At 45.9% G+C, this 115,000-nt stretch overlaps 4 protein-coding genes across 6 annotated transcripts in view; 2 read left to right on the top strand and 2 right to left on the bottom strand.

Annotated features, from left to right (window-relative positions):
* LOC307079886 (poly(rC)-binding protein 4-like) overlaps window positions 1-1,513 on the bottom strand; it is a gene marked incomplete at both ends in the record, with an annotated part of 18,550 nt that extends 17,037 nt beyond the window's left edge. Inside the window, 3 exon segments of the mRNA XM_079742387.1 lie at window positions 898-921; window positions 1,407-1,495; window positions 1,498-1,513. Coding sequence (XP_079598513.1) covers window positions 898-921; window positions 1,407-1,495; window positions 1,498-1,513 — 129 coding nt within the window.
* Window positions 1,514-21,472: 19,959 nt separating this feature from the next.
* LOC307079466 (dystroglycan 1-like) lies at window positions 21,473-31,071 on the top strand. 3 transcript variants are annotated; one of them, XM_079741826.1, is made up of 4 exons: window positions 21,473-21,740; window positions 22,016-22,133; window positions 25,504-26,069; window positions 27,222-31,071. In XM_079741826.1, the coding sequence occupies exons 3-4, from the start codon at window positions 25,644-25,646 to the stop codon at window positions 29,532-29,534; spliced, it is 2,739 nt and encodes a 912-aa protein (XP_079597952.1). In that variant the 5' UTR covers window positions 21,473-21,740; window positions 22,016-22,133; window positions 25,504-25,643; the 3' UTR covers window positions 29,535-31,071. The 3 variants fall into 3 exon arrangements, with proteins under 3 accessions (XP_079597952.1, XP_079597951.1, XP_079597953.1); XM_079741825.1 differs by lacking the exon at window positions 22,016-22,133; XM_079741827.1 differs by lacking the exons at window positions 21,473-21,740; window positions 22,016-22,133 and adding an exon at window positions 22,351-22,809.
* Window positions 31,072-40,237: 9,166 nt separating this feature from the next.
* LOC307078925 (metabotropic glutamate receptor 7-like) lies at window positions 40,238-90,090 on the bottom strand (the record flags this gene model as incomplete). Its single annotated transcript, XM_079740960.1, has 10 exons — window positions 40,238-40,287; window positions 44,012-44,264; window positions 51,595-52,533; window positions 54,699-54,838; window positions 58,342-58,542; window positions 60,949-61,086; window positions 62,062-62,216; window positions 62,731-62,866; window positions 68,723-68,939; window positions 89,578-90,090. The coding sequence occupies 10 exons, from the start codon at window positions 90,088-90,090 to the stop codon at window positions 40,238-40,240; spliced, it is 2,742 nt and encodes a 913-aa protein (XP_079597086.1).
* A 22,917-nt stretch (window positions 90,091-113,007) lies between these two features.
* LOC307078847 (amphoterin-induced protein 3) lies at window positions 113,008-114,483 on the top strand (the record flags this gene model as incomplete). Its single annotated transcript, XM_079740851.1, has 1 exon — window positions 113,008-114,483. One exon carries the CDS (start codon window positions 113,008-113,010, stop codon window positions 114,481-114,483), a length of 1,476 nt encoding a protein of 491 aa, XP_079596977.1.
* Window positions 114,484-115,000: the final 517 nt, after the last annotated feature.

Raw genomic sequence — 115,000 nt, 5'->3', positions numbered from 1 at the left:
GAAGATACATTTCTAAAAACACCATGTAATTGATTTTGAGTTAACCTTGTTAGCTATTTTCTTTTTCACATTCAAATCAATTCACATAATCCCATAAGCATGCAGAAAAAAACTTGTTTTCCCCGTTATTTTACATACACGTTGCATCAACATAATTTGCTCTACATCTGAATCCCCAGTATTTTGTTTTGTTTTTCAAATCTGATGTCTTCATGTCCTTGCTGGAAGGCTTAACATTTCAACCCGTACCAATATGATAATGCGTTCCCAGCTCCCCTTCATATAAAGCCTGCCACGGACCAACACATCGCTGGCGAGCGCATTCTGTGGTTGCTTCCACCACGTAAATGCCTCTATCAAGAAGAGTCTGATCCTACACAGATCCCCCCGACGATGGTCCAACTTCCTGTTTAATTTGGAAACCCATCATACTCTAGAAGTGAGAGACGCGCCGAAAGCCATTTCATATCTTTAAGCTCAAGTATTAAAGTCACAATATGTACGATTGAGCCCCTTCCAGTTGGTAGGCAGGAGACTTTCAGTAAGAAAGACCTAATGATATTGTTCCACTTTAACTGGCTGTGCGACTGTGTGACGTGACCTATCATAGCTCGGCTGGCTGGGTGGCGTGAGTGGAGGGGCTCTGGGTGTGGTGATAGAAGGTACAGGCTTGCTAGTGTTTTTTTAGTTTTACAAAATATCGTTTATAGGATGTTTTATTAATAGCATTATTGAAATCATTATCGCCCAGTCACTATTGACCAGACTACAGACAATATTTGTCTGTAGACTGTGTTGACTCTTGATATGTCCTGGTTATTTTAAGCTACAAGCTATTTGAGATGTAACACATTGCGACTTTAACAGTACAAGTCATGAAACAAAAATAATGCCCACCTTTCCGATGATGCTGCCCACCTCCTAAAGGATTGAAAAAAAAGCAAAGGCTATATCATTTAGTAAAAGAAAATGCCCACATTCAACAGATACATTGACCTGTTTTAAAAGCAGGAGCATATAGTAGTGGCTATGGGTTTTTCACTGCCAGGCAAAAGGTCTAGGGTTTGATTCCCAAAATCGCATTTGATAAAAGCATCTGCTTTAAATGACAAAATAGTACAAACAGTCATGTATATATCAATTGGTACGGTTTGTAGCTCATACAGATACAAAGTATCAAACAAATACAGCTAAATAAAAACACCCCATAATATATATGCGTGTTTTCCATGCAGTCTGATCATCAGACTTCAAGCCGGGCATCTTCGACTGTCTTTTTGTGTCTTTGTTTCACCTGCATGAATCCCTATGTATTATCGATGAATATCCAGAATATATCGATTGTTCGGAAAAGATGGACACACATTGAACCCTGGTTTAACCAAAGGGGTTCCCGTGGCTCTTACCTTTCCATGCATAAGCAGTCTGAGCGTCAGCGTGACCCCAAGGCCCTCTTCCCCAAAGTCCTGCTCACAGTTCATCTCGGTGTGGGACGGTTGGCAGGGAGACGCATGTACAGGGCTCATTCGCTGCAGGGCACCGCGTCACAGGGAAGACCAGGGTCAGTCCTTGAAGTAAGGCACACACACGCACCCACGCACACACTCACACACACACACACCTCGCCGAGTCCTTCAGGGGTGTGGGGGTGAGGGGGTGGTGTTTTCACGCTTGGTTGAAGGTCGGGTCGTCACTTTTTTCTTTTGGCCCGAGATCCGTCCAGACGCCCGCTAGGAGAGAAGCGTGCAACAGTTGATTTGAGGTTGATGCGCTGTGGTTTAATGTGACAAATGATTCATTTATAGGCACATACATACATACATGGGCAAGTATACGTGACGTATAACATGAACACACGCACACACAGACACACATCGACACACACGCACACACAGACACACACACAAAGACAGACACACAAACAATAGTTCATAAATCAACACACAATGCACATATTGCTGTTTGTTTGACCTTAATCAATTATTGACGATGTTCTTTCTCAAAGCTGCCAGTGTATTTCCCATTGTGCCCCCATTGTTACGTTATGAACAGAAGACATATGTAAGGGTTGCATGTGAATGCATCTACTCAATGATATTTATTGGAAATCAATACCCTATGTAGATCATTAAGAGCCAACAATGTGCAAGGGAGTTTTTCAAATGTGAAAGCGTATGGCATGGTGATCCTTAGAGATCTTTACAAAGAGCCCTATTGCTTTGTGAACTACTTTCTATCAATATAAGTCTTTAGAATTAATGACTGCACACAACAAGGGCAACATGAATACTTTGCAGGGGAATTCACATTAATTGGCCACGTGTCTTGTTAAGAGTATCTTGAGGGGAAATGTTCTCTGAATCAACAGTGAGTAGCATGAATGACAAATCAACCGCGTCTTGCCACAATTAACCAACTGGCAAACCCTCAAGCTGTTTTTTTAAATGAGGGAGCAGGAAAGAGAACTACAGCGAAAGCAAGATATTAATACAAGAAGCGAGGTGTAATTAAGACGCAGGCAATTTGTTTCAAACAGTAATTTCGCAACAAAGTTGATGATGTATTTTTTCTCTTGTCAAACCTCTGTCGATCTGCAACATGCCTGGTTTGATGCATGCGAAAAACCTGAGAAGAAAACCAGCAAGGTTTCATGAGGGGGAGCTCGGGCGAATCCGCCAAGCAAATGAGTAGCACAGCTAGAGAGAGCAGGATGACAGCGAGTCGCTGGCGGTGTATGCGTGCACGCTGCCGCTTGACATGTGATGACTACTGTGTGAGTCACCTGGGTGCCCAGGGTTTTAACCGCACAATGTGTATAATTAGTATGTGGGTATTTTTACTGTTTCCCCATCTGATTTATGTTGCCCTAAAGTTGTCAGATGACAGAGGGAGGGAGAGAGAGAGAGAGAGAGAGAGACAGAGAGACAGAGAGAGAGAGAGAGTGGAGGGTGGGGGGTAGGGCTGCATCTATATAAATATAGATGACAGGACGCCACGAGGAATAAAGACGTGATATGGCGATGTTTATTCCCTGCGCTTCCTTTGAACGGATCGGCGTGTCGGCCTATTCGGTTCGCCTGATGCTGCCCCATGAGCCCATAACTGTAACGTTCAATTGATGTTGTAAACCGCGACGCGCGAGCAGCCTATATGAGAGCATATAGGCACACTATTGTGCTCCCGATAAGCGACTGAATATTTCATGTTCAGCACAACCTCATGTGAACACAGTTTAATGGATCGGGGAAGAAGGGGTGGGGCTGGCGGGAGTCTGGAGAACAATGGAGGACTGATACTGACTTCTTTGTACTCGGATGACAACATCGTCCTTGTTCATCCATTCATCCAGTGCATGTGTTCATGAAGATGAGCTGTGTGTCGGGTCTACTGTGTCACTTGGCCACTCGGGAATAAAGTGGTCTGCAATGTTTTATTCAAATTAACCGACAGCCAATCAGAAATAGGGTGGAGGTGGTTGGGGGGTCAGCCATTGAGAGGGGGGCGGGGGGGTGTAGGATTTAAATGGACAGATAAGTGTGCCAACCACTGAGTCCTCATATGGTTATCTTTTTACTTTGCGAAAGGAGACACCGAATCAATGAGGTAATGGAGACAACATCCGTTATCAAGTCGATGAGGTAAATCAATGGGGTTAGATAACATGTAGAGATGTCAGGGGCGGCAGAGAACCACACCAAACCAGATGAACAACAACAGCAGCCGTCACTGGAAGAGAAACCAAAATCATGTTACCAGTTCAATCCCCTCTTGACCAAAAGGCAAATCAATGGTTGGGAGGGTATAGCCATTTATGCAAGGCTGGGACCATGTTTGAGAAGATGAAGTTTATCTGGAATGTTTCTGGGAGGCTGGCACAGGCAGCGTTTCATGTTCATCTCCCTCCTGTCTCTCTCTGGTTCCATGTTGTTGTTCTTGTTTTCGCTGCCGCTGCTGCGCCACTGGTTTATATGCGAGTGGTGCGTTCAAAGACGTGTCTGTATGATGTTCACAGCGCTTACCTCACAAGACACGGTCGAGGCTTACGGCCTGAGCCTCATCTGCCTGGCTCCTCTCTCTATGTGACCGTCAACCGACTCACAAGCCCAACAAGGGAGCAGTGATTACACAAATTGACACGGCGGTGAACAATATAGCGTGTTTTTTCGAGGCCGTCAAAAAAACCTCACAAATAGAAAAATCGATATGATCCGCCCTACTAAGGCAGCCTTATCCAGGAATTAGTCACGGCGAACAACACAACCCACATCACCGTGTTGTTTCTCCTCGTTGTCATTTTGAGGAGGATCCGGAGCTGTGATCTAGATTGATCCGTCCAGACCAAATGTATTTTCATAAAGCCCATCGGGCCAACCCCGTGGTGCGGCTGTAACTTCGTTAAGTTAAGGCACCGAAGGGCAGGGCTTGACTGTTAGCGCTTTATTGCATTAGGAGTTAATGGGTGAGGGGATCATTATGTTCTGCTCCGTGGGCTGATAACAAGGCATGTGCTCTTTGTGGATGAGGGCGGCACCACTCTGAACCCTTCATTCTCGGAATCCCAAGCAGCAGTGTTCTGGAATGAACAGAGCCCCCTCTGTTCTATATTAGAACTGGTATCTCAGCGGAGGGGAGCGGGTCCCAGTCGGTGCTGTTGTAGGCCGTCGGGAGGCCGCCGAGCTCTGGCACATTTTGAACCAGGAGGAGTGAGCCTGGATGTCACCCTGCTCATCGCCCTTGTTTCCCTTTGACTTTCCATTACGCTAATGCTCCACCGTGGCGGAAACACGCCTGCTCAAGATCCAGACTGATGATGGTTCACTTATATCTCCTATTCCAACCCGAGCAAACCCAAACAGCAGCGATAATCAAATGAGTCCGAACAGGGAATCAGACGTCAAATCATACCACGGCTGCAGCGGGAAGCCGGTTCCAAACTCGGTGAAGCGCAGTGTTTCCTCCCTCACGCCTTTCACATCAAAAGACGCTACAGGATAAAAGCACCTGGCTCTGGTTCTGCCTGGCTCGCTGTGACAGGCGCCAGCCAGCCATTGTTCTTTCCCCCTGATGTGTTTTGGGTTTTTCTTACGGTGGATGGGTGGCTGGGGGGTGGTGGGGGGGAGGTAAGCATCCACTCCACGGAGACATGCGAGCGGACGGTGAAACAAACCTGAAGCCAGACCAGCAGGACTGGGCAGCTGTTCCTGGACAACACCAACAATCAGTCTCCGGGGGCAACCGTATCACATACAGCCCGACTGAACCCAGTACAGGCCAATGGGCTCTGTTCCCTTTGATAAAGACACACACACACACACACACACACACACACACACACACACACACACACACACACACACACACACACGCAAGGGAGGAAAGGGGATAGGGTGTCCCCAGTTGAGCACATATAGAAGATAACGAGGTGGGGGAGGGGCTGGAGGGGGGTGGGGGTCTGGGTGTCAATGTGCCTACACGTGCATGCAGGGGGCAAGTGGTCACGGGACAGACACACACCCACACACACACACACACACACATACCTATACCTATACCAAACACACAAACACACAAAAAAAATGACACGCACACACACATATATACCAATATAACACACACACACACACAAATACCTATGGCTGACACACACAACCAGAAGCACACACCAACACACAAATACCTATACCATAAACACACACATAACTTTAACACGCACACACCCACAAACACACAAACACATATACACACGCACACAGAAACACAAACAAGTATGACACACACACACAGATACACACACGCACGCGCACACACACACACACACACACACACACACACACACACACACACACACACACACACACGCGCACACACTAGCACAAATGTCTGGCTGGAACACAAGCCTTTGATCTCCTCCCAAGCCCACAGCTGAGAGGGTCCAAAGACACACTAACAGTAGCAAGAGCAAAGCCACTTGTGCATGAGTCCAAATGAATGGCGTGGCACAGTGAGCAGGGGCTCCACAGATCAAGAGCCGTGCCGAGAGAGCGGTGGCACAGGGCTGCAGAGGAGGACGGCTCGCGCAAGGAGACTTTTGTGTTTTTACAAGACAGAAATGGCTCCCTGTACCGGAATAGCTGAGCGAGCCAGGGAGAGGGAGATAGAGGGACAGAGGGAGAGAAGCAGAGTGCTCTAATGGCTTCCCCTTAACCAACAAGAGCAGCTGGATTCAGACTCTATTTGGTTTTAATGCTGTCACTCATCTTTTTCCGAAAAATCTAATGAGATCTTCAGGGATCATGCGGAGAAGCACGTATACACACTCAGATGTTCAGATGCAGACATACATAGGAACGCAGAATCAAAGACCCTTCAGTCTCAGGGCTTTGACTGAATTTTAAAAGCATATTGAAAGAAACGGTTTGAAATTTGAGCGAAGAACCGGTTTTGTAATGTAGGGAGGCAAGCAATAGTTCATTTAATTAAATGCTTAAACCTCATTATTGAATTGGTGGATGGATTTTCGCATGCAAAGCTTCCTCTGAAAAAGCACTCGACTGAAACAACAACTTTTCAGAATTTGTGAAAATGTTAACATTTTCACCCATTCATAGCATGTGTCACGTATCTTTTCCATTGCCTTTTATGACTCTATTATTCATTGTATTGTGAATCATCTTCTGCATATGAGAATGTTTAACGGATGTCTTTTTGAATATAAGAAAGAGCATGATTGCATTATTTGCCTATTCTTCTATAAGCTTCTATTCTTCTATAAGCGTAAATAAGGTCTAGTGCTGCAGGTGCAAATGCTGAAACAAGAGAGAAAATGGCTGAATAAATATATAGTGTTTGTTCGTGTGTGTGTGTGTGTGTGTGTGTGTGTGTGTGTGTGTGTGTGTGTGTGCGTTTGTGTGTAAGAGTAGAGGGGGATGGGAAGGGTGCCTGATAACAGAAGAGCCATGGAAAGATGAATGAAAAGTGTCCCAAGTCTGTCACATGGACTGCTAGGGGTCAAACCAACGCTAGACGGGGGGGGGGGGGACAACCACCACCACCACCACCACCACCACCACCACCACCACCACCACCACACTGCCCTCTCCCCCCATGAGATCCTGACTTCATCCGTGTGTTAGCATAACCGCATCGTGGGCCTTCTACAATACAAGATGCCTGTCAACCCCAGGGCCTAGCCCCCCCCCCCCCCCCCCCCCCAGAGGCTCGTCAGGCCCCTGGCTGTCTGTAGGGAGCCAGGAGCCTCTCCTCCTCCACCCTGCTCCTCCTCCTCCACTGCAGCAGGGAGCAGGCAGGCAGCCCTGCTCTTCTGTTGCTGCTACTACAATTACAGCTCAACTGCATCTTAGACCCCGCAAACACCGACCGACGACTAGACTCAGCAGAGAAACGAAACGTCTCCCATTATTATAACCGGAGACGCATTCAATATTCCGTGAACAACTCCTTTGAATGTGAGATTCATGCCCAATTTGCTGGATAACGCAGATTTTAAACGTTGGGAATTGCCAAGCATTTTACTTTCCGAGGCAGATACTGCACTAGGGATAGGGTAGGCGGTTTATTTCAGCGATATCCTCAGTCATATTTTTGAAATTCTCTTTACATCCCGACAGCAATCAATAAATCAAATGCGCTGACAAATAAAATAAAAATAATCTGGTATCTGTGGCTTTTGCAGGCCTACAAGAAGACTGTCCAATCTGTCTACCTAACTACCCGGCTACCTGCACGCCCTCAGCCCACTTTGCACTCGTTGTGCATCACCGGAGTCTTTCACAAGGCTAGGCAGACCTACCAAGCTAGTTGGCGTGTCAGTCGTGTCTTTTGGGGGAGGGTTCTGATTTTTTTCTTTTTTTGGATAGATACTTTCAAAATCTGGCTAAATTGGCCTGGTTTCTCTAAAATGCCTACCCTAGCTATTACCAGGATTTCACATACTCATGCAATATTACTGATGATTTTTTGCAACTGACTTTGAATGATAAGGGGCAATGGAGGGTAAAATTACCAAGCACATAGATTGATCACAACAAAGGAGCGATGGGAAATGATAACATCAGAGATTGTTCTATTTCGCGGACTGTCATACCTCACAGAGCAGGGGGATCAATACAAACAAGGCCTTGTCCTGTCACTTTCATAGGACAAAGCCTGCCCGGGTCAATGCTGATGTCAATCCATCAGCCCCCCCCCCCCCCCCCCTCTGCGCACATGTTGTTGTTTTTAAGACTGAAAGGAAGCAGTACAAGCCCATTTTGAAGGGTGGATCTATAGTTAGCCTATAGGTAAGTTACCAGAGCAAGTAATTGAGGTTCATGTGTTTTTGCAGCATATCCTATCTGCTTAGCTTACTGATGTGTGAAAATCTTTAGTTCGATCTCAGAAATACACCAGCGTTTCCCTTTTCACGCAGCAGTCAGCAGCGCACCATCTGCTTGTTAAATCCAAACCCTCAATTTCTCTTCCAGCTTGTTATGTCCAGCTTGAGCAGCACCACCGAAACGAGCCGATAATAAACCTGAGAGGTCTTCTGTTTAGGGGCTAGAGGATGGGAAGCTGCTCCACAGCGGCCCTGCTGGTTATGGAGGCATGCTGAGACTGTGGTCATGTTCAGGGTTAATAGTTAAGGGTGGGAACAGTGGCTGCCTTGCCTCACATACTTAGGACCCTATGGTCGGGTAAATATGTCCTTAAGGCTGCCATACGTTCTCCTGTTACAACTTTAAAAGTTCCCTTAAGAATAAGTCATCGCGGGTTGTATCATTTCATGCCATTTGTTTATTTTTGTTCTCGCTGAGGATTCAAGGATGACAAATGGCCGCCGTCAGCCTCCTCCTCGACCTGACTTACGACGTCACGTTCCTTCTTATTAGAGAGCTTTCCTCTCGCAAGCACATACATCACACTCAATAGATTTTCTTTTTGGTTGGCGTGGTAGTGAGCGCACTCAGGAAGGGCATTAACTCAAGCTTTTATTCCATCCCTCTTAACCGAAGGTCATGCTCTGTATCTAGCACAACGCCTTAGCTCCTTCTCTCCCCCTCTTTCTCTCTCTTTCTCTCTCTCTCTCCTCATGCTCTCTCAACCTTGCCCTCATCGCGATACACTCTACACACCAAACACTAGGGCATGAGTCTGAAAACTTGACACCTCATCGGGGGGAAGGGAGAGAGAGCAAGAAAGAGAGAGAGAGAGAGAGAGAGAGAGAGAGAGAGAGAGAGAGAGAGAGAGAGAGAGAAAGAGAGAGAGAGAGAGAGAGAAAGGCGCAGATGGAGGGAGGAGGCAGAGAGCAGGGGATGATCAATGACTCTTAGTATAAAAGTAACTAGAGATTATATGGATTTGCGTTCGCTTTCCTTGATGAAGCCAGGAGAATTTGGAGACCGGTGGGTTCCATCAAGGATGGAGGCACCTTTCCATAGGCCCAAGCTTCACAGATATGCGGGAATTTAAGGTTGATTGAGAGTTGGTTTTTTTGAAACGCTGCATGAATAGACTAAGAATTTATTTTACAGTTCTGTTATAAAGCATGACTTTATCAGTATGTGTAACTTTAGTGGTTAGTGGGCCCTGATTTTACCACTTTAGTATATTATTCTCACTTTTACACTCTAGCAGTCTCATGAAAACCACACATCATCACAATTATTCAATTAAGCTCTACACAAAAATTCAAGATGGACGACGAAATAACACAGACAGCAAAACGTGAGCCATTCACACTGGATACCGAACCTAGGCAACAAAATTACATAAGCCCCACTACAACAAACTGAGCCCCATTCCAAAAATAGTGCACTCCTTGTTAAATATTTCAAGCGCTTGGCATCTAAAGGGGGGGGGGGGGGTGGATGAAGAAGCCTCCATTCCTTCTTGGTTGCCAGCTAAAAAAACACAAGCGAGGATGCAGGCAGGCAATTGTAAGGGAACCCTTCGTTTGGTACACTGCAAGCCAAGCGGATTACTGTCGCTAAAATCCGTCCTTCAGCTCAGCTCCTCTTGGACTGCTTACTCACTCGAGCGGGTGGCCTGAACACACACACACACACACACACACACACACACACACACACGTACGGTACGCACACGGCTCTCCATTTGCCTTTATAGTTTCTCGTGCTGTACTAGAAAAAGTCCGGAATCTGCTCTGTGACAGTCAGGCTCTGAACTAAATTACCCCCCCCCCCCCCCCCCCCCCCCCCGCTCATGAGACCGTCTTTGTAGAGAGGAACAGAGGGGAGCAGGAAAGTCATGCGGCCTGTAGGGCTGCAGGGTGATACGTTTAGCGGAGCTGATGATGAACACAAGCCTTTCTTTTTCTTAAAGGGTACATACCCTAAAGCCCACCCCCCACCCCCTTCACTCCCTCCCTCATTCTTCCCTCTCTCCCCATGGCAGAGACAGCATTCAAAAGAATCTGAAGAAAAATAGAACAGATCACATTACAAGCTCTGCAGAGACAAGAACCGATTCATGGCCAAACAACAAGGGTGAAAATGAATACAACGACCTTGCAAATTATGATATCACAATTTGTGATATAATAATAATAATAATTATTATTATTATTGTTATGGCTGTCATTTCCGCCATCGAGAGCTTGTATCCTTAACTATATTTTGTTGCTTTTTTTCTCATTCCTCAAACATTCTTAACCAAACATGTATTAAATTCAGGGATTTGGGTTACTTGTCATCGTCCTGAATTTACTAATGAAACAAAATACAAATCAGAGAATCAATTCCACTAGATTACACTGACAGAAGTAATTAGCAGCATAAGCCTCTGGAGTTTATAGTTATTATATCGTGACAAGCATAGTTTAATTCTCTAAAATGGGGGTTAATTGTAACAGGGTATCTATCTGAAGTATTAGAGAGCAAATTAGTAATAAGAAATATGACTGCCCCTATGACAACAACATAGAGGTGAAGAAAGGAGTTCAAAATTTTGTACAAAACACAGTATTGCTTGACCCTTAAAAAGGAAGATCACATAGAAGTGACCGTGTATTATTAATCCCACATGAAGGTTCTAATGGTCCAGATCCAAACCAAGCCTACCACTCCACTTCTTCTAGGCTGTCGCTCTCCCTTCTCCTGCAGAACAAATTAATTAAGCAAAGCTCCTGAACAGGGCCAGCCTCTCGCAAGGAGCTGATGAGTCTATATTGAATGAACAAGAGACCCGTTTCCTCCCCTGGCTTTCTGCAGCAACAGCAGCATCTTATTGGACAAGGGGCCATATCGGCAGTTCCTAGACGTGGGAGCAGCATGTGTCAGGTGGTCTGGCTTGTGTTATTTATGACGCTTCCAGGCCCAAGTCCTTACTCTGCAAGCAGAGATGGTGGTGAGGCGGGTGGGTTTCAGAATTAACGGAGAGCATATGGGGGATGGGGGACAGGATGCGTGTGTGTATGGCAGTGGGGGGGGGGGACTTTGTATTAGATCTTTGATTCTTGCAGTGCATTAAGGAATTGCATTTGGACCTCAGCCCCCACCTGGCTGCCTCTAGTGTCCCTCTGGAGGGCTTTTATGACATACAGACCTCTCAGAGCCCCTGCTGGAGGCCCGATGGTTTCCCTTAGCCATCCCATAATAAGCACCATGAGTGCATTGTGTATCCACATGCACACGTCACACAGACACAATTGCATGCATGCAAACACACAAACACACACCTGCACAAAGACAGACAGACAAACAGACACCTACACAAAGACAGACAGACTTACAGACACACACACGCACACACATACACAAACACACACACACACACACACACAGCAAACAAACCTAGATTTGTATGTGCAATACACATACACTACATACACCACAGAGCAAGAATGAGCAACTAGGCTCTGGCATTTTAAGGATGCTATGTACAAAGGATTTGAAGTGAATTTTTGAAGTGAAAGTATTCATATTTTACTGTTAGATACATTGTATGTACAGCATACTGTTATATGCTTCTGTATAGAAGGAAAATATAGTCTTTCTTGACTATTGAGTATTGCATTGGGATCCAAGCAATGGGGTTATTATGGATGATTGGACGGTAATTATTACATACGACGTTATCCAGACACCTACAAACGCAGGGCACTGCCTCTTCTTCCAGGGGTCATCATTTCGAGATACATTTTCAAGGAATAATTAAATGAGCCTTCTTGGTGAGTTATGTAGGATCTCCACGTCAAAAATGTAGGCTACTTGCTCAGCATCAAGCAAGCGCCCACAGTCCCAGGGTTTGATGAAAATGATCTTTGTGCAGTTATGACAGATTGTGACCAGCACAGTAAGCAAACCATTATCATAAATAAACGTATCAAAACAACAGAAGAATTGTCTCGTCGATCCCAATAAACCAGTGCTGCTGTTCTCTAAGAGCATCTGGCGACTGGCGACTTTCTGAAACATTCGGTGTTTCTAATTCCATTAGTGGGCCTGTATTCGTTCGCTTCCTCTTAAAAGCAATATAATCAAACACTGTTATTCTTTGTAAAGTGCATACAGTAGAGCACATTTTAAGTAAAAATTCAATGGATATGTCTGAACTGTGTTAAAACGATGACACAAATACAACCCTGTCCAGATAGTAAGATACATAAGTTAACCCAATATTCAAACGTACCGCCAACAACAAAATCGCGACGAGCCGAAACACATCAACGATTAATCTCCCAAACCAGACGCACAGTGGGTTCAAATACTAAGTTAAACGCTGAAATTTGCAACATACAAACACATGGTATTTCAGGCTATCCCTCCAAAAAGTGCCACCTACCTGTTTTTTTTGTTGCTATGTTTCGTGCAATTCCTACTTGGGTATTTCCATAGATCTATGTCACTTGGCTTTGTATCCACATAGTCAAGTGATACGGACGCACAGTGATCCTCCTCCCGGCGTGTCGCGCTAAGGCAGTACAGCAGTAGATAGAGAGAGCGAGGCGCCTGTGCGTTAAGGTAGGGGTGGGAGGGGGGGAGATTGAGCGGGAGGTGACAGGATGACCGAGCGACCACACTTGTTCACACTGAGCACAATCAACCAAGGGAATATCAGAGCTTCGCATGCACCCTGCGTATAAGTGCTCCCCAACTGCTTAACAATTACCTCCGTTTTAAAATCCCTCTAGCGGGGTTTCTGTCCCAACACCAGCACCTTTCATTTTAGATGCACCGCAATTTCCTGTGCGTCGCTCAGCACACTGACGCATTCGGGATGGCTGAGCGTCTTCAGGGAATAATATTTGTATTATATTGGACACATGTATTTTGAAATCCCTTATTGCGGATGTTGTAACTTTCATGCAGGAAAAATATTTTTAATTGCAATAATGAATTAGCTGAATTATTTGATATGTAGGCCTAAGTTTAGCATCTATACTATAGTCTAATAGAGGGGTGATTTGCCTAGCCTGTTTTGATACCGTTTTGATTTTATGAAACATGCATTCGTTTTTGACTCAAATTAATATAACTATTCCGGGTTAACAATGTAATTCAAGGGCAATTCTTTCTAAATAGGCCTACATGGTATCAATCAGGCCTAACGTGTGTCATCCTGACCTTTGCCAAATTTCCATAATTAAAGGGTTCACTGGCATTATCAAGGTTGATGGAATAATCAGGGGTAAAGTGTAACATTATCATCGAGTGATCTTTAGGAGATTCAGTTATTTTCAGTGTTCTCTCGTACAGCGCCATCAAGTGTCATTATCTTGACACTGCAAAAATAAGCATAGCCGCATCTGATTAAATAAATAGGAGGACTTAAAATGGAGTTGATATGTAAAAAATGAACTCGTTAAAGACTGGCTGTCTATTAATATTTTTTTTATTAAAATGGTACAAAGTAACTATAGTCTATAGGCCTATTGATTAGGCTACATGGCCAATTTAGCCTGGCTAGATAAAATAGGCTCCTGGATGTGAAATTCATGTTGACTGTTGAACAACGCAGTAATGTAAAAGGCCTAATTTTATGTTATTTTCTTTAACAATGTGCCACCATGATTTATTAGGTAGTCGTACCATACCATCACCTTGCGGATTAAGTCATTTTTTTCACACAGTAGGAGGCGCTATATGATCACTACGCAGTCAAGTGTTTTATTAGAAAGCAAACAACATTAGGCTGGCACAAGAGCAGTATGGGTCAAACTAATTCCCATTACCAAACCTGCAGCGTGCAACTTTTTCACTGTCGCCATCACTTTTGTTCAAACTTGTTTTTAACTTATTTTCACTGCAGCCATCACTTTTTAATTTAATTATTTCAAAATATGAGTTTCTAATGCAAAAAAAACGGCCACCCACGGCTCAATCAACCGGATGGGTGCCACCTCACTAAATACATTTGTTCCGTGCAAGAAAATCTCATTTTATGATTGTGCAGCAATCACAGAAGCCATCGTGCAGTAAAACAAATAACAGTGCAGGTTGAAGGTGTATATTAGGTATACAATAAAAAAATAACTTAGCATATCTAGCTCTGTACGTCGCCTATCGAGGCTATTGCAGAAATAATTTGCAGGGATATTTAATAAACATAATGATTGCTTTCTTGCCTGGATACAATGGGTTATGGTCAAGTGTATTCAACTTAGAAATCCCTATTCATTTATATCCCACATAATACAGATATGCTCAAAGGAAAATTGAGCCCTGTCGCACAGGCAACCACTACTTGCTTTGTTCAATGAAATATAGGCCGTCTACGCCTCTGTGAATTGGAGCCTTACAAATACCTTTCACAACAAATGGCACTAAACCAACAGGAGATGACACCATGGCGACCACACCAATTACTCACTCATGGAATTTGTCTTTCTCTTTCTCTACTCCTGGGAGACACAGGCACTGACATGATCCTCCTGTCCTTACCTAGTTCTTCGAAAGGGTGCTTGAAAAAGTGGGCTATCGGGACATGCGGAAAGGACGTGTTAGTACATTCGTCTTTGCCAATATGTTAATAGAGATATAGAGTAACTTTAATGTGATCCCTTCAAGACATAAGCCTTAGGATAGCCTAACTGAAATGAAAAAGATATATTGCAACTAACGCTCTGGCCCAAGAACACTGTAGTATACCCACCTTGATCTAAAGATCAAGGGATTGCTGCATGCCATTGCAAAACCAACACATTTCTTTCCTATTATATGAATGTGAACACAATGTCATCCAGCATATTCTGAAATGCAGGTTGATCTCGCTAGTTGATTTATTTATCACACTTTCCCACTTGTTTGTCATCTCTGCAAAAGTTCTCAAACAAAAGTAAAAATGTTTCCAATAGATTTGTGACGTGTGTGACCTCTAAAGTAGCAGGAAATGAACACATGAATGAGTCAAGCGTGCACAAGGACATCACGGAAGAAATTGAATAGTAAAAATTCAATATTGTTGCTTGGGTGTTTGTGTACATCATTGGCCTTTCAAGTCCATCCTGGATGAGGTGTTGAAACCAATAACACAGTAGATATTTACTGCACCCAGTTATACTGTGGGCTATACAAATTTATATTGTTACCTTTTGTAATTTAACAAGATCTGTTTCATAGTACCGCCCCACACACGCAGATAAACAAGGACTCAATCATGACGTGACAGGACTTGGATATGAATGATCCAATGAAAATCAAGTATAGTGCTAAAAAAACAAATCTTCAGTTTCATTGTGAAATGTTTATAAGGTTGTGTCTTCCTATGAGAACATTGAACAGACTGCAGTCGGGCCCCGGGGCAAAAGGGGCCTTGATTTGACATCTATTATTGGTGGGGATGAGGTCATACCAGATATGAGAAGAGACGTCCCTGTGGGCTATGTGGAGGAGACCGTCTAGAACAGATGACAGGATACGGTATCATCCACAGGTGCACAGATCTGCAGTGTTGGCAATGCTAGGAGGGGAAGTTTCTTGTGTTGTGGTTGCGAACGTCCCTTGGGTAGAAACACGATCTCAGTCTCAACCATGGTGGTGCGTGTGAAACGTACTGCAGTTTTTTAAAGGATGAATAATGGACAATATAAGTGTCAAAAGAAATTAAAATATGATTTGAATTGAGGTTATGTCAATGCAGTTCTCTCAAAATTCTGCCTTTGAAAAGGTATTGGAATACTTCAAATAGTCTGACTATGAATATCTTAGAAATGTGTGATTTCATTACAGATAACTTTATGGTAGTTGGCTTTATGCCCCTATGTTGCACACAGCCCGTATTGGTGCTGCATATATACAGTCACCTGCACACATAATAACACGCTGTAGTCATGGGTTTTACAAAGGTAACATTGATAGGTTTCCCCTTCAGAGTTTCTGTTGCATGTTCACCATTGTCCCTTTTGACTTCAAAGACAGGGCTGTTCACTCTGTATAATGTGTCAGCTATGATAAGTAACTCTGGCGTCTGAACAAATGGCATGGCTTTTAAAGAGATACAAAATGCTATGCCCAATGTGTGCTCTCCTAGAGTGAATTGGTATTGATAGAATATAAAGGTTTTAGGCTATGTATATGTACTTCTTTCTGCATGGTGTTATATGCCTTCACACAGATCGGGGTTAATGCAAGTGAGTTGTAGAAGTTAAACAACATTTGAGAATATACGTTTGAACAACTGGTGTTACACTTTATTACACTTTATTTCATCATTCAATCCATCACTTGAAACTAATTCTAATTCTCAAATGAACATATCCATTTACATCTAACACAGCATCAACCATAAGACACATTCTGGAACCAACTGATATTTTGTAATAAACATATCCACAAAGGTAGCAAAATAATGCAATATGTATTGTACTAATGCATTATTTTCCACTAAGTCTGTGCCAGCCAGAAATAAAGAACCGCTAGGCTAGTCTGCACACGTTTATACAAATTCCAGGAATGCTGAAAATGGTTGGGAAGTGACAAGAGGGTTCTTTGTCCCTTTAGGTCTGTCTCCTGCCCACCCTGTTGGTTTGCCTCTTATCTGTTAAATGAGACGGTGCTGACGGATTTGAATAGCAGGATTTTGGCATGGTCGCCTTGCTCTCTGCTCTGAAGGCTCCACAGTGTCATGGATGGCTGCCATGTGACAGCCACTAGATCTAAGAAGCAACACAATGGCCATCCTCCTCAGAGCATGGGAGGACTCCCGGCCCTGCTGCTTGAACACCGCTTCGCTTCTTTGCCTCTTTTTGTATCGCTTTTCCCACCACGGATTGTCTGATGGGATAATGGAAGGCACAGTCTGATATTTAGATTAGATTCTCACTCAATCCCACGTAGCACCTGAATTCATCCATGGCGGCATTCCCCACAGTTAGTGAACCATCTCGGTCAGCCGCGGTTACCATGTGACCGGCCAGGTAATCAGTGAGGCTGAAATGCATCCTGAAGCCTTGACACAGTATTTGATCTGACTTGTAGCTTTGCTCACCCTGGGCTAAAATTGATAGGTAGTGTTAAGTGCACACCTGGGACCCAGGTGGACTGAATTCTTTAACCATGTCGATCAAGCTGAAGCACAGGGCTTAGCCAGTCATTCAATAACAGTGTTCCAATAAGATGCCAGCTCCCACACACGCACATGCACACACATACACACACACACACACCGCACACACACACACACACACACACACACACACACACACACACACACACACACACACACAAACACACAGATATAATTTGAACCAAGGTTATGTCAATGTAGTTCTCTCATAATTCAACGTTTTAAAAGGTATACAGTGATATTTTATTTTATTTTTTGTGATTTCAATACAGATTACTGTGTGATATCAAGTTTTTTGCACCTACAGGTCTTCATGCACCTATTTTTATGCAAAACATATGGGTGCTACACATATACAGTCACCTGCATGCATAATAACACACTGTAGTCATAGATTTTACAAAGGTAACATTGATAGCTTTCCCCTTCAGAGTTTCTGTTTCCCGTTCACCATTGTCCATCTTGACTTCAAAGACAGGGCTGTTCACTCTGTATCATCTGTCAGCCATGATAAGTAACTCTGGCGCCTCAACGATGCCATTTAAAGAGAGAGGGATCAAGAAACATTTTATGAGAACTCCTAAGATACATTTGGACTGTTGGAATAGAAAGGTTCTGAAAGAAAGGTATTTCTTTCTTCATTGATGGAGATTGAGGGTTATGCGTTACCTACGTAAGTGAATTGCACAGGTTTAAAAGGATTTGAGAATATTAGTTTGAACAACAGATGACCTTCAAACCACTTTATTTATAATAAAGAAAAACACTTCATGTGTCTGTAGTCTGTCCCTGCGTGCATCCTAGTGAGAACATCCCTGTAAAAAGCTGGAGCAGAGTCAAGTTAGTCCACTCATGTTTGTTAGTTAATAAACCCCCTAGCAGAGGATAAGAATAGCATACACGTAGTTAATGATTATCCAAACCACAGAGAAAACCACCGGAAAAGAGCAAAATAACACGCTTGTTATACTGAGGGTAGGCTACAATGCTGGTTGTGTAGGGCACAGGTGGAATCCAAGAGAATTAACATGTCAAGGATTGTATGGATAAAGCACAGGCCACACCAACGCTGAATGGGAATAATAGGCCTTCCTTTATGTTTGGTTGGTGTATTTTATTGAGATAGAAAACTTGAAGTACAGTTCATGTTATTTTTCTACATTAGCCATAGACAAGAAGCAAATTGTTTGTGTATTTAAGTGTCTACCCTCCACAAATAAACAAATTATCCCCTAAATATAATATACATTTTTCTATGAATTTGGTAATATGTGGCATGTTGTTACACACCAACCTACACACCCCTTTAGAAGCATGAGGCCTTTTAGGCCAGTGCTCTTTGATGGTATTGTATTGGTATTTGTCACTGAGGTCGTCTAGTGGTCACAGCCTCAGCTGATCTCTGCATTGGTGGATTTTCTCTTGATGTATCCAACAGTCATTAGGCCCGTTTGTCTCTGATAACAAAAATGATTGCCCAAGTCACAGAGGTCATTAGGGGGGAATTTTCTCCATTTAGTTAGATTGGAAATGTACAGATCTCCTGGAGAGAGCACTGTGTTTACCCTGTAATGAAGCCTTTGCAGCTAACGCTCTTATGTACATGGCTGCTAATGATCGCGTCCTCATAATTACCTTGGGGGGTCTCTGATGCTGGATTAATTGTGCAGTGTAATTTGTGAATTATCAGCTAACTTGCCTCTGCAGAACCTGGTCAGGGTAAATTTACATAGAGATAATTGCAAAGGTGACTGGAAACTGAGTGAATGGGAAAATCTGTATACGTGGTATTTGCCCACATAACCCAGAGTTTGGGTTTAATGCCGACGTGAGCTCTTAATCAATCTATCCCGGTTTAAACAAATAAAAGGAATGTTTTCCTTGGGAAATCATTATGGTGCTTAGCTTGAGAGAGAATAACCGCGGGCTGGGCACAAACACCAACAGCATTTTGGTGTCTCTGGCTAAAACAGCTTCTTCCTGTTCACTATTAGATCATCACAGCAGGCAACAGCATAAAGAGCTGTCCTTTCTAATTCAGGTATTAAAGCTTGACAAAGCGAACATGCTACCCCCTCTGCAACAACCGATTACTGAGTCATACTCATGTGATCCCTAAGTAGTCTTGATAAAGCAGTCCTTTAGTGACACATCAAAAGCACACAGACCCAGACATGGAGTATAGGCTTAGTTTTAGGAGATAAAGGGAAAACATTCTGAAGAGTTGAACAAGAGATTGCTACATCAACATACGTGGCACAAAGGTTAATTGATTCAAACTGAGAAGTCTTGTCTGTTTTGATCTGCAACTGGAAGAGTTGAGGAGTTTGGAGTCTGTTGCCCCCTGCTACCCCTCAGTCTCCTACCCGTTGGTCCCTCCAGACACAACAGTTCAATGGTCCATTCCTCCTAGCGCTTCTAATAAGTCACTTGGAACAAAATGTGGCGGGTCAGCTGATTCCTAATCCGTTCCCTTTAACACTCTGTGCTGATCAGAAGACAGATTGATGTGTGAAACCAAATGGAAAGCCCCTGCATGAGGTAATACAAGGATCCGCTAGACCTGAAGGTATTTTTGTGTGTGCAACAGTGATAACGAAAAAACAAGCTGTGCAATAATGAGCTATGTCTGCCAGACAGAAACGGAATAGTAAAATGGCAATACAAAATAAACAGTTTGAATATGTATCTGGTCACCATCTACTGTGGATTCATAGACAGAAAGAGAAAATATATTTTTAAAAACATACTTGAGATAATGAGTAATCCATGTTTCTCAAATCATGTTTTCTAAATCTGCCACCTGGCTTGGCTCGTTTTGTTCTGCAAAATTTTGTAGATCAGGACTCTCTATTATGGTCCGAGATACATAAAACACTGTCTCCTGGAAAGGGGCATTTGAGGGTCCTATCAAGGCCTACTCAGTGCAATTGCAACATCAGTGACATCAATATTGTAATTAGTTTCAAAATAATGGTATTGTAGTGAATAGCAGTAAAGAAAAATGCTAGATATTTCTCAAGGTTGTTTTTGCCTTTTCTGTCAGTTGAAGTATTTTGCAGTAGTTCTGGGAAATTTGTCTCTCTGTCTTATCTGTGCTTTACCCATTTAAATGTCAATCCTAATGGTTCCACCCTGTCTAAAAGCATATGCCAATGCAATCCAATCAATTATATTTAAAATGGGGGATGGTCAGTATTTCAACATATATTTGCCAAGAGTTGAGTACAAATTATCATGCATCCAGAATAAATATAGATATATTCAACTGTACTGACTGATGTGTTCATATTCAACTCTGAATGTGTTTATTATCATCATATTTTGACACAATGTGAATGTGTCATAATGGCACATTTGTATTTTCTATTGTCAGGTTGAAAATGTCACTTGAGACACATTTTATATACCAAGTGTGAACATCCACTTAGTAAAGCCATGGGGGCACAGTCGGCCCACACTGGACAGCCGTTTTATCTTTGCCAAGATTATATTAGGTCCAATATGAGGTTAACCCAATAGGAAAATCCGGGACAGAATGTAGCTAGTGCACAGTATGTGATATCTTTATGAACAGAAGATAATAGTAAATATGAAATATTATTAAAAACTGTTTTGAATGTAAACACAGGCCCATACGTATAAGCTAGAAAATATAGGCTACATATGATAATAACATGCAGGCCGACCTCATATTAGCCTACAAATAAGAATGAGAAATAAGAATGTAAATAAATCTGGTTCATAGAACATTACAACATAGTGAATGGGTTAAAAAATGAAAACATTATTATGCGCGGTACAGTACAGTGGGTAGGCTGTATGTGTTCCCCTCCCAGATGCAAGTTGTATCAATTTGTCTTTCACCTGCATGCTTCCAAAGAGAGGCGGAGTCCAGCGCCTTCTCCAGATAAGCCTCAACCTGTAGACCTGTGAGGAAGGAGGCCAGCAGACAGAGGCGGTGAGAGGCAGCTACTGGAATAATTAAAACACACGCACACACCACAACTCTAGATGCCATTGCATTCAGTCGAAAGAAGAAGAAACATGCTGTTCGATTAGTATTGTTGACCACCGAACGTATGACCCGCCTGGACCTCGGTAGGCTTTGGAAAGGAGAATGCATGTTTAATGGGATTGAGCGCTACTCGCTGGAGCTTTCACCGGAGAGAGGAGACATTACGGGGCGAGTTGGCTAACGCAAGCTAGCTAGCAAGGTCAGTTTCTCGTTCGTTTACGAGTCGAAATTTTTTCCTTCACATGCAAGCTGTCAAAAAGGATAACCCTGCGACTTTCGTTCTGTTCGTGTTGTTGACTAACTTCCTTTCAGTTTATTTTATTCGCCCACTTGGCAGGTCAACACCACCAGTCATGTTCGATGCCACCGCTAGCTGCTCGTCATCCCATATACACGGGCTGGCTGTCAATGCAAAAAGCATTACGCAGAGGCAAACATTGTGTTATTTGTCATTGCCCTGTTTTATTATTCCAGGTGTGTCAGTTCGACCGATACAGTGTCTTTGGGCGGATCTGGTCGTGTGGAGAACGGAGAGCCGTGTTGCTCAAGGCGGCAGTGTGTTGAGGACAGCCCGCTGCCTAGAATAGAGCAGGTGCATGATCCTGTGTAGCCCGACGCACCGCCGCTCCTTCCCTCTGGGTTTCACCTTCCTTCTGCAAGGAAATCTTTTCAATTATAACCACTGGTGATTTATTCGACGTGTCACATCGAGGGGTGTTTTGTTCTGACGGCGTATTGTTTTGGGTGACGGTGGATTGTATCTAGCGAGGCCTCGTCGACGCCGAGGAGCATAGCAACAGAAGCAGCAGAATTGGGCCCGAGGAAAATAGTTATCTTTAGCCTTTTATCGAAATCCAGACGTATTGCAGTCCTTCTTTAAGATCCTTTATTGGGTTGTCCACACGATTGACAGTTGCGATACTGCTGATACATACTGGCTTTGCTTTTTGGGAATACAATGTCATCTATTGATTTGCCGATAAGTTTGCCTTCGGTCTGGTTAAAAGCAGTTCCGCGTCGATATGTCCAACCAACTTTTTTTTTTTTGTGCTTGTTTGCTATTTCGACCACATAGTTGGACCCAAGCACTCGTATGTCCCAATATGTTGAAGGGAAAACTGACTCCGCCGCCTTTACCCCAGAGTATCTGGGCTATATAATCAAATCGAGTGTTTTTGGGGGGATGAAAGAAAACCTCCGGTTGCAAGCTTGTCTCGTGGAAATATTTGTTATTCAGCTCATGCGGTATCCAGAGGCTACTGGATGAGGTACGTCAATTCAATGTCCCCCAATGCCAGTGTGAATGTGTGCACAGATCCTTTTATACTGTTAAACCACAGGTTATTGCTACCGAGTCGATCAATTCAGAACGGACCGTACACTGTCTTAGACAGCGGGAAAATGACCCTCGATGTGTTTGGTAGATCAGTAGACCAAAGACAGTTAATAATTAAAACTAACTTTTTATATCAACTTCGATATACCCAATGTTTAACATTGTAGTCTTGCGTAGGTGCTGTACGCTTAAATGGCTGTGCTACACTTATACTGAAGGGCCTACTTTATTTCTGTTACTGTTCTGAAAACTGTTTTAAAGCTGACTTATTTCCAAATTATATCAAGACAAGACATGATCACTTTACAGCAGATGTACCCTTTCCGATCATAGCCTATTGATTCAAGTCAAAACAGGAAGAGTAGGTCTAGTACTGCTCTTGTCTGACCTTCCAGGAATAGGTAACTTGGAAGGATTCATTGTTTGTCACAGGCTTTTTGTGTTCCTGTTGGTGTCATTTCACCTTGATGCGGCTTGACGTATATTTTTCAGTTTTCTTAACCTAGTTTGGCCCCAAATAGGTTCAACTGCTTTGTTTTGATTGTGTGCCTGTTTGGAACGTGTTCTCAGAAGTAATGTCATTGGACAATGCAGAGTATGCACACCTGGCAAAATCTCTCTGTCTCCCACTCTCCTATTTCATTTATTTTTGGTTTTATTCACCTGTTTCACAAAGGGGTTTCATATGGGGAAACTGTAGCTCTGTATTAAAGTTTTGTGTTGTACATTGAAATGCTCATGAATGTTGAGTGATTTGCGTTTGTCATATTGTTTTCTACTTATTCACCTGGAATATTACATAGATGCAGCCCTTCCATTGTGCTTGCTTGGCCTTGTGTCAAAGAGATGACTTTAGAAATGTGCTTGTGCATTGGTTGGCATTCAAAATCATCTGCGTTAGAGGGTTGTATATAATGGTCCATTTAGGCAGCTGTCCACAGAATGTTAAAATTTTCTGCTTCTGAATTACGTTTGACTATCTGCACCTAAAATGTATTAATATAAACGGTATCAAACAACGATAAGATCTGTAAGGGGTGAAGAAATTACACAAATTACAAAGGTTTGATGCAACACTGCTGGATTCCCTCTTTCACAGATCAATTGCTAGAGCACTGTTGGATCTATGATGTCCATGAACATCTTGGAAGAGGCAGAGTGCGATGGCAGCGAAGTGCGCACATCGTTAAAGTGAAGCAAAAGTGTCCATTTGCTTAATTCATAACATATTTTGTACACAGCTAGTTAATCTAGCCCCAAACATTTACTGTGTGGGGATACTCGCAGTTAGGGGAGTATGCCTTGGAGATGATGAAGAGATCTGATTTCGGATAAAACAGTAACTGTACCTTGCTGATACCTTATCGGCAATTGTACAGATTTACTGTTTATGGCTAACCGGATTTGCTACAAGTGACATGCTACTTGTCAAAGGTGCTCCACAGCTGAAAAGTCCCACGTGTAGACGTAGAACTTCTATGTTGTGCCATTTATTGAATGACCTTTTTATTCTGGTTAACCTTTTGTCAGGGAAGATCAAACTTTAGGCCACAACATGGCAATTTAGACAAGCTTAAAGTGTTTTTTGTTTTTCCACCAAAAAGACAAACTTAGTTATAAGAACCTTTTCGTCTACATGCCATTAGTTAACATTTTCCAAACATCTGAGGTTAGGGCAGCCAACCAAGCTGTGATGCTTGTGAACGCTTTTGCTTCCTTTATTTAGGGAAAGTAGATGGCATATGAGGAACTGGATTGGTGTTTTCAGTCACTGCATGGTTATTATTCTTTGAGCTGACGTCATGGCATAGGCATTAGAATTCCAGGCGATTTGCGGGCCATGCTCTGCCTGTCTCTCAGTGCTACAGGATTGGGGTTGGCTGGGTCAGCACAATTAAGACTCCTAATTCCCACCCTCAGGGCACCTAATTAAAACTCAAACCAAGACAAATGACCTTTGACGCTCCTGCCATCTCACGAGAGTCATACACTGCAACCCTTCAATTTGGGAGGGAAATAACTGGGGAATCTGCCTGTATTCTCCATTATGAATGAAAAACCTCTGAGATGTTTGTTATTTCTGAAAGAGGGACTATTCTGCTATAGTTGGTAAATAATCCAAAATGGTCATCATCATTCATAATCATCAAAAGGACACTGGTTGTAAACTTAAATAGCTCTTTCATTCATTAAGTCACCCTAGTTGAATCAGTAGAAAATTGTGCAGTTTCACTGTAGTTAATTTGTGTAAACAAAGTACCCTATTTTATTAGCATTTTATATTTTTGGCATCAGCCGTGTATGTATGTAATGTAAATCTTTCACTTTTTGTTGTAAGCATTATGTTATATTCTACGTTCTCAGTGATGCTTATGTTGGCGAGTACAGGTATTGATTGTTTTTGCCTGGCTAACACTAATCTATCACTTTAGAATATCGGTAACAGATTAGGGAAAGTCAACATTTAGGTCCGAGTCATCTCCCAACCATCAGTACAAATTCAATCAATTAAAAAAAAAAAGGTGAACACAGTATGTCCATTATGATGTTCTACTTGATCTAAAGTAGGTTTGCCCATACATCATAGGAAATCCATTTCAATCTGACTCTTTCCTTCATCCTACAGCTGACGCATGACAACTTGACAACCCTGCCGTGGAACCCTCTTCATGGATCAAAACGGAGAACAGAAGAACACAAAGGCTGTGTTTCTGAGCTGAGCCTGGTTACGGAGACTCTGTTCCACATCCCGCTCGCCGCCAGTGCATGTTGCCTCTCCAGTTGTTCTCGGACATCTGGTTGAGAGCAGGACTACCCCTAACTATGCACTACAGACGCAAGGACCTGAGCTGTGGGATTTCCAGGAGGAGCAAGCTTCCCCCAGGCAGGACTATCCCTCTGATAATGGGCCTTCTAGTGGCCCTCGCCCAGGGCACGCTGCCAGGGCCCCAGCAGGACACGGTGGTTGAAATGATGTCCGTGGAGCTGGAGGCGTCCATGCAGTCTTTTGCACTGTCCGAGTTTCAGGCCACTCTGGCTGCGGTTGCCAAGGCACAGCCGCCGCCCGTCCAAGGACCTGCGGCAGTGACGGAGGGACTGCACGTTGGCCTCCATGACTCCTCGGCGGTCGTGGGCCAGGTGTTTCAGATGAGGGTTCCACCGAGGCCTGCCAACGGGAGCTGTAACATCCATGTGAGTAACCTTCACCAGGTGGTGTACGACACAGAGATACTTTAAAAACCGATGTGAAGTAGTACCATTAAATATTGTTGTTTGTCTTTGAGTGCTATTGTTGGGACATCATGACGATTGAATGCATTAACTTTTTAATGGCTGAATATTTTATTGTTATGAACCTCAGTTGGTTTTCCTGGAATTCATAAGCTTATCATAATATATCAGTGACGTTTTGAAGTCCTTATGCTTATCATGTTGCCTCATTTATCTGACTCATCACTCAGTCCTTGTGTGTATTTAAAATGCCTTTTTACAGCATGGTCTTTCATCGGTTTCTTGTGTTAATCAAACTCAATGTCCCAAATCACAACTATACCAACTATTGTAGTGTATCTAAATGGAATTTGCTTCTGGCTGCCTGTATAGATTAAATTCTAAACAGTTACCAAACAAATGGTTTGCTTAGTGGCTATTCAGCGTGACCTTTTGCTGCTGCTTCAGATCACGTCATTTGTTCTTTAAGCATTTGTTAAAACGTACTATAGGCAAGTGCAATGGTTCCCTGTACCTGTACCTTAATGCTATATAGAGTACATCAGTATACAAAAATACATTTGACTATATGTATAATAATAGATTTGGAGGAGTGATGTATTACCACAGAAATTATGAGTTTACTGACTTAATAATTGCAATAGGCTTATTTTTATGCACTTGCCAATTTACAATAGCACTGTCAACCATCATGTCATGGAAACGGTAATGCTCATGTCACTGCCAGGCTTACAGCAGTGCCAGACACATTTAATAGTTAGTGGATTAATACATGTCTCCAGTCTTTTCCTTGCCTTTTCAGTGCATCTTTTTTTAACTTACTCCATTTATTTGAGGTCCATTCAACATGTTTTAACCAGTTTTTATGTGGTAAATGTATATAACTCGCTACCTAAATTTCACCTAAATGCTGACTTTTATATTATTGGTATTATTATGGCCTACTTCCTATTTATATGATCAGCTACTGTCAGCAAGAATTTTAAGAAAAAAGCAGTGCATTGTAGATATTTAAAGTTCACATCAGTTTTTTTCTTGGCCTAACCTAAGTGGTACCAATTGTAAAATCAGCATAAACTAGAATATGCCTGTGCTCTGCTTTATCTGCTGCAGCTCACTGCCATGGGGAAGGAGACCTTAGCGTCCTGGCTACACTGGGACACGGAGCGCTGCGTCCTGTCTGGTATGGCTCTGGAGCAAGACAAAGGTGTTCACCACATTGCAGTCACTGGAGGGGAGCTGAATGCCAAGGTTCCAGGCCAGGTGGCGCCTCCCAGCGCCGTCTTTTCTATCGAAGTGTTCCCAGAGGAGCGGGCCGACGCGGAACCAGCCCTGCTCACGCTCCAGTCTGATATCAGCGGCCTCCAGCCCTTCACCTGCGGCACAGAGGAGCATGTCACCGTCCTCACCGTCATCCTTGACGCCGATCTGACAAAGATGGCCGCTAAAGAGAGGGTGGCACTGATGGACGTAATGAGGGAGTTCTCTCATGTACCCCTGGAGCACATGTGGGCTGTCCCCGTGGTGAACAACCGCCTTTTTGACATGTCCGCTTTCATGGCCGGTCCGGGAAACGCGAAGAAGGTGGTGGAGAATGGGGCCTTGTTGTCATGGAAACTTGGTTGTGCGCTTGACCAGAGCAGCATTCCAAACATCAACAGTGTCCAGTCTCCAGCCAAGGACGGAAGCATGTCGGCAAAGTTAGGATATCCAGTCGTCGGTTGGCACATTGTCAACAAAAAGCCCAATGGAGTGAGACGGGTCAGAAGGCAGTTGCACAACACACCCACTCCGCTGCCCTCATTGCTCCCCCCTACCACTCAACCGGAGCCCCCCGTTCGTGTGGTTCCCACCCCTACCTCGCCATCCATTGCCCCAGCAACAGAGATTTCCGCTCCACCTGTCCGTGGCCCTTTGCCTCTTCCAGTGAAGCCAACCAATAGGCTCCGAGATCAGATCGCCCACACACCCGTGCTGGGTCCTCCTCAACCCACCAGAGTAATAGGAACCACCAGCTCCATGCCCATCCAGCCCACTATGACCAGACCTACAATTATCGAAGCCACTGCGGTACCGACCCCACCGAGCACCACCAAAAAGCCTCGACCCGTCGCCACCAAGAAACCCAAGAAACCCAAAACCACCAGCCCAGCCCCAAGAGAGCCTAAACCCACAATACCGAAGCCCCCCAGACGTCCCACCGTCGTCTCTGTGGTTCCAGAGGAAAACCAAAGGCCGACGATCCACAACCCCATCGATGAGGTGAACGCCTGGGTCGGGACGTACTTTGAGGTCAAGATTCCACCTGACACGTTCTACGACCGAGAAGACGGCACCACCGATAAACTGCGTCTGAGTTTGAAGAAGACCCCCAACGAAGCGGTCACTGAGACCTCTTGGATCCAGTTCAACAGAACCATCCAGCTGCTGTACGGCCTGCCGGAGTCTGAGCACGAGGGCACCCACGAGTACTTCATGCTCGCGACCGATAAGGGTGGCGAGAGCATCATGGACGCCTTCGAGGTCCACGTCAACCGTTGGACAGCGAATGACAAACCCTCCGTGGTGTTTTCGGCGCGTTTTCACGGCGACCCGAAGTCTCTTAACGACGACGTGCAGAGGAAGATTCTCCTGACAAAGAAATTGGCCTACGCTTTCGGAGACCGCAACAGCAGCACCGTGACCTTGAGAAGCATCACCAAGGGGTCCATCGTGGTCGAATGGACTAATAACAGTCTCCAGCAAAGCCCTTGTCCGAAGGACCAGATCACTGTCCTGAGCAACAAGATCTCCGATCCCCAGGGCAAGCCCAAACTGCCCTTCATTAAAGCCATGGAGCCGGAGTTCAAGCCCATTAACATCTCAATCCGCGGCACTAATAAGTGTCAGAGCTACACGTTTGTGCCTCCGGGTGAGTTGCCGGCGCCCGTTGCCCCGACGCCCACACAGACCCCGGGCACGGGCCGCAGGAGCAGCGACGACGTCTACCTCCACACCGTCATCCCCGCCGTGGTGGTGGCCGCCCTGCTGCTGATCGCCGGAGTCATCGCCATGGTGTGTTACCGCAAGAAGCGCAAGGGGAAGATGACCATCGAGGAGCAGGCCACGTTCATCAAGAAGGGGGTCCCCATCATTTTTGCAGATGAATTGGATGACTCCAAGTCGCCCCCATCCTCGAGCATTCCCCTGATCCTCCAAGAGGAAAAGCCCCCCCTCCCTCCCCCCGAGTACCCCAACATGGCGGGCCCCCACAGCACCCTGCTCCACCAGGACCTGCTGGAGGAGTACTCCATCTACCAGGACGAGGATCCCAACGCCCCGCCCTACCAGCCCCCTCCCCCCTTTACCGTCCCCATCGAGGGCAAAGGTTCTCGACCCAAGAACATGACCGCATATAGGTCCCCCCCCCCCTACGTGCCCCCCTAACCCTCACTGGGGATCGCGGTTTGGGATGCAGGAGCAACTTGGGGATTGCTTATTTGTACGGAAACTCTCACAAAAGTAATTTTAACATGTGCTCAAATGAGATTGCTTTGACTTTGTAGGAGCAGGGAACCATGCCCATATATGTGAACATCTTGGATAAAGACTGGTTTCCTTGAATGCTGCTGACCATGGACAAATTGAAAAGGAAAACGGTTATCACAGCAGTCTTTTTGTCATTCTTCAGTTCTGCTACCAATTTCCTTTATTTTTTTTTCTTTTTCTTATTTTTTGCCAAGAAGAGTCAATTTAATCTCTGGTGTACGGTTTCTATTGTATAGAAAATAATAAACCAAGAAAGACTGCAGCCTAGAGGTGTTTGGAGAAAATGTCACAATGACAACAGACTTGACTCTCCTCAGAAATGGAAATCTTTATACAAATTCCGTATCATCCTTACCTGTTTTTAAGGCCAGGTTTACTAAGAGTTTGCAGCAGTTATTTTCCGAAGGGGGAAATCTAAAATACCAAATTCAAAGCATGATTACATTTTATTTACATTTTTACATTTTGATTTTTAATATTTGATCTTAACTTGTTGACTTCAAGGCTTTGCTCCCTCTTGACCATAACACCCGCAAATCGGCAAAATCTTGCTAAGTCTTGCACTTTGTGTCTTGAAGCAATGAACATTGTAACTAGAGGTGCACTAAGGACCATTTTGTTCTGTTTTTGTTTTTAACACCAACCATGACTGATATTACTTGTTATACAGTAAAAAATAAAGCATTAAACTGATCATGTCTACAGATGTAGCCTAATTTAAGTTGCATAATAAATGATGACATTTTATTTTGTACTTGCCACTGGGCCTACCTGGGGTACTGGAGGATGGGTTTCGACATTGCCATTTTCAGTACAAACATTGCGTTGTTAACACTTAACAAAGGGCCACTGAGGTGCTTAAAATGATTGGCGCAGAGGAACCCTGCAACAACCAGGAAGAGGCGGAACTTCAGTGTCGACATCCAATGGGATTCGTGTACGTGTGTGTTCTGGGGAGGGGCATTCAGTGCTGTATAACAACTGCTCTGCCTCTATCCGCGGTACTGTATGTTCAGTGGGCTGTGTTATCAGTGTCTGGTGAGGCACAGGGACAAGTGTATGTACATAATGGTTTGCTTGTGAAATTGGAAGACTGCATAATGTTAGTGTTTTTTTTCAGTATCAGTCGGGGAATGGGATGGGGCCAGGGAGAATCGTTCTATTTTTTAATCGTCTGTCTCTAGATTTATGATCACACAATCATTAAAAAAATAAATTACTTTTTAGTTTGTGGAGATAATGAAAATATTTACTTACTGGAGAAAACATTGAATCATGTTGAGAATATGATGGGGAAAGGAGTAAAAGGCAGTAAAGTACGTGAATAATGTACGTTTCATATCTTACCACATAAGAAAAAATGGTTTAAAATCTAATGTTTATACTGAGTTTTTGATACAGTCTTAAATTGTTTTATGAAAATATATTAATAAAGATGTACTACTATTTGTAAAGCCTCAAAGCCATGGCATCTTATCCTTCATTTCTGACTTTCATGTGGACTGAAGTGTTATTTTCTATAGAGGTACATTGGTCTTGTTGAACGCCCTCCACATGCGCAGAAGGTTAGTGTAGTGAGGAACATCATGGTTAATTGAGGACGCATTCATTCCAATAACATTTTTTTCTGTTATTTCTAATGACCCAACATTAACCGCAATGAAAAGGGTTTGGTAAAGTCTGGGATATTTATTGTTCCAATCTTTAAGGTATTGACCAGTATGATTTTTGAAGTGCTCACCCAGGCTTTAAGCAGGCATATAAAATGATCTGCCACTACCTTTCTTGAAAGGATTTCGATCATGACTATTGATGGTCAGGTTTTCAAATTTTTTTTTTCAACTAGGGCCTAGGCATCTGGTTCAAGGATGACTCCAGGTATAATCTGCATACATGGGGATTCAACCCATTACCCGACTGGCTGGGAGTCAAACGCCCTGACCTCTGCACAACACTGCCTCCTGCCCCCATGTCATAATGGAACACACTCACGATAAAAGAGAAAAGATTGTCTCCTTGGAATGTTATCACAGCAACCCACAGGCATGACTGAACTACAGTTCTGTATGACCAGAAGAGCTCATCTAAGGTGTCAGAGATGAAAACCCTGACTCACTATGTCCCCCCGCCCCCCGTCCTCATTAATAACACACTGGGACTGAAGGTTAATGTATGAGATGAGAACGTCAAATATGGATGACATCAATGAGAACCTTTACTGAACTGACCTTTCAGGCATTTGTTTTTTAAGGACCGCTTTATGATTTTCGGTGCTCCTGTTTGGTTGGCTTACCAGAACCAGGCCAAAGAGAAACACAAAGAAACATTGGGAAACCACTACCAATTTGTTATGGTGCCATAGTGCAAAGCCAGGGTGTAATACATTGGCTAAAAAGTTTTAATTTGCAAGCGAGTCTAATGACACTTGCAAATTATTAATTTTTAGGTTTGATATATGGGTGGAAGAGTAATCAGATCTGCCTTAGAGAGACTGCATGAGGCTTACTCATAATATTTTTACCTGAACTGATGATGGCTGCAAGGTCATAACAAACTCCAATTAACCAGATAGAAATGTGAGGCGATCTCTCTTGTTTTAAATGGGATGGTAATTATCTCAGTAACTCAATGCTCGCACTGTCAAATTATTTTAAAGCTACGTATGCCACCCTGAGATTGTGGAGGCTGTCACTGATTTTGAATGGGTGGTAATTAGCATTACAGGTACGAGATATGCGGTAGAGTTGGCTGCATATAAAGTTCTCAATCTGCTGTCCAGCTTTGCCACAATGACGCTCAATTCAAACTCAAAGCCCAAGGGACATAGCATCGGCCTATACACATTTCCTAATGCCTTTTTTTTTTATTGAGTTCTCATAATGGGCATGCCATATCTACTGGAATCCCTCAGAGTTATTTACCACCTACCATTCTATAGGTATTCATAAAACCAACTCTATTTATATACATTCTAAATCCTAACCCCTGCTCTGTATCTATAAGTATAAACCATAACCTCTGACCTCTTGCAAACGCAACAAGATTATCCTTTCACAATCTAAGGCTTATCATCGTTTTGCAATACATCCGTAGTCTAAGTTATAAGGCTGTATTATAACATATAATCGATTTATAATATTACTTTTATTTGTTATATGTTTTTTAAACAATTCATGTTGAAGATATGCAAAAATCCGGACTTTCTGCTCCTACTCGTGACCACAGTGCCACCGTGTGGTACCCCAATGCAAAAAACTCATCCGTAATGCATGATCTTGGTAGTTAGGACGCTGACGCACGTATTAAATGTAAAATGTAGACTTGTTTTGTGTAATCTTTTTACGAATAACTTTACGAACACGCAAATTACTGACGACGGAGAGGGGATGCGATCGTACAAATATAAGTGACGGTAGATGGCAGAAGGCTGCTGGTTATTTCAGTGCACTTGTTACGTTAGTGACGATAGATGGCAGTATAGCGTCACGACACGGGTATCATTGAGATGTTACGTTATGAGATATAAATGGCTTCCGAGGAGCGCAGTTTATTAGACAATACATGGTGCCAATACAGGAATGAGTGAAAAAATATATGTGCCATGAAATTATCCTTACGTAACCCCCTTCGTGTTCACGTGTGTCTGTGGCACCCTCATGATGAGTCACACTTATAATTAGAAAGTGTAATGACTTAAAACAACTTTACTAACCCCCTCCCATCCCCCCATCGCCCACCCCCATGATTCAGTCACAGACGAAGAAATTGAGCGCTAATTGCAATTTGCCATTTTCTCTATTATACATTGGCTCCAATCCAAAGGCTTCAATAGGCTACTGGTATTTATTTTTGGAAGAAGAGCAGGGGGACCCATTGGCAGAGTTGACAAAGTAGGCCTATTCAGAGAAGGTGGGAGAACATAACATTGGAGAATAGAAAGTGATATGCCTAACTGCAGTGCTTTTTCTGGGTGATCACACAAAGATGTGGCACCATGTAAACCCTTCTTGGCCAAGCCCTCGGTTGACATACAGTGACATGTTTTGTAGTCTGAACGCCTGAGCCGTGAATAACAAATTTGGCTTGACGGCTTTGTTTTAGCAATATCATGTCTTGGAGTTCCATAGCGTGCCATTAACTTTACCAGTGACATATTTCACACCCACCACTCAAGAGGCTAATATCTCTTCCAGAGCGAGGGGAAAGAAAACCGCCTGTTTGTGCAAGCATATACGCCGACTGGCTTGGAATGAATTATACCACCACAGTGAGTACCACCAGAGATGTATTGAGCCAATTGGCCTAGGATGCCCTATTGGTAGTAAAAGAACAGTTCTCGTATACCTGCTACCATTTAACTGGTATTGCTCTGTTCCATTGATATATTGGTATTGCACACCAAATGATCATCACCGCACCAGCTTACAACCATTTAATCACACTCTCTGCCTGATAGCCTGATTAAGGCTTTTTGAAACCTTTGTACCGTTATTGTAACTATCCCTCCTTTGCCATTTGTACACATTTAAGAAGTGGTCTCCCTCTCCTCTACCTCTGCTGCTCTGCGCCGCAGTCTGATGGCCAGATGGGCCGGGGACTGTGTGCATGGGGCCCTGGCTGGACCCCTTCTGCTCTCCGTGAAGGGACCCTTATGGGACTCAGACCACAGGGACCCCAATTGTGGAATGTGGAAACTGGATCATATGCTTGTCCGTGCAGTGCTTGATTGCATTGCTTTGTTAAGGACATTGAGATATTGTGCGCATTATATAAATATGCTTTAGGTGTTTTAACAGCAAGATTTGTTTGTGTGTGTGTGTGTGTGTGTGTGTGTTTGTGTGTGTGTGTCCATGTGAGTGTGTATGTGTTGACATATACACAATCTTTAATTTTTTTAAATATATATGTATATCTCTGTACATAGATATATTTTTATATATATGGATACATTAATGTTTCAATTTTTAGAAGTGGATTAAAAAAGTACTTAATGACCACCATAAGACGAGTTCCATTGCTGAGGTTATTCCGTGTGAAGTGGAAATGTGGTCATTAAGTCGTCTTCATCAATGGCTGCAGCCCATTAACTCTATTGTGGACATTCATAATTAATGCTACCTTTGGGTAGAGTTTGATCAAACGGAGAGTGCTCCCATCACAGACAGGTGAGAAATGAGATTCACAAGCTTTAGTGTCATTATATTTTAAATGTAAAACAGTTATTAACACTTTGAATGATTGTATTTCATTTATATTGTACAATCCCTTGGGCAAAAAATCCTGCAAAATGCACGCCAATTAGAGCTGTGAATAGTAGATTAATGGGGACGACTCGTATCACTGAACAAAGACACATCTAAAACAAAGGCAAAATGGGAAAGAGGCATAACATCAAGCGGGTATTTTTCTCCTTTTGTATGTTCCTCCTTTTGTATGTTCCTCTCTTATAGCATTCTGTTAGCGGTCTGGTTTATTCCACCCTCATCTACCATTGTTTGAACTAACAGCAACATGGGGAGGGTGTGGAAGTGAATTGTTTGTGCCCTGGACTCCGGAGCTTAGCTTGCTAATCACATTTCACAGCCAGCCAGCACTTACCTCTGTCGACTCCTGTTCAGGTCACAAACAGTTCTCTTTTCAAAGCACTGTTGGCTATTACTTTGTGATGGCCAGCATTGTGATTTTGTCCAAAAAAATCTAAACAACAGCAAAAGCTTCACACCAACTCCTTCTGCATGTGGAGAGACTCGCAAATCAAGCTGCATTTCTCTATGCATCCAAATCTCATAAAAATAGATCACGTTAACCGCACACATGAAAGAACCCAGTGTTACCCTCTCCTCCCTCCCCCCAAATCCCACCCCCAACATGAAAAATAACTAAATACAATAAACACATCAAAGGCTGTTTGTCTGACACGGATGTCTTGATAACAGTGTCTACTATGTGATTTCCTTATGATCATTATCCCTGGCAAAGATTAAATTACACGCCAGAGATACAATGGAGGGGGAGGGAGAGAGCACTCAAGAGAGGGAGAGAGAGAGACATATAGAGACAGAAAGAGAGAGAGAGGGAGAGAGAGAGAGAGAGAGAGAGAGAGAGAGAGAGAGAGAGAGAGAGAGAGAGAGAGAAGAGTAGAATAGACCATACCCCTTCATCCTCATTATCATGGAGACAGCCCAGCTCTGAAGAGTAGAGATAGCGGATGTTAACCGTGTGCCGTCACAATCTATACGTCTAATGACTCGGATTTTCAAATGTATTCTTACACTGTCAATCAAACCATCTTGGTGCATGTCCTCGCCATAGATACAACGGGCCAAATGAATAAACACCATGAGACACTAATGTGATTAGAATAATGACTAGGCCAGTCCACTGATTAACAGTGTGAAAAAAAACAACCCTGATTGTCGTGCGCACGCACATGCACGCACACACACGCACAAACACACAAACACACAAACATACACACACTTCCACACACACATATGCATGCCCCCCCCACACACACACAGACACACAAAAAAACATGGACACACACACACACACACACACACACATATGCATGCAACACACACACACACACACACACACACACACACACACACACACACACACACACACACACACAAACGCTATCATACCCAGATGATAATTACGAGTGGCGCCATTGACGAGATGGGGAGGATATCATTAATGTCACACCGCTGGCTCCGTACACAACGAAAAAGCTGCCCTAGATGTTGGTGGCAGTAGTAACAGGGTTGTTATTGGGCCTGCGAGAACGCATTACATGCTCTTTCCATGCAGAGCTGGTGGCATGGCCCTGACCACACCTTCTTAACCAAATCCATCTGCACTCCCACACGCACACACTACTATTTATTAACGTAGTTAGTGTGGTTCCTCCTCAAGGAGATAAAAAAGAGGGGACAAAGTCGGCCCAGGGCCCAGGAGGAGGAAGAGGGCGAGGAGGAGGTGAGAGGGAGAGTGTTGCGGCTGCTGCACACACAATACAACATCAAGGTGGGTTTCTTTATGGGCTAACATAAAAAAGGACGTATTGATCAGCTGTGGAATAGACAGGGTTCAGGGTTTTGGTCGATGGCTGAGAGAGTGGGGAAGACGAGGAGTGAGAGACAGCAGAGCTCCAGGAGCCGTGAAAAAAAAACAACTCATCTGGATTTAGCATCGGTAAATTATATGTCTGAAGGAGCGCGTCTGAAGAAGATCTGACAGCACGATGGGGGAGGGGTTCTTCTAGGCACCAAACTATAGATGATCTGAAAGACGCTTTGAGCATTCAGCGTTGGCTCTTTGATAATGTCGCTCGTCCCAAACACTGATGCATAGTAATGCAGGCCTACGCTTTCACACAGCCTACTGATGTAACGGCAGCATGTTGAGGACCGTTCTCTACAACGTCGGAGCCATCTCAGACACCTCCTCAATAATGCCTATTTAACAAGCCTATCAAGGTCTATTTCCAGGCGTTGTAATCTAAAAAAGACAGTAGACCACTTAAAGTACTCTTTCTTTCGACTCCTCCCACAGAGAAAAGCCTTCTGGCTTTTGATGATGTGCCCACTTGATTCTGCCAGTAGACCTCTGTCCCTACTGAGAGCTTTGAGGCACCAAGCACCGTGTGTGAGTCACATGCTGGTCTTGAGGTGCAAGCTTTCAGGACACTCTTTCATGATGACTTTTCTCTCTCTTTCTCTTTCTCCCCCCCCCCCCCCCCCCCCCCTCTCTATCTCTCTTTCGCTCTCTCCTATTCCTGCCTCCAACCATCAAGAATCATATTTCTTTCTTTGGTGGACATATTTGTCTTTTCCCCCCCTGGCTAAAATAATCTCAACTCCACCCAAGCCCTTACTTATTAGCTGCACACAGACACTGGCCGAGGCAATTCATTTAGTAAGGGGGAGGCTCATCTTAATTGGGCATAAGTGGAATTTTTCCTGGCTGTGTACGAGAGAGAAATGACAGACTGTACGCGCGGAAAGTAAAGACCATCTGGTCCCGTAGGAGCAGAGAGGGAGCCAGACAAATGGAAGGAGAAACAAGAGAGAGGGATGCATGCCATCACTCTATTTTCATTGCCGCTCAGGTTCATAACACACACCCATGCACCCACACACGTGCTCGCACGCATAACACACACACAAATACTGTATACAGTCCATATATACTAGGCATGTACATTCATCCACAGACACGAAGACACACAACCATACAGATATAGGGAGAGAGGGAGATAGCGATAGGGAGCAAGAGAGGGGGAGGGAGAGAGAGCGAGAGAGAGAGAGAGAGAGAGTGAGATGGAGAGAGAGAGCAAGAGTGGGAACAAGAGAGGGAGGGAGAGAGAGAGCGAGAACGAGATAGTGAGAAAGATACAAAGAGGGGCGAGAAAGAGAGAGAACGAGGGAGACACAAACAGAGAAATAAACACAGAGGGAAACAAACAATGAGACAGAGAGTGAGAGAGAGAGAGAGACACACCCACACACACACTCACGGACAGAGACAGAAAGTGGGATAGAGAGACACACAAACACATACACACACAATGATGCAACTAAAGAGCAAAATCATGGCGGACATCCTCTCCCCTTCTGTCGTGACGGTCACATGTTGTGTGCATGACAGCCTTGCTCAGCAGGGCTTGCTAACGGGCCAGTCATAGGTAGATGCCCACAGTACACAACTGCCTACACCTCCCCCATCCTATAAACAAAACAGTGATTCATGAGGACTAATTATCCATCAGGGCCAACCTCTTACTCAGATTTGCACTTCTAAAAGTCATACAGACATGCACGTGCGCGTTTAAAGGATGATGAATGTCAGATTCTATCTTGTTTAATTGTATAAAATATAACAAAATGGTTTCATCACAACTTAATCATAATCTGTCAGACATCACAACATATTTGCATGATTGTGCTGATATTGTTTTTCCGCATCATTTATAATCAGGCACAATTTACCCAATGCAACGCTTTATAAAACAAACATGCTAACAGACACAGGGTTCAATGTACAACATATTAAAGCCATATTGTAGGATGAAAAAGGTTGTATTCCGGTATGTAATAAAGAAAAAACCCACAGATTAAAGCTTCAGCTCATTATCATTTTCCCGATTTATTTTTCTATTTTTTGTTTACATCAAATTGAACAGACATACATTGGCACATGCAATGTGAATACTCTGTGGTGCTTTCGATAACCACCCAAAGCCAATTGAACAAATACTGTATATCTATTTGTGTCTTCAAACATGAAAAATACTCTCAAATATTTACAAAAAATTGTATATACAGTGCCCATTGCTTTGACATGAAACCTTTTGGTTAATAGGACTAATTCAAAGGACCTAACCGGCGTAGCTTCGATGTAAAGACATTATGTAAGCATCCCACTGGTCATTAACAAAGTTTGTGTGCATCTCTGTATAGATAGCATTGTCTTCCTTTTTTAGTTTGATCATAACAGGCTCATTTCACTTCTATAGTATTACTGTGTATTAAAAACTGTGGGGAAAACTCTCAGGCAGTCAAAAGTGGTTGAGGCGTAGGTAATCCATCATCACTGAAACATGTTTGGCTGGAGATGTTTACTAAATTACTGCAGCAACTCTCCTCTAAGAGGGACTGAAACCAGCGCATCCGATGCATAATGTTCAGCTCTCTACCGTCTTAATTTGCATTCCCTCGGCTGAAAAATATTCCATTGGATGTTCAAATTATATCAAATTAAAAAAACTCCATGGAGGCACAGCCATAGACGGTACAAGAATATGTTTGTTTCCATATAATCTCAACAACAACGCCAGTGGGTAGAGTTTTGTTTAAGGCATGCTCAGAAATTCTCAATCCATACAGCTATGCATTTTACAATGCCGATATATCAATATTACACCGGAAAGGTCATTTAAAGTTTTATTTTTTTGGGATAAAAATGAAAATGGCAGGGCTCACTATTGACGTTGTTTAATCATCGTTAAACCATCGTAAAGAAAGAAGCACAAGGAGAGAAAAAAATAAAATCACTGGAAGTCAATAATACAAAACATAAAATTGGATAATGGGAAGTCGCCATGGGAGAATATGGCTTTAATGACCATTAAAAAGAACCGATGTGCGGATCCGATCCATGCCTCCGGTCCGTTGTCCCTGTGTGTGTGGTCGACACTCACAACCACAGACCACGGAACAACCACCAGCATCAGCAGGCAGGGTCTTCCCTGGTGCCGAACACAGAGGGATCGGGGGGGGGGGGGGGGGGGGGCACACAGTTGTCAATATCCAAAACCAAAACAGTCTGGTTCTGCTGGTCAAACTTAAAAACACAAACACAGCGGGCCTATGGCTGTGTGCTGACCGCTGGCCGGGCGGGCCCCCTCCCGGGTAAGGATGGGGATGGTATGCTTTCGGCGGTCCTACGCGGGCGTAGGGCGGCTAGTGCAGAGGGACCGCCTCCTTCATTCTTTCCTTCCTTCCTTTCTTCCCCCCCTACAGGGCCCTTCCCCGCAGCTGGCCAGTCCGCCGGCGGGCCGCCACGGGTCAATGAGGAAGAACGCAGGCTGGGCTTCAGATCCTGAGGTTGTTGTAGCTCACATAGGTTTTCTTGGTGGCTTGACCTGAGGAGAGCGTAGGGATGAGAGAGAGAGAGAGAGAGAGAGAGAGAGAGAGAGAGAGAGAGAGAGAGAGAGCGAAAGCGAGAGCGTGAGAGAGAGAGAGAGAGGTTTAATGAGCGCATTTCTGCAATCTACTTAAGCCCGGGTGCAGGGCATCAAAGCAGGCATCATCTGCTGGTTGTGTCAGTGTGCATACTGTATAAGGAGCTCACTGCCCCCAGCTGTGTGTGTGAGCAGCAACAACATTCTCCTGACTGGTTTATTACCTTCGCTTACCTCCCCCTGCTGCCGTCATACCCACACACACAAAACAAACAGATATAACATTACGTATCATCATAAATTCTCAAACACGCACGCATGCATGCATGCGTAAGCGCACAAATTATCACACCCGCGCACACACTCACATGTGCACACAAATACACACACACCGACACAAACACCTAAATACACACATACACAGGCACACTTGCGCATACATACACACAAACAAACAAACACACACACACATACCTTTCCTCTCCTTGCCAAGCTTTGTCTTGCTATTTTTAGATGTAAACTGTAGTGATAACAACCCACAAACACCCCACGAGTAGGCATAAGTGGGAACAAATGCTATGGCACGCAATATGATCCCAGCCTGGATCGCCATGGAAACGTAAGAAATCATGTGTCTGTGTGTGGGTGCGAGGACGGGTGCATCTGTGTGCGTATCGGTGTCCATCGCTCCCCTGTCTCGTAGGGAACCAGAAGGTCGCCTTTTCCTGTGCGCAGAAGCAGCACTGCTGTAAATTCTCCAGCTATTGCTTTAACGTTGCCATGGCGACGGACTCCCATGGGCTACGCAATTAAAGTTCTACCACTTCTTTACAGCCTCATTTTGTAGTCTGAGACCGACAGGAATTAAACGTGGAAGAACCTCACGTTTTCTGTTCCAGTTAACAAAAAAAATCCCTTTTCCTTCAAAACTGGAGGACGAAATGCACCACATTTTGATCCAGCCTTTTGCAACATTTATTTATATTTACTGAGCACGATAACCATTTATTAACGGAGTCCTTCCAGCAAACCAATTAAATCCTGGAAAAGTGGCGGAAGACAAACTCATAATTACTAGAGGGACATCAAAGCGGCCATTCACAGTATCTCTGCGACTCAACGTTGAACCCTGCCTTGTCAGAAAGCCATAATCATCACTGTATTAGGCCACATCAACACTCCACCCAGCTCACTGAGGCTCTTCAAACCATAAATCATCGGGCTCTGTGGGGTACGGCGGGGGCCGGACGGACCCTGACAGAGAGAGACAGAGGCAGAGAGAGAGAGAGAGAGAAACAGAGAGAGAGAGAGAGAGAGACAGAGAGGGATAGGGGAAGGGGAACAGGGAGAGAGAGGATGCGAGAAGTAGGTGGAAAGAGAGCGGGTGAAAGAGAAAGAGAAGAAGATAGAGGGAGGGGTAGGGGGGGGGGAGAGTGGGAGGGAGGTATTTGCTGCTGTGACGTTCACAGGAGTGGACGGACAGTCTCCAGGGGACGACGGAGCTACTGTTCAGGTTTCGGGCCGGCCATGCACATAAATCCTCCATTAATAAATGTCACTTTCACTGTCTCTAAGATAGAAGGGCAATAGGAGCTGGAGAGGTGGGAGAGAGAGAGAGAGAGAGAGAGAGAGAGAGAGAGAGAGAGAGCGAGAGAGAGAGAGAAAGACATAGAAAGAGAGGGAGTAAGCGAGGGAGTAAGAAAGAGAGAGAGGGAGGGAGAGAGAGAGAGGAAGACAGAGGGAGAGAGAGGGAGAGAGAGAGTGTCCGGGGACATGCTGGTGAGGTGAGAAGACGTTTGTGCGAGGGTGGAGGGGGACAGGAGGTGAGAGGCGCACAGAGGTGATGACGCGGCGCCACTCTTTTGGTGCGGCCTCTCAAGAGCGAGCGAGGGGTGGGCGGGCGAGGGAGGCAGGGGCTTTAGGGCCATGCGTGCCCTGCCTCGGGACATGGGACGCGCTGCTGAGACAGCTGTTAAGGCTCGCCCTCTGTGAAGCGGCTGCCGGCTGAGTAATGTTTTGTGCGACCAGCGGTGGGGTGTGGGGGCGTGGGGTGAGGGGTAGGGAGGGGGAGTCGGGGTCCCCAGACGAAGCATCCGACATCAGCTCCACTTTAAGTCTTTTTCTGTGCTGTGTGTGTGTGTGATTATGCAATCACGACAATGTGGAAATGTGTTTTGCATGGACAGACACACAGGCACACATGCACACACAGACAGACAAACACAAACACACACACACTCATGCATACACACACATCCGCAGGTATCCAGACAAAAACACACACACACAAACCACACACACACACACACACACACACACTGACAAACCCACACACTCACGAACACACACAAAAACAGACACACACACACACATACAAACACACAAACACACTCACACAAACACACACACACACACACATCCGCAGATATCCAGACACAAACACACAAACACACACATACAATGAAGGGGTAATAAAAAATTAATACACACACACAAACACAAACACAAACATACAAACACACACACACACACACACACACACACATACACACACACACACACACACACACACACACACACAAACACACACACACACACACACACACAGAAAGGCCGGCTGTGACAGATGAGGGAGTGTGGTGTGTGGGGGAATGAAAGCCCGGCATCGACGGGTTATAATTCAGAGACTCCGTATACGGCCAAGCACCTGTTGCAGTGCCGATGGTGTCATGTGAGGAGGAGCAGAACAGGCTTTGTGGGATAGCGATTGAGGGATTTGCATGAGACGTCAATCTTCCCTGACAAGTTTATGAGCCCAGGGCTGCCATGGCAACAAGGGGGGCGAAAATCAGAGCGATGCTATTCCTACTCCTTAAAAAAATAACGTCTATCTCCCCTGGGTGCCCATCTCACACAGGCAGGAGCTAGGCTAGGCTAGGCTAGGCTAGGCTAGGCTAGGCTAGGCTAAGCACCGGTGGTCTGTGTTAGTAAGTAGGTCTCCCACAACCTCGCAGTAATACCCCATTATTATCTTTGCTAACAGGATCAGGCCTACAGTGGCTGAGTGACGGCAACGCGCCGCCATAGAGACCAGATTATCTCCTTCCCCTTCCAGGCACAATGGCTCCCCTGATGGGAGACCTCCCTCTGGTTCCCTGCTATTGATCCTGGGTAAAGGTCCTCACCGCGTGTATCGACGAAGAGAAAAAAAAAAATCAACGTTCCTGCTCCTCCTACCACAGCGCGGAGCCTCCTGGCGGGAAATACCACTCCCCTAATCCTAATGCATAGCGAAGAAAATCTAATTCCACCCATGATTAGAAACAGAGCTCATACAATACTGCAGAGTCATACAGAGGAATAAATATATGGATGAGGAGGGCCTCGGACGAGGAAGGGTTTCCAAGTGGCTCCGCTGCTGGCCTTGAGGCGTGTTAACGTTCCCATTCCCACTGTAAGTACTCTCTGATTGCACGGTGACGTGATCACAAAATAATTAATGAAAAACGAGTTCATCATCATTCACGTGTATCATCTTGGCCCGGGCGGGATCAATAACTTTGTTAACAGCTACTATGTAATGGATAAAGAAGGATACGGGCCGCGTGAGTGTGTGTGAGTGTGTGAGTGTAATTGGTTCAGCTAGGACTACGTTGGCAGTGCTCCGGGGAGGGGGGAGACGTACTCATGGGGTCGGCGGGCTGGCTCTCACACAGCTCCGTCTTGGCCTCGCCGTTGGGCCGCTCGCTGGGCTTCGTGTTGAGGCGTGAGGACATGGTCGCCGCGGTGACCACCGCCTTGAAGCTGCGCTTCCTCTTCTGCACGTTGAGCTCCGGGTGGAACAGGATGACGTACACCTTGGGCATGTAGAGCATGCCCAGCGCGACCGAGGCACTGAGGTTCATGGAGATGGTCAGCGTGGTGGTCTGGATGTACAGCTGAAGGGGGAGGACACAGGGGAGGGGGAGAGAGGGGGAAGCGGTGAGAGGATTCCCACACAGGATGGACACCACGCCCATGTTTGGTTCTGTATTGGAAGTGTGTGAGAGTTTGTAGAGAAACAGAATGCATCATGGGAGTTTTTTGTTGCCAATACTCCTGTCATGTCGAGAGGGCTCAAGAGAGTTCTAGTGCTGTGAAATCCTAAACAATCGTAAATATAGTGTCAAGTAGGCTGATTAAATAGTTGTTTTTCCGCGAGAAGCACTGTGGCTGGTTTCAAAACAGAAATTTCAGAAATGAACTATCTAAACAATGACCGTAAAACACTACCATCATAATAACTCACATTCCTATTCTCTAATGCTTCCCAACTATGATGTGACATTGTGATGTCTGAGCCGTATCGTGGTGTAGATTGCTGCATTGCAGTGATGTGCGTATCTGTATTGTATTGAATTATATTTGATAGTTTCTATATCTGTATTGTGTCCCAAATGATATGGCACTGCATTGTATCCGTATTGTATTAAGGGATACATCCCTTACTAGATTTTCAACAACAAACAGAGCCGACCAGACTGCAGCATTGTAACAGTAGATCTGGGTAAATATAACCGTGTGTGAAGGCAAAGCATTTATTACAGGCAATTAAAGCACTCATATCACAACTGGGATGGGTCTTATGACAGTCATAACCACTTAATATCCATGCAATCAGCCAAAAGAGATATTAGATCATCACCAATCCTTTTGCCAACACAAAAGCCCAAACAATAGGCTATATCTGTGGACGTTTTCTTGTTGTTTCTTAAACCACATATCCAGCCACAGTTAGGATTGTCCCTAAAGTCAGACAAATGCCAACAGGAGATAATTGAACCGTCTCCCAATTTGCTCTGGGCGTTCTGGGGAGTTGGAGCGGTTGTACATGAGGGGGAGGGGAGGAGCAGAGCAGTCATGCATTGCAAAAAATAATCCAATAGCGTTTATTAAACTCTGACCTGGAGCTAAACTGGGCTTGGTCGGAGAGAGAGAGAGAGAGAGAGAGAGAGAGAGAGAGAGAGAGAGAGAGAGAGAGAGATGGTCATTCGTATTAATGACGCTAGCATCGCTGGAATCTTCTGAACCTCTTCGGATGGCCTCCTTTTTTTATCCCATCGCTCGCGCTAGGTCAACTCTAGGTTAGACCGATACACCGGACGTGATATACTAAGGGCGGCTTGATATACCGCCCCTTGTCAGGGAGTCGTTTGTCTTTTGATATCGTCCCGTTACCTTGTGCTTTGTGTTACTGTGCGTATCAGCGGTTTGAGGTTTTGGGCACCGAGTGATTGCGGGGAGGGTACACTCTGTACCGACGACATGGAGCTCCCCCACGCAGCTCGCACCCACAAAGGGGAAGAGACGGGCTGCGGATTAGGAACAAGACTTGTGGTATTCTTAAATACGGTCAAAAGCTTTGTGGGTGTTTCGAGTGTTGCCTCTGAGAGGTTTGCGCGCTGTGATAAGTGGTTTCAAGATCATTCACAAGACTGTCATTCACGAGAGCCACATTTTCATAAGTGCTCCCCCAGCACACACACCCCGCCCCCACTCCTTCCCCTCGTGATTTTTCTTTTTTAATTTTTAATGGTTGAAATGTGAAAACGCATTCGGTTTCGGCATAATTGGCTTTTTTCGTGGGATCTTTTAGAGACAAGGCTCTTTTTTTTCATCCATTTTAGTGTGTTTGTGCAGGAGGCTCTTGTAAGGGCTCAAGGGTCTCTGGAAGAGCAAAGCGGCTTGTGGTTACAGTATAAAGAGCACATCAAGTCTCTCCTCCGCTGATCCATCCCACTTGAAAACACCAACTGCCACTTAAATGCTCTTTGCTCATCCAAAGTAACCATCGGCCATGAGCGCATACAATCGCGAGCGTAGTAGCCACTAAAGCTAGAAAGACCACGAAATGCTCAGTGTGTTGGCCCCCGAAAGAAGGAAAATGTCACCATTAGCATATCATTTTCGTTGGGTAATATCACCGCCAGTGGTATTCATTTCTGTTACAGAGCTATTTGTGTGCGTCATCCTCGCTTTGTTTTCTGATCTCCGTTGCTCTTTCAGATACTCAATCTAATATACTCACTACAGACAAGCCTGTAATGCTCTCTCTCTCTCTCTCTCTCTGTATCGTTATCTCTCTCTCTGTCTGTCTCTGTGTATTTCCCTTTCTCTGAAGAGCAACATCAGAGGGGGAGATCTGGTGCGCCATGCAGCATTAATATCTTTATGAATATCATGGTGCTTGCTTGTACATTGCAACAACTTTGCAATCGCCGCCTCCAATTTAGAAGCAAAGAAGCATTGGAATGTTATTTTATGTAATTAATTGTAAGATAATTTGTCATTATTGGAAGACATTGTGTTGTTTGAAACTGCCACAGTAATTTTCATTTCAGATGACACAAAAACAAGGTTTTCCCCAGCCTAAGAACAGTATATTTACGTTGATTTTGAGCTCTCTTGATTCCTCTCAGTATTGTGGAGTATCGCAAACAAACAATCCCATGATGCATCCTGATGTACAAGCCCTATACCAAGCTGCTCTCACTGAACATCTCTCTCTCTCTCTCTCTCTCTTTCTCTCTCACTCTGTGTACGTCGGTGTAAAAAGAGGAGAATAGTGTCTGCTCCAGGTAGTGCCTTTACTTCAGGTCTGTGATTGGACAGGTGGCCCCCGCTGATCAGAGGTTCCAAAGCAGTGCATGCTCTGTCATTTCTAATCAGCGGTGAAGACTCCGCCCAGCGTCTGCGGCGATGCCTAGTTTGGTAATGGGGTAACCTGTCTGGTGGTTTCTATGGAAACCCAAACACGGGTTTGGCTCGAGCGTTTTTGAGCGTAGCTTTGATAAGCGCTTAATGAGATTCTGACTGTGTGATGCCTCTATACGCTGCGACAACAGGGACCACATCACGAGTGATTTATTGAAGTGCGCTGCTTAATTTAATGCAGGTGTACTGTAGGTATGAGCGAGAGGCACTAATTAAGCAGACGTGAAAAAAACAACCTGCCAGAAAAGCAGCCATACACGTGAAATCCATACACAATGAGGAAGCACACATGCATCTGCCCGCTGTGTGGTTCCCTCACTGAACCATCGTTTTCAGGGTGCTTTGGTTTTTTCTAGGTAGGAGTTTGTCCCACATTCTCAGGCCTCTTCGTTTCAAGTTTGTTTTGGTTTGTCACGCAACATTTATTATTAATTGTTGTTTCTTTAACATAAATAAATCCATGATATAACAAGTGCTCGGCAACTCTTTTCTATTTATAGCTGCGGTCATGATTTATTAATGACCTCATCAACTCCAAAACGATTACTTGTGAATTTTTGCATTTCATCAGCAGGACAAATGGCTCCATCAAGGCCACAGCACATGCCGGGCGTTCTTTATAGACTAAACAGATTACACCCACTTGGAAAAAACAGTGCATGGGAGGACAATTTAAACAGCACTATAAGAGAAACCGTGAGCGTGGTAGATAAGGGACAAAGGTAAGGGATGATTCTAATGCATGCCGCCTCTTTAGAGCCCGAGAGAGCAGGCTTATCGTCTACCTGAAGCTCCCTTGTTGTTTAGGGTGGCCTACTTTCTAGTGTACTGCTCATTGTCATGAATAACCATGGCTGGCCCATCGTCGCTCAGCCCCACGCAACACTGACAGAGCAGGGCCGTCTTGCGTCTAAATGGCGGGATAATGAGACAAAGGACACAATAACCATTGACAATAATCACATTATTATAGCACTATAAAAGCATAATAAAGGTTTGTCTTATTCACTTGGGGACAGTTGAGGCTGCGGACCGCCCTGCGGACAATTTAATAAACCTGTGATTGTGAATTCTTCTTTATAAGGTATTTTGGCGACATTCCCAGTTTATGCAATCTACTGAACGTCGCATATATTTTTTAACATGGTAATGGCGGTCGTATTCAAAATACCTCCCATCTCAACAAAAATGTCATAACTTAGTGAAATTCACCAGCAGCAGCTTGGAATACGACTGGTAAAAAATGTATTTTTGGGCTAATTTAAATTTTAATGAGGAAATGTAATACATGACGCATAAGCCTTGAAAATACAACCTGGCAGGCTTGACTGCTTCCGAGAAGTTCCTGTCGGAAGTAGTATCTGTATATGTAATTTAACAACAGCATAAGTGCTTTTAGCCACAAACTGAAACCGTTTTTTCCCAATTTTGTTTCAAACCTTCAGTTTGTACTATTTGAAGGTCGGTACAAAGTTATTTCCCCCTCTTTCTTCAATATTCTTCAAAATAACTCTTGCATCTCCCTTCCACTCCTAACAACTTCCTGTCCCTTGGGTGGTCAGTGTTTTCATTGTTTTGTTGCCTTGCCTTGCCAACACTACTGTTTGTTTTATTCTGGTCGTTTATATTAAGTACTTCAATTCTGCTCTCTGTCTAACACGCTGTACGGCAATTATTTATAGAGTACTATAACCATAATTGTACATTATGCAATTTCTATGGTTGTGGTTTTATCAGCAATCATCTGTTTGGTTTCAATCCAGGTATGTTTCTTTTTAGTGTACATCAGATGCATCATGGGATTTTTTTCATATTGAGAGGGCTCAAGAGAGTTTTAGTACTGTAAAATCCTTAATAGATGTTAATATACCATAAGTAGGCTAATGAGAACTTTATTTTGCCTGGTCTCACATGAGAAGACATTGTTGTTTTTTTAACTACCACACAGTTTCCAACACAACAATATCTTCACCTAATGACAAATCATTTCATGATTAATTAATACCAACATTAAAACTAACATTCCAATGCTCCCAAGCTCCCAAAATGGGGGCGGCCATTTAGATGTACCAGCCTGATAAACAATGGATCATTTGAATTAAAAGCTGTTTTCATCTCCCTGTGTGTTTGTGTTTGTATGTGTGTGCGTGTTAACAGTATGTGTGTGCATGTGTGTGTGTGTGTGTGTGCCGGGTGGTGGGATTCATTCATCTTAGCGTGTTTTCAGGTTTCTTTGATGTTGTTATTTCTTTGGTTCGACTCACATTGGTTCTCAAATATTGGTGCTCAGCCATAGGGGGAAGAACAAACAACACAAATGTAAATAATGCAGGATCATAGACACAGACCTATAAACACACAAACGCACACACATACACACACACACATGCACACACATAAACACACACACACACACACACACACACAGATACCCCCCCGCCCCCCCCCCCACACAAACACACACAAAGAAAACAAAAGATAGAGACACACAAACACACACACACACACACACACACACACACACACACACACACACACACACACACACACACACACACACGCACACACAGTATTTTATATTTATGTCCGGATAGATATTGGAGCGCAAAGGGAAACACTGTACTGCATTTGTCTTTCTCCTTCACCCGGGAGAGCCTACACGTCCACAGAACGCTTACAATCTCGCTTCTGGCCTCAAGTGAAATAAATTAACTCCTATACTGTGCTGTGAGGCATGCACACAATCCCTCTATAGCATCCCATATGACGCCTGCAGGGTAGACACTCTTTAGCTGCTACAAAGGCAGGTAGCAAGGTTACACGGCCCAGTCTCGCCCTCTGTCCTGTACCACTGCAGCAGGTGAATGAGTGTGTGTCAGAGTGTGCGTGTTTGTCTGCGCGCGTATGCATGCGTGACATATGGGTGTGTGTGAAGGGAGTTAACAGCATAGAGGAAAAGATAAACACATTAGCAACTCGCTAGCTGCCGCGAGTAACATAATGAACTCCTAATCGCTGCTGAGGGTGTAATTCATCTATGAAATCAGCAGCAAATTGAGACGGGGAGAGTCAGTTTGCGATCCATCTCATGTGGTAGCCTAGCAGGAAGGATATTGAATGGCGCGCCTCTCGAAAGGTTAGGAGTAACACTTTCCTGTCTGCATCGATATTCTGTCAGCAGAAAACCTCCCCTCAGCGTTATCATGTGTATACCTTGGGCTGTGCGATGCGAGGAGGCTGCCGGCATCGCACGCACAACGCCCATGAGCACAAAGGATCCACGGCAGGGCCAGCATCGAGGAGGACATGGGTGTGCCTGCGTACATGCGTGCCAGCAAGTGTGTGTGCATGTGTCGTGTTTGTGCGTGTGTGTGTGTATGTATGTGTGTGTTTGTGTGTGAGCGTATGTGTGTCTGTGTGTGTGTGTGCGTGTGTTAGCGTGTGTGTGTGTGTGTGTGTGTGTGCGTGTGTATATGAGTGTCTCGGAGAGGGTTGTCATGCTGCCTCGCTCTCAATCACGTCCATCGTCTCAAGTGGATCCTCCTTGCTTGGATCCTGTCGCCAAGGGACTGAATTCCCCCCTCCCCCCTTTTCCTCCACCCCATCCGAGTGCTTCTCCTCCTTCTCCTTTCTCCAACTCCTCCCAATCTTCCTTCTCCTGTGCCTTCCCCAGAATGAGACCTAATCATATCTCTGTTCATTGTGGTTCCGGAGCTAAGAGCTATGATAACATGCTGCCTTCATGCACCCGCAATCCAGAGTCAACCTCGGGCGTGTTGCACACATTGTGCTGCTTCCAATTCAATCCTCCTCCCGGTTTGAATCCCCCCCTTCCTTTTTCTTGGTCATTTCTGTAGTCCCCTTGACTTAATTATCTTGCAATGTGTTTCAGCCATGTGCATTTAAATTGAAAAGAATTTGAAAGTCGAAAGACGTCCTTGACTCAAACCTTTCTTTGTTTGCCTGCAGTGTCTAATGCATAATAATAATAATGATGTGTGCCTTCGCTACACTTCTAGTGTGCTTGAGGAAATCAAAGGGAAACAAAAAGGAGAGAGAAGAGGCACACTAAATGAGAAAGAGGGGTGAGGTGAGGGGGAGGGGGGACAGGAGAAGGGAGGGGGAGACGGAGATCAGGAAGAGAAAATGAGGAAAACAGGAGAGGGAAACAGGATAGAGAGAACAGGAGAGGGAGAAGAGAAGGGGGAACAGGAGAAAACAGGAGAGGGAGAACCGGAGAAAATAGGAGAGGGAGAACAGGAGAGAGAAGGAACAGTAGAAGGAGAACAGGATAAGGAGAACAGGAGAAGGGGAGCAGGAGAAGAACAGGAGAGAAGAAACAGGAGAGGGAGAACAGGAGAGAAGGAACAGGAGAGAAGAAACAGGAGAAGGGGAACAGGAGAGAGAACAGGGGAGAAGACACAGGAGAGAGAGAACAGGAAAAGGAGAACAGGAGAGAGACCACATGAGAGAGACCACAGGAGAGAGACCACGGTAGGGAAACCCTTAAATCACCTTCTCGGCCGATTGCGCCGTGCCGAAGAAGATGGGGATGAAGGCGAGCCACACGATGCAGGTGGTGTACATGGTGAAGCCGATGGGCTTGGCCTCGTTGAAGTCCTCGGGCACGTCCCGGGTCTTGATGGCGTACACGGTGCAGGTGACCATCAGCAGGATGCTGTAGCCCAGCGAGCAGATGATCTGCAGGTCCGTGATGTCGCACTTGAGGATGCCGCGCGCCAGCAAGGGGTTGACCGTCTTCTGCTCGTCGTAGTCCACAATGGTGTTGGGCGGGTCCACGGCGAACCACACCAGCACGCCCAGCAGCTGCACGCAGATCAGGCTGGCGGTGATGGCGATCTGCGAGGTGGGGCTGATGAAGCGCGGTGCCGTCACCGTCTGCTTGCCCTGCTCAAAGATGCGGTAGATGCGGTTGGTCTTGGTGAGCAGCGCCGCGTAGCTGATGCACATGCCCAGGCCCAGGAAGATGCGGCGGAAGGCGCACACGCCCGCGTCGGGCTTGCCGATCATCAGGAAGGTTATGATGTAGCACAGGAAAATACCCGTCAGCAGCACGTAGCTCAGCTCGCGGCCCGAGGCGCGCACAATGGGCGTGTCGTTGTGCCGCAGGAAGGTGGCCATGACGAAGATGGTGGCGATGATGCCCAGCATGGCCAGGAAGACGGGGATGACGGCCCACGGGGAGCTCCACTCCAGCTTGACGATGGGGATGGGCTGGCAGGCGGTGCGGTTGGGGTTGGGCCGCATGTTGTAGGCGCACAGGCGGCACGAGGTCTCGTCGTACTGGTACTGGTAGCCATCGCAGAGCTCACAGTGCCAGCAGCAGGGCATGCCCTTCACACGCTTCTTCCTCTCGCCCGTCTTGCAGGGCAGGCTGCACACCGAGACGGGCACCTCGTCCTCGGAGTCCCCGGGCCACTGGAGCTCCTCCACCTTGGGGTCATCGGCAGCGGGAGAGAGCAGGCCACCCAGGGGAGAGAGAGAGAGAGAGAGAGAGAGAGAGAGAGAGAGAGAGAGAGAGAGAGAGAGAGAGAGAGAGAGAGAGAGAGAGAGAGAGAGGGGAGGGAGAGAGAGAGAGAGAGAGAGAGAGAGAGAGAGAGAGAGAGAGAGAGAGAGGGGAGAGAGAGAGAGAGGGGAGAGAGAGAGAGAGAGAAAGAGAGAGAGAGAGAGAGAGAGGAGAGAGAGAGAGAGAGAGAGAGAGAGGGGAGAGAGAGAGAGATAGAGAGAGAGAGAGAGAGAGGGAGAGAGAGAGAGAGAGAGAGAGAGAGAGAGAGAGAGAGCGGGGGATGGAGAGGGAGTGAGAGGGAGAGAGAGAGAGAGTGGGGGATGGAGAGGGAGAGAGAGAGAGAGAGAGAGAGAGAGAGAGGGCCACACAGGGAGAGAGAGGGGGGGAGAGAGAGAGAGAGGGGGGGGATGGGAAGGAGTGAAAGTGAGAAAAGAGAGAGAGAGAGAGAGAGAGAGAGAGAGAGGGCCACCCAGGGAGAGAGTGGGGGGGGACAGAGAGGGAGAGGGGGAGAGAGAGGGAGATGGTGAGAGAGAGAGAGAGAGAGAGAGAGAAAGAGTGAGAGAGCGAGAAGTTGAGAGTGAGAGAGAAAAAGAGAGATGGTGAGAGGGAGGAGGCGAGAGAGAGGCGGAGAAAGAGAGAAGGCAAGCGAGAGAGAGGGGGTAGGGAGTTCTTAGTGATTAAACGGTTAAAGGTGAGGATGAGGACACAACACCAAGTCAGCATGAATATTAAATAAAGATGTTAGTTCCTGATACAGCATGAATGAAGCATGCATTGCAAGTTACACAATAGTTTGCGTGTGTATGTCATTGATATTTATCGCCAGGTCTTTGCAATGCTGTTAATAACCTGAAAAAATCGTTATATTTATTTATAAGAGGAAGAGTTATAAATAAGATATTCATAAAGAGATATTCTCTTAAAACCAGCGATTTAAATTTATGAAATAAGTCAAATGAAAACAAAGACAAACGATTTGACATAGGCTAGGCCATCTCAATAAATGATGAACTCTAGAGCATAAAATGTGGGTTACAGAGAGAAGAATATCATTTTATGTCTCATGATCAATTATTGAGTGTTCTACCATGTATGAGTTTCCATGCACTCTCAAAGATATATGATAAGGGACACACTACAAGGGAGAAGCCATAGCCTGCATTATTGAAGAAACAATACATGGAGCCTGGAATATAGTTGACACAAGTCAGTAATTGATATCGGCAATCTCGAAACCGTCATTCATTTTTATGCACCCTGTTTGATACTGCCAAATCTTTTCAAGAATTCCTTCATTTAATGAAACACTTGGTAGAAAATGAGAACATCTCCACAATTGAAGCAGCTGGTATATTGTTAAAACAAGAAACAATACAACCTATATTTCTCTGAGCTGAAATACTCAAGTAACACAAGGACACCCACGTGTGTGTGTGAGTGTGCGTGTGTGTGTGTGTGTGTGTGTGTGTATTTGGGGGGGGGCAAACCATTTGTCACCTATATGACAAATGGTTTGTTTCCCTGGTGTCCGGCAAATTATCTTCTGCCATTTGTCCGAGGGCGTGGAGGTGCCATTTGTTATTGGGACAATGACTGGTGCTCTCTGGAAAGCCTCCTGATTACACACCATGTGTGTGGAAAGTAATGAGACCAACAGCGCTGTTACCATGGAGACCCAAAACTCAAAGATCTGTCACGTGGCCACCGTCGTTTTTATCCAGTTTTGTCAGTTGCTTACTCTGCATTTCATATATTTAATTTATTTAATTGGAAAGCTAACATTTGTGAAGAAAGCAATAGTCAAGTATTTTATTTTGTTTCAAGAGCAATTCTATAGCTTTGCATCATCGTTATCAATTATGTCCTCCGTTCGTCCCGTGTTAGATACGTTAAATCGTTTGAGAAAAATGTTTTCTTTGCTGAGATAGACACATTAATAATGTAATGTCCCTATATAACATCACAGAAAAACATTACTGATTCCGTTAACATCTTGTTAATGGAATCTGTAATGTTTCGGTGACAAGATGTCGAAAAGCAGCTAGTTGTGTCCCCCTTCAGACGTATAACCTTCATACATATATTTGCATACCCTCAGCTGGAGCGAGTCCACCCATTGGCCGACCACCTTGTACTCGGGGTTGGAGTTGTTGGTCGTCTGGAACTGGAACAGGTCGTAGCGACCCGGGGCGTCTCCGTTCTTGTTAAACATGACAAAAGTGCCAGCGCTGCCTGTAGAAGAAGCATTAATAATGCTGGCTAAAATGCACGACCATGCAACAATACTATTGTGTTTTATGTAGAGGTAGCGTGATTATGTAGGCTAGTAAATATGACACGATGCATTGGGTCTCTGACCTAAATCCACTGTGCTTAATCAAAATGTGCAGCGGCGAGGGTTTGTAGCCGGGCGGAGCGAGTTCTGGCCGACGAAGATAGCTCCCTTCCTCACCTGCTGCCTATGTATCAAGCTTACGCAAGAGGGCCCAGGGAGGAGCACAATGACAACAGGGCGCTAAGGCAAGGACAACATCATTAGATGCGTCTGTCTGGTGCAGTGAGAGACCTCAACAGCTGTGCGTTCTCCACATCTGCGGCCCTAATGACATAAGATACCGCTGTTCGAGATCGACTCGCAGATCAACGGGACAAAAGTTTGCACGTTTCAATCGCACAGCGTTCGCGTGAAGAAGAAAGGGCGCAAAGAAAGAAGAAGGGGGATGGAATTGGGTCACAGGGAGTCACATCTGGCCATTGCGCTGCAGCCAATCTTAAGCACTGCCAAGAAGATCTCCGCTAATAAGCTCAGTCAAGACTGTGGACACCTGAAATCATTGTGCTCTGGCAATAGACTTACTTTGTTGGAGGGGTGTGTGTGTGTGTGCATGTGTGTGTGTGTGTGCATGTGTGCAGTGTGTAGGTGCGTACACACACTATAGGAGGGGTGTGTGTTTGTGTTTGTACTGGACCCCCTTGTGTGTGTGCCAGTGGTAGAAGTATAAATTGCTGAATGGTAAAACCAAGATGATGTTAACGATGTACATTATAGAATGCAGTGAGTGTGTCTGTAAAACCGACTTATTCCTCTATACCATGGCCGTAAATATTTAAATAGGTATGTTCAGGTAAATTGCGGCATTAATAAATAAGCAGACTATTGATGTAAGCATGGTGTGCATCTTCGGCCACGTTTCAAGCTCCTCCAATAAGCCGAGACGGACCGCCGTCGACAACACGTCTCAATTAAAACCCTCCAAATGAAACAATGAACGGGATGCACTCTAAATCAAAGCACTATAAATAATCAGCTCTTAAAACCCAAATCGGGTGTGTGTTGCCTCCACTGTCATGGTGGGCTCCTGCCTCTTGACAGTCCGCGGGTGAGTGGCTTCGTCCCGGAGGATCGCTTAAGCAGATAAACGTAAATGTCGGAAGAGATCCCGTTCACAGGCAACGCATTAAACCACGACGAGGCAGGTGAGCAAGAAAAATGTTGCAGTGTTGTTTATACAGCCCCGTATAGTAAGTCAAAGGGATAAAGTCTTATAACCTTGGTGCTCCGAATAATCCCCCACATGCATCAGCGTGTATTTCAGTTATCTTTTTTAAAGGGAAATTGGGTGGTAGGTAGGAAGGAAGGTAGGTAGGTGGAGGGAAGAGTGGACGGTGTGGTCGTCAGGTGACATTCAGCAAGGGGAATTGCCTACCCTAATGGCGAGGCTATAAAAAAGTCTAAGGACACGACCAGCAGCAGCGGCAGCAGCAGCATCGTGTCCAAACTGCTTGGTGTTGGTGGAGGAGTTGGGGTAGGGTGGCTCATATGTAGATCTCTGCCTCTGGATGGTTGGATGAAAGGCTAAGCACCTCTCCTTTTTAGTCTGAGGCCGCGGGGAATAGCAGCTCCCTCCAGTTTCATTCTGCACAAGGACGTTTGTCATTGAACATTCCACCAAAGAGCCTGCAGCCTGGTAGGAAACGCAGAGGCGGCCAGAGACAGAAAGTTGTAGCATTTAAAAGCTGACTGAGCAGCAATCACACAATACTGTTTAACAGGAGACACATGGCACACCGACGGGGAACGCATTTGTAACTCTTTTTTTGTTTGGTGTCGTCGCATTGTCTCTGTTGACTGACGAAGCAGCGAGCGTACCGATGTGGACCACAGAAGCCCGTCGGGACATGCAGAACATCACTTTTTGTCTCTGAATTGTGATGAAACAAACTCAGAGGGTGGCAGGCACGCTAACCTGTCACTTTGGCTCCCAGCAAATAAAGACAGCAGACAAGTCAACACTGCGCGGAAAGCGAGGAGATGTTGACAAAGTGTTTACAACTGTTTACCACTGAGGCAAGAAAGTAGCCAATGCGCCACAGAAATGTCCCACACACACAGACAGACAGAAAAACAGACACACACACATACACAGACATACACATGCGATAGACCGACAGACACACACACAGACATACACAGGCACACGCATATGCACACATGCACACACACACACACACATACACATTCGACAGACACAGGCGCATACACCGACATACACAGGCACACGTATACCCACACACAGACACACACATACACACAGACACATACGTGTCGATGAGACATACACACACACACACACACACATATACACTTACGTTAACCCAAATGAAAATGTCTGTTTGCGTGGAGCAAAAGCCATTATGAATTCCATTCCATTTCCCCCCCGCCTGGCACATTCCAAGGGAACAAATGATCTGTATAGACTGTTTAGTAAGGGCACTATATTGGATGAAAGATTTATAGATTCAAATGGGGCTTCAGAAGTGAGACATGACAAAAGTGCCGTGTTGCTTTGCTGAGTATAGCGTGGGCCTGCTCGGGATTCACTGCTGTGCTCTTCGCATCATTATCCCGTTCCTTCCTCTCCCGCGCTCCCTGCTCTCATGGTCTCTGCCTTTCCCGCCGCTCCTTAGCTCGGTGTCTGCGGCACAGTAGGGCCATCCACAAAGCTCTCACTGATTCAGTCCCAAACACACATTAGCCGTGATACACACACACAGACAGACAGACAAGACATACACAGAGACACACACACACACAAATGTAGACACATACACAAACACTGACATATAAACATACATACACACATGCACACACACACGCACGGACACACACACACACACGCACGGACACACACACACACACACACACACACACACACACACGCACACGCACACACACACACACACACACACACACACACACACACACACACACAAACACAGGCACACAAAAACACACCAGCTAACACACACTTATCTTGCCAAAATACAGTGACAAAGGAAAAGGCCAAATATGATTGCCAATGGCACAAAAGGACTAACATTATCAAATGTAATGATTTGTGAATATATCATCACTTGTGGTAGATAGTGGGGAGAATCATCTCTTCCACAGGATTATTTCCGTAGCTTACAACTGCAACAGTGGAAGGCAAGCTATATATAGTGACTATATATACTGTATACAGTACATTTATATAAGGAAATGAGACTGCTACTCATGCAGGAGAAGGTAGCCATGGAAAATGTGTCATTTCAGAGAGACTACGCATTTCCAGGGAGGTAAATATTATATATATATAGATATAAAGTTAGTTTTACCTCATTCCTATACACACACACACACACACACACACACACACACACACACACACACACACACACACACCATTGCTCACCATTGAAGGTGGCGTTGCGTATGTACTTGAGCAGCGCCTTGCCGTCCGCCGCCTCCATGTCGGGGCAGATGCCCGGGTAGTCGGGGCACAGCTCCCGCTGCATGGTGTGCAGCGCGTGCGCCATGGCGTACACGCCGTCGATCACAAACTGCACCTTCCCCTCCTGCTCGTACCTGGAGTCGATCCCGATGCGCTCCTGGCCTGGGGGGGGGGGGGGGGGGATGAGGGGAGACAGGGCAGACAGAAAGAGGGGGCAGGAGGACAGCCAGTCAGACAGATTGGTCATCGCTTCACTTGTCACCACGTGTGTCATCGTCAGCGGGCCCCCGCCCGCCGCTCGGCCCCCCTGCCAGACGCCCCCCCTCCCCCGCTGGTTGTTTCCCCCACACTGAGCTTCTGAAGGTGATTGGCACCGCGGATGAGGCCGACGGCGGTACGGAGGGAAACCAGGGAGCCAAACAACCCAAAGGATGAACGGGTTCGTCGCTCGCCGTTGTAGACGCCGAGACATTTGGTTGAATACGTTTGAATGCATTTCTTAGTTTGATTTAAATATCAATTCTTAAAGGGGCTAAAGTCTACCGCAAACACTGTGTTTCATGATCAGTGCTTCTGAGAGGAAAGAGACTGTTGCATTGGACGGGTAAATTAAGTACCTTTACTAGTCTGAGAGTTGAGTTGACATGTGGGATGAGCTTTATTGGGTTAATATTTATAGGAGAGGCAAGACAAAGAACAAAGGAAATTGCAATGTGATTCAAATTGAACATTTCAGACACTGTATTCGCCTCTATTTACTTTTATTTTACTTCCATACTGTCCATACTCCATTACTGCACTGTATTCTTCACTATGGTTCTGCATGAAGTATTTGAGCAGACATTTACCAGGGTTCCACAGTTTCCCAAAGAAGGCTGTAGCTTTTGATACAAATAAAGGTTTTTATCCAATTTTTTTCCCAGACTCATTGTTCAAACTCGGCAATAACCCTAAACCGATTAGCAAAGACAAATAGAGAAAGCATCATTTGGTGGAGATGACAGACTATGGCAATTTTCGTGACAGACAGGTCCAGAATGGATCGCTTAAAGTAACTACTTCCGTATTACTACCAATATGTTATAATCACATCGAATAATAACAATAACGAGCAAAAGAGATTTGATTTGTTTTAATCCTTCTGCACAGGATCGAAGCAAAAGGGAAAGTGAGCATTTCATTCTGTGGTTCATTCTGTAGCACTTTCATGATTTTACAGCCTCACTATTCTGTTCACTGTGCTCACCATGCCTGCTTTAAAACACCTCCCCTGTGTAGAATACATCATAAACAATGCCTTTAAAATATTTTTTCAGTCACATTATATTTTAAACCCATTCTATTATTTAGCAAATAAAACTTCATGAAACAGACCGCCGAAAAAATGATAGTTATAAAGCATTTCAGAATTATTAATGGTAATGATGCAACACAAAACAAATAAATGACAGGCTTATGGAGAAATTGCATGGAATTGGGTGCGAAGGGAAAGAGCATATTATTCCCAAAAGATCACCGTAGGGGAGTATAAAGCATGAAGGACGGCAATCCATAGAGCCCAATACCAATAAAGCCAACATATATGACTTAGGATTTTCCCAAGTTTTAGGGCTGAATGCAAAGGCTTCCAATGTAAAAGCAGCAACTGGCATTCATGAATATAAAATAGAGGGTTCTGGCATCAAATGGAAACACGAAGGGTTGTCCAGGGGTTTCAGTTCTGAAACGGAAACTAATTCTCGTCGGAATGGAACTTGTAGCATAGAAGATGGGCCCGCATTTTAGATCCCTCGTGTGAAAAGTACCCTTTGTTTGGCTAACAAAAGGAATGCAAACCTCTACTAGATTTTGACGCCCCTACCAATGACAATTAACTTGTTATTTGTACTGTTTGTGTCGTGGACGTCCTCTGCATTATGCATGCCAGAATAATCAGAGCCATGAGCTAGTTGGTAAATATATTCAGAGCATACACCTGCCTGTCAAACCCGTTGGCGGATAAAGGCGGGGAGTACCCAGATGAATTGCATATCTTCTAACCAACACTATCATTACTGCCAAAACGCTGATGCTTACAAATTGAATCAAGAACAGCCACTGTGGTTTACTTTGCTTAGAGTTAAATGTCGCCGCCAATTCTTTAAACGCCCAGTCCTATAAAAGTGACGCATGCTGCCGGCCTCCTATCCACCGTGCTTATACGTTGTCTTTAAATCCCATGACTGGGCTGCATCATGCTGTCCATCGGTGAACCATGAGTGCCATTGAGTGATAAGCCTTCCGCCTCAAGGGCCCTGACCTTAGCATGGCTAATATGGCATGGCTATTATTATCTCAATGCTAACAACCCCTTCCTCCCCAACGGGCCTGCTGGGTCGCCTCGCACCTGGTGATAGGGGCTCTCTGTCAGTCCCGGCCACTCGAGCAGCTTATTAAAAGACAATGCCATACAGCCACACCGCCAGTGCAAAGCTAAAGTATTTCCATGTTGGTGGCGACTCAGAGCAGAGATTGGATGTCGTGGTTCAGGTGCAACGAGCCGACGTTCCCCTCGTTAGCTCCTCTCACCTGTGCATTTACGGCTGGTGTCCTCTCTCTTGGACGAGCTGAGGAGCCGGCAGTCAAAGTTTTCCTCCCAGAACTCTGCGAACCACACGTTCCTGCGGTTGTTCTCCAGCGTGAGTCCGGTGAAGTATTCGTCGAATCCTGGTGGAGGAGGAGAGGGGGCGAATTCAGTGAAAATAAGAGAATGAACATTAACTCAAAGTGATGTGCCCAACCTGGGGGAAGAGAGGGGCGGATTTCCCCGTGAACTTTAGGAAGCGAATCATGCTAGGGATACTCTTTCATCATAATGTGACCATTGTGGTTTCCCTTCCTCCTAAGCCCTGTGGATCTTTAGTAATTTCTTTCATCCAGGAAATAACATTAATTTTAAAGACAGGATGCATAATAAATAACTGGGGAAGCGGATTAGTGCCACAGCCTGTTGCCACAGCTTGCTCGGTCCTGTAGGTGCTGAACATTTTGTTTGCTTCGTGATGTTCATTAAAACACAGCTGGATTCAAGGTATGGGCCATTAATTTTGTTAATAAGTACAAAGCAGAATTCAGTGGAATTGTGTGCACACACTAGCTCAGGAGGTACAGTATGTATGCCAGCTCCCATAGAGATACGAGGAAGCTTGTTTCTCGCTTCCTAAGAGCTTTGTTTATGCTTCTTCTGAAGGTTCCTATGGACACACGGATCAGACACGCAGCACGCTCATTAGAACAACAATAGGCATACAAATGTGGGCATTCTCTTTTTCCGTAATGATGTCCATGTTTATTTCTCATAGGAGCTCATGAACTCATTGATTCATAGAGATAACTGACAACCTTTTATCCTGAGGGGGCTTTAAGCCTCCTGACTTAAAGTGAATATTGTCTCCAACTGGACATCCCTGATTCAAGCAAGTGTGATAAAAGTCTCTTAATGAAATAATGGTTATTAAGAATGCCCTGCTGGACAGAGCCATCACGAGGCCGCATACTGGGAAGCCACTCTTCTACCGGTTTGGTTTTTGGTTCCTCAAACTAAAAACACAATTACCTTCATTTCCTTATTTCATCGAGACATGGTCACCTAGGGGCAGAGAGGATCAGGCGGGCATCTATCTGAGTTTGGCGGTCGCTTACCTTTAATGGACGAGCGTTTGGGCAGTATGGTGATAGCCCCCACAGCAACCTCCTCTAGCTGGTGGATGGGGCTGCCCTTGGCACCCCAGCTGTCAGATCCAATCCACAGGAAGTGGCCCACTTGATTGGCTCTCTTGGTGGCGTTAAGAACTCCCCTGTTGAGAACATCCATGTGTGAGTTGCATTGCGAAAGGCTCTCCGAATAAGGTAAGGCGTCAATCTGAATGTCTAAGTGGTGCCGCGAGCCATGACGACAAAAGCCTATGCAAAACATATATTTATAGAGTTTTTGCTGAGAATAAATAACAATATTCTTGAGAGCATAACAGTGTTGAAAAGGTACAAAATGTCTCTGTTCATGCTATGAGTATCAACATAAATCGAATTCCCCCATTATACAATGAAAACAAATGTGTTCATTTTATCTGACTCCGCTTCCTATGGATATTTCCCAAGGGGCCCTTTTAAATGAACAGTATCTCGGTTTTTCCAAAATAATTTGACATGTTTGCCTAACCACTGTACACACAGTAAATCTGTTTTCGCCTCCGGCCCATTGTAGGGCAGGAAGGGGGGGGGGGAGTGTTGTTGTTCCACAGAGATTAAAAACCTGGATATGGCAGCCCATCAACACCCCCTTGAACAATGTGGATGTTGTTCACGCCTCACCGTATGTCTTCTTCACTGGCGAAGATGACGACTGCCCTTGAGTGCTGGGTTTCCAGCAGCTGTTGGACGGCCTTGTCATAATCCTCCAGCTTGGAGTTATGGGGAATCCTCAAAGACTGAGCGATGCAGATCCCCCCTTTGAAAGGAAGCAAAGCAAACAGAGGATAAGGGACCCTCGCGGATATGCTTACCCACCTCCGCATCGCACGTCACGTTCTGATGCATAACCCAATCATCTTGCTTTTTCCTTCAGCCGTCATCCACTCACTCGTTCATTCATTGTGTTTGTCCTTGGTTTGACGCCTTGATTGGCCACTCGTTCATCAGTTCATTCACTCAACTTCTTGTTTTATCAGGTCAATTAATGATCCCATCCGTTCACTCCTTTCCTTCTTCACTCGTTCCCAACCCAGGACAGAAGCCCAGACAATATAAATGATAAGAGTCAGAACTATTTTTTTTCTCCCAACTCAGCTGTGGAGGATTCTAAATAAAACAAGATCATGCATTCTGTAGCCTATCTAATAGAAAATCCTACTGTGACAGATTAAAAAGGAATTCCATTAAACAATTTTATATACATATATATATATAAATCCAGGCAACACTTATCTTGCTAGATAAGTGTTTGCACCGTTCTCACCAATTCAGGCCTTACCTCAGTGCCGGTGGATTCCTCCAATCAGCAGAGAGGGGTGTCCGGGTTTATGACTGTTATAGACTAATCCAATAATCCACCCCTACCGCGGTACAAGTCCCAGATCGACATTACAAGACAGATAGGTATTCTTGCCATTGGGAGTTTTGTGTGTATTATCTCATCATTCTGGTTGCTGGGTGGAGCAGATAGCATGGAGCAGCTACTGAACAAAGAGGATATTAATGATGACAATAAACCATTCCCAGACAGGTCATCACTAATGAGTTTGTACAGGTTGAACGGGGCTGATTGCCGCCATGGTTCGCTAAATAGTTGCCAGATATTTGGCAGGCAGCTTGTGACGACCACCTTGCCTGAACTTTGCTCGCAAATGTCCTCAAGGTGATTGAAGTGAGATAACCGTTTCCTGATAACCCGTTGTGATGTGACCAATACAGTGGTGTGCAGAGGAACCACTAGCAACACATAAGGTCATCATAACATTGTGTGTTGCTGAAGCTGATATTTCATCTTCAACACATAAGATCTATAATAATAGGTACTATGATGCTGCTATGACAAACACTTCACATGTCAACTTTAAAACCCACTCATGTAGGCTGGGTTCAAAAACAATGCGCACAAGGTAGGCCTTCGGCTGAGTCAGGCCCTTAGCAGCTGTAAAAAGCGTGTTGGACCAGGAGCATCCACATGCTAACAAGATGAACAGGTTTACTGACTAATGGTGGTACACAAAGGCTTTTACCCAAACCGGGTTTCAATTAATTTAGATTATTATGGAGCAGGTAGGGGTTGGGCATGTTGGTCAACGATAGCAAGGCGGCGGAAATGGAAGAAAGTGGAACAGTTTAGAAAGACTATAGCCACTACACTACAAAAAGGGACTATTTCTCTCTTCTCAATAGTGAGGTTAAAAGGAACAGCAAGCTTGTGAATACTAAGAGGAAAAGATCAAGCCTTACCTATGGTACAAGTCAGATCAACAGCTTGTCTGCTTCAGCACAATCTAGCTAGATTGACTCAATCGAAACCGATTGAAAATATCCATAGTCTACTCAGGCCATTGACAATTCTTTGATCCAACCATTAAATATACAAATCGTGGGAAAACCGAGAGTCAGATCAATATTGTTCTCCTCAGGCTCCTAATTACTTTAATATAAACAGCTTTTAGTTGGCAGAACATACTTTCCTAGTTCCCCCTTAACTGCAACACTTAGCAAATAGCTATGGGACTGCTGCTGTGAATCACCTATCCAAATGTTGGCCAGGAAGAATCCTCGTTAGGTGTAACAATCATGTGGGTATGTATTTTGTGGTTGTTATTTTTGGAAATCCTACCCAAATAGACCCACAAAAACAAAGCAAAAACAAAGAACAGAACCGGCCTGGCTGATACTAAGGGATTTTGCTTCATGGGGACAATGAAATATGCATGGTGTCTTAAGTGTGGAGCAGCCTGGGCTTTTCTGCCTCTCAGAGGGACGATAGCTCCCTTTCAGTTGAGATTCCACTACCCAGACATTCTTTAGGGCTTAGGGGACCTCAGATTATGATACTGTACATTTGAGCCTTTCCATTTGGGGAAGGTGGATAGTGTCGCCCCTGAATAATGCCTGAGAGGGGAAATGTTGGAGTTTGCAGATATCACTGTCGGACACTGTCAGAAATTAATCATATATAAAGCATCACATATATGAGTGAGCGAGAGAGAGAGAGAGAGAGAGAGAGAGAGAGAGAGAGAGAGAGAGAGAGAGTGAGAGCAAGAGAGAGAGATAGAGAGTGAAAGTGAGAGAGAGATGGTGAGATAGAGAGAGAGACAGAGAGGTCGGGAGAAACTGAGAGAGAGAGAGAGAGAGAGAGAGAGAGAGAGAGAGAGAGATCAAGAGAGAGAGAGAGAGAGAGAAAGAGAGAGAGAGAGAGATCAAGAGAGAGAGAGAGAGCGAGAGAGAGGGCCGAGAACACGCCCACCCACCAGAGACCGTCCTAAAGGCTGCTGACCGGCGCGTAAATTAATTAATATCTCGAAGAGATTTCCGTCAGTCTGTCTGTCAGTAAGATGTCAGGCTGGGGGAGGGAGGGAGAACTGGCAGATGTAAATGCCAGGCCTGTCTGGGTGTTGCCAGTCTGGCGAGTTAGGGTCAGACTCAACACACCTGCCACTGGGAGCTGTGCTGTAGTCATACCACCCCTAGCAGGGAGATGTGTGTGTTCACTGCACATGAAAAGACATTCAAAAGATTGAAAATAAATATAGTTTGGTGTGTCCGCACACATACCAGTGATGACCGCCATGCATAGCATTGACTCGAAGGCACAGCCATTAAATATTATGTGATGCTAAATACGAGCGGTAGGTGGGAGAGGCAGCAATGAAGCCTTTTCTCCCTTGGTCCAACCCGTCTCAATCAGAATGAGGGTGACTTGGACCCAACAGTCACCTTCTCTTCTCTCGCAGTTCCATGCCGCGAGGTAATCCATAACGATCCAATTACATTTATCATCCCCTGCTCCCGGATGGGTAGACATTCCACCTTCAATTCCCTCTACCCTGCAGACACACAGACACACACACAGGCGCCCCGAAAAAAGGACAGAAGAAATCCTATTGCAATTCAGAATGTTTTTTACAGTAGGAACTTGCAATGGGAAAGCACATCAATGGCAGGCTGCTGCAACCTCTTTCACAAAAGTGTTTTTATAAAGTTTGATCAGAAGGAACCAAAGGTACAACGTGTGCCTGAACCCAGATGGAAACAGACAAAGCAATCACGGCAAACATGTGTAACAGAAAACTGCAGAAAACTAAGTCAGAGAAGACGGGAAAGCAAGTCAGGAAAAGGATCGATAAGCATTGACCAGCGCCACGGTCTGAACTTGCTGTAATGGCAGCCCTAATGCATTAGTCTGCTGGAAGGTTCTTGAAGAGTGAAGAAAGAATTCTGCTAATGTGTCTGACATTTTGTGGGAACTCAACCGAGCAGTTACAAAAAAGGAGAATCTAGAGGAGAGAAAAAAAATCTTGTGAGCCCGATCCTTGGCATCGTGTTCCTGTAACCATGCAAGTCTGCCTTGAAATCCATCCCTTTCCCATTTCCTCCTCTGTGATCGTGCCTCTGCCGATTTTAGGTAATACACGAGAAATACATTTAGTTGTTGTTGTTGTTGTTTCCTGTAATCCGTCACACGCCACTGTCGTTTCTACCCCCAAGTGCCTTTGATCTATACGTGTGCTTATGGTGCTCCATACTTAAAGGCTTCACGACAGAATACAGTACAGAGGCATTCATCCAGGAGCCAGGGAACTCAGTGCCAAGCCTCGAGTGTATATAAATGCAAAACAGTGTCTCATGACTGCATCTTAGTGGCGATGATGTGTCGATGTGAACAACATCATTTCGCCGTCCTCTTTGGCAGCTGTTTGAACATCTCGTTACATTAGTGTGCATTAGTGTGAGACGCACCACTCTTCATTAAGGGGAGGAAGGGGGGAGCCAAGGGGGGCAGGGCTTGGGGGGGATGTTGATATGACGACTGAGATACCAACGGTTTTCCTCAAAGACGCAGAGCCCAGAAAGGGTTAATAAAAGCTCCAGGAGGCAGGTTGCACTTTGGGCCGGCGTCCCTCTCCCCAACACCAACCGCAGAACCACAAACAGCATTTTGAAGCACGCTGAGTGATCACACTGGCCATGATTGCAACCGGATGAAATATTCATGACTATTGAACTTCTAATCATCATGTCTGCGCCACAGCGATAGCATTAGCTTTTTTTTCATTTTAGTGGGCTTACCCTCACGTGACTGTCAGAGGAGAGCGCGTCGAGTCCCAGATTAATGGGTATTGGTTCAGAATCTGGGGGGGTCAAGGTGGGATCCAGAGGACAGTTTGGTTCTGTTGAAGGTGAACATTGCAAGGAGGAGTGGGGGAATGTGCCATTTACATATGGAGTGTCATTTAGCAAGATATTAATCAAAGTAGGCTATAGGTGACTCACCCATTCATTGTCATTCATATGCAAATGCACCTTTACCCTTTTCTTTATGCTTATTACATCAAGGCCTTTTGTATAAATGTACTGTACTTAGAAACAAGGAGAGTGTATTTGTTCGTATTTTGGTTCGATCAAAGGCGCTTGCATCCTTGAGTGAGATGCCTCACCCTGAATCTGTATTCAGTGTGAGTGACTTTGGAGAGACAGGTCCACCGAATGAGTCAAGCATAAATAGTAATACAGTAGTGCACTCCATTGAGAAGTGACAGGTTATACGGTCATGGGGTCATTTCAAAGATGCATATTCATAAATCCTCCATGAGGATGATGTCAAAGGGGGCAAAAATGTGCGGAGACACTGCAAGGCCGTTCCCAGTTGTTAATTAAATCACATCACTACAACTAATTGGAACATTCCCGCTATATAGAATATGTTTTAATGGTTTCTGGCAAGACGAGAAAAGACTGCTGCAATGATTTCGCTGCAGCCGCGAAGGGCTTTCCAGCTTATGAATTGTGCGGGGGTCAGAATGGATCAGAATTAATTGCATTGAATCGTGTTTGGTGTTACACAACATTTCAAAGAACTATCGTCTATTTTGTATCTGATTGCTGTTGCTGGGAGAAAACAGATGTGGAAACTGAAATAATTACTCTGAGGGGGTGACGCGACGGAGCAGCAACGTTGCAGTGTTGCTTCCTATAATGGGCCGGGTTACATTCATTATTTGCACCGGCAATAGATGTTTTCCATGGTTGTAAGACACAGCTCCTCATTGCATGTATGTGTGCAATATGTGGCAACAAGTCAAGTCCTTCCCCCCTCCCTTAATTCATCTTCGCTAGAAACCTTTATGTTGGCCGGCAGGCTTTCATTTGCATAAACGCTAGTTAGTGTACTGTTGTGTAGCGGATTGAGAAGTGTGTCCTCCAGGGTAAACCTCACTCCCAAAGCCTCAGCAACGCTAAAACCACAGACCCAAAGGGCTGTGGTCATTTAGCGTGGCGGTTGTAGAGATTGTCTTCCAATCCGGGGAGGTGGCCGGCTGAGACCCCTTCTGGGAACCGCCAGACTACCGGTGTCATCAGGGTCCAGAATGAACACCTGCCGCCAGCCAATGGCTGATAGATTTGACCATTTGGCAGGAACCAAAAAAGTCTGGGGTTACATATTAAAACGATTTCTTGGCCGGTGGTTCATTCCGCTCTGGCAGGTAAAAAGATCAAATAAAGAATATGAATTTGGGACCGTGGGTGTCCCGAAGAAAAGCCGTAGTCCTTCAGGCGATTTCTTTGTTTGTTATGTTATCATTTTATTACTTCAACTCCCTCTCACCTGCTTCCTTGGAGAGCTGCGTGAAGGCCTCCACTCCCTTCTCCCCGTAGCTGCCCTCCGAGGCGATGGTGGAGACGTAGCTCCAGCTCAGGGAGCGGATGATGTCCACCATGGCCTGGGCCTGGAAGGAGTCCGGGGGCACCACCCGGGAGAAGAAGTCGTAGCGCCTGTCGTCACTCAACTCCGGGGCCGTCGACGCGTAGCTGATCTGAGGAATCTAGTGGGAGAGAGACAGACACAGAGAGAGAGAGAGAGAGAGAGAGAGAGAGAGAGAGAGAGAGAGACACACACACACACACACACATACACACACACACACACACACAGAGACAGACAGACAGACAGACAGACAGAGAGAGAGAGAGAGACACACACACACACACACACACAGACAGACAGACAGACAGACAGACAGACAGACAGACAGACAGACAGAGAGAGAGAGAGAGAGAGACATTGGAGTGTGGGAAGAGGAAAGAGGAGGTAGCAGGGTTATTACATTGTGTACAGGAGCATTAAGGCACGATGTTAGTTTCGTTAGTTGCCAGGGCGACCAATCTGACAAATCACATTTCCACCGGCTGGGTTATAAATAAATGGGAGAATATCACTGGTGTTTCTCTAGTTTTTATGAGGTTCCACCATGCAGATCTCGGTTATTGGAAACAACTCAGGCAGTCCCACCAAGTCGAATGGAAGAAAAAATTCTGAGGACAACACAAATATTCAATAGTGAATTGTAACATTTTCAAATACTCATCATCATATCCTGTATTATATCATCTCAAAACTGATAAAGATTGTACTCATCTTCTAAAAGGTATGAATACAACTTTGGTGTTAAAAAAGAGATGGTGTGAAGCATCAAGTGAAAGGCTTCTTACGTCTCTGCCTTCTGGGTGAATCTCTCACCACAGTGTGGGTGGTAGAACATCTTGGCACAGTTTAATGTGTAGAATAATGTAATGTATAGAAATAGCACTGGGTCGTTCTCATAGTTACATGAGGGCATATTGACAAATTCAACCGACAACATGAAATCTGGAAAACTGAGCGTCAGTCAAAGATCAAAGATTGAATGTCCTTATTGACACTTTACATTACAAACAGATGAGAAAACACATGTAGTCAGCATGTACCAACCCCCCCCAACATGTACATAATATGCAATAGTGTGATGGAACAGATTCATCCTGAACCTACCCTAGTGTGGAACTTGCCTTTTGGCTATTACTAACCTTAACCCATTTAGGAACTCTATGCTGTTCCATACAGTTGTTAAATATGCAGTGACATGTTGTTACATGCCTCACTACACAGTACTTACTAATGGGATTACACTGTAACCCGTCACTGTAAGATAAAGTGTAACCATCCCCTTTCTTGTGATTTTATTTTGGTGTTTTATTTGCTGATTAACAACCTGCCCTGCCGTAGCGCCACTTCCTGACATCCCAGCGCGACGTTGCCATGGCAATCCGCCATCAGTCAGGTGGGCGCAGCCAGGTAGAAGCACACTGGTGTATTTTTAAAAAATCCACCACTACCACCACCACCCATCCCATCCCCTCTGCCCACCCACCCACCCGCTCCCCACATCCCCGAACAGGCGGGGTAATCGGGGCTCTGTTTAAACGCTACCTATTTCCATTCCAGGGATGAGACAACGCAGGAGGCTGGTGGGGGAAACAGAGGAACGAGGACATTGCACGGCACTGGCGGGGCCGTGGAGCCGCCACAGCGCGGCCCCTGGACAGAGCGTGAGCTGTAGCTAGCTTGACACCGCGATTCGGAAGGGGTCAGCTGCGGAAGGGCAGACAAATCAAAGCGTGCAGAGTGGGGTCCTTCTTTTAGTCTCTTTGAAGCAGCCATACAGCCACCCTGCTCCTGTAGGTGCTGGTAAACAACACAGCCGGAGGGGGTAAAGTGTTGCATTGAGCTGTGAAAGATGAATTCAATGAACACGGTTATTACGAAAGAAAAAGAGATGAAAAGCCAACAGAAAAACAACATTTTAGATTCAAACATGCACCGACATAAGTGCTACCTTTCTGAATCCTGCTCTTCTGTTTTTTTTTTGGGAGTGTTTTGTGGACGAGTAATCGCAACATGATCTGTGATGCTATGTAGCGCAACTCTTCATGGATTTGTGGAACAAAATCCCATCTTCACCGGCGTTCAGTGCAGAGAGCTTATGTGATTTGAGTTCAAGGATACTACTTGCTTTCTTTCTTGTTTGTTTGTTGTTTTGTTTATTTTGTGATGTTTCTCTACTAGCTCTGGCAGTGCTTTAGTCTCTACGCTCATAACATTAGATTACATATGTCCACACCAATTTGTATTCGCTAACAGTACAGCCACTGGTATTCATGTGATGCCCTAATTATCACCATAACACTTTAAGAGTTGAAAAGTGAAAGTGAAAAACATCCCAAAGGGGCCAAAACTAAAGCTGGAATTATGATGGGAGTTTCTGACTGTATAAAGAGTCTGATTAAAAATTAATACCTGCTGTTTCTCCCCTCTCTGGCCACTATAATAGGGAGAAAATGTTGTAGGACGTGAGATTGTAATTGAATGATACATGGATTCAATTACGGTTGTCCAGAAGTTGATTATGTCTTTCCTCAGAAGCTCTGAAGTGATGCACTTTTCAGTTCCTGGTCACCTTTGCTTGATTGATTTCCCAAGACGGCATGAATCTATAACCCTTTTCTTCAACAAAATCCAGGTTCATACTAGAAGGTTTAAACTATAGACCTGCGGTCAATTAATGGACAAATGAGGAAGTCCTACATACTATTAATGGACTTAAAGCATTCATGTTTTAAATATTATGTTTGTTTATATAGCCATTATTACCACTTTTTTTCTCCTCTTAATCATATTGAAATATTGTATTTATTTAGAATTCTTCTTCTTCTTCTCATTATTATTATTACTATAATCATATGATATTTATCATGCACTGAATCATCAAGATGCAGGACTTAAATTCCTTTCAGGAATCCATAGGGGCAGGCACTCTCATTACTGGGGGGTTGTTGATGTTGTGTTTGCTGCAGGATTACTTAAGAAAAGCAACAGCGCTTCGCCTATGATCTCTTGATGGGTGGTCTAAGAAATGAACCTGGTAATATCCTCCCCCGATGTCGGTGAATAAGGCTCCGATTGAGGAGTTTGTCGAACAGTCTGCCACGAACCGCATGGCTCGATCAACAACACAAAGAGCCCATTAATTGAACTTGGGGAACTAAGAGATAGGAGCTGACGAAGAACTATTCTCAATGTTACAATTACCTTAGGCTGCTGCCTGGCCCTTGTCATTCGCAGGATAGATCAGGGTAAGGGTTGCAAAGGCTAATGGCCTGGCTTGTTCTTGTATGTATCAGGGTGGACAGGATCGATGGGAGGAAAACACACAGGTCTGTTATAGGGGACGCTGTTGTATTGATTTGCCACCACCAAGTGCTCGCTTCTTCCATGAATACGAATCCAAATATCAAGTCTGGCCAGGGGTTGATACACAGCAAACGAGAGACAGAGACAGAGAGGGCAAGAGCGAATAAGAGAGAGAGAGAGAGAGAGAGAGAGAGAGAGAGAGAGAAAGCGCAAAGAGCAGGTCAATCTCAGAGGAATACTGAAATTGTGAAAGAGAAGAGGAAAAGTGGAGAAAGTGATAGAGAGTAAGAGAGAGAGAGAGAGATGGATGGAAAGAGAGCGAGAAAGACAGAGAGACAGACAGACAGTAGAAAGAGGAACAGGGCAGCAATCTGCTTACTGACATTAAATGAGAATTTGACGATGGGTGTTTGAGAGGAAAGGTGAAGAAGTGAGATTATGTAAAGGTTAGCGACCGTCACTGCAGCATTATAGCGCTCTGGGAACATAATTAGTGTTCCATGGCCTTCTCAATGCAATTTCCCATACAAAAGGCCAAAAGCACCATGACAAAGATGCAATAAGCCAGGTAGGGGTACTAGGCGTTTGCACTTAGCAGGCTTATTCTAAAATAATCAAATGACATTTATCTATAATATATATATATATAAAAATGTATATGAATATATGTATACATTCCATTTATATTATATCCATGTCTTTTTTATTTTAATTTTGTTAAAGTAAATGTATAAACCGACATATGAATGTCTTCCATCATTCCTCGCCATCTGTGCATTTCTTTTTTTGCTTAGCCCAAAGAGACAGCATCACACCACTGCTGGCGTCCTAATATATCAAACACCAAAAAGTCTTCACACAAAAGCTTCTTTTCCCTAGTGCGATCAAACACAGCCGAACATTTTGCATCAACGTTACCCACGCTCCGTTACCCAGAGAAGGTATCACAAACTAAACCCTGCAGGTCTCCATCGCCTCTGGGTGGGAGTACAAAAGAGCCAAAACAAACCAGTAACTCTGAGTGACAGAGGGCTGAATCTTCCCCCAGAATAGATGGTGCGCGGAGGTGAGGGTGTCCAGGCACATCGGCGTGCAGGAAGGCCCTGCTCCTCCATTTACTGCATGACTAGCTGCTAAGTGTATCCCCACATCTCTCCGTGCAGGGACACCACCGCTAATTCTTTCTCAGTGTGTTGATGGCGTAACCAAAGCAAACCCAATGTCACCCGGCGTGGCCTGGTGGATTCGCTGACCCACGGCGACCCTCACACGCCCGTCAACGTAAACACATGCACATAGACACACACGCCAACGCATGCACACACAAACACGCATACATACACACTCACACACGCCAACACATGAACATACAAATACCCAGACATACATACAAACTCACACACATACACACACGCATGCACATACACATTCCCACACATACGTACACACTCACACACACACGCCAACACACACGCATACACATACCCACAAACGTACGCACTCACACACACACCAACGCATGCGCATACACATACCCACATACGTACACAATCACACACACGGCAACACATGCACATACACATAGATTTACACTCACACTAACGCCAACACACACGCATACACATACCCACATACGTACACAATCACACACACGGCAACACATGCACATACACGTAGATTTACACTCACACACACGCCAACACATGCACATGCACACACATACTCTACATACATAAGTGTATGCAAAAGTTCACTAATACGCTCGAGAAATTCTTTGCGATAAAATTTCTACCTAGAATGGAGTTTAATGGAGTTTTGAGTGGTGTGCCAAAACATTTATTTTCACTGTCGACTTGTTAAGGCCCTCCCAAAAAAACATTCACGGTTCAACACCCTTTCAACTAAATCAAACTTTCATGCCGTTTTTACACATTTCCTCATGAATCACGGGGCCCTCAGCGCCCTGCATCGCGGCAGCGGAGGGGCCCTCGGAGCAGGAGGGGCCCCATATCAAGATGGCAGTGAGTCTTGTCAGCAAGGGAGGAGGTAACGACTGTGTCCATACACACAACCTCGGGCCCAGCTTTGACAATCTCTCCACACCAGAGCATGGCAGTGCCAACACGACCCGCGGAAAGGATCACGGGTGGGGTGGGGAAAGGCAACAGCTTCTACCCTCCCATTTACTCCTCCTCCTGCTCCACCTCCTCTCCCCTGTCTTCCTGTGGGCCGTGTATCTCTCTTCTTTGTCTCTCTCTCTCTCTCTCTCTCTCTCTCACTCCCTGCCCATCTGTGCCTCGCACGCTCACTGGAGCTCCTGTGTTTTTGGGGGAGCGGGGGCCCACCATGTTTCATCACTCCTCTCCCTCAAACCCTCCGTGTGACAGCCCGTCGCCCAGCCTCTGTCTCCAAGTCCCTTCAGACAGTGTGTGTGTGTGTGCGTGTGCTTCTGTGAGCGTATATGTGTTTATGTGTGTCCTGTGTGTGAGTGTACGTGTGTTTGAGTTTGTGCGTGTGTGTGTTTGTGCATGTGCATGTGGGTGAGTGTGTGTTTGAGTGTGTGTGTTTGTGTATGTGCATGTGGGTGAGTGTGTGTGTGAGTGTGTGTGTTTGTGTATGTGCATGTGGGTGAGTGTGTGTGAGTGTGTGTGTGTGTGTGTGTGTGTGTGTGTGTGTGTGTGTGTGTGTGAGCGTGCGCGGTGCGTGCGGGTTTGTGTGAGTGTGCGTGTGTGTGTGTCTGTGCGTGTGAGTGTGGGATTGTGCGTAGTGCGTGCATGAGTGTGTGTGTGTGTGAGTGTGTGTGGTGCGTGTGCCTTTGTGCGTGTGTGTGTTATTTCCACCATGATCACCGGTCCCCTTCTGTGTCTTCCCCCTCCCTTCCTGTCAGGTGGTTGAACGAGGCCACGCCCACACAGATGCGCAGCAGAAATTTCCAGTGAGCGGACGGGGCTGCCAGAGAGCCCTCCCCTCCAAAATAAAGAAGGAGAAAAAATAAAGAAGACCAATCTGCCCTCAGTCATCTGCCAGACATATCAGCCACAACCAGCCCTCCTCCAGGCTGTCTCTCTCTCTCTCTCTCTCTCCTGGCTTCGTACAATAACCCTGCTACCCCTCCATCCTTTCATCCCTCCATCCATCATGCTACCTGTCGTACCACCACCAACACTCACTCCCATTCCCCATCAACACGCTATTTACTCAAAGCCAACTAGTCGAACTCGGGGCTCCTTCCTTCACTCATTTGTCAGACAGCTCCTCCACCACCACCTCCTCCTCCACCACCACCTCCTCCACCACCTCCTCCTCATCAAGTTTTAAAACTCAGGACTTGTTTAGCGTGATGTTTCACTCTGCTTCTTAAGCAACGTCCCCCGGTGACCCGGCCGTTCCTGCATCGCCCACAGCGCTCTCCTCCGTAGCTCTCTGCAGCGTCCCACACGCAAGCAGCAAGGTGGGCGGGGCTACGTCTTCTCACCACCACCACCACCACCACCAGCACCACCGCCGCCACCAGCAGCACCACCCCCGCTGCGCTTCTTCTCTCCTTCCCAGTCGGCTCTCGCTCACCTTCTCTTCACTCCTCTCTCCCCTCCACACCTCCCTCCCTCCCCGGTCCCCTGGGCAACTGAAGGCTGAGCGCCGGGGCCCCAGCCTCCGTATTTTAAGACACCCAGCAGGTCTCCTCCACGGGGAGAGAGGAGCTGGCGATGACTCACGCCGAGGATGTTTGACCGAGGGAGGGAGAGCCTCACGAGCAGCCGAGCCGGAGCGGCGCCGCGTGGGAGGGGAGTATGTGGAGCCCTGCTCGCAAAGACAACCTGGCTGACCTGCCGACACCGGCCCTGTTTGGTCCTCTCTTCTTCCCATCTGGCAAACGAGCACTGCTGCTATTCCAAACACATTGCAGTTTCAAATCATACCCCCCCCCCCCCCCCCGCACTACCACCACCCAAAATAAGAAGCACCCGCGGGTGCTCGACAAAATTGCGATTTGGATTGAGTGGGTGCTGGTGGTGGGGTAGAGCCAAACCGAGGTGAGGGTGCTGCAATCGGGAGCCCCGTGAGGAAAGGCGGAGGGGCGAGAGGCACAGATATTCTGCTTATATTTTTTACAAGGCATACAACACACTGCAGTAACGGCGCATCATTGAAGTCTGCTGCTCATGGGACTTATCACAAACCCGGAGCCAGAACCCCTTTAAGACCTGACTCCACGGCTCCTGTTCTCTTTATGGACTAAAGACGAGGAATCACAAGCCTGCGGTGAACAATAGAGTTCAGTGCAGAGCAGCCTTGATCATCATGTGAATGTTTGTGTGTGTGTGTGCGTGTGTGTGTGTCTGTCTGTGCGTGTGTGTGTGTTTTTGTGTGTGCGGGTTTGTGTGTATGTGTGTGTGTGTGTGTGTTGGTGTGTGTGTGTATGATTGTATGCATTCTCACCCAGGTATTGGGAGAAACGGCATACACGTTATGAACGGAACATAGCCCACAGGCTTGTGACTAAGTGTTCAGATGTGTTGCTTTCCATCCACAGGCTCACATCATCACATTACAGATAGTTTTTTTATTGATTTTCTTCCCCCGACTGCAAAGTGCACTCAACACAAGCTTTCATTCCTCTGCAGTGCTGCTCTGACATCTTCATATTTTTCTGTTGATTACTCGAACAATATGAAGCATATGCAGCTTATATCCATAAAGAATAATTACACAGCAGCGCGTCAAACCACAGATAATAATTACAGCAACAAGGATGAACACCTTGCCGACGAGAGAGACATTATTTCGCTGGATCCCAACGTGTGTGTGCCTCTACTGCAGGGATATTGTTTGTATTAATAACGCGTATGAATGCGTAACCTTTCAATGAGCTCGTAGCTTCAAATTAGCTGACATAGCTGTCAGCTAATGCCGATGCTAATGTCAATGCTAATCAATAATGATTTCAATAATGTGATCAAATCACATACAGATAAATGATATATTCCACAAATAAAAAAAAGGCTGGCCAGCCCATACCTCCCTCTTTGTTTACAAAGAATCGTACTATCCTCACCCTCCCCAAACCCCTCCCAGTCGCACTGCTCAGCCGAGCCACCCCAGTATGCGTCACCCCTTAGAGTGGGCAGATCGTCATTAGATCATTTTTTAAAGTTTCCCTCCTGCCTGCTGACTGGGATTGTCTCAAGCTTACACATTGTAACTTTAACATCAGCACATACAGTATATAAAGTGATGCTCTGTGCGTGGGTGGGCCTCAATTGGGTCCCTAAATGTCTATTTTTGTGGGTGTATGTATCTGTACAGATATATATATATATATATTTATATATATATATATGTATATGTGTGTGTGTGTATGTGTGGTGGAGATAAAGGTATATATGTGTGTGTGTATGTGTGATGGAGGTAAAGGTATATGTGTGTGTGTGTGTGTGTGTGTGTTGACACACATCGCTAGATCAGACGGCGGCTTCTGGCCGCCCCGCCCCGGCGCTCCTCCTCGTCTTTGTCTCGCCCTGACACATAATTTAGCGAGGAGGCGCTGGCACGGGGTCCATGTCTCCCCTGCCCACACCTGACGCCCCGACCCACATATATTGTCTATCTGCCGCTCCTCCCTCCCTCCCCGCCTGCCGCAGCCGCCCTGACCTGCATCCCAATGATTCTTCTTCGTTCTCTTCCCACAACCCCTTCCTTACCCCATCCCCCATAGCACCCCTCAACCATCGCAACCCCCACCTCCTCCTTTCCACCCTCCTCACTCTCTCACCCCGGTACCTCTCTCCCCCCCCCCCCCCCCCCCCCTCCCATCACCCCCTCCCTTCCTTCCTCCTGTGTGACACGCTCTCCTTCCGTCACCCCCTATCTCGCCCCTCACTCGCCCCTACCACCCTCACCTCCAAGTCGCTGCCTGCCTTTTACACTCTCTCTCTCTCTCTCTCTCTCTCTCTCTCCCTCCGTCTCTTTACCTCCTGCCACCTCCCTCCCCTTGCCTGTCCCCCTGCCCCACCACCTTCTCATCCTTCCTCCCGGTCTCTCTCTCTCTCTCTCTCTCCCTCTCTCTCTCTCTCTCTCTCAGCATTGCCAGAACACCATCAGCGGGCCCATTTCACTCCTAACAGCGCAGACAAAAGCAAAAAGCAGGAGGCAGTGAGCTCCCCTCCCCCCCCCCCCCCCCCACCCCCCACCCCCCCCCCCCACCCTACTCCCCCTGCCCCTCACCCCGATCTTATCTCCGCTCCACCCCTCCCAAGCCTTCTTCAGCACAGGCCCATGTAATTACCTCCTGATGGCGATGGCGGGCAAATAGCACAGAGAGCCCCCTACTCTGTCCCCTGAGCCGTGCAGCACTCTGCATCGCGCGCTTGAGATGCATGTAGCAGACTGTAATAGAATAAAACATAGATGAATCTGGTCGTCGAGAGAGGAGAGGGGGATTCAGCCACTCTGTCGTGTGCTGCTGCTGCTGCTGCTGGCGGAGCCGGAAACTTGGAATACAAAGAATATTTTGTTATGTGGGTAGTGACACCTGTGAAAAGAATTATACTTTAAATCTCCCACTTGAATTTGCCATTCACTGGGCCTCGTCTGCAATGCATTTGTAGTTGTCAGCAGCGTAAGTGTCTGCACTTATGGGTCTGACAGCTAGGGACTACAAATAGCTTGCATTTAAGTTTTAAGCTGTACGTTTTGTGTAAGATGGCGTGATGTATACCGTTGCAGTGCGGTCCACGCCAGTCATTGGCTCGCCAAATCACTGGGCCGGTGGGGAATGGCAGGCCCATCAACGTTGATCTATTTCATATTTCACTGCCAATCAAAACCCCATTTCCCTTTGACGTTGATTCTAAGGAACAGTGACGGTAAATAAATGGTTTGGGGGTACTTTCAGAAGTGCATCACAACAATTCCCAGAGTCCCTGAGGATCACTTCTAGCCTTGAGCTCTGACATCCAACATGGCTGTGGTGCTCCCGTATTGGAATCGAGACTATACTCGGTTGTATCTTTGCTTTCTGTAGCTTATGCTTTGGCTGAAATATGATTACATTGAATTGTTTGTAATTCAACACACAGATCTCAACATGAGTCTTGAGAATAGAGGATTACTGACACTGACTGCAATCACCATATTGTCATATAATCGTCTGCTGCTACTGCTACATTACTCGATATATCAGACTAGACTGCTATGACGATACACATTCGAAAACAATACCCAGGCAAAAATGAGATTTTGAATAAACCCTTGATAAGCATTTATCCCCTCTTCCCTTGCAAGCCTGCTATCTCCTTCAGGAGATTTCCTAATACGTATTATAGTGAGAGATTTGTGGCCAGCCCCCAGTTCGGCTGTGTCCCTGGGCCCTCTTCTGTTCTTTATGGAGCCAGTAGAATACATCACGGGAGGATACGACCTCCTCCCCGTTGTCATTAACGCCCCTGCTCTGCCTCACCGCCCATCCATGCTTTATTTTTTATTCTATACAATTGTCGTGTTGATGTATGCAAGGTGTTTTCCCCGGCTCCACGCCTCATTGGTCTCTTGGTCGTAAACGTGACGCAGAGGACAAAGGGTAATTTTACATTTTCCTTTTTTTTTTTTTCTTTTATTCGAAAAGGATGGAAAAAAAGAAGACGGCTTGTGTACCTACAGACCAGAGATCTCAATTTTTCACACCACGTGTCTCGGCTAATGGGGGGAGATGATTTGTGTTCCGTGTGTGTGTCTCCGTTAACACTCATATTTCAGGTATCTCTTCTCGAATGGAAGCGTAAAAGCCGCTGGAGGGCAGTGGGGGGTGGTGGAGAGCAATGTATTTCCCAGTCCCACACTCAGAGATGCATAAGAGACATAAGATCAGACAATTACCCTCAGCGAGGCTAACCAGCCGTAGCGGGGATGAGGCAGGGCGCCCGGTAATGATTGAACTCCCCTCAAACCTCCGATGTGAGAATTGTTTGCAGCTCGGTGTGTCGCTGTGACATGGATATCCCACTGACCGGCAGAGCGTGGTTCTGTCAGGGACAGCTTAAGGCAGAGTGATCTCTGCTTCAAATCAATGACGGTTTCACCGTAGAATCTTGGACATGAGCCATTCAGAACGGCTGGGAAAAATCAAAGCTGTAGATGGGGGGCTATTTTGGGTATTTCAAATGTAAATGTTTCAAATGCTGTATTTTCAGAAACCAGGGTCGTACCAATACACATGAATGGTACATAGTAGAGGGAAGGATGGATATGTTATCTATAATGCAGCACTGACATTTTACTTTTAAATGGATGCTTGAGTTTCACACTCGCAATACAATAGTATTGAAAGCTTAACTTTCGGAGGTGAAAGACCTGAACACTGTAGGCTTGTATTATGGGGGATTCAGGATTAACAGATATAATAAATAAAAGAGGTTGCTATGTTGTGCAACATCGCCCTGAATGTTCTTAATATTGAATGCCACGCAGTGCATTCGTAAACATTTTTAATGCAGCGGTGGCTGAATAAATTTGATCTACAAATGGCCTTGTAGGGAGGATATCATTTAGATTAATAAATTAGATTTCCATAGAAGTTCTTGGATCCGATTTAAACTAATTGCAGTGCTATAGGGAGCTTGCAGGGTTAGCTATAAAATATGCCATGACTTTTAAAAATGGGAATCATCCGCTGTTGCACTGAAAGGCCTTGTACTATTAATCATGAGATGAGCAACTTTACTGAAAACATGAACATTTCACATGTTATTTGAATATGATTCATGGTTCGGTTTATTGGCGCTATTGGTGCACTGATGATAAGCCGTGGTTTAATTGGGGACAAAAATATTACAAAAGGAGAACTTAGCAAACTAATCAAACAAGATTGCGACTAATTGGCGGGCACTCTGTGATCTGAAGCAGCTCCAGAACAACATTAAGACTCCTACGTGATTGATTGCGGGGGCTCTACTGAGAGCCCAGACAGAATGTGACGAACCTGCGTGATGTCATATGGTGTGATGGGCCTCCGCTAACATTTCACGTTAACTGCTTTGTCAAGCTGGGCTGCACTCCACTGCTCGCATCCTCGGTGATGCAGTTCCAGACCCTCAGAGCATTCCTACCCACGCACACACATACACTCACACAAACATACTCATACACACAAATACACACACGCATGCTTGCCCATATGCTCACACACGCACGCATACATGCACGCACATGCACCCACAGGAACACACATGCATGCACACGCACTTGAAAACACACACACACACACACACACACACACACACACACACACACACACACACACACACACTGTCATACACATGCACAAATATTTGAATTAAAAAATATTATCAAGATATCTTCCTGTAATCTTCAACATAATTTACACAGACATAAATTTAAGATCATAACGGATATATTGAAGTGTACTTTGTTCACGGTTTTCTTGTGATGCAATCAATTATATCACTTTGACTCGGTGATGGACAGAAGAAATCAATTCAAGGCACTCTTAAAGGAATACTTCACCGGTGGAGACATGAATCTGTATTGAAAGTGGGTCATATATTTAGTCGAATAGTAACATAAATTTCCAATTTTCTGCCTTCGTGACCGAGAAAAGGCAGACAGTGACTTTTTGGCGCTTGCGGATTGAAGACGACAACATTACAGCCAATCAGCGTTCACTCCCTGCATTTCAGCATGAACAGCAGCATGGACGAGAAGGGATTTTTGCCGTTTGCGAACTCCCGGAGCTCTATATCTAAATTATATAATATTATATAACATATAGGTATCTATAAAATATAATATATAATATCGCGGCCAAAAGCTGTGTGCGCCTCCGGATGATATTATGAATTGAAGACTGTGTCGGGTTTCGGACGTCTCTGGTACTTCCACAAGTAAAGACTCGTATTGGGGGTTATCTCGGCCAGAGTCCTACACGGGTTCGGGTACCTGATTTCGATTAAACGGGGGAAAAATAACGTAGATACTGTGTCGCACATGGGTGCTGGTCGGGTCGGACGCCTGAACACCGCGGGTCGGTCGCAGGTTTTGCGATTGCGAGCGAGACTTCTCAGGGGCTGGAGATGTTATTCAGGAGCAGAGGACTCAACTAAAACCGTCCACAGTGGTTGATGTGCTTTTTTTGCACAGCAATGTAAAGCACAATGCCAAACACCAGATAGTGTAATTCCCCGGCGTTCCATCTAATGTGTCTAATTTTCCTTCGGGTGCGGGTCGGGCGTCGGTATCAATTTGTAGCGGGTCTGGTCGGGTGTGGAATGTAATTCTCGGGTGCGGGTTTGCAAAATAAGACCGGTGTGTTGATTCTCGGCCATGGTGGAGAAGGAATCGGGGGAAGAAACGTTGGCTTTGACTCTCTGAAGTGTAGATTGAGGGCTCCGGTGGAAGCCAATCGCGGTCAACAATCCCTTTCTCCTCCATGTCGCAGTTTAGTCTACTTCAGATTGATGTGGAAGAACCAGAGACGTCGGAGAACCCGACGCAGTCGTTTGAGATGATATTATGAATAAAAGACTGCGTCGGGTTCTCCGACATCCCTGGTCCTTCCACATCAATCTGAAGTTGCAGTTCAATCTGGACTTCAGAGAGTCAAAGCCAACGTTTCCCCCCCCAATTCCTTCTCCATCATGGCCGAGAATCAATACACGGGTCTCCACTTCGGCTGTTTCCCATTGCAAATTTGCTTCTGCCATGGTCGGAAGTTTGTGTCTGTCTAGTTCTCGTGCTAAGCGGTGAAGAAACATGCCGGACATTGTGTTTACACATCGTACGGGAGCACCCGCCCCCCTCATTCCTTATTGGTGGGCTTACAAATTTGCGGAAGCAGTGTTTTGTAGTCCTGGGCCCTTCTAGCAGGCAAGCAACGTTTTATTGAGATGACGTCAAACGCGTCATTTGACGTCAGGTCAGGAGAAATTTAGATCAGGACAGCTGGGCCAAGGGAAGACTGGGTTAGACTGAGGGAATTTTAGATTACAATAGCGATTTTATAATGATAGAACGCCGATAGAACGACTAGTGATCCACTTCCATGGATAAGGTTCCACTAATATAACACACTAGACTCATCGTTATCAATTCCCCAAGATGACGTCAATGGCCATCAGCTAAAAAGTCACAAACGCAGTGAGAAGGAGGACACCATCTTTTTTTTCACCATGTCAACTCTAATTGACTTCTGTTCCCCTCATATCAGTCTGCTTGTCAGATTTAGGCTGTTGAGCGCTGTTACAAAAAAACACAATAACAGGCTTCATTTGCATGTGAAAATACTTTTCCTGTTGACAATTCTTTCTTCTGCGGTACGATGCGCTTTTCAAGCTCCAAAGAGCAAGAGCAGGAACACACAAACAGAGCCCCATGTCGCAGTCATGCTACGGGGATGCATACTTCCAAAAGCAAGCGTACGATAATTACATTCAGAATCCCTAATGGTTTGCGATTTCACAAGCGGAAAAACAACCAAAATGAAATGTGAAAGAAGAAAAGAAGAAAGTGAAAGAGAAATCCAACATTACAGAGGGGGTTTGAGATTATTCTAATACGGCATTGGCATATGAATGCGAGAATGTGTAGTGAAATGCTACGGCAGTTTATTATTTGTTGTTGGAAGTTATTTCAACATAGCCGCAGGGCCTGCAGCAATAGCACAGCTGACGATAAAGAAACGACTTTACCAATGTGTCGGCTTATTGTGAGCATGCACGGATGGGAATGCGCACGGCTTGGAGTGTGCATGGCTGTGAGCGTGCATAACTGTGAGCATGCACCTGGGTCCCCCAACAGAGACACGACACTCATTCACCACACCCACATTCACCGCTACACTGTATTTTTACTGTAAGCGCACTTAAGCCTGCCCACGTGCAGAAGCGTGCACCCCTACACAAGCACAACAACGTTTGCATCACATCCGTGATAAACTCCTTAATCCAATACATTTGTCTCCCTCCAGTCAACCAGAAAGAAGGCAGGTCAAACCGGGATGTCCTAAGAACCCACAGTGCCCCCATGCCCCTCCTCAAGCGTGTCTTTTGGTATCAGGCCTCTCTTGCACGGAGGGCTGGGTACTAGTGGAATCTAGTGCCACCACCCTGGAGGGATGGCACTCAGTTAGCCATGTGAACACTGCACTTTCCACTTAGTTGGGCTGTCAGCCAACTGCACAACGCGTCCCATGGAATAAATGTAGATTTGAGAAATGTGTGTGATGCATGGGTGGTTGTTTTGGACGGTATAGGTTTGCATGAGAATGATGTGGGGAAAAAGAAACATGAGCAGGGGGAACAGAGAGCGGCAGATAAAGGGTGAGAGGGATCAGGATGAAGAAGGAAGGTTTCGAGGCATGCACGTGAATTAAAGGATTAAGGTCGTTGTGAATGTGGAAATAGGGTACTTTAGGATCGGGGTGGTGGGGGTTCCCATGTGTGCGACTTCAATCAAAAGCTTGTATTTCTCTCTTTCAACCGTCCCATTGCTTCAAGTGGAACAGCTTGCATGTTTTCACAGCAGAGAGCCGCCTGTCAGCTGTCATGTTGGTCACTCAAATTAGCCAATCGAGGAGCAAGTGTTTTCTTGACGCCAAGAGGGGGTTACAGAACAAATGAGTCAGAAAGACAAACCTTAAATAGATTTTTGCAAAAATAGATTATGTTTGAAAGGTATCTTCTTCTGATTTGAAACAAAGCACAGAGCATGTGGTTTGGGGAAACACTAAGTAGTGCATTCTATTAAGTAGCGCTATTGACTTAAAAAACAGTGGCATTATCCTTTCTGAGAAAGTCCCCGGTAATGCCAGACTGAGTCTTAACGTTAGGGCTGAGCCTGCAGCATTGTACTGACCACAGCTCAGTTGGTTCAAATGCTCAACAATAAAGCCTATGGTAATGACTTTCAGCACGGCTCGGCTTATTCCCCCGAGTATCACAGACGCGTTTCCCTTTCTGAGGAAAAGAGCGAGTGGACTATGCCTAGGCCTGCCGAGACCTGGGCCTGCTCCTCGGCTTAAGAGGATTGGACATAATGGGGTTTCCTCTCCTGTTAACTGCTTCTGCACGCCAGATAAATGGCACCGCACTCCTTTGCAGCGGGCCCCGAGCACGCCGCCACCTCAAACACCATTCTCACGTCCCTCACGTAGCATCATAGAGAGAGTTATTTCAAATGAATGGTTTCAACAAGGACTGGCTTCAAAATCGTCTGCAGGCATTCGGTTTAACAGCTACATTTAGCATTCTTCCTTTCTTACAAATTGACCGGAATGTAATGTGTTTTTTTTTCTTCTTCAGAACATGTATGTGTGTATCTGCAGCTTGCATGTGTGTGTATGTGTTTGTGTATATGTACATGCATGGATGTCCATATATATCCTATAATAACAAAGTGCCTTATGGGAACTGAGCTGGTAGCCTCCCAGCAGTGTGTGGTTATCCAGCTCTGTCTGTCTGTACATCGTCTCAAGGCCCTGCATGCCCTCCTGGAAACCGACTGGTGCATGAACTCCATCCAACTGGAAACTGGTTGGACACAGATTACCCCAACCCTGGTATTTATACTAAATCGCTAACCTAGACAAGTGTACCAAGTGTGAATGCATATGTCACCCTTCAGCAGAACTAATGCTTCAGAAAACCCATTCACTATGAATGTCAGCAAGGATGCAAATTTCTTTAGTCGAGCTCACAAGCTTCATTTGATATTTGATAAGTAGACACTTCTGGGAGCCCAAAATGAATGAGTGAATAAATTATGCATTCAGTGTTTTAGGGGGCTAGTGATGGAAATTTGAGCATGCTCTTCGTGTCACCCTCAGCATTCTAGCCAATTAGCAAGCCTGGTTTCATAGAAAAATGCTACTGTTTTCCGAAAACCACTGACACAGAACAAGAAAAATCCACAAGTCACCCGCGTATTGTCATGCTTTCAAAGGGTAATCGGAGTGTTTTTGTACGTGTGCGTGCGTGTGCGTGCGTGAGTCTGTGTACGTGCGGTGTGTTTCATATCAACTCGGCGGTGTGTATCTGCTCTTAATGAATGTGAACTTTTACTCTCCGTTGTAGAGTGAAACCAGTTTGTCCACAGCACTTGTTGCTGTATAGAGACAGTACAAACCAATACAACACACTGAGTACTAGGAATCGACAGGATGAACATCAAACAGGTGACCCATCTGACCCGCGACCCCTTCCGCTGTGTGTCAGGCTTCGTGGGGGGGGGGGGGCTTGGGGTGGGGTCAAGACAGCTTTGTTTGAAACAAGGCAGGCGTGTTTGTCCATGGCTGTTATTCTACACCTTGTGTTTCCCATACATTCCCCCAGTCAGCCGCTGTCTTGAACACCGACACCTAACAGATCACAGAGCAGAGCTTCAATATCCTTCAAATCAATCACAGCGAAGAGGCGAGAAACTGACGTCGGGGCCTTTCAGGCTACTAGAGCAGAGGACATCAATGCATCACTACTGTAGACAGCCGGTCTGCCGGGGGCCCGAGCCCCGACCTAGCCCAAGGCAGGTCGGGGCTCGGCCTAGAGGAGAGGAGGGAGGTAGTGCCTCCAGCACTACCTCCCTCCTCTCCTCTGCTCGCTTTGAAAGCAGAGATCGCCCCGATTGAAACGTCACGAGGGTGGAATAATCTACCCCGCGTCACCGGTATTCCATGCGCTGTTTACAGTTTGTTGTATTTTTTATGCAGCAACCAACATCCGCTGCTCTGCTCTGTTCCGTGTGACCAGCTGTTTGCTCGGAACAGAGCGCAGCGTCTAACCATTTGTCAAAGGAAGAGGTGACGCGGCTAACAACCGCTCTTGGAAGGGATTCAGAAAGTTTGGCCCCGGTGTGGCACGCTGTTTCTCATCCCCAGCAGAGCAGGGAGGCGTTTAAAGGCATTCAAATGAAAACATCTAAGGAACAAATTGGCCTCACCATGGCAACAGTATTGATCAACACTCTTGGGCACCCAGGGGGGTAGGGGGGGGGGGGGGGGGGTAGAAAAAGGAAATCCAGCCCGGTGCCAACACGAGCAGTTTAGCAACCACTCATATTGTGAATAGTGAGGGGCTCTATTAACTATTGGAGGCTGGAGGAGGCAATACAATCGACGTAGACTATTAAGCCTTCCTGACGCTCCTTCATCTTAGAGGGGGAGGCAGCGACGAGGAGCAGGTGATGAGGAGCACGTGACGCGGCCAATCAGAGACCCCGCAGCAGGCGCCAACTTTGGGGGTAAGGGGAATGAGATTAAGAGAAGACAGGAGGGTCTTTTTGTTCCCCCAGACTAGATCTGTTAAGGAAGCCAGTCAGGCGGTTACACATTATAGCCCGCTTTAGACAAAGCACGTGCCACACTGATCACCTTTGATAGCCACTTGTTTTAGGGATGGGGAAATTGCTTTGTTTTTTGTGACAGGTGGTGGCAGTTGTTGTTCTTGTCTGATTGTCTGTTTCGTTTGACGGCGCTGATTTGTCATGTCTGCCAGGTGGATTAGCGTGTAGGATATAGCACACGTGTTCGTTACATCAACATGCTAATTGGGAGCTGCATTACGGATTACAGCGTTAAGTAGGTACAAATGTTCTATAAGCCTGGGATGATGAGCACATCATCGTCATTCCTCCTTACTTTTACTTTCCTTACTTCCCGTCCCGACCCGAGCAACGACCGTAGGCCACCTCCCCGGAGAGTCGTGAGATTCTACGACCGTCAGGCGTGGAAAGGGTACAGACTTGTTAGTGTGTAGTGTCTCCTGGTCACCCCATCGGGTCTGAGGGGGTTATGTCTGCACGGGAGTAACTCAGAACCCGCCTTCTACAGCTGTACACTGAGCAGGTGGGGGGGGGGGGGGGGGATTTGCACGAACGCGGGAGGAAGGTGCTTGACAGGCTCTGTCAAAACTCCCTTGATTCCCTGAGCTTGATTACCATGCCGACAGCCCTGTCAGAGCAACGCACCCAATCATCCTGCTGCCAGCCCCCACCAGGCTCAGCTGGGCCCTGACAGACCTGCTGGAGCACCTGGGGCCGGTGGGGAAGGAGAATGGTTAGATGATAAGGGGACGTACCCCCCTCCTCCCCATGATGACCCCGCACAGGTGTCCACAGGTGTGAGCGTGATTACGCTTGCGTGCGTATGTGTTTGTGTGTGTACCTGCCTGCGTACATATGTGTGTGTGTGTGTGTTTATACAATATACAACAAAGTCCATGTACTACTGATCACGAACGATACAGTAGAGATGGAGTCATGGCCAAGCTTGAGGTTGTGTTGCTGCGGGCGACAGGGCTGTGACCAGCTAATGGGAGGGCCAAGATCAATGGGCCTGAGGACATTGGTCTGCTAACAACTCGATCTGTCGTGAAATGGAAGAAGGGTTCTGCTCGTTTGTGTGTATTTGTGGGTGTGTGTTTTGGTAAACGGTTGGAGCTAAAAGCATGTTAAGTACTTCCTTATTTTCAGTTAAACAGGCACTTAGGTCCAGGCTTTTGGTTTGTGTAATTGATCTAGGGAGAACACACAAAACGCCCTGTGACCGTGGGATACAGTGTGTGTGACCACAAATCCTTTGCAACAACCCCACTTTGATGGTCCTTCTTGGCGTAGGTAGGAGGTTAAGATACTGTATGGGCTGATACTGCAGATATCCCTGCATACAACATCTCAAGTAATTACTTAGTTTGCTGTGAGGATTTGTCTTTAATTATTCATTTTGAGTCTTCCTGCTCTGCTGGTTGCCTCGCCCTGGGTGTCTGACTGGCTCTGTAGCCATAATACTCCTGTTCACATTAGCGATTGTATTTCTGTCTTTACCTCGCCTTAACTCAATAAGACCACAGGAGACAATGATTTTGCTGGCCTACAAACGGTTTTACCGTTAGAGTGCTTACTCAACAGTTCAAAACGCCATACGCACAATGATTCGTTATATTAAACCCCAAAAAGCTCAACTAAAACACGAGTACAAGAGACTGATACAATCGCATGGAAACAGCTGTGGCGGCAGAGATACAATTTCTAAAGGGGGCTCGGTGTTGGATGGGTAAGATAGTGTCAAATTGTCACCGGCCCGTCAACCGCGCATTTGAATCCACCGCAGAACGAGACGTGGAGGAGGTGGACGGGGCCGGAGGGAGCTGTTCTTTCAGCACCACACGGCTCTTCTACACATCGGTGTGTTCCAACACACACACACACACACACACACACACACACACACACACACACACACACACACACACACACACACACACACACACACACACACACACAGACAAACTCATAACCCTGAAAGAAGCAGGCTGAGATCCCAACGAAATGGCACTTTACTTTTTCTTTCGTTTAATTAATAGCCACTCTTTCACACATGGCTCATTCATACACAGGCTCATATATATATATTTTTTTTAATCTCAGAATAAATGTAAAGAAAGACTTGCCTGGAAGAGACGCAGGATGTTGGCCACCATGATGGACACCGAACTCGCCGACGCTCCAATGACTCCCACCACTTTCTCGGGCTTGACGAACACCGGCGGTTCCCCGTTGGTGCACCGGACGTCTGACGTGTCCTTGGTGATCAGAGCCTGGACAAAAGTCAACGATTGCTCCAGGGCGTACGTGTCTCTGGAACAGGTGTCCAGCACGCGGGCTCCCAGAGTGACGTTGGGCAGGAGCTGCTCATCCTGGTTGATCTGATCCAACGCGTACATCATGGCCTCCAGCCGGTGGATCCCGTTCTCCTTCTTGATGTCCCCGCACGGCGTGCCGTCGGCCCCCCTCGCGTGCACGGGGAAGAGTCCCCCGAGGGTCAGTTGGCCCTCGATCCGTATGGAATGGGGTGCGTAAATCTCCTGCGGGCGCGCAAACCCCACCACGGTCCTCATGAGCCACAGCGCTCTCCAGAGCGAGCACACGTTCAGGTTCAGACCCGGGCTGGTGAGGCGGGCCATGGTGCCTGCTGCTCACCGTAGGAAGAAGTTGTAGCAGAGGGAAAGCAAAGAAAATATATACAAAACTAAAATAAAAATGTCGTCTGCAAATCCGCTGTGGGAAGAAAATAAGCCCCAGAAAAGGCAAACAAGTTTTTGTTACCGCGGAACCATTGTGGTCACCATTCAACAAGAAGGCTGAAGAAAACCAGTCGCCACCCACCGTTCCCACTGCGCCCCTTGGACCCGGGAGCTTGTTGAATTAAACCGCCCTGTTACACGATTCAGTTTCCTTGGAGAAGCAGGCGACATCCATCCGTTAGAAAACATCAATAAAACTAAACATTTGCACGCAAAGATAACTGCCCCTCGGTGAAAGCCATCGTTCTTTCAAACAGCACACAGTAGCCTTAAGTCGTCTCCACCGATTCTGTACCAGAGTCAAACATCAAGCCGGCTTGATGACACCAAACAGCACGAGATGAGTCTGAGATGAAACACGTCGATCCTCTGACCGGCGGAACTCGGTGGCGTTCCATGGAGCTCCATAGGAGCGCAGCGTTATCTCAGACGCTCCCCAAGTATAGCTCTCCACCCGGGTCCTGTTCAGAAAGCCTCTGGTCTGGACCGTAACGTTGTGCTTAGATGAGCGTCCATTGAGCGAAAAAAGAAATGTACGGGAAAAAAAAGGGAACTAATTATAACGCTGGGTTTGTTTGGCTCTGCAAGGCAGGCGCGCACGAAACGAATGAGTCAGAGCGAGGAAATCACCGTGGGTGCCGAGTTTTCACCACCTTCGCTGAAGAGACGTCATCCAACAGACTGGTCGGAAAAAAACAAAAAAGCAAAAGACTTTGGGGAACGGATTAACTGAGCCCCAAAACAACATAACAGCTGATAGTAGATCAAACGTTAACAGTGAATGTCACGACAAAATGTTTGCTCGCCACCATTATAATAAACAGTATCTCTCTCTCTCTTTTATTTCTCCTCTTCTTTACATGCCCTTTCATTCTATATGTCTCTGTTTCTCTCTCACTCTCTCTCTCTCTCTCTCTCTAGAGACCTAAACCACAATCTTAACCTGCCGTTACTCACAAACACACACACACACACACACACACACACACACACACACACACACACACACACACACACACACACACACACACACACACACACACACACACACACACACACATCATTACTGCCTTCCATACATCATTATAATAATATGGAGTTTATCCAGTGACTAATGTCCCTAACAAGAGGAGCAGAGGAGAGGAGAGGTGAGAGACGGCAGTGTGACAGGACCGCAGACACATCTGAGTTTCTCTGTCCACCAACGCAGGCCTTCACACAAGCCAACAGCAAATGACACCCAGCAGGTGGGTGCCCTCCAGTTTGTCTCTGTGACAATGTCGAACGATATATAGACTCAGAATAATACCACAGAAGTTTTGAGTTAGAAATTCAGCTTGTTGATTCGAGAACTTCCTAAAGAATGTGTTTATGATAGGATATGTTGTGCTTCGTAATTAGCAAACGTTATATGTTATAAACCTACTTTAGAACCATTTTGTAGTAACTGCCGTAACATGTCACGATTCAATTGGCGGTCTTGGTCACTCACTGTAAACATTATTTGCAAGAATATCATAAAATCCATGAAAGAATAACGTGTGGTATCCAGGACTGTACATCATGGCGTCGCCCATTGGATATTTGTTTGGTTCAATTAAAAGATTAGGCCGGGTTATGTCGCTCTAATTGAAACATGCCATGTTGACCCCACAGGCCTGGGCAGGCTACTTCTCATTAATTCAATCCAATAGACAGATTTTATCCCAGCCTGATTTTTACATGTACTCTATTTACCTCTATTAGCTTCCATGATTGCCGTAGGAAAAGCGTACATTCCCCCTCCAATGCGTTGGAGCACCAGCAACCCAACGCTGTGAGTAGTGACTCTGGTCCCCCCGGTAAACATACAGTGTGCATGGTAGGTACCCGACATTTGTGAAATGTAACAAAAATGCACTAATGCATAACATTTGATCCAGGAAAAGCGGCAGCGTGAGGGTGTGAATCTGTTGTGTGTGTGAGTGAGTCTGTGTGAGTGGGTGAGTGTGTGCAAGTTTGTGTTTGTGTGTGTGTGTGTGTGTTTGCATCAATGTGTGATTGTGTGTGTATTTGAGTGGGTGAGTGTCTGCAAGTGTGTCTGCATGTGAGTGTGCCTGGGTGAGTGTATGCAAGTGTATGCATGCATGTGTGTGAGTGTGAGTGTGCGAGGGTGTGCGAGCATGTGCGTGCCTGCTTGTGTGTGTGTGCGTGTGTGTGTAGAAGGAGAGCTGTCGGGAACAGCCTGCTGAGGAGGAGGAGGAGGAGGAGGAGGAGGAGGAGGAGGAAGAGGAGGAGGCGGGAGAGGGAGAGGGAGAGGGAGAGGAGAGGGAAGTGAGAGTGCCCGGACAGATGGCGTTCCTCCACTAGGAGCACACTGATACAAGCAGGCAGCCTGGGAAGACTGCAGCAGCAACGGTCCCTACAAATGACACCCAGATAGACCACCGTCGCAATGCAACGACACTAATTCCAACCTATCAGCCTCTTCTCCGGGACAGCGACTCCCACTTCCACTGTCAACCGAAAGGTTACGGTTGAAAAATGGGACCCGGGCCGCGGTTTAATTCACTGATTAACCCCAGGGGAGAAGGCCTTTCCCCCTCGGGGGCGCGTTTAGATTCAAGGCGAGATTAAACTTTAGGTTTGGCTCTTCTCTCTTCATGTGCACGCGCTCACATGCCTGCATACATACACACGGGCGCACACGCACAGACACACACATACAAACACACACACACACACACACACACACACACACATACACATTAAAATCCAATCGGAGAGAGATGTTAAATATTTTCCCAGATTATACAAAGTCTCCGAACAAATTTACACATATGCACACGCATACACACAGGGACGCACGCATGCACACACACACACACACACACACACAGAGACAGACGCACACACAAATAAACTGATGTACACACACACACACACACACAAATGCACACTTACACACACAAAGACACAAGCACACACACACACACACACACATAAATCTATATGAATACACATTAAACTTTTTCACAATATTATGAATATCTTCCTTGGAGACCTGAGATGCCTTTTGTCTTAGAGATTCCCTCATTCCTCCTTACGTTCACTCACTCTTAATCATTCTCATTCAGTCCAATTCCAAGGTGTTCTGCTTAAAAAAATAGTGAGAAACAATGTAAAAAAAAAAGAAAGAAAGTCAACCTTCAGGACTAAAAGGCATTAAAAAAAAGAAGTGTTTCACTCGCGCTGACACTGGCCACAATGGGGGCTGTCCGTCAACTTAATTAACCCGGAAACCTCTTTAATTCCTGGACGTGAATGAAAGGTTGTGGCCTGCAGAGGGAGAACAATAACAGTGGAGTAAGGTAATTGCACGTCCAGGTGATTTGTTCCGAGGCTCTCGCGGCCTGCCGCCGCAGCCGCCAGCCGGTCGGGAGCCTTCACGTCGCACGGCGGGAGCTGTTAATGTTGGATCGATGTGAAGGGTCAGTGTTAGATTAGCGGCGCCAAGGTCAGCGGGCTGCAGGGTCACATGACTCAGCTCCTCGCCATCTGTTTTTTACCGGTGAAACTAGAACAGATGTGTTTTGGTGTACATCTTTTTCGTATACAGTCGAGAGAGAGAGAGAGAGAGCGAGAGAGAGAGAGAAAGAAAGAGAGAGAGATAGAAAGATAGAAAAAGAGAGAGAGAGAGAAAGAGAGAGATGGGGCCTGGAGGGATCGGGTGAGAAAGGATTAAATCTAACGCTGTGATTTTGCATTCAATCCTGCACATTAAAAAGAGATGAGTTCTTGGGCTTCGCTGGGTTTCAGAAGTCACAAACAGGTGCAGTGTTGCTGCAGTGGGAGAGCGGGCACACTCACACATTTGCAATTATCATTGTGATCCATCTGTCATCCCTGTTCCCCATTAATGATGTATTTGTAAAAAAGCCACTGCAGTGTGTTTCCCCTGTTCGCCTACACGCACGGGCGTGCCCCACGTGCACGTGGAAACATAGCTGCACTCGCACCGACACCTTGCCCTGTGGATTGCGACACACAAGACAGCCAATGCCAAAGTGACCATTAAAAGATGTCACTGCTGTGCCTGGCTGAGGTACATCTATCTTGGTAGCACTTATTAAAAGCTGCTAGCCGATAAGAGGCGTTCTCTGTAAAGCCAAAGGGATACATTTATTTCAAAGGACTTTCAATCCCTTATAATGCGGTAGTGTTAGTTGTTGGGAAGTTATGCTGAAAAAACACATTATTTTGACACTATTCAGCTGAAGCTATTAAAAAAACAACAACACACACACAAACAAACAGCTAACTGCTAACGCTGGTTATTTTTAATGTGAGTGGCGTGTAGCTGCTTTTGACTGGCAGCCTGTGTGGTGTGGGTAATGAGCAGAGGTATTGGCATGGCGGTGACAGACCACAGGGCGCTTCTGGAGCTAAGAGCCGTCTATTAGTGGGCAGTCCTCGGCCCAACCCAACGGACCCAAATGAGGAGCGCTTCCTGAGGTGTCACGCATCCACCGTCATGCAATGTGTCATGTGTGTCATCTCCTGTTATGTAACATGTCACATGCAACATATTTGGATATGTTTTCTTTCATGCAACACAATGATAAGATATGGCATTGATGAGAAAACATTTGCATGAAATATGGATTAATTTTGAAGGCATTTCACTAATTTAACATTATGTATTAGTGAGTAAAAGGTTATTTTAAATCTTCTTATGTTTATCCTCACAAATAAACATGCACATTGCAAGATGCTTGCCCCCGTGAACAATTAATTAACTGTTTTACGTACACTGATTATTTAATCAATCAGGTTAGAAAAGCTCATTAGTAGACACTAATTTACTTTAATGCACTATACTACTTGATAGTCATTCATTATTTAATGTAAAATAACCAAATGGATTATTTATTCCCTAACCAAATGAACAGTAGATTGCTTAGAAATGACAGGAGTGCAAAGTATTTTCTTGAAACCTTTCCTGGAAGTGAACCATTTTTTTGTCCTCCAATCCACTGAATCGTCAATGTGTTCTGAGATGACTTCAAATGATTATGTGTAATTCCACAAAAATGCCTTAACACTCCCTCAGTTTACCACGTCTCCTTCTGTAGCCCCAATGTTACTTACTTTTAGGATTCCAGGAATGATGTATCATACAATTAGGTTGAACCAAATGGCTGACATTTAAGGGTTTGCACAATGTCATATTTAAACTAATGGGCGTAGCTAGTTCTGGAGGGACACTCTAGTCATGCACCCCCATCAGCTCACTGTTAACATGGTCCAATAAAAACACGTACACTGAGAAGCGGACTCAAGACCCATCTTTTTTTTTACTGCCTACTCTTAGCCCCCCTGTATGTCTGTTTTTTGTTTTACCACCACCGCCCCTTAATGTAAAGCGTCTTTGATTGCTAGAAAAGTCCTATATAAATCCCATTCATTATTATCTCACACACACGCAAAGTTAGGTGTGCCGAGCAGAAATACGCCCACCCCAGACTCCACCTGCATTGGTTCTGCTCTGTATTGTATGTAACATACACGATGGGTTGAGCTACCTAATGAAGCCCATGGGGGATTGTATAGTGCTCCCTGTTGTCAAATGTTAGTATGCTGTTGGTATTCTGTACCTGACATCTGTATGTCATGCTGTAAATCCCACAGCAGGGAGCACCAGAAAAGAGTGGATCTATACGGACACACTAAATCGTATTACAATTCTATGCAACATATGGTTAAATCTATGACATGAGTGATTCCTAACAGAATTCAGATTACGCACCTATCTCAAACTGAATGTGATGCCTTTTAAATGAAAATGAGATGGGGAATTGCGATACCTCTGGTGTAAACTTTAGTTTTGATTAAAAATAGAATATAAAATTGGAACTCAATAGATTCTGGTGGTATTGGTGGTATCTTAGCGAATTAATTCATAAATTAAATTCAATGCAATAAATGCATGTCTGAAGCTCCATGCATGTCTGAGGAACAACCCACCATCGCCACACACACACACACACACACACACACACACACACACACCCACCCACACAAACAAACACAAGCACACACACACACACACACACAAACACACCCATACACAAACCCACCCACCCCCACATGCACCCAATAAAGCTGGCTGGCTCAGTGCTGCTGCTCAACTGAACATGCATATGGATTGATCACGTGTCCTCTTAGGATGGTAATTAACTGTGATTAAAATCAGCACCAATGACTTCTCTATACGGTTTGATGGTAAATCATGACCTTTTGGTATGAACACCCTCCGCTTCAATGGACATCCACGGACACAGACTCAGCCACTGGAATCAATGTGTTAAGCCTATGGACATATTTGAAATGCTGAAGTTAGGTGGCTCTCATGTTCTAATGGAGTGGAGGCATATAGGGCCCGTATATGTGGTCTCCAAGCACTCCCCCGAGCCTTTTCTCCTGCTCATTGAACTCAATGTTCCAGTGACACCTCCTTCTCCACCAATATCCCTTCTGTCTCCCGGCTTCGCTCTGTCTCACTTGGCTTGCAGGTCCCACAGGAATGCATTGGCTGGAACCATGTGTGTTTGTGTGTGTGTGTATGTGTGTGAGTGTGTGTATGTGTGTGTCGGTGTGGGTTTTTCGGTTTGTGTGTGTGTGTGTGTGTGTCTGTGTGTGCGTGATTGTGTGTGTGTGTGTGTCTGTGTGGGCTTTTGTGTGTGTGCCTGTCTGTGTGTGATTGTGTGTGTATGTGTGTGTTTGTGTGTGTCTGTGTATGTGTGTGTGGTTGTGTGTTCGTGTGAATCTGCGTGTGCTTGTGTGTTATTCCAGCTGATCCATCTCATCTAAAGAGAGGGAGAGATAATCAGGGAGGAGGGCATGGGGGTAGGAGAGTAGGAATGAAATTAGGATTCAAGCGATGCATGCTGATTATCACCAGAATATTCTAATCTCTTTAGGCCCCATGAAAACGGCATGAGCCGTACCACTTGTTTCCACAATAGTGAGATTATTAATACTATTTTATATTGCTCATTCAGCAATTTTTTTTTTTTTAGATACATGTCATTAACGTGCGTGCAGGGCTTAGGCGTTTGTGCGCAGGGATGCCTGAAGGTATGACATTGGGATTTAAATCCAGAACCTTTCAGCTTCCACTTAAAATCCCCCTGAAGCCAATTCATTAACTTCAACTCTAAGGCTAAAGGAGAGAAACAGAGAACATGCTGCCGACTCAGAGTTGAGAAGGAGGGCAGACTATGTGGCAGGGACTGTTTATGGTTGCCTGACAGTGTCGTACGAGACTGGGGCTGCTACAGGGGGAACGCCAGCTCTGTCTACCAGGCCACAACACAATTCGGAAAGCAAAAATTGGATGTCTTACAGCTGCTTTGGGATTCAATAAAACCCAGTTCATTTGCAACACATCACGTATCGCTACCCAGTCTCAGACGATCGCCCGTATTTCATCGAAGGAGCGATGCGATGGGCATTTCATATCCTTCCCATTCCCTCCACCTATAAGCTGCTTGATGTAGCATGTTTTTTTTTCTTTTGCTTTTCAATATCTCCCTGTTTGCTTTCCGGCTGAAAATATTATGCATAAATCAAAGCCGATGGGATAAGGAGACGAGCAGTCAAGGACATTTAAATCCTTTTAGAGATTCCATAGATTCAGAGAGCGAAATAAATAAGAAATTAAAACACAATTTACGATCCCATAGGTAGCATCCAGTATCGCACCCCACTTTGTATTCCCTCTGAATATGGATAGATCTTTATTTCTCGCTGTATTCATTTACCTGAAAAGCCGCGTTGACATTCTCTCAGAAATGTCACGAATTTCAATTGCTCATGAATGCTGCGGTTTATCACAGGTGCATCTCACCCGGTTTAGTTTTTGAGCTGCTCAGGAACGAAAGAATAAACACAATATAGGTTTCTGTTCATGAATAGATTACTTCAAACCAAATATAGTTAAGGTGCCTTCGTGACTTTAACGTTGAGCACATTGTGCCTTACGATTACATTCAAAAATACAAATATTAGCAAGAAAATTGTATAATGAGATTTAAACAATGACATTTAAAATACCATCTGAATCTTCTCAGCGACTGCCTGGAATCCAACCAATATACAGAGAGTTGCAAATATTGTACGTGACCTATTTTATCCATGCAGAGGAGGGTATGAGATCACATCAGATCTAATGATGCATTCCTGAGAGGATTCCTAAGCCTGTTGCCTTAATACACCCCAAGCACAGTACCCAGTGCCAAACAAAAATATACAAAATACCTGGCCAGAAAATGTAGATGTAAGTAGTACTTTGGTTATCGTGCCAATACTATTTTTATTGTGTGCTTGGAGAAAGTGCTCCGCATAGCTATTTCTCTTTGCAAGAACTGCAGTCCAAACTCCGAAGGAGTGCAGAACCGTTCTCAATCTATGCATGGAAAACTCAATGGCCATCGCCATGACGATATAAATCAGGGAAGTCTAAAGTGGCGCGAGAGTGATAGAGTGAAAGTGAGAGGAAAAGAGCGAGCGAGAGACATAGAGAGAGGGAGAGAGAGATAGCGAGAAAGAGCGAGAGAGAGGGAAAGAGCGAGAGAGGGAGAGAGAGAGAATGAGAGAGAGAGAGAGAGAGATCGAGGGAGAAGAGAGAGAGAGAGAGAGAGAGAGAGAGGTGATATGAATGCTTTTAACCCTTCAACCTCAGGCACTAGATTCCATAAATTGTGCCATCAATTATTAAGCGAAATCGGTTTTAACGTGCCAAAAGAACCCCCCGCGGACGACCTAATGCAACAAGCAGGAAATGAGGCGGAGTGATAAAGTGACCAGCGTGGGGCTGGAGTGGGTCCCGCGCTCTCCAACGCGAGGCCCGTCTAGAGTGCAGGAACACGTCAGACAGGGGGCCCATCCCTCTCGGAGCGACCGAGCCATTAGCAGCCGTACGAGTAACTAAATAATAGACATTTCCCCCAGATAATGAGTGGAGACGTGCCTCCAGAAGAAGCCTGGGGTGGAACCAAAGTGATGACTGCCTCAGCGACACGACAGCAACAGAGAGAAGGAAGACGAGGCAGCAGCCACTGGACGTAGACAGCTAGTGTCTCCACCCTCTCGGTGTAATGGGTCACGTCTCCACCCCTGATTGCTTTGGTGCTCTCGATGCGATCACGTTCACGTTCAAGTGATTCGTATGAGTCAATGCATGCGTTTATGCATGAGTACAATATAAACAGCAGTGTTGTATTGCCTCTCAAATTGTATGATCCTGAAAATACCTATTAATCAGGATATATTGGAGGCAAGCCGTACTGGGAACAGAGCCAGAGGTTCATTGGGTGGCTTTTGTGAGGGTTCCGCTTTACCGGTGTCAGCAATTGGGTTTCACTCGTGGCAAAGCAGTGGGTGGAAATATATGAAAATAGCATCTTGCAAATCCGAAACACGCCATATTAGTGGCTGCATCTAACTGAGATAGTAGAGTCTGCAATGGATTTAACATCGACCAAATGAATAAGGCAGCGTAAAACGCCTATAACTAACAGCAGCTGCCGGGGAGTTTTTCATCTCAGTTATTCTACAGACAGTAAAAAGTGTGTGAGACAAACCGATGTCTGCCTCTTTAGTCCTCAACAAGCCCCCCTCTGAACCACGTATCGACCGAAGAGCCCGGCAGTGACGTTCAGGCACGCCGAACAATAAACACAGTGGCAGTGACAAATATGTGCTGCTGCTCCCGCCATCGCTCACCGCACGTCTGCAATCTCATCAGCGCCGCACACACCAGTGGGGGGCTAGAGCGGCGTTCCCGCACGCGGGCCGCCGCCGCCGCCGCCAGTGGAGAGGGGGCAGGTGCGACACACACACACACACACACACACACACACACAGGCAAACACGCACACACGCACACACGCACACACGCAAACACGCACACACGCAAACACGCACACACGCACACACACACACACCCACACAGCCTGGAAAATCATCGGATTACGGTATAATGGGATCCACTCTACAGGATGGTTTAAATTACCATTGACGGAGTTGATGGAAAACGCAATTTAGAACAAACATGGTGCTCAGCCCGTAAATGCTGTTCGCATGAAAGAATCAGACGTTGGTACAGGTGTGTGAGGCGCTGCGGTGGCTCGCTTGTCTCTCTTTGAAGATGGACGTGTTCAGGGCCGGCTGTTGTTGGGAGGGTGCTTCTGGCCAGCTCCTCTGAATGGTCACTCAAGTGGACTACAAGTGAAGCCCCAGATGAGGCTGTGAAATTTGGGCATGGATTTCGAGCAAAAGGTTTGGACCATAGCCATGTAGTGTGTGTGTGAGTGTATGTGTGGGTGTGTGTGTGTGTGTGTGTGTGTGTGCATGTCTTTGTTTTGTGAGTGTGTATGCACACATTTGTGTGAACGTGTGCCTTTGTTTGAGCTAAGTGCTTGTGTGTGTGTTTGTGTGTGTGTGTGTGTGTGTGTGTGTGTGTGTTTGTGTGTGTGCGTGATGTGTGTGTGTGTTTGTGTTGCGTTTGCACCAATGCTTAACCCGGGTTCAAGTGGAAACAAATAACCCCCCCCCCCCGACATGTTTTATTGAACAGAACAAAAACAACATGTGTGAACCTTGCCACCGCCAACACAACAGCCAATACACAGAGAGCGGCTTTCATCCGTCAGAACCCCCTAGCCGCTATTCAGGGCTTTCCTTTACCTGAATGCCATCACACAGCGGAGGAGGCTGCATAATAAACGTATAATCTCACCACCTCGGGAACAGCATAAACTAAAGTAAATGTGAGCACACACTCCCAATTGCAACAACAAAAAAACAATTTGTTTGTTAAAAACTCGCGGCGTGGTAATAAAAAAAAGAACGAAAAAAAAAGGCAGCTGCTATCTCTGCAGTCTCAAGGGGCTAGTTAATTTTAGAAAGATAATCTCCTGCAATATGTGGAGGGATTAAGACGTTGCAAACCCCTAGCATGGGAATGTGGTAAAGGCTCGGTAGTCACGGGCTGGAAGGAGTTGGCAGCGATCACCGGGAAGGAAGGAGGCACTGAGGAGGGAGAGAAGGAGGTGCACTTGTTGTCATGCTAATCAGCACATGGATCAGGAAGACCCCCCCCCCCCCCCCCCCCCTGCCCGCTGCTTAATGTCACGTCACGCATTAGCCGGCAATTATATTATGCTGATTATGACCATTTATCTCCGGTGATTGGGGATTCCTCCCGACACTGCGTTTCCGTAGAAACAATACCGCCCTGCCAGAGGGAAGGAGAGGAGGAGGCTGAAGAAGACCTTCTTTCATACTGGGATAGTGGGGGGACTCCACACGCTTGTTCAGACTAATGCCTCTAAGAGAATGGAAATCTGGTCATGCTTCGTAGGCATGGGTCTGCGAGAGCACATAAGGAGCAGCTTCCAAGATCCCCCCCGCCTCCCCCATCCGGTTCCAGGGGGGGGGCGATAAAGACAACAGGGGTATGAGAAGTGTAGTGAGCTGTGCTTGATGCCCGGCCAGCAGCAGGCTCCTTGAGCTGGGGCCACGGCAGACACCAGGGGTTCCCCGTCCCGGCCTCCACCGGCTCACCCTTGTAACCAAAGCAGATACACTCCATATACAAAAAAACGAATTACCCCCCACTGATGCCAGGGAAAAAGGCAAAACCTAAGAATGGGGGCGGGGGAGGAAGGATACAAAAAAATATCCCTGCCGGTGGGATTTGCGGATTGTTCCAGTGGCATTGAAAACAGCAGAGGGAAAACCAGCTTCCAAAAAAATGGCTTTAAGGCCCCTGTGTTATTTTCATCGCACATTCCTTTGCGGGATGAGATGCTCCAGTAGGAGACACACTTACACAATACAAGCAGGAGCTGCTTTGGTGAGGTGGGCCGGTCTGATAAGACAGGAGGAACAGCAGGAGCAAAAGACGACTAGAAACAGCACAGAAGGGATTGCATTTTTTGGGTTCTATGTAAACTTAAAAAGTGTTCCGTAAAGTATATGTCTATTGGTGTATGTGTGTGTGGGTGCGTGGGTGGCTGGATGGAGGTTTTATGTAAATATCCGGCGGGGTTTTTGGTCCTGCAACCTGGATAAAGCTGTTGCAGATCTTACAAGGCCTGGTACTGCAGCCCCCCCTGCGAGAGGAGAATGTCAGTGTGTGTGTTGCTCAGACAAAGAAAGCATAGGGGCGGAATGAGCGAGACACGTTAAGTGACATGAACAGAGAGTGCCGGAGATGAGAGGGAATATTTCAGAGAGGGAAAGAGACAAGCTGGAAAAAATTGAAAGCCTGGCTGATGCATTTTTTACTTTGTGAGGTGTGTGTGTGTTTGTGCTTGGGTTTGTGTGAGTGCATTAGTGTGTTTGTATCTGTGTGTGTGTGTGTGTGTGTGTGTGTGGGGGGGGGGGGGGGCAAAGCCCTAAAGGGCCCAGTGAGTTTGCCCATAAAACACTGGGACAGTCCCAGGGGAATACCCCAAACACTAGGGGGCAGGTACAAAAAAACCTGCCCCACTGATACGGCACGGACGCATTAGCGCATACTGAGCTTCCGCGTGGCGCCATTAGCAGGTCACTCAGCGATTAACTACGCAGACCATAGACTAGCCTCCTGCCCGGTAATGCCCGGGCGTTCTCCAGAGTGGTGTGGCGGTAGGAGAAAGCAGCATGATGTAATGCGATACGAGACAGCTTGACACCACTGGCCATTATCATGAGTTTACCTGTGGTGGGGTTGGGGGGCAGCCGTGGCGTATAGCAGGGGAAGTGGCGTCATTTAGCGTTGATATGACGATATTAGCCGAAGACTGCCTCCATCGGATTGATGGGACATGTTCAATGGCTCCAGGGACACAGTGATAGTGAAGCAGGGGTGGCAGGGCGGAGGGATGGGGTGGAGGCTGGGGGTCGGTCTAGGCTCTACGGAGGCTGCAGAGAGACAGATGGGATTGTGTCTGCAGTGACCTTGCTGAGTTAATGTTCCGCCCTCCCCCCCCCCCCTCTCCACCAGGCCTTGTCAGTTGGCTCATCATCAAAGGTGCCAGGGTTGTTAGCATGGCGACGGGTTCGTCGTCCGAGGCACTGGTTACTGGGGTGATGGAGCGCTGAGATCTGCCGCCGCCGCCGCCGCCGCTAAAGTACTAGCCTTGTTAAAGAAAGAGAAAGGAACAGAGTGAGGGGGGCCATGGTTTGAACCCTGAGATGAGTGGATGCCGGCCGCTCTGTTTGTATTTATTCATTCACTGGTGAGTGTGAATAATTACGAATGCACCTGTGCACCAATGCCGACACACAAACAAACGGCAGATGTTCCATCTTGCAGTTAAGTAGACCAGGTAATATGTGATGATACAGTACATTCACATTTCTGTGTGTCACAGTCAGGTGCGACCAACCAATTGCGCGTGAGGTAGAAGGCATTGACTTCGCCAGGTGGGAGCTTCTAAAACCCCATTTTAAATGATCACTCAAATCCACTGGCATTGATTTACGTGTTTTAGTGAGCCACCTTTTTACTGATTGTTTCAGCACAGAAAAGTCCAAAACCAGTGACCATGGAAGATGAAAAGCTATTGAACAGACTCCTCGGTGTCCAATTTGAGAGTGCTGGGGCTGAGGTGGGTGTGGATGGAAGGTTTTCATTGTGCTGGTGAATGAAGAAGGCAATTATCTATTATGCTATTATGTTGGCATACCTCCAAGTTACCATTTTATAAAATAATCATAATATTCACTTGTGCATAATAGATCGTATTTCCGATTTGAAGAAAAGCAGAGAAGTACTGATGTGGTATTTCACATGGCACTTTTTTTTTTATAAATATTGCATTTGTTTGGCTCTCAGAGTTTGTCACAAGAGATCTGTAAATCCCAAATAAATCTCTTTAATTACGGATATCGGCGTGCCGCTCCCCAGTGTGTTGGGTATCCTGCAATTTAAAACAAAAGATTCAACCACAACACACAGTTAGATTGTAGACTCAACACACAAGTTAATTTAGATCTCGTATTATGTTAGTTCCCCTGTGCATCCTAACCGTGTGGGCATTTCTTTTTTGTTGGGTTGTTAGAAGTTATGCGGCTGTTCCCAGATTGTCTCAGGCTTTGTGGAATACCTAGCTTAATATCTTTCGAATGAATCCATCGGTCTTAGAAACGGATGGCGAGGCAGGAGTCACCCAAGGAAATACAGTCCAGAATGCAATCGGGAAGGTCAATGTTACTCACCGACCGCCGGAGAGGAAACCCAGATAAGGAAATAATCTAAAGCAGAGACCAAGGCCTTAACTTGAACCCGGCCCCATCACAACAGGCCCCATGTAAATCCTGGGGCTCTGCACATTTGCCTTTTTTGATTCAAAAAACCAAACCACAGTTGTTCCGCGAGGTTACGCGTCAATGTTTATCTACGAAAATTATACGAATATTGAGGCTTTATTCAAGGTTTTTCTCTGCTTCTGTTTTGTGCACAACACAGAAGCAGAACAACAGCGGGCCCAAAACTACCTTATCTAAACGTCCTTATCTCTCATTAGCCACGCTCTGCAGCGATGAGCAAGCTTCTCAGGCGGAGGGATTCGGTGATAACCCAATCTATCGAAATGAGGGAATTATTTTTATCAACGTTATCAGCGCGGCAGCTATTAAAAATTAGATGAAGACAAACAGCATAATTCCCTGAAGTGCCCTTGTGCCGGCGCAGATTTCTGCAGCACAGCATGTGTTCGGCGCCGCGGGGGGGAGAGGGGGGCTGGGGATCATGGCGTAATCAGTCAAACAACAAAGCAAATCTCGACCTCCTCGGAGCCCGCAGCCCCTCCCCGGGTTCCACAAACCCTTGATATTTGCCAGGCTTATGATTTGTTCTGGGATCTGAGCAATAAGTGAAATCTCCTCATGGCCTTGAAGCCAGATTGGATTGCACACAGAGACATTGTTGCACCTGGTACAGTCTGAGAGCCACAGAGGGAGGGAGGACGACAGAAGGGTCGAGCCTGGGAGAGACGCGGGGCGTATTGACCACTTGATGGCTGCAGAGTTATCAAAACTCCAAGACGTGTGATTTGTTACTTTAATGAAAGCGCCCAAACAGAGTCAAATGAACTGAGCTGAAGGAGTGCTGTGAACGGTGGGGTCTTCTGTGTCAAGGTGGGACCAGAGTACAGACACATAGCTCCACATTACGTTCCTCTGTTTGCTTTCCCTTCCAGGGTAAGCTAACCCTGGAGACAAACTGAAACGTATTTTGCGAGGTTACATTGCAAATTACCTGTTTTACTTGGGGCAGGTAAACAAACGAATCTCCATCAACCCTAAGTTGATATAGCACTTTGCTTTGACATTTTATCTTTACATTTACATTAGGGCAGATAGCAGACACTTATAGCCAAAGCGACTTACAATAAGTACATTTGTCGGAAGAAATACACTTTGACAAATGTCAATGTGCTTTGACATTTTGTTGTTAAGGCTGAAACTAAAACATCCTTTTCTAGACCATCAGCATGCTGATGTCTGCTTTCCCCTTTCTGTTCTCTCACCTTCCATCCAATGAGAAACAACGGACACGATCAATAGCTGCTTGTCTTTTTTTACATCTTAAGGAGCAATTTTAATTTGGTCTACTAGCCTCCTCACAAAGAGATCTGACCGTGGGAGGATGTTAGCTATTTCTCAAATACACTTAGGCAATACAAATGAAACACGTTGTTACACACTCGTTCACATTATACGACACATTTTCTACCCGGTTTGGCAACATGTTCTCTTTATTTATGAAGACACCTGGATTTCCTTTTTTTCTAAACCTGAGTGCCATTCTAGGTTTCCTCTGAACTAAAAGTAAAGCAACCCAATCTTGTCTAACCTAATGCAGTCAGACCAGCCAGTAAGAACATGGCCGTCATAGCCTCTCACTGAAAGAGCCTTTCTCGAAGACACAACCCCGTTTCCACTTTTTTAATGAGTAGGCCTCCAGAAAGTAGAGGGAGAACAAATATATCACCTGCCACCAACCGCCTGAGGGTTTTCAATCCCAGCGGCATTTTGATAGCACCACTTTTTCAATAATTAACAGAGCCAACTTTTTTATTGTAAAGAATGGTGTTGAATGATTTTATAATTGATTATTAGCAACATTGAGTCACACATTCAACTACTCAACTAATTTTCCCAAATGCACAATCTCAGCATGCAAAGTGGGAATGACAAAAGTTCAACCTAGTCTGTATATAATATAGCTAAAGAACAATTATTAAATGTGCTCCTGAGAACGAATTACCTCGAATAAGAAGGGAGAATGATGTGACCATATCTATGAGTGAATCCATCCATCACTGGAAAGAATGTAGCCCTCCAATCAATTTATTCAATCACTATCGACGAGGCGCAAATGTTGGACTTAATAGATAACTCAGAAAGTTTTAATATGAAAGCTGCAGTTATATTTTTAATCTCCACTCCCCTTTTATCCCAAATAGAGCAATTTACAATTTGTGCATAATGACACACCCTGCTGAAGAGAAAAGTCCATAGTTGTACAAAATGGTTCCGCAAGAGAGACTCTTCATTTTGCTAGCTTCAGCACTCAATAGCGCCCTGATTAAAGGCAACTCTATTCCATCGATTGAAAAACGAAGTGAGAGAGTCCAAAAAAATATACCCTAAAGCTGTGAGCGGGTCTAGCCCCCTTCCTCCATCTCGACTGTGGAAAGAGTATGTTCTTTTCCGGGGGCCCTCTTGGTCCATAGGCTGTCTGGGCACAGTGGGGGCCTCCGGCCTGGCTCGGCGGGACTGTGTGACCACGCTCTGTTACCTTATCCAATCAGCTTGGAGAGTACTTGCTCCTTGTAGAGCACCGGAGAAGGCAGCCAGCAGATAAATTGAGTTACCTGTTCCAGAGATTGTTTCATTTTCAACCGGATGGCCGTCAGAGACCCTTGATAGAACTGCTAACCAGTCGTCAACTCTGGTGTCCCTCAGCATCTGTCTCCATGGGCCCCCCATCGACACCACACCCACCACCTCCACCACCACCATCTCCAACACCACCCCCACCACCACCAGCAGGACCAGACGAGATGCAGCAACTTGTTTAATCCAACTAGCTCAGGACACCCACTGAAGGAACTCAACATCCAGAACATTTGGGTTTTAAAGTGAGTCACTGCACTGACACTTGCATCAAAAGTGACTCACAGTGACTCGTTTTAGATTAGTAAGAAGCAGGGGGGAGAGTCCTGCTCAAGGATGCATGACTGGGGACATTGGGCTGCAAACCCACAACCCTTCCACCTAGAAGCGAGCCCCCTCACCACTAGACAATCTGCCCCCCATTTGCCCCCAACAGAGCCCCCAACTTTCTTTTTTACATATTCCCAGGAATATGTATGTGTTGAATGATCCATCCTCCTGTCTCCTACCAGTGCCTCAGCTCCACGCTTTGGAAAGAGAGTACAAACGCCATCAATTTCGATGACACACACACACACACACACACACACACACACACACACACACACACACACACACACACACACACACACACACACTCACACACACACACACACACACACCACCACCACCACCTGCACCAGCCCCGGCAACAACACAGCGCTCAGAGTCACGACTGTGATTCATCAACACGGCTGCGACGATTTCCCCTTGAAATCGCCCCATCGTGTCTGTTAATCCCTATTGATCCGGACATGATGGACTGTGGGAGAGTTCCACGCCGCCAACATAAAAGATATGAGTGGGGGACAGAGAGAGAGAAGGTTGGAGGCTGGGGAAGTCGGCGCATCCCTCCCTGCCAGAAAGAGAGCAAGAGAGCGAGAGAGAGTGAGAGAGATTTAAAGGAGTGGCGTAAAGAAGCGACGCGTGGAGAGATGGGCAGGACGGCTGGAAACAGATGAGTTGTTCCTTGGAAAGATCAACAGGATGGAGGAGGAGGAGGTGGAGGAGGAGGAGCAGAAGAGATGGAGGATAAAACAAGAGATGACAGACATGCAGATGGAGGATGCTGCTGATCAAAGGATACAGGAGAAAGGGGGGAGGGTTAAGTTTGGGGGCTGGGTTATGGGGGAGGTGGGCTACAACTCCAGACATTCTTCGCCACACCACAGTCATTTCACACAATTCACTTGTGTTCCGGCTCATAATGTTTTATAGCACAATCACAGGGAGCACAGTAGTCAGTAGTGATCTCATTTCACAAGCCATATCCTCCGGTAATGTGAACACACAGGAAGAGGTGTGGGCATAACCGGGCGTCCAGTTACCACCCACATCAGCTCCTCCTCGCGCATAATTATCCATTAGAGGAGGCAAAGGGAAAAGGCAGCGGGCAGGGCATATTAATTCCTGCAAGCTCAAATTTAAATCAGTTAACAATCAAAGCCAAATGGGAGAGAGAGCGATGCGAGGAACAAAATCTCAACCAGGTTAGGCGAGGCGTCTCACATGCCTGGAGACGTGAGCAGTCGATCTTATGAGCTGGTCTGCACTGGGGTATGGTTTGTGTGCATTAGCAGCATATGATCGCTCGTGGTGAGATTTTTGCACACTGATGAGATGTATTGGTGTTGGGTGTCCAACTACAAGCCATCAAGCCCAGGGAACGATTTATGGGTGGGCGACTGGATCGCCGACCACTAGATGGCGCACTTGTCTCTTTCTGCTCTGCTTAGCATATATATCCACTAGATGGGGGTAACTTGAGTAAAGAGAGAAGCCGTCAGCGTCTGTGGACACTGCATGTGTGTTAAGCATTTCCAAACTATGCAAAACCTGACCTTTAATTTCTCGGTTCAAACTTTCTCAAACAAGGTATCATCTTTTCCACTATTGGAGCAGAGGGCTTGGGAAATATAAAACTAAAGTGGCACAAAAAAAAGAAAACGCTGTCAGAAAAATAAATCCAATTCATTCCAGTGCACATCCGGAAGGCAGAATTTACTCCTGGCATAAGAAAAAACAAACCTTAGTTGCATGAGCTGACTCACTCGTATACAAGAGCGGGCCTTTTATAAAGAGATGGTAGATGACAAATGCTAATTAGGACTGCAAGGTTCGTCATGAAACAGGCAAAGGTCACACAAACACTTTGGTATTCATACAAACACATGCTCACTAATCGTCGTAGTACAGTTGGCTGGTCAGGTATGTAGAAAGCAGAGTGTTCATTGTCCCAGTTCTTCATTGGGTAATTATGGTGTGTGTTGTCGTTAGGGGTCTAATATGTTGTGTATGAAATTGTGAGGCCGAGTATGTTGCTGCTTATTTGAATATATGGAAATGACTGAATAATGTTAGATAATAGAGAAAGATCCTTCCCAAAAAAAATACAAATTAATTAAAGCACTCTAAAGGATTGCATTTACAAGATGCAACTTACTAACAATCAGATGTTTTTTGTTTTTATTGTTCAATGAGAATATTTGAGTGTGTGTGTGTGTGTGTGTGTGTGTGTGTGTGTGTGTGTGTGTGTGTGTGTGTGTGTGTGCTATTAACCGAGGCCCAGGGAGATCCAACACAACTCAAGGGCAAGATAAGAACACACACTTCCCTATGGTGGGGGTGGTGGTGGTGCTGTGGTGCTGGTGGTGGTGGGGGGGGTATTTTCTGCACCAGATGGCCTGGAAGAAGAATCCCTTGCTACAGATGTGGGGTTGGGTTGGGTGGGGGGGTCACCACCAGGAACCGACTCTAAGCCCTCCCATCCACTCTAACCCTGGACGATTTGACAGACGTATTTTGCATAGGCACATTTGATCACATGTATGTGAAGATGGGGATTGGTACAGCAGGGTGCGTAGACACCGCTTACATAAGAGGTTTTACAATGCTGCTGCCTGCCACGCTCAAGAGGTGGAATCTCACGACAGTCTCACACCGCACATGTAGCGAGAGAGAGACAGCGAGACAGACAGAGAGAGAGAGAAGGGAGAGGGAAAGACAGAGAAGATGGACAGAGTGAGGGGGGGGGGAAATGCAATGACAAACACAGGTAGATACATTACCAGACATGACATGAGAGAGACAACATTAGTACAGACAAAGATCAGATGCAAACAAACAACAAACACTGGCACATACACTGCTGGGCCATAATTATACTAATATATATATATATATATATACACATGAAACTGCATCCCCCACAATTCTAAATATATTCTATACTCTTTTCTATCTTGTCAATTGATGTGGAATCCCAATATGATTACAATGTTATATAATGTATCAAATGAAATCAGTTTCTCAATTAAATTTCAATGCCACCGGATGAAAGCACAACCCTGCGTGGGACAGAGTTAAAATAGCCTTTGCGTAAATAATTTTTCCAAGGGCCAAATCAACCGTGACTTAAACCCATGCAAACAATATCTAGAAGCAACTTCACCAGCAAATGCTTTTGAAGCCAAAATGTCCCATGTGCATGTGTGGGCGAATGTATCTCTTCTATGTTGGAGCCAGGCTGAAGACTGGTCTAAAGACAGGCCTGTGTGTAATTCACCAGCTGCAAGACGGGTGTCTGTTTTTATTTTTCTTCTTCCCACAGAAGAAATCCATACGGGAAATGTGTTCTCTCTAATCCCACCGCGCTTGTGGAGCGGGCAGGAGAAGGATCCACGTCAAACGCCACTGCCTGCCTCCGCGTCTCCACCTGCCTCCACATCTCCACATCTCCACCTGCCTCCACATCTCCACATCTCCACCTGCCTCCACATCTCCACCTGCCTCCACATCTCCACCTGCCTCCACATCTCCACATCTCCACCTGCCTCCACGTCTCCACCTGCCTCCACGTCTCCACCTGCCTCCACGTCTCCACATCTCCACCTGCCTATATATCTCCACCTGCCTCCACATCTCCACATCTCCACCTGCATGGGGCCTCGCCTCGCGGGGGGTCGAGAAACACACTGTATTACTATCATTATAGAGAGAGAGAGAGAGAGAGAGAGAGAGAGAGAGAGAGAGAGAGAGAGAGAGAGAAGGACGAGAGGAACCCCAGCAGCAGCACTGTCTAACTATCTGAATCCACGGGGGAATAGGCAACAACATACCACAGGAGGGGAGAAGACGAGAGGGAGTCAGCCAAGGCCCCCCCCAGAGCACAAATGGAGGAGCTGGGGATGAGCGAGGGGCGGGGGTGGGGGTGGTGATGGGGGCGGGGGTGGGGGTGGATCGAAAGAAATGAGGGGAAGAGGAGGGCTCCTCGCGAGGCTAATTTACTGTGACAGAAATGGGAGATGTCAGGCAGCCATGACCAAGCGGCGTAGACAGCCTCCATACAGTCCAGCCCACGGTGAACAGTGTCAGCACCTCAAAAAAAGAAAACGGGGACACGCAGGACACGAGCAGCAAGCATGTGTGCATGAGAGAGAGAGAGAGAGAGAGAGAGAGAGAGAGAGAGAGAGAGAGACGGATCTCAAGCGACTAAACTTAGAGAGAGACAAATGAGAGTGGGTGTTGTCCACAGACAGACAGAAACAGCTCATTACGAGAGTAGATGGGAGGATGAGCATAAAAGCAAACTAAAAAATGGTTCTCTATCTCTTGTTTTAAAATGTAGCAGTTGAAGCAGCTTGCTTATTTGATAAATGGTATGTACTCCCATTATCCTGCAATTCCTGGGATACATCTTTACGGTTTAATTCACTTCGTAGATGGGGACAGGATGACATTTGTGTGATTTTTTAAGTGTTGGTGCAAAGTGTACAGAGCAAAGTGTATTCTTATGTAAAATACAACGCGTGTACACATTGTGTACACATACCGAATAGTATATATTCTTTAAAGATTATTGTTGGCGTGAGAGACAGGTTAGAGGGGAGCTATGAGAGAGAAAGATGATAATCAACCAGCATTATTATTTAACATCAACACAGGCAGACACAAGTGACAAACACACACAGAGGAGGGGATTGTAGGAGATTAGGCTGAGCTGTGTTGTTTTTTTTAGACCCTGCAAAAGCAGTGCGGGATGTTTGTCAAGCAGTCGTCTCATTTAGGAAGAGCAGAAATCCAGAAGGGGACATTTCACTTTTCTGAGCGAAAAGAGCTAGGGCAATTTATTTCTTCCCGAAGAGTCTTGTAAAGGAGAATTTGAGGAAGATAAGGTTTGGATGGATCAGTTGAAAGTAGACCCAGGTGGAATGCAACTGGCAGGGAAAAAAACTTTGCACTGAAGTGGAAGAGACTCGGGTTGCTGTTCACCTGTTTATTGGAGTGGACTATGCAGTTTGGAAGTGCCATTTTCGGGAAGTGATTTGCCCGAATTCAGAGTTGTGACTTCAAACAGATGAAAGCCCAATTTAAATTATCTGTTATATCAGAGAAGACATTTCGAGCGTTGCATATTGGAGCAGGACCAACATTAATTTAAGGTAATCTCACATTCTCATGCGTCAGTGGTTATGTCACATTTGTGGTTATATTTATTTTTACTTTTCAATATATGCATGCATTGCTATTTTTTTTACGAGGAGTCGAGTCTCATCTTTGAAACTAATAAGCAAATAGGCTCACGCGTTCCTGTCATCAGAATTAGTTTAGGTATATAATCTTTTATTTTACAATAGACAATAGGGCATGCATATGTATATAATATGTAACCATATAATGTATGTTAATCTGGTAAGGTATAGTTAAAGGTTAAAGAATGCTACTAATATCACATATCTCTACTCTGATCTCTAGGGCCGTTCAGAGGGGCGGGGTGGGGGGCTACACACTCCTTCAGGAACCCTAGAAGTGCTGGACAAGATGAGCTCCAGACCGCGCCCGGGCCTTACTCTGCTGCTGCTCTGCTTCCTCCTGCCGGGGTGCGAACAGATCTGCCCCTCCGTGTGCATGTGCACCGCTGACACGCTGAGCTGCGTCTCCAGCGGCCTCAGCCGGCTCCCTCGCAACATGCCGTCCTCCCCTCTCACCTTGGACCTCAGCTACAACCATATGACCATGCTGGTGCCCAGAGGCTTCGCCAGCATGCCCAGGCTGGAGACCCTGCGGGTCACCCACAATCAGCTCACCTCGCTGGGTCCCGACGTCTTCTACAACGCCTCGGGCCTGCGGCACCTGGACCTGTCCTCCAACAAGCTGCGTGCGGTGGAGCAGCACTACTTCCAGGGCCTGTGGCGGCTGGAAGAGCTGGTCCTCTTCAACAACCGGATCGCCCAGGTGGAGGGCGCCACGCTCAACGGGCTGCGAAGCTTAAAGAAGGTCTACTTCAGCCTCAACCAGATCACCGACTTCCCGTTCTTCTCCATCCGGGAGCACAGTCACCCCTTCCTGACCATGCTGGACCTCTCGTCCAACCGGCTGGCCACCCTGCCGTGGGAGGACGTGAAAGCCCTGCCCGGGGTGGTGCAGCGGGGGCTCTTCCTGCACAACAACACGCTGCTGTGCGACTGCTCCATGTACGGCATGTTCTGGCACTGGGAGATGAAGGGCTTTGACTCCCTGAAGGACTTCTACGAGGACTACATGTGCACGGTGCGCGGCGACTCCCGCTCCATCGTCCACTTCCTCCGGCAAAGGCGCGTCTTCCAGAACTGCACCGTGGGCAAGTCGCAGTCCCTGCAGGCGACCGTCCTGCTGTCCAACCTGGTGATCTTCGAGGGGGAGCGGGCGCGTATGGACTGCTACACGTCCCTCGGCACCAAGGACCCCTGGTACGTGTGGCTCACCCCCGGCCAGGGCTACATGAACCAAAGCGCCACTAACGACAGCCTCATCAGCGTGTTCGCCAACGGCACCCTGGAGATCCCGGCGGCCAAGTTCAACGACTCGGGCCTGTACGTGTGCACGGCGGTGGACCAGCAGCAGATGGTGAACGCCACGCGCGAGTTCAACCTGACGGTGGTGCGGCCGCCGGCCGAGACCTTCAACACGGGCTACACCACGCTGCTGGGCTGCGCCGTGACCACCGTGCTCATCCTCATGTACCTCTACCTGACGCCGTGCCAGTGCGGCTGCTGCAGCCCGCCGGGGCCCCCCGCCGACCCCGTCTCCATCTACAACCCGGTGGCGTACAGCGGCGCGCCCCCCGCGGGCGGCCAGGAGGACCAGCGGCTGCAGCGGGTGCAGAGCCGACGCGTGGCGTTCCTGGAGCCGCTGATGATCGAGCAGAACCAGAACGGACGCACGAAGGGGAACGAGACCACGCTTCCGGTTCAGTGGTGCTGGGACAACGCCGTGATGAACGAGACCGCCTTTCTGGACGGGGTCATTAAGGTCTGAGGAGGAGGACGGCGACCATCGCATGATCGCAAACTAATACTGTGAAAGTACCCTAAAACAGTGCATACAGCTGTACTCACAGGGTTCTGGAGCAACAAGGCTTTGACATTGGGATGTTGTGCCCAGTGGGTGGACGTGAAGAAACAACAGAAGAACCCTTCCATGTAAAAACAGTAAAACTGTTGTACTGAGAAGATTATCCAAGCAATTTTTCCCATTTTGATTGCACTGGATATAAAAACCCTTCAGAAGCCATAAAAGGTTGTGTTAGAATATCTTTCAAAAGTGTACTTTGTGTTTCCATATTCAGTCACCAACTCTGTACAAGCCAATAGCAAAATTCCTAGTGTTGATATGAAATGTTGCTTGATGTTTTTTATCCTTTTTATGTTCTGTTTCATACGACCCAAATAAACATTGTTGAAAGATGAATGCAAAAGGAGATAGCACTCTTAAGATTTATAACCTTCAAATCAGATGGTAGAATGAATCCTCATCACTTTTCAACTGATCTTTC

Source organism: Pollachius pollachius (genome assembly GCF_949987615.1).
Source record: "Pollachius pollachius genome assembly, chromosome: 8".
In the NCBI taxonomy this organism is placed as follows: domain Eukaryota; kingdom Metazoa; phylum Chordata; class Actinopteri; order Gadiformes; family Gadidae; genus Pollachius; species Pollachius pollachius.
Note: the sequence above shows the minus strand (reverse complement) of the source record. Positions and strands in the feature narration are given on the sequence as shown.

Coding starts and splice junctions, on each gene's coding strand:
- LOC307079466 (XM_079741825.1), top strand. CDS start 25,644: ATGTTGCCTCTCCAGTTGTTCTCGGACATCTGGTTGAGAGCAGGACTA. Junction 26,070..27,221: donor ACGGGAGCTGTAACATCCAT/GTGAGTAACCTT, acceptor TATCTGCTGCAG/CTCACTGCCATGGGGAAGGA.